This window comes from Medicago sativa, chromosome 4 (genome assembly GCF_051527215.1).
Source record: "Medicago sativa cultivar Bolivia chromosome 4, Bolivia_mono, whole genome shotgun sequence".
Taxonomy (NCBI): domain Eukaryota; kingdom Viridiplantae; phylum Streptophyta; class Magnoliopsida; order Fabales; family Fabaceae; genus Medicago; species Medicago sativa.
In genome coordinates, this window is record NC_140752.1 from 36,896,675 (window position 1) to 37,009,893 (window position 113,219).

At 35.1% G+C, this 113,219-nt stretch overlaps 5 protein-coding genes and 1 pseudogene across 6 annotated transcripts; 4 read left to right on the top strand and 2 right to left on the bottom strand.

The window, feature by feature from the left end:
* Positions 1-16,021: 16,021 nt before the first annotated feature.
* Positions 16,022-45,515, bottom strand: LOC146929128 (uncharacterized; annotated as a pseudogene).
* Positions 30,764-37,983, top strand: LOC146929129 (uncharacterized). The gene is made up of 2 exons (XM_085701197.1): positions 30,764-34,212; positions 34,507-37,983. The coding sequence occupies exons 1-2, from the start codon at positions 30,764-30,766 to the stop codon at positions 37,970-37,972; spliced, it is 6,915 nt and encodes a 2,304-aa protein (XP_085557323.1). The 3' UTR covers positions 37,973-37,983.
* Positions 45,516-48,290: 2,775 nt separating the features above from the next.
* EMB3126 (Ribosomal protein L1p/L10e family) lies at positions 48,291-54,473 on the top strand. The gene is made up of 7 exons (XM_085701199.1): positions 48,291-48,702; positions 50,959-51,138; positions 51,242-51,296; positions 52,838-52,965; positions 53,636-53,719; positions 53,864-53,989; positions 54,069-54,473. The coding sequence occupies exons 1-7, from the start codon at positions 48,328-48,330 to the stop codon at positions 54,201-54,203; spliced, it is 1,083 nt and encodes a 360-aa protein (XP_085557325.1). The 5' UTR covers positions 48,291-48,327; the 3' UTR covers positions 54,204-54,473.
* A 12,684-nt stretch (positions 54,474-67,157) lies between these two features.
* On the top strand, positions 67,158-68,150 carry LOC146929131 (uncharacterized). The gene has a single exon (XM_085707224.1). It carries the CDS (start codon positions 67,158-67,160, stop codon positions 68,148-68,150), a length of 993 nt encoding a protein of 330 aa, XP_085563350.1.
* A 2,109-nt stretch (positions 68,151-70,259) lies between these two features.
* LOC146929132 (uncharacterized) lies at positions 70,260-74,059 on the top strand. Its single transcript, XM_085707225.1, has 5 exons — positions 70,260-71,139; positions 71,239-71,309; positions 71,470-72,636; positions 73,087-73,432; positions 73,581-74,059. The coding sequence occupies exons 1-5, from the start codon at positions 70,260-70,262 to the stop codon at positions 74,057-74,059; spliced, it is 2,943 nt and encodes a 980-aa protein (XP_085563351.1).
* A 7,143-nt stretch (positions 74,060-81,202) lies between these two features.
* On the bottom strand, positions 81,203-84,818 carry LOC146929133 (G-type lectin S-receptor-like serine/threonine-protein kinase B120). Of its 2 annotated transcripts, none has more exons than XM_085708217.1 (7): positions 83,546-84,818; positions 83,236-83,352; positions 82,875-83,092; positions 82,570-82,780; positions 82,215-82,452; positions 81,975-82,122; positions 81,203-81,649 (listed from the first exon to the last, which is right to left on the bottom strand). In XM_085708217.1, the coding sequence occupies exons 1-7, from the start codon at positions 84,816-84,818 to the stop codon at positions 81,344-81,346; spliced, it is 2,511 nt and encodes an 836-aa protein (XP_085564343.1). In that variant the 3' UTR covers positions 81,203-81,343. The 2 variants fall into 2 exon arrangements, with proteins under 2 accessions (XP_085564343.1, XP_085564341.1); XM_085708215.1 differs by having other exon boundaries at positions 82,875-83,107; positions 83,221-83,352.
* Positions 84,819-113,219: the final 28,401 nt, after the last annotated feature.

A 113,219-nucleotide genomic window follows, 5' to 3' on the forward strand; every position in this document is an offset into this window, starting at 1 on the left:
TTTACCTATTAATAAAATAATTGAATTAAAATTTAAATAGAATCAAAATTAAGTGAGGGGTTTAATTATATTTCAAGACAAGTTAGTAGTATTAATTAAGGGTATGTTTAGAAAAAATAATAAAAGCATCTAGTAATTTAAAAAGGGGTTTACATTTAGGGACAAAAATAAAGTCAAATGAGTGCTTATATATAGGGACAGAGGCAGTATGTAAAAAATAGCGTAAGATGACCTCTCATCAAAAAAAATTATTTTGAAAATACAAGTTATTACTTTTGTCAATACAATAACTACACAAATTTTTAATACAAACTTACTACTTTTAATACTTTAATCAATGTTCTAAAGACACTCATTAGCATTCCCCATGTTCTTTCTTTTTTTACATTATTGACACTTTAATTCACCTTTCCCTTTGCTCTTTTCTCCATAAAATTTCAACTCCTTGGCCTTTACAACAAACCAAACTAGTAGCTAGCATCGGTACACCTTTCTAGTTGGTTAAATCTCCCATGGATCCCAATTTTTTTACTTCTTCTTCCTTGTCTCATTTTTCCTCTCAATGCTTGTGGCATTGAAAATGGGGAAGAATCTCATGAAAAAGGGTCCATCTCCAAACCTACCTCCAGGACCATGGAAGCTACCTATTATTGGACACATGCATCATCTACTTACATCTACCCCACATCGAAAATTGAGTGATTTGGCCAAAACACATGGATCCTTGATGCAACTACAACTTGGATTGGAGAGATCTCTGCAATTGTTGTTTCCTCTCCAAGTTGTAGTTGCATCACTGAACTTGTACTTACATCAATGATTTCTATCATTTCAAGGGCTGCGTTTGGCGACAAATGCAAAGCCCAAGAACAGTTTGCGTCATTGGGAAATTTAGAATCAATTGGAGGAGGTTTTGAAATAATTGAATTATTTCCTTCAGCCAAATGGCTTCAACTTGTTTTTAATCAAAGGCCTAAACTTAAGAGGTTGCATAGACAAGTTGATCAGATACTAGAAAACATCGTCGTAGAACATAAAGAAGCAAAGTCAAAAGAAAACGAAGGACAAACTGAAGCAGAAGATCTGGTAGACGTTCTTCTAAAGTTTCAGGGTGGTGAGAACAGTGACCAAGATATATGCTTGACTAACAACAATATTAAGGCTATACTCTTTGTAAGTATAATAATTAAACTCCTTGAAGTAGTATAACTTTGAAAAATGTTTGATAGTTACCCCACTAGCTCTTTTAAATAAAGCAATATTTTTAGCCATGTCAAGCATGATTTTCATATAAACAAATTTTTGCATTGGGTTGTGACATCAAGGTTTTTGATGTCTCAGCAACCAGAATAGAATCTTAATTCAAATTTGAATTTTTTTGCAATATCAAGATTTGGACCGACAGTTAAAAGAAAAGATGACTTGTACTTGATACCTATCGCTCCTCCACCTTCTGTGGCATGATAAACAAAACAAGCAAAGTAAATTTACTTTTGAAATAAAGCTTTGTCCATCTTTGTTGGGTTTAATAGAGATGAGGAATTTCTAAATTTACATGTGTCCAGTGTCAGTGAAATTGTGTTACGAACCAACATGCTGACAAATTAAGTCAATATAGTTTTTAATAAACTGCATTGTAGAAGAATGTTGTTTTTGGTTAAAATGAATCTTCTTTCTCCTAAGTATCTTTCTTTTTCTGTCTTAACTTAAATTTGGTTATCTACATCCAGAACCAATATGATTATTTTGTGGCTCGCTAATCATAAGTCCGCAAGTGTATGGTTTTATCGTCGTAATAAAAATATCGATCCACGTTGAATTGTAATTATCAAGAGTATTTTTCTTAAATGTTTAGCTAGATGTGTGTTTAGCTATATGTGTTTGAATGTGTAAGAGCTTACGGTTGGTTTTTTTTTTTTTGGAAAATATGTCTCGAAATCATTGAAACCCCGCAATATGAGAAATGATTGGAGTTATGGAAAGTTCTGTGAATGCGTTTTCTCTTTCATAATGAGGTCAAAACTAGGATAAATAGAATAGAATAAATTTGATGTACATTGGACTTATCTTCCTAATTATTAAGTGTTAAACAACCATAGGATTGATTATAATAAACTGTAATTGAAAGCGAAAATAATTTCAAGTTTTTGGAAAAAAATTCAGCCTATGAATCGATACATTCAATAGTATGGATTTGTTTATATTTTCATGTTGTGACAACAACTTGTATCAATTGATACATAGGTTGTCTGGATTGATTATATTGAATGGATTTTGAGAAAAACTTAAATCAACTTCAATGAATCGATATATTGTTGGAGATCCCAAGATCCAAGTAAACCAATTTTAGACTTAATAAATATTCATTATTTTGTTTACTGTTTTGTGAAATAGTTAACTTGATAACGTCCTTGATTAAAACTATAGATTTGTTATCATGATAGAGATTATGATAATGAGAAACAAGTTTTTATTATTTTTTAATCTAAATTGTTCTTGATCGCATGATTATTGTGAGTAGGACATCAATAATTCGGATAGATCAATATATATGTGATAGTCTTTATTGGATAAAGATTAATAAGTCTCATTTATTAAATTACATATATAAATGATGCATATAGTGATGTAATCATTGAACTGACTCGACTGAGAATTTCTAATGATTGATATTACGTTAAAATGTCAATAGAAAAATTCTCAAGAAAGAATATAATGATTTTCTTTGACCTGAGATTGTCATGGTAATTAACATGTTATTTATTGTACTTTGATTCTAAACAATACTTTAAGGTGCTAGTTGAAAGGATATTGGATACGATTAAATACTTGTATAATTAATGACTGGTCAAAATGGGATCCGTCAACTCTTGGTAATGATTTTGAACTCTATGATAAAATTAAAACCCTGGCGAGGGAAAATGAATGAAAGAAGAATGAGTTTCTTGAGTCATATATGTTAGCTTACTAGTGTGTGTTCCCGCGCCATGCGCGGGATAATTTTTTATTTTTAATATTTTTAATAATTTGTTTATTTTAAAGTATCATATGATATAGTTTGTTTATTTTTACGATGAAAGTTAAAATGATTGATATTCTTCATATATTTATATATAACGTGTATAGTATTTATCAAAAAATTATAAATTTATTCAATATATATAAGTGTAAAAATTATTTGCTTCAATTATCAATGGTGCTAGAAAATATTTTGAAAACTGACTTCGAATAATAAATTCAAATTGTGTTGTTTGACAGGGCTAGATTGAAAGTAATCCTGAAGTTTTGTTAATGTCGGGGGGTAATGGACGAAACTTACAATTTCATGGGAGTAATTGTAACACCCCAATTTTTAAATATTAATTTATTGATATTATTGTTATATAATATTAGTAATATTAATATTACTAGGAATTGTCTGTTTAATGTTTTCAATATATGTTGTAGGATTGTGGGTATTTAGTGAATAGATGAACTAGTGAATTGTTGAAAAATAGAAGATTATGAGATATTAAGGAATAAAGAATATTTTTAGCAAATATAAGAGAATATAGACGTATTAGTAAAACAGAGGTTTAATTAAGTAAGTTGAGTAGTGTTTTAATTAAAATAAATAGAAGGAGGTGTAAATAGTGTAAATAGTGGAGCCTAATAGTTATAATAGAATAATAACAAACTCTAGAGGTGGAGATAGTAATCTGAAAATATTAGTAACAAACCTAGAGGTAATCTGAAAAGATTAGTAACAAACTCAATTAAAGCTTATAAATAGAGAAGAGAATTAGAGAGAAAAGGGTTACCGAGAAAGAGAGAAACGAGACGGCAAAAGAAAGGCTAGGGTTGTGGAGAAAAGAGGCAAAGGAGCCAAAGAGAGAAGAGCTTAGGAAGAGATTCAACCGTAGGAATTCATCAGTTTACCAAAACTAGAGGTAAGGGGGAGTCTCTATTCACCATAAGGGCTGTATGAACATAAGGATAGTGAAGGGTTTTGTTTTCCATTGTTTTTCTATGATCTTTTATTGAATTTATGTTAAATTCGTGTTCTTCTCTGTTGTTGTGATTATATATTTGATTTCGTTTATCAAAATATATTTGTCGATATCTGTCCTCTCTTTGAATTTAGTTGCATGTCATTCTTTTAGGATTGTGAAGTTGCTTTTGTTCTATCTGAAATTGGTTGATGATTTTTACGTTAATTATATTCACATAGCCAGAAAAGAGAAAATCAATTAATTCTGTGACTACCGTATTTTATAATATAGCTTTATTAAATATTTCCTCTAAATTTCAAGTCACAGATTGCTATTAATTCCTTTCACTCCAATTTAATTGCTTACTTGTAATATATAACCTGCTGATGCACTACTTTTACCTCAATTTCAATTGTGAATTGTTATTATTACTACTTGGAGCGGTAGCATATACCATGCGGGGCTATTTTTAATTAATTTCCATTGATTGAGAATTGTTCACTGTGCTGTAACCATTCATTGTTGTTGTGCTTGCTCTGGTTTCATTTGTTGATTGCTATTATTATCATTGATGTCGTGTCATATATATACATATATGTAAACTACTGCTTCTGTCATTTATTTATTTAATAATTTGCTTGGCGTGGTTAATTCCTGGAGATTACATGATAACTGCCGTGTCTTTTGTCTTTGAATTGAACAAATTGATTTGTAGCAAATTGAAAGTACGTCCACATTTTTTTATAACAATAGAACACACACTTGTTATTAGATATATATGTGCTTCAAATTTTAAGTCGTTATTAAAATTATTCGATAATAATTAAAGTAGTAAAAGTTACTACTACTTTATTATTAGACTTTGGTATATAGTTATGACTTTGATTTTAGGTTGTTGTTATTATTATTATTATTATTTTATAATTATTTCTAAATTAAATACGACATGTGTGTCGTGTCAATTTACAAGTTATTAAATGATGTCTAATTGATATGTCATTTTAAGATGTGTTATATAAAGATGTGTTATTTGAATATGTGTGATTTAAATATGTGCTATATAAAGATGTGTTATTTGAAGATGTGTACTTTAAAGATGTGTTATATAAAGATGTGATATTTAACGATGGTGCTATTTAAAGATGTGTATTTATCGAGTCATATAAAGATGTGCATTGTCGAGTCATTACTTGGTGTTCATGCATTCATGGTCAGTCCGATTTAAAGATGTGATTTAAAGATGGGGGATAAATCAGTAACATAACTCTGATATCCAAAACCGGTACCGCATGCATATAGAGTCGAGTTAGGCGCATTGCATACATAATTGCAAGTCTATTTGACGATGTGTGATTAAAAGATGTGTTATTTAAAGTTGTGTAACTATCTAAAGATGTGATATTCAATGACGTGCTTCTATAATATTCCTAAATGATGTTGATGCTTACTTGCCATTATAAGGTGTTGATTGATGCTTATTGATTTTATTATATCTATGTATATGTTTAAAAGAGAACATTATCTGACTGTGATGTATACATGCTTAAATATAATATGTGCTCTTTTATCTGAATCTATACATGTGCTTATGCATCTCTTGTGTTGGATATATTCTCACCCTCTTAAATATGGACTGTACTCTCGCCGGGTACAGGTTCGCAGTAAGAAGAGAATTAGTAGCAGTGAGTAGCTGGAGACGTCGTTGGCGCCTCCTCATTTATTTATTTGCATTTTTGGAGTTTTATATAGTCGGTGCTCTGATTAGTAACACTAAGAGTCGGGACATCCTAATTTTATTTATTTTCTAGACTTTGTTTTAGAATTCATTTGAATTTAGTTTTGTTGGAGATTTCATGATGTGACACTTTTATTGATGTTTTTTTTTCTATTATTCCGCTGCGACATTTTTGAAGTTATAAATTAATTTATTTTGGATTTTTAGAAGATGTGTGACACCCTTGCGTGTTTATTTATTTGAATACATTTTTATTATAAAAATAAAATGTGGGATTAGGGTGTTACAGTAATTGCCTATTTGCTCATTATAAAATTACTTTGCTTTCTCGCTATGTTTACTATTTTCAAGTTGTTTATTTTAGTCTTTTAACATGAATGTAATCATATATGAAGGTTGAGAAAGAATAAATTCAGGAACAAGACATGTTAATATTATTTTTAAGAAAATAAAGTTAATAGCTTAAATTGGTGTAATTTTTGCACCTTTTTTGTTGTTTTTTTGTAGTCGTTTCATAGCATAGTAGTGAAGTAGCATATGACAACACATCACAACTTTTTGTTTCATTTCATTATTGTTTTTACTTTTGGTTACCAGTTTATTTTCCTTATTTTTTTTTAATAAATGTGGCAGATTTAGCAGCCTTTGCGGTTATCTTTTTCTCAAAGCAATTCATTTTCATTAGAGCAGTGCTAAAGATCCCGAAGAATATCTCGTGAAAATTCAAGAAGGCATGTGTGTAAAGCATGTATTGGTGAACAGTCCGGATTTGGTGGGATAAAGGAGGTAGTGGTGTCAATTTTTTTTTTGTATTAACTAGCTACAGTTATCGGGATAAATTCTTGATAATTTTGTCGGGAACTTTATCTTTATTCTTTTCATTATTATATCGACTTAAGTGCAATTTTGATCCCCTTATATTTAAATTTGTTAAGTTTTGATACCCCATTTTCTAAAATCGGATTTTTGATCCCCTATTTAGAAAGTAAACAAAAATTTCGAGTCCCTCTCCTTTTTGAATGATGTGGCATTGCTTTCACAAGTCATCATTTGCACCTCATTTACACGTCATTTTAATTAAAAATATAACCATAAAATTAATTAATTATACTTTTTTTTTTAGGAAAATTAATTACACTTTTAAAATAAAAATCTGAAAATAAAATATCAATATTATTCTAGAACCCTAACACCAAAAATCTTCAAATTGATTTTCAATGAGCCCATCTCTTCAATTAGTCTCATTGTCGCCTCCATCTAACACTGTTGCCTTTTTTCCTCAAGCATGGTCACCATCCTTCTTCTTTCTTCTTTGTTATTCCTTCTTTTTTCCTGCTTCAAATTCCATATCATCACTACTCACCTAACCATTACACCCTTCTTTAAATTCAACTACCAAGGGGTGGAATATGTAACAAGTTTGGTTGTTGAAAGGGTAAGAAAGAAAACGAAGAAGAAAAGGAAGAGTTCATAGATGATGGGTGTTGTGATGAGGATGAATGATGATGATGGATGTTGTGTTGGGTATAATGAAGTTTTGATGATGAATTTGGGATGAAGGATGAACCAGATTTTTTTTTTTTTTGAAGGAAGGATGAACCAGACTTAAACTTTAATTATTATCAATTAAATTAAAAAATAAAATTAATGGATTATATATTTTAAAATCAATTATATATTTTAAAATTAATGACGTTGAAATGATGTCTAATGATGATACTACGTCAGCAATGTCACATAGGATCCATATGATTAAAGAGCATGCCACATCATCTAAAGAGAAAGGAGACGGTAATTTTTTGTTAACTTTTTAAATCGTGGGATCAAAAATCCGGTTTTAGAAAAGGAGGTATCAAAAGTTAACAACTTCGAAAATAGGGGATCAAAATTGTATTAAGCATATTATATTTTTTTCGTTCTCGTGAGCTTATCTCAGTTGGTTGGGACAATGCATAAAATATGCAAGGTCTGGGGTTCAAACCCCGACCACTACAGGTCCGGGGTTCATACCCCGACCACTACAAAAAAAAATATTAATATTTTTCAGTTATCACATAGCAGTTCATTTTCATTTTTTTTTCCTTCCCGTTACCACATAGTAGTTCCTTTTCCCTTTTATAGATCTAGACGCCCTTGCGGGTAGGACGAGTTTCTTGGTGTAGACTTTTGTATATTGTTTTCTTTTGATTACAACGTTCTTTATGATTTATCATTTTTATTGTGTTCATTTTCACCTTTGATTAGTTCCACTGAATCTAATATATGACTTTGATTGCATATTCATTTTTGTTAATTTTCCTATTCATTTTTGTTGATGTAAACTAACAGTGGCGGATCTTAGTGGGGACCTGCAGGTGCCACTGCATCCCCCAAGTTTACTATAATTGTCATATTATGCATAAAATTTTGTATGTTCCATGGGTGCCGTAATGGTTTGACCAACTCAGAAACCCCCCTAAGGGCGTGGGTTTGATCCTCAATGCCTTCTTTTTTATTTTTTATATTTTCCATTGTATTAATATATTAATAGTATTTTATTCAAAAAAAGAGGTCCCTTGGGGACCGGACTCGAACCACTGCTCTCTATGGTTGTTCCAGGAGGAAAATAAAATAAACCGCTAGACCGATCAATCATTCTGCTAATTTCTTAAAACTGTTTAGTATATATTCTAAAAATATTTGGCACCCCCATTAAAAAAATTCAAGATCCGCCACTGTAAACTAAATGTTGCTAATTTGCTTATTTGAGATTGTGCATGTCGATCACTCTCAATCATCACTTAGTTTGATTGTTTCTGAGTTTAAATATAACTATACAAGTAATAATATAGTCAAATTGATATTTTATATATGAAACTCTACAAAACCCGTGCATCTTATAGGTTATTAGAGTCTAGTATAATATAAAGAAGAGAAATCGAACACATACAAACTTGCTATTATTCATTTACTTCTCTCTAATAAACAGCTCTCAATTTTCAAAGATAACTATTTGCTCAATTGGGGTGTTATATTAGATTATGAAGATAAGTGATAAGTTGAACCTCATATCCTTAGGTTTATGCGATTGAATAGAATTTGAGTAGGACACTCCCATCAATTGTTGATTTCTTATCTTTTGCCTTCGACCTTCTTCTCCTGTCGAATAAACATGGTGCACCTGCACGTACTCTTATGCTCTTTCTCATAAATCAACAAGATTTAGTGGTTGGTATTTTTTCTAAACAAGTGGGTGTCGAGATTTAAGAACAATTTTTTTTAACAAAATAAAATGAAATATATTAACTAAATTTACTTGTCGTTTTCACAAGGAGTGTCACGAAAGATTAAGAGATCCATAAATTAAAAACAATAAAAGAGCCAAAATACAATCTCTCTAAAAGAACACAAAACAAAACTAAATAGTAACATCCAAACACAAAAGAAGGCAAAGCCACCACTTATGATAGTTAGAAGCAAAAGTTAGATGATTTGCCTTCGGCCACCATAAAGATTGGAGTTTAATTTTCTCAAATAGATGTTGAAGATAATCCCCTTTTGTTTAAAAACAATCCCCTTTTGTTTAAAAACTCATGAATTCCTTTTGTGTCAAATGATCTAGATGCATGAAAGTCAAATCAAATTAAGAACAGAACAAATATTTTTTAAGAAGCTACAAATTGAAGTAAATGATCAAAGATATGAGCGGATGAACTGTAATTAGACCTATCCAATTATAAATATGAAAACAATTTTTTTCGTAGAAGTCACAAATAAATAAAGATGGTTGATGTTCTCCTCCATGTCACATCCGTCCGCACAAAAATTAGTATTTAGCTGAAGCACCATTTGCTTGATTAAACTATTCTTATTTAGTCCTCATGAGCTTAGTTCAGTTGGTATGGACAATGCATAAAAATATGCAAGGTCCAGAGTTCAAACCCCGGCCACCACAAAAAAAAACTATTCTTATTTAAACTATTCTTAGAAGTGACGTTGCTACACTTTCTTTCTCAGAGCATAGTTAGTTTTTTTTTTTCCTGTTTATTCCTTTTTTTTCCTGTTTATTCCTTTTTATTATCTTTGTAAGCAAAAAAAAACTATTCTTATTTAAATACTAAAATTATCCAATAGATATCTATGATTCACCACTTTTTTATTATCCAATAGACACTTATACATTGGTAGTCTATTTTGTAGTTATAGTTGTCCTTATTATTTTCCTCTCAAAAAAAAAGTTGTCCTTATTATTTTGTAGTACTAAAATAATCAACATCAATAATCCACCCAATATTAGATAAATAAAAATAAATAAGAACCACACAAACATAATTTGCATTGTCAATTTTAGAAGAAAGAAAATATATATGAACCACCCGCACAATTTTGTTTAGGACAGCCATCTGTGTCAACTAATTTACACTAATGTTTAACAAAAATAAAGATCAAATATTAAATAAAATTAGTTTGTTCCAACTATGAATCTCTTTTAAACTTAATTTATATTTCATAAAAAATCAATTTATTTATAAAATGTGAATGTTCATTTTAGTCTTTGAGAGAATTCGAAAGATCCAATTTAGTTTCTCAGAAAAATAAAAGTAACTTATTTTTTTTTTTGGTACAAAATAAAAGTAACTTTAGTCATTGAGAAAAATAAATCGGGACAAGTTAACATTTAACCTCTATACACTTTGTTTGGTTGATAAAAAAATGATAGAAGAAAGAAAATAAAGTCCAACAAGATATTGTTAAATAATTTGGTACGAAAGAAAGATAGAAGAAACCAAATTATAAATACAAATTATTTTTCGCATGACTAAATTAAGTCTTGTGAATTTTTGAGAAACTAAAATGGGCTTTCTGTTAATTTTTATCACAGATCATGAAATATAATTTACATATCATGAACAATAAACTTCAGTCATAGTTGCATGAAAATTAGGACACCATTAAAATTAAATAAGAGGGTTTAGGACTTACCTCTTGACGCCATTGATTGTCAACGCGTATGTATGCTCTTTGATGATCTTGAATTCCAATTATGTTGGATAGGATCTTCCTCTCCTTCTTTCTCAAACTTTGATGGGTAAGTATGTAATAACATGGATGATCTTTTGCATATGCCCCAAGACATATTTATAGAGAAAGTGGAGAGGGGACCTACCCTTTCATGTAGGGTTACAATGGTTCTACCAATTCTTTCATGAATAGTCACTAGGTATCAAACCATACCCTTTCATAAAGAGTTGAATGGTTCCACCCATCATGGATTCATTCAACTATAGGCTACATTATTCAAGTACACCTACCATGTGATGTCTAATATCTATTGATCACAATATAGGTATTTCAAGACCCATCAAGATACTATTCAACCAATGTTTAATTTTATAAATCAATGGAAGACCAAAAAATTTCTAACATTCTCCCACTTGGGCAACATTGATTTGATAAATAAAAGAAAACAAAACAAAACAAAAAAAAACCAAAATAAAATAAAATAAAACTTTAAAAAACACATTGGTTGAATAATAGTGGCCACTTTTGTATCTTGACTAAAATCACAAATAACCATGATCAATGCCGACAAGCAAAAAAACCTATCAGCTAGAGCTATAGGTGAAAATTAAACCATTAAGAGTTTATGTCACCCACAACCACATAACTAACATTTCTTGTTGTCATGATCACCAAATAAGTGTACTAATGCAATACACATCATAGTATATATATTGTGATCATTGTATACTATTGTGTACAAGTCCTCATTGTACCTTTCAAAGAAAGTACAATCAATCCCTTAAAAGAGATTCATGTTTCAAATGAAACATTCCATTCCGGAACACAATTTCTTTCTCATGAAAGAAATGACAATCTTCCCAAAGAGATTAAAATCACATTTCATATGAAACATCATTTCCACAAGAGAAATCAGAGACAAATCTCAAATAAAATTTCCATTAAAAAAAAAATGCATGTTAAGCATGATAGTAATAATAAAAAGAAAATGAGAATAAATTCATTAATTTAAAAATGAACACATACAATTAATGTCTTCTCCCACTAATTAAAAATATCAAAGGACTTTACAATTCCCATATTTTCAACATGTTTCGTAAATATAAACGGCCTAAGCCCTTTAGTTAATGGATCTGCAGTCATTTCTTCGGTGGATATGTGCTCAACCTCAATTTCATTATCCTCCAGCATTTCTCTAACAACTAAGAATTTAATCCTTATGTGTTTAGAAGCAGAAGTCGTTTTATTATTTTTGGTAAAGAAGACAACCGAGCTATTATCACAAAATATCTTCAATGGCCGAGAAATGGAATCAACTATACCAAGAGCTGAGATAAAATTCTTTAACCACATTGAATGGGTTGCAGCACCATACAATGCAACAAACTTTGCTTGCATTGTGGATAAGGCAGTTAGAGTTTGCTTAACGCTCTTCCAGGATATAGCACCACCAACCATCTTGAAGATATATCCAGAAGTTGACTTCTCATCATCAGGGCATCCAGCGAAATCAGCATCGGAATATCCAACGACATTTAAATCATCAACTTCCTTATAAACAAGCATATAGTTCTTTGTCTTCTGGAGGTATCTGTTATACCCTAATTTTGGACCTAAAAATACTAGCTCAATTCTTTTTTTCTTGCATTTCATGTCATTTGAATTTGTCTTTGATCAATTGCATATTCCTCTGCATCTTATTTCAATGTTATTTGCAAAATTCATGAAAAAGGGTATTTTAGTCATTTCCTGCATTCAAATTCATTTTAGTCCTTGAAAATTGTTTGTGTCTTTTTATTTGATTTGTATAAGTCCTTGTTTCACTCTCATGTTAAAATCCATTTCAAAATTTACATTTGAAGTCATTTTGAGTCAGTTTAGCCCCTAGGGGCATTTTAGTCATTTCCTATGTTAAAATTTCTTTCAATCTTTGAAAAGTTGTCCCTGAGTCCTTTCAATTGGTTTGAATGAATTTTTGTTTAATTCCATGTTAAAATCCATTTCAAAAATCACATTTGAAGTCTTTGAGTCAGTTTAGCCCCTAGGGGCATTTTAGTCATTTCCTGTGTTAAAGTTCTTTTTAATCCCTAAAAAATTGTCTCTGAGTCTTTTAATTTGCTTGTATAAACTCTTGCTTTATTTCCCTGTTAAAAAACCGTTTTAAAAAAAAATTGCATTTGAGTCATTTTAGTCCCTAAGGGCATTTTGGTCATTTCACATAAAATTTCGACAGAGAGAGGTTACTTTAAAGTACCTCATTTAGTTGTTGGTTCATTTTAGTCCGTTTTGTTATTTTTAATCGTTTCACTTTACGTTAATTTTCAAATTACTTTTTTAATGCAACTTTAGTTAATTTTGCATTTTAGTCCTCAAGTTGTTAAAATTGCATTTTAGTTCATTTTTTGTCCAAGAAGTTAGTTACGCCACATGTCCTACTCCTATTGGTCCAAAAATTCACACATCACCTATATAATGGGTCTCATGGTCAAAGAGTCAACACACTAATCATTTTTCACAAATACACAAAAATCTCAAAAAATCAATTTTTCTTTCCCTCTTTCTTCTCCAAAACCGCAACCACCTTCATCACCACCATAACCAACTTTTTCCACCACCTCGAACCTCCATAACAAACTCTTTCCACCACCTCTAACCACCCTAACTAACTTCTACCACCACAACTTCATCTTCAACCTCTCTCTAACCACCACAATCTTCTTCCTCCACCATCATCATCAACAACATCCACATTAAAACTCACCACAAAACCTCCATAACCACCACAATCTTCATCTCTAACAAACTTCAACCACCACAATTAACTTCAAACCTCCACAAATCCATTACCAAATTCATGGATTCATCAAAAACACTCATCATCACAAACCTTCAACTCCACAAAAATCACATCCATAAACAACAACCTTCAATCAATTCCATTAACGACGAACCGGAATCGGACGAAGGAAAGAAATCCAATCGAAGCAAAGGAAGAAGAGAAACAACACCAAAGTCGAATACATAAGAAGAATCCGGAGCCATTCAAAGCTTCGTCAAGCATCAAGGTATTGTTCTTGATCCAAGCTTTTTATTCCACTCTTTTTCCTCCAATTTGCGCGGCTGTATGCGTTAGATGTAGGTGGATTGATTCTGTTTTGAATGTTTCCGAGTTCATATTCAAAAAGAGAATAACGATCCGGTTTTAAAAGTGTAAAAAAAATTCGAATCGGAGCTCGCCGGAATCCGGAAGTGTCGCCGGAGTTATGAATTTTCCGGCGAACCTTTGAAGATTCCGGCGAGTTTGGTGAACTTTCCGGTGACATTCATGAGGTTGAAGATGAACATTTAAGAGAGAGAAGAGAGAGTTTATGTAGGCTTTGGCTTTAGAGAGAGAAAGTTTTGGTGTTGTGCTTGTTGTTTCACTTGAAAAGCTTTTTCTAGTTACTACTTGTTGTGTTGTTTTATCCTATGCGCGCATGACCACATTCATTCCATGTTCCTTTGCCTTCTTGATCGTTGGATCAAGGGTTGATCCAATTGGATCAATCTTACGGTCCCTAATGCTTGCTGTTTGGATGTGGATCTTGTGTGTTTGGGCCTGGACTTTTGTTACTACTTTCTCCTTATTTTCTTGCTATATGCACACTATTTCTTGCTGAATACACCTTTGCATGCCTAAAATCTCTTTGAAAAATTCTAAGAAAATTCCTATAATTTTTCTAGTATATTTTGATCAATTTTGATATATTGCATGTCAAGATTGATCAAGAAATACTAGAAAATTATTTTGCCTTGGTTTAATGCTTTTTCTTTTACTTTTTGTTGAAAAATCTTGATGAAAAGCTTGTAAAATTTGGTGAGTTCTTTTTGCATTTGTGTTGATTGATTTAGGATTGTTGCATATGAATTTTTGTATGCTGAAATTTGTTAGGAAAATATACTTGTAGGATTTGTTGTGATTTTGTGTTGTTTTGTCCAAATTTTATGATGTTTTTTGCACTTTCTAATTCCAATCTTTTGGCTCATAATGATTGTGTTTTGTTGAATGATCTTGGAGTGTTGTTTGATGCTTGATAAGTAGTGTTTGGGGCTGTTTTGAATATGTGATAATTGGTTACTTACATAGCAAGTTACTTGATGTTTAAATGTGTGAATTAATGCAAAAATAGGTTTAATATCATACCATAGTTTCTTGACTTGTAATTTTCTCATAACTCTTACATTGGGGCTGAACCTAAACCCTTTGAAAAATGCCAAAATGGAGAGTTATGAGTCTCTTGCATTTGCCTTGGAATTTTGGTGTTTTATTAAGTGCATTTTTGCTACTTTTTCTTGCATTTTTACCATGTTTTATGCTTTATTTCCTTGCCAATTTTTCTACTATCCTATGCCTATTATTACTAACCATTTGTTCATTGTTTCATAAGCATCTTCCATCACTTTCATCTTCATCTCAATTCTTCATTTCTTTCCCTTTACACTTTTATGTTGCTTTAAATTTCATTTATGTGGGATTAAGTTCCCACAAGGAAGTAGTGTGTATGTAGGGAAATGATGTAATATGGACTATGGACACTAAAAACTCACACATGCACACACCTCACTTTAGATGTATGGCTAGGATATGCATGTTTAGATGTATGGTTAGGTAATTGCATGTTTAGATGTATGCTTAGGTTTTACAGTTAGAGAAAATTCCAATTTTCCAAACAAAAACTTGAACCATCTCACTCAATTTTTTTTCAAATAAACTCTTGGAACACATTCCAAGTGAATTTTTCTCTTTATTTTCTTAATAAAAGCATCAATGAAACTAATTCCAACTTTGACTTGTTTTTGTAAATAACTAATTCCAACTTCACTTTTTCCTTAATCTCATGCCCTTGGAGGCCTCCTATCTCTTCTTTCAAATCCCACTTTCCAAAACTTAAAATCAACCAACAAAAACAAAGACAATTTTTGAAGAGAACTACGGTGGATTTGATCACTTAAAAGGGTACGTAGGCAAGGAAACAATATTCCTTCAATTCAAATAAAATAAAAATTCAAACATTCTTCTCCCTCCAATTCTTCACTTAGTAAACTCTTAGGTGTAAATATCACGTTTCAAATAGCATTTAAAAATAAAGGCATCACTTTATATTCATAGTGTCCATATCGTGTTCTAAAGGCCGTCTTCTGCATATCTTCATCCTTCACCTTAATCTGATGGTAACCTGACCTTAAATCAATCTTACTAAACACACGAGCACCCACTAATTGATCCATCAAGTCATCAATTATCGGAAGTGGATACCTATTCTTTATCGTCACCTTATTCAAACCTCATGCTACCCTCCTTCTTTTTAACCAACAACACCGGCGCTCCCCAAGGTGAGACACTCGGTCTTACAAACTTCTTATCAAGTAAGTCTTCCAACTGTTTCTTCAACTCTGCCAACTCAACTACTGACATACGGTAAGGAGCCATCGACACAGGCTTCATACCCGGAACAAGGTCAATTGAAAATTCGACCTCTCTTTCTGGTGGCACATCCGGAATCTCATCAGGAAAAACTTCTGGAAATTCGTTTACAACCGGCAACCTATCAATCACAGCCTGATTCTCCACAGACAAATACGCCATCAAAGAAAACATTAAGTTCCCTTCATGTTCCAATTGCTTCAGCTGCTTAGTAGATAACAATTCTGCTCCACTCTCTTCTTCGGCAGAGGAAAAGTACACCGACTTACTAAAACAATTAATATGAACATAGTTGTACTCCAACCAGTTCATACCATGGATCACATCCATACCCAACAATGGCAAACACACAAGATCAACCTCAAAATCTCTACCAAACATGGATATAGGGCAACTCCGACAAACAAGAGAAGTGGTTACTGAACCCGTAGCTGGAGTTTCAACAACCATTTCCCCATGCATACTTGACATAACTAAACCCAACTTATTTGCACAATCAACAACAATGAAACAATATGCAGCACCAGTATCAATAATAGCAATTAAAGGAGTACCATTAAAGAAACAAGTACCTCTGATAAGTCGATCCTCATTAACCGTTTGTGTACCGACCAATACAAACACCTTTCCACTTGACTGAGCCTTCTTAGGCTTCTTGCACTGAGAACTAAGATGTCCTTCTTTATCACAATTGAAGCAAACGATGTAACCACGCTTGCACTCAGCTATTGTATGCACTTTCTTCCCACAACGGAAACACTTCTTCTCATCACGACCACATGCGTTACTCTTGTGGTCTTTTTCACCACACTTGTAACAAACTACCTCAGCAGGAACATCTCTTCCTTTGGGTCTCCTTTCCTCATGCATTCTTTGTTTTCCCTTATCAGCAGGAGCACTGTTAGGCTTTGGACGACTCTGCTGTCCCTTACCTCTACGGTCACTCATCACTTTATAATGAGCTTTCGCATCCTCTTCATATATCCTGCAACTACTCACCAATTCAGAGAAATTCCTTTGTTGGAACAAAATGTGTTTAACAATGAACCTTAAAGAGTTTTGATGATAATAAGGTATTAAAAATTGTAAATTGGACTAGCTAATATTTGTTCAAGTGTACAGGACCATAATTAAAAAGTTACATCATTTATTGGTTCTGAATGAGCAAATAAAGAGCAAAAAGGTTTGACAAAATTGAAGCTTAGACGTTCCTGAAGGCAACTTGCTCCTGAAGAGAATAAGCGCTCCTGAAGTAAAGCAGCTCCTGAAGTTAATAAAGTGCTCCTGAAGAATAGTGCTTCTGAAGACAAGAGGTCCAGAAGCTGCATCATCAGAAGCTGCGTTATCAGAAGCTGCCTCATCAGAAGCTGCCTCATCAGAAGTCATTTCACCAGAAGCTGAAGATCAACTAGATTTGCAAAGATTCAAGGATTGAAGAATCAACACTGCAAAAGCTGTCTATTGGATTCGAAAACACTGCAGAAGATTAGTGAAACGTTGCAACGGTCATTTCAAAGGAGTTTGAAGGCATGTGCTTGCAATTTGGACTAAAGCGTTGACATTGTACTACTGTACGAACTGTACAACCAACTTCTCCACTACTCTGTTTTGTGTCCATGCTACAAGACAAGAAAACAACTCCAGAATACGGCTTCGCCTGTAAAGATGTTCCTTTGGATAAGGAATGGATTTCAAATTTGTTCTTCATAGGACAACAACCAAATCAGGCAAAAGATTATTGGTGATAGATCAAGCTTCAACAAACGACTCTTTGATGTGCTGGCAATTTCACAACGTCTCTTTCACACCTCTATATAAAGGAGTGAAGACCTAGAGAATTGGTAATGCTGAACGAAAGACTCACAACATTTTTACAAGTGTCAAACCTCTGCTGAAATTGTTCTGCATTCACTTAGAATTTTTGTGTCTCAAAGTTTCATCTTAGAAATTCTTAAGTTATTGAGTCTATATCTGATTTGTATTATGAGCACCTCTGATTGTATATCAAGTGTTCAACCTTAAACAATTTTCTGTGTAATTTTGTTTAGTTAGAAGTCTCTTGCAGTTGTGCTTGAGCAGGGAAGTCTCTTGAGTGTGTTCTTGAGCAAAGGAAGACTCTTGCAAAGTGTGCTTGAGCAAAGGAAGTCTCTTGCAGGTGTGCTTGAGCAATTGTAATCAGATATTACTCTTAGTGAAATCTCCTTGGAAGTGAAAGGGGGACTAGACTACTTCCGGATTGTGGAAGGAACCATTATAATTGCTTTGTGTCGTTCTTCTTCTCTCTATCTCTCTCTGTTTTATTTCGTTGCATTTAGATTCTGATTACCACTTCAGAAGCTGTATCACTTAGTTTCTGACCAGTGTGTTCAGTTTTTAGTAGAAACGAAGAATTTTCCAAAACACAATTCAACCCCCCTTCTTATGTTTTTCTCACCTTCAATTGGTATCTAGAGCCTTGGTTCTGTTGATAACACCTAACAGTGTAACAGTCCAAGATCAGAGAAAAACATATCTGACCAATCTGTTTCTGGAAATGGATCTGGCAACAACAACAAAAGTGTTGCATATGATTACAATGTTGACAAGAAATCCAGTGTTGGAAAGATTCCAAAGTTCAACGGAGATGCTGAAGAATTTTCTTGGTGGAAAACCAACTTCTATAGTTATATCATGAGCCTAGATGAAGAACTATGGGATATACTAGAAGATGGTGTTGGTGACTTAGTTCTTGATGAAGAAGGAGCTGCTGTGGATAGAAAGAAACATACTCCTGAGTTGAAGAAACTCTACAAGAAGCATCATATCATCAGAGGTGCCCTTGTCACTGCCATACCCAAAGCAGAGTACATGAAGATGAGTGACAAATCCACTGCTAAAGCTATGTTTGCTTCTCTCTGTTCAAACTACGAAGGCAGCAAGAAGGTCAAAGAAGCTAAAGCTCTCATGCTTGTACATCAGTACGAGTTATTCAAGATGAAGGATGATGAAACTATTGAGGAGATGTACTCAAGGTTGAAACCTTAGTCTCTGGGCTACAAATTCTAAAGAAGAGCTATGTTGCTTCTGACCATGTGAGCAAGATACTCAGAAGCTTGCCTGCAAGATGGAGACCAAAGGTGACTGCCATTGAGGAAGCTAAAGATTTAAACACTTTAAGTGTCGAAGATCTTGTTAGTTCTCTCAAAGTTCATGAGTTAAGTCTTAATGAACATGAGTCTACTAAGAAGAGTAAATCAATAGCTCTTCCATCCAAAGGCAAGTCATCAAGAGCTCTCAAAGTGGTTGAATCTGAAGAGGAAGAACAATCAAGTTCAGATTCTGAACAAGATGCTGCTGAAATGGCCATGCTCTCCAACAGACTTCAGTGTCTGGCCAAGATGAACAGAAAGTTTCTAGCCAGAAGGAGTAACTCCAGAAGCTCAAGGAAAGAAGATCAGAAGGGATGCTTCAACTGTAAGAAGCCTGGACACTTTATTGCTGAATGCCCTGATCTTCAGAAGGAGAAGTCAAAGGACAAGTCAAAGAAGTCAACGTTCAAACCAAGTAAATTCAAGAAGCAGATAAAGCAGAGTTTAATGGCAACCTGGGATGATTTGGGAAGTGAATCTGGATCTAATAAAGAGGAAGCTGATGAAGATGCAAAGGTAGCCGTTGGGTTAGTTGCCACAGCAACTTCAGAAGCTGGATCAGAATCAGATTCTGAAGATGAAAATGAGGTATATTCTAAGATTCCCAGAGATGAACTTGTTGAGTCACTTAAAGAACTTCTTACACATTTTGAAGTAAGAACCAATGAGTTGAAGGATTTAAAAGAAAAATATGCTGATTTGGTAAAACAGCAAAAATCAACTCTATTGGATCTGAAAGCTTCTGAACAAGGACTTAGGGACTTTGACTTCATGTGTAAAACTTATGAAGATCAGCTCAGGTTCTTATGTCAGAAGCTACAAGAAAAGTGTAATGAAAAACCTTTAAGCAGCCATGAAATTGCTCTTGAAGATTTTATCATATCTGGCATTGACAAAAGCAGAGTGGCTTCTATGATTTATAGCATTTACAAGAACAATCGCAGAGGAATTGGTTTTCCATAAGTGAAACTTGAGAAAACCAATCTTAAATCTTGTTGTGAATGCATCAAGGAAGGTCTGAAAACCTTCTTTGTACCTGAAGGTGCTGAGTTGGAAACTGTTCTTCAATCAGAACCTGAAGCTTCTGGCTCTAAGGCTAAGATTACTTCAAAGCCAAAGAACTCTAAGCCAAATGCTATGATCAAATCTGAATCCAAGACTTCAAAGATCAGGATCCTGAAAAGATGAGAACATGTTCCTCAGAGTCTGGTGAAACCAAAATCTGAGGTTCTGAAGTCTAAGTTTCAGAAGAAGACAGTTACTGTTTCTGAAGTAACAAAATCTAAGGCGATGGTTAATCAGAAGCAATCCAACTCACAGCACAAGGTACAAGAAGTGAAGAGTAAAGCCTCAAGTACTAACCTTCCAGGACCCATAGGACAATGGGTACCTAAATCTGAAAATGTCAATGATGCAGGTATGTCTAAGAGCAGCACCAAAGCAAAAATCATGGTACCTAGACAGCGGTTGCTCAAGACACATGACAGGAGAAAAGTCCAGCTTCCTCAGCCTAACAATGAAGGAAGGAGGAAATGTGAAATTTGGAGGCAACCAATCTGGCAAGATCATAGGTATAGGAACTATTGGTAATTCCTCTACCTCAATTAATAATGTATGGTTGGTAGATGGTCTTGAACATAACCTTTTGAGCATTAGTCAATTTTGTGATAATGGTTATGATGTGCTTTTTGAGAAAACCAACTGTACTGTAATCTACAAGGAAGACAAATCCATTATGTTAAAGGGAAAGAGAGTTAATAATGTCTACAAAATCAATTTTTCTGAACTGGCTGATCAGAAGGTGATTTGCATTCTATCAGTGAATGATAAGAAATGGATGTGGCACAGAAGGTTGGGACATGCTAACTGGAGATTAATGTCTAAACTTAGTAAGTTACAACTTGTCAAAGGGCTACCAGACATTGACTATCATTCAGATGCACTCTGTGGTGCATGTCAGAGAGGGAAAATTGTGAAATCATCTTTTAAAACCAAAGACATCGTTTCAACATCCAGACCCTTAGAACTACTCCATATTGAATTATTTGGACCAGTAAGTACTGCATCCTTATATGGAAGTAAATATGGATTAGTCATTGTTGATGATTATAGCAGATGGACTTGGGTGAAACTCATAAAGAGTAAAGATGTTGCTTGTGATGTATTCAGTAGTTTCTGCACTCAAATTCAATCTGAAAAAGAATCAAAGATTTTGAAAGTCAGAAGTGATCATGGTGGAGAGTTTGAAAATGAGCCATTTGAAGCTTTTTGTGAAAAACATGGAATTGTCCATGAATTCTCTTCTCCTAGAACTCCACAACAAAATGGGGTTGTAGAGAGAAAGAATAGAACTTTACAAGAAATGGCCAGAACCATGATCCATGAAAACAATTTACCAAAACATTTTTGGGCAGAAGCAGTAAATACAACATGTTATGTCCAGAACAGGATCTATATCAGACCTATTTTGGAGAAAACAGTATATGAACTCTTTAAAGGAAGAAAACCCAATATCTCTTACTTTCATCAATTTGGATGTACATGTTACATTCTAAATAACAAGCTCTACCTAAAGAAATTTGATGCCAAGGCCCAAAGAGGAATCTTCTTAGGGTACTCTGAAAGTTCAAAGGCATACAGAGTGTATAATTCAGAAACACTTTGTGTTGAAGAATCTATGCACGTTAAATTTGATGACAAAGAGCTTGAAGATAAAACTTCAAAGCAATGTGAAAGTTTTGCAGAGATACAGGTTCCTGAAGCTACTCCAGAACCTGATCAGATAGCTGAATCTGAAGAAAGTCCAGAAGCTGAACCCACATCAGAAGCGCAAGATGAAGCTGCTTCTGATGAAGCACAAGATGGCTCACATCAAGCAGATCCTCCCAGAAACACATTCAAGCACAAGTCTTCACATCCTGAGGAATTAATCATTGGAAACAAAGATAGCCCAAGAAGAATAAGATCATACTTTAGACAAGAAGAATCAATGATTGGACTGATCTCAATAATTGAACCTACAACAGTTGATGAAGCACTTTCAGATGATGGATGGATCTTAGCTATGCAAGAAGAGTTGAATCAATTTCAAAGAAATGAGTGTGGGATCAGGTACCCAAACCTAAGCACAAGAACATTATTGGAACAAAATGGGTATTCAGAAACAAGTTGAATGAGCAAGGAAAAGTAACAAGAAACAAAGAAAGACTTGTTGCACAAGGGTATAGTCAACAAGAAGGCATTGATTATACTGAAACATTTGCTTCAGTTGCAAGACTGGAAGCAATCAGGTTACTTCTGTCCTATGCAGTTAATCATGGCATAATATTATATCAGATGGATGTCAATAGTGCATTTCTTAATGGTGTCATTGAAGAAGAAGTGTATGTCAAGCAACCTCCTGGATTTGAGGATATTAAATATCCTGACCATGTTTTTAAACTGAAGAAATCACTATATGACTTGAAACAAGCTCCCAGAGCTTGGTATGATAAACTAAGTAATTTCTTAATCAAAAATGATTTTAAAAGAGGACAGGTTGATACAACACTCTTCAGAAGGAACCTTGGGAAAGATATTCTTGTTGTGCAAATATATGTTGATGATATAATATTTGGTTCTACTAATGCATCTCTTTGCAAGGAATTTTCTAAGTTAATGCAGGATGAATTTGAAATGAGCATGATGGGAGAGCTAAAGTTCTTCCTGGGCATTCAAATTAATCAATGCAAACATGGAGTCTATGTTCATCAATCAAAATATACAAAGGAGCTTCTGAAGAAGTTCAAGCTTGAAGATTATAAAGTGATGAACACTCCAATGCACCCTACGTGCACCTTAAGCAAAGAAGATGAAGGAGCTAAAGTAGATCAGAAGCTGTACAGAGGTATGATTGGTTCTTTGTTATACCTCACTGCATCTAGGCCAGATATTTTATTTAGTGTATGCTTGTGTGCAGATTCCAATCAGATCCTAGAGAATCTCATATGACTGCTGTCAAGAGAATCTTCAGGTATTTGAAAGGAACAACTAATCTTGGACTCCTTTATAGGAAATCCTTAGATTATAAGCTAATTGGATTCTGTGATGCTGATTATGCTGGTGATAGGATTGAAAGAAAGTCAACCAGTGGCAATTGTTAATTTCTGGGAGATAATCTTATATCCTGGGCTAGCAGAAGACAAATAACTATTGCTATGTCTACAACAGAAGCAGAATACATTTCAGCTGCAAGTTGTTGTACACAACAACTTTGGATGAAACATCAGTTGGAAGACTATCAGAGAATTGCTAACAGTATTCCCATTTATTGTGATAATACTGCTGCTATTTGTTTGTCTAAAAATCCAATTTTTTATTCAAGAGCTAAGCACATTGAAATCAAACATCATTTTATCAGAGACTATGTTCAAAAAGGAATTTTAGATATACAATTCATTGATACTGAAAATCAATGGGCTGATATATTTACTAAGCCTTTAACTGTTGAAAGGTTTGATTTTATAAAGAAAAATTTGAACATGCACTTTGTGTCTGATTAAATGTTTGCTTGCTCCTGAATAGGATTTTAGGTTCTGAAGTTAGTTCAGAAGCAGTAGTTCATCAGAAGCTCTTTATTGAGGTTCTGAGGAAAACTCGCTTCTGATGATGACGTCAGCATCTGAAGTCCAGAAGCTGGATTTTATGCTTCTGAATAGTAGAGTTAGTGGAAACGTTGGGAGTTACTTTTTACAGTAACTTCTGGCCCACTAACTTGGTAGTTACTCTGAGAAATTCTGACGTGGCCTATTTGTATTGGTGTTTAACTTAAAAGGGCAATGATGATTTAATAGCTTTGAAAAGTACTTTCACGTGCCCCCAATTTGTCATTAATGTTATGTTTGTTTGTCTCTTTTGAATTGCAATCGTTTTTACTCTTAACACTTTGTCAATTCACACACTACTCACTCACAACAAACACATTTGCTTTCAAACCCCTTGCGAAGTAAGCGCAAAAACCCTAGAACCCTAAAATCTTCTTCAATCTTCGTCAATGGCATCATCAAGCTCAAAAGTTTCAGAATCTACTTCAAGCATGCAAGGCGCATCAGAATCTGGGTCAGTTTACAAAGAAAAGACTATGACTATTCCAATCAACTCTCTGATTGTCCAAATAGAATCACCAGTGGACTTTGCTTCACTTAAGAAGTACGATGTGGACATGAAAGGTTTGGTAGATACTCAGAAGCTATCTGAGTACTTCGAGATGCTGAATGGGCCAACTTATGTGAACTTGGTCAAAGACTTCTGGTTAAGGGCTGAGGTCTTCAATAGAAAGCCTGCGAAGGTTGTAGGTAAACAAGCTGGGTCGAAGAAAGGGAAGATGACGGTGGAAAAGAATCCCACCTCCTTCAGTAGCTTAGAAATAAGATCTAAAGTGATGAGCATTCCTATAACCATCACTGAGGATGTTATAGCTAAAGCATGTAGAGTGGATGCTGAAGGCAGGTTCCAAGAGATTGTAAAGAAAGATGACATCCTGCTGCAAAGCTACTTCAACTTGCTTCTGGGTGGAAACTCAGAGGGCAAGCCTTCAGAAATGGAAATTCACAACAGGATGTTGGTGAAATTTTGCACTGATTGCTTCTTTCAAAGAGCAGGAGGGTCTGATCAACCCAACAACCAACAGAAGCTAGCAGTCTATTTCATGGCTATGCTTGAAAAGATAAACTTCCCAAGATATGTCTTGGATCATCTCTGCTGGGCTATTAATGAAGACACTGTCAAAGGAAGGAAACAAGTGCCCTATGGAAGATTGTTGTCTGAGATCTTTCATCAGGAAAGAGTGCTGGAATTTTTGAAGTGCCCAAGGCAGTTACTATATCAGAAGCCACTGTTGAAGAAGCCAAGCAATAGAAGGATGCTAAGAGAAAAAGGGGTAAGGCTGAAAAGGAGACGGTGCAAGAAGCTCTTGAGAGGCTAGAACGAGAAGAGATGGAGCCTAAGAAGAAAAAGAAGAAGACTTCTAAATCTAAGGCTCTTCCCATGTTTGAAGTCATTCCTGAAATGGAGAAAAGAGCTAAAGAGCAAAGGGATCAGTTCTTAGCTGATAGGAAGAAAAAGAAAGCTCAATAAAAAAAGAATAGGGATGCTAAACTCAAAGAAGCTAGTTTAGACAAGGATGAAGGCTTGGTTGCTGAGAAGTTGGCAGAAGTAAGGGAAATTGCTGACAAGACTGAAGAGTTAGTCAAGAAGAAAGCTGACACTTCTGATTCTACAAGTCCAAAGCCTACCTCAGAAGCAGTAGATAACTCAGCAATGTTATCTAAGGTACCTCAAGTTTCTCACACATCTTGTACCACATCTTCTATTCCCTCTGAAGACACCTCCTTCTTAGATCACCTAGAAATCCATTATCTAGGTGAACTACCCCAATCTAGCCTTAACACAAGCCCACAAACAGCCTCTGAAATGGCTCCAGAAGCAGTTGCTTCTGAGAAAATCATTTCAGAAAGCCCCCAACACCATGAACCTAAACCACAAAAACCTTCACCAGAAAAGACCTCTTCACCTCCTCAACAATCTATTCCACCCCCAACCGTTCCTGAACCTTATGTTCCTGAACAATCAATTCCAAAACAAACCGTTCCTGAACACATTGTTCCTGAACAACCAGTTACTAAACCTGAACCTGAACCTGAAACTATCGCTCTTGAACATCATGTTCCTGAGCCAACCTCTTCTTCTACCACTTCTTTACTAGTTCAAGTTATCAAGATCACCCACTATACTGGTGTATGTGATATGGATACAGATTCTGAGGATGATCAAGTTGATCATGCCTCTGACAAGGTAATTGACTCTACTCCTGACCAACCATCAACCAGCCAACCCTTAACTACAAATGAACAACCACCAAACCAAACCATTATACCCTTAGCCACTCCAAAACCCTCAAGACAACCTTCACCTCCCACCATTTTCCTGGACTCTCAAGTACTACAAGATGTGTGGGAAGACATTGCCTCTGAGGTATTAAGACTGATAGCAGGAAGACATGACTTGGGTCATCAAGTAGACTATCAGAAGCAATGGAGGAGGATCAAGGAAAGGGTAATCAATCTGATTTCAGCTCTACATGATTCCTGTATTGAGGCTCAAGAGCAAGAAGACTCATTTGAGAGCTTCTCTCACTAAAAAATTATGTAGAGAGAGGGAGAAAGAGGTTTGTGAGGGTTTTGAACCGAAAACTGGTTTTATAACATAGGTAAACCGGTTCGGTTCACTTGAATTGAACCGGTTTACTTCGGTTCCCTCCCTTCCCCTTTCAACCATCCGATCTGCTTTCTTTGATGATCCAATGGCTTCTGTTCTGCTTGTTATTGTAGGCATTAATTGTTATTGTGTGTGTTACTGTTTAAGGACCGTTAGATCTATCATCTTATAGATCTAACGGTTACTGAAGCTCTCTATTTAATTCCATAATGCCTATATTTTGGTAGTGCTGTGTGTACACCTCTTTTTAGCCTTATGATCAAAATATCCAAAGGCCAGGATCAAATCCCCTGCCAATGGATCAAAGTGAAGGCCCAGCTTTATTTTTCTCTACTTTTTTACTACTGAAACCCCCCCTGTCATGTTACTTACACCCTGTTTCATTCAAATTTTCGCCAAAAAACTCCTAAAAAATATACGTGTTTATTTTATCGTTTTATTTGCTGTTTTTTGCTGTTAATGCTAATATTTTCACTATATTTCATAATTTCATATGGTAAATTTCTTTCATGCATTTTTTAATATTGTCTCATCTATTTTAAAACCTTGATTCCCATATTTTATCTTCTTGTGTTCTTGGCTTTAAAACTTTATGTCATGCATTCTTTTAATGTCTTATGCATTTTCTCACATATGCATCTTGCTTTATTTTGTGCCTCATCATTGCATTGCGTTTAATATTTGATGCTTTTTAACTTTTTCTATATATCATTTAATCATGCTTGCTTTAAATTTTGGTATTTATTCATTGTTTCCTATTGCAAAGCCCCATAATTATTAGTGTGTATAATTAGGGGAATGATGTAATTTGTTGTGGGCTTTGCATTTAGGAATGGTATGTAATAGCTTAGTAATTGCACACACCGACACAAGCACCGACACTACACCATTTTACCCATGCTTGCTTTACTTTTCGCATCGTTACGCCTATTTACCGTTAGTTTAGTAAAACCTTTTTCATTCCAAAAATTAAATAAGCAAAAGTCAAATTATTTTCATAATAAACCTTGGATCCAAATCCAAGTGATTTTCCCTTTATTTTCTTAATCAAATTCCTAATTGAACTTTAATTAAACTTAGGCTCAATTTCTTAAATAAAATGAAACAACCTCACTTCTATTTTTATTTCTAGTGCCTTGAGGCCCCTCAATCTCCTTCTTGAAAACCTTTTTTTCAAAAATAATTAAAATCAACCTAACCCACAAAAATATTTTTATAAGAGTGAACTACGGTGGTTTTGATCCCTTTTAAGGGTACATAGGCAGAGGCTTTATTCCTCTCAAATCGATCAAATAAAAATAACCAAAATTCTTACTTCTTCTCCCTCCATTCTTTCACTTCAACTCTTAACAACAAATTTTCAAATAAAAAATAAAGTTAGAAAGAGGTTCTCACGGAGTACCGTGAACGACGCGGGTGCCTAACACCTTCCCGAATCGTAACCGACCCCCGGATCCAAAAAGGGTTTTTCAATCTCTTTTTCCCTTCCCAAGAATAAAATCGAGCAAGTCCGGTAGATTGAAGGTTCAAGTCCAATCAATGGCTTGACACCCGAAAATCTTGGTCTACAAAAATGGCGACTTCACTGGGGATCCTACGCGGGTTTAGCCCACCTTTCTTTCTTTTTTACTTTTGCTTTATCATTTGTATATACTTTGTAAAATACTTTTACGTGAGTGGTGAGACAAAGTCCTATACCCGGACTCGAGTGAAACATAAGATAGGAGTGGTAGACTCATAGTGGCATACCGAGAGTATTCTCGTGTCTTGTCACACGTGAGATAACCACACTTAGCGGAGGAGCTTAAAGTGATATATGTCGGCGGGTGTTGTCACGCTTAGACTCTATTGCTTTTAAGTTTCCGTTGAACGCTAAGGACCTTAGTAACCCTTAACCCATCTTGGCCTTTTTAGGATGTAGTGCGGTGGCTAAGCCGGGTGATGTCTCGGTATTAGTCTACTTGCAATGCTACACTCGAACTAGACTTTCCTACGAACGTTATTGGACCGGGTGTTGTCACGGTATCCGATAAAGTTCTGTGGCGGTTGTAATTCGGGAACCTTGGTAGAACCCTTGTTACATGTGCAATTGAAACCATAGTCCTCACCAAATGGCGTTGTTGTCCCTAAGCTCCAACATTGTATACTTTCCATGCATAATCATACATACATGCATCCATTTATAAATAGTTCTTTTCATCCAAAAATCGAAGGACTTACGTAGAAGTTTTTTTGTAAACATCATAGGAAATGGAGGATTTAAGGAGAACTCATAGGTATGAATTCAAGAAACCGGATTTGGAGAGCTTGAGGAAGTTAGCTAGGAGATTGAGGGATCCAGATCATTTTCGAGGACGATATGGTAATTTGATGGATATTCTCATGGAAAAGGTGGATGAGGGGCTCCTCAATACTTTGGTCCAGTTTTTTGATCCGGATCATCATGGTTTTACATTCCCAGATTTTCAGCTTTTCCCTACTTTAGAGGAGTATTCTCATTGGGTCGGTTTACCCGTACTCAACCAAGTGCCATTTCAAAATCTTGAACTCACCCCTAAACAAATCCAAGCTCTCGCAAAAACCCTTCACCATGAAATAACCGATCTAAGGAAAAAGTTTGTCCCTAAAGCCGGTCTGCAATGCCTATCCTACAACTTCCTCTACCAAAAAGCCACCGATTGTCTTGATGGATTAAAAATTGACATTGACGCTTTTGAGTCCACCCTTGCTTTACTCATCTATGGTATTGTGCTCTTCCCAAATGTTAACGGCTTTGTCGATATGAATGCCATTCAAGTCTTTCTAACCCAAAACCCGGTTCCTGTTTTACTTGCTGATACCTATGTTTCCATCCGCGAACGAACCGATAAAGGGAAAGGAACATTCCTCTGTTGTGCACCTCTACTCCACCTGTGGATCACCTCACACTTACCCCGCCCTAAGTTTAGACCAGAGCGTCTCCCTTGGTCTCAGAAGCTTATGACTCTTACCCCTAATGATGTAGTTTGGTTCAACCCAGTTTGTGACCCGGAGTTTATCATCAATAGTTGTGGAGTTTTCAACAATGTACCGCTTCTTGGTACACGTGGAGGAATTTGTTATAGTCTAGTGCTTGCTAGACGTCAGTTTGGATACCCTATGGAGATGAAACCTGTGTACCGCATCTTGGATAAGGATTTCTTCCTCTACAAAGAGGATGAAAAGAACCTAAGAGTACAATTTGAAAAGGCTTGGCATTCCATCATCAGGTTGGATAGGAACCAATTAGGAAGGAAGTCATTTATAACCCATAAAGACTACGTCCAATGGGTCATAAACCGAGCAAACGAATTGAAGATGCCCTACCCTCGACAAAGGTATGTGTCCGCAACTACTCCAGCCATACCTATGCCTTTGCCCCCTGAGTCCTTGGAAGGATACCAAAAACAGTTAGATATTGAAAGACGTGAAAAGGCCGCTGTGGAAGGAACACTTCGCAAGAAAGGACAGGATTATGAGATAGTGATGGATATTTTAGAGAAAGAAAATTGGGCGAACCACCAGCTGAAGGTTGAGAATGCTGAACTAAAAAAGATCATCAAAGAAAAGGATGCCATACTTGAGAGGGTTTCAGGGAGTAAGAAGAGGCGCATGGATATGTTTGCTGGTGCACATCCAGATTTCCCGGAGTAGGAGTTTGAGTTTCCCAGTTGCTTTTGTGTTATCTTTGAGGTTTTGCTTATGTACTTTGGAGCCTATCCCTCGGCTAAGTCTGTTTAGAAAGGGAATTATCTTGTAGTATTTTTATATATTTAGAGCCTATCCTTTGGCTCAGTCTGTTAGAAAGGGAGTTTATCTTGTAGTATTTTTATATATTTGGAGTCTATCCCTTGACTCGGTCTGTTTAGAAAGGGATTTATCTTGTAGTATTTTATATTTGTAAGTTTATCCCTTGGCTTGGTTGTTAGAAAGGGAATTATCTTGTAGTACTTTTATCATTAATGTAATGTTTAAGTTGTTATGTTTACAAAATTACTTCTATAAGTCCTTCGATAAAAATGAAAAATACATACTTGCGCATCTTGCATATCATGCATCATTTGCATTCATCAAGTGTCAAAATCAAGTCTCACACTTCACTCCTTTTCTGCCGCAGTAATTGAAAGTGGCCCGACGAATTCAATACAAGCCTACTCGCATTCATCACACAAGGGCTTACATTAAGAAGAAGATGGCGAATGCAGAACAGGAAAACGTTCAGCTCAGAGCAGATGTTAGTAATCTCAAGGCAGAATTAGAGAAGATGGCACTTATGATGGAAGTCCTAATGACTGAGAGAGAACATGCAGCGGTTTCCGAGCCAGCTCCTACTGTGGTCGCTTCTGCTACACTTAATGGTACTTCACAGCCGATACCTGCTGTTGTTACATCTGCTGGGCCTACACAGCCTCTCATGGTGGGTTTCTCATCTGATGATATGAACAACCAGAATTTCCGTCCTCCTGGTCCTCATGGTGTTACTTCCCAATACTACATGCCTCCCGGCTATCCTTGGGGCATGCCTCAGATGATCAATGATGGTGTCCGTCCTGGTACTATGGAAATGCCGTTCCCTTATGGCCAACAATCACCACCATTTGTTCAGGTTGGCCAGCCAATTCCTCAGGCTACTATGACTCAGGCAGGGCCTATTGTCCATGCGACCCAGCAAGAGGAAGAACAGGTTTATCACTCTGGTAGTGTAATGGGGGATGATCGAGTGGGTAACTTGGAAGAGAAGTTTGATGCAGTACAAAAAGAGTTGAGGAGTATCAAGGGTAAAGAGGTATTCGGTCAAAGTGTGCATGATCTCTGCTTGGTTCCAAATGTTGTAATACCGCCTAAGTTTAAGACGCCGGTGTTTGAGAAGTATACAGGAGAAACTTGCCCGCAAATGCATTTAACCACGTATGTGAGAAAAATGACAGCTCATAGAGATAATGAACCTTTGCTTATTTATTGTTTCGAGGACAGTTTGGCTGGCCCCGCGCATACATGGTATATGAATTTGAAGAGTATTACCACTTTTGGGGAACTGGCCGACGCTTTCCTTCAGCAATATAAGTACAACTCCTATCTGGCACCTAATTGGAAAGAGCTGCAATCTATGACACAAGGGGAAAAGGAGTCATTCAAGGAATATGCTCAGCGTTTCATCCAGAAGTCTGCTCAGATCCGCCCAGCTCTGAATGAAAGAGAGTTATCTGACTTATTCTATGAAACTTTGAGCCCTTTTTACTCAGAGAAGATGGTGGCATGTGCTTCGCAAAAGTTCACTGACATGGTGGATACAGGGGTGCGTATCGAAGAGTGGGCCCGGAAAGGACACGTGTCTAAGGATAATGGTTCATCGAATGGTTCCTCGGGTGGCTCATCAAGTGGATCGTCTAATGGTAAAAAGTTTGGAAATGGGTATCCAAGGAAGAACACTCAAGAGGTCGGCATGGTGGCCCATGGCGGATCTCAGCCTGTATACCCAAACTACCCATATGTCGCCAATGTCGCACCACAAACGCCAGCCCCACAAAACCCACCTCAACAACAACAACGTCCTCAAGCTCCTCCACCATACTATCCACCATTATACCAGCAACCTTACCAACCATATAATCCTCAACCATTCTACCCATACCCATATTATCCTCCACCACCCTCACCACAACAACAACAACAACGTCCTCAAGCTCAACAGCAGCCTCGCCCTCCTAGAAATCAATTCCTTCCCATACCTATGCCATACAAGGATTTGTTGCCTTCTCTCCTTGCCAGAAATTTGGTGCAAACTAGGCCTCAGCCCCGCATGCAAAACCCTTTACCAGCCTGGTACCGTGCCGATCGCACCTGTGAATTCCATCAAGGGGCACCGGGGCATGATATTGAACATTGTCGCGCCCTTAAAGAAGAGGTCCAGAAGTTAATCAATGACAAGGAACTAACCTTCGCGAACCCTGACCCTGTTGTTCCAAACAACCCTCTGCCGCCACATGGGCCTGCTGTCAATATGATTCAAGGAGACAACTATGTTCTCTATGCAAATGATATCAAGACTCCTCTGGTCCCGATCCATGTAAAAATGTGTGAGGCCACCCTCTTCAGCCATAATCATGAGGCTTGTGTTGTATGTTCAGTGGATTCTCGCGGGTGTAAGCAAGTCCAGGACGATGTGCAGGGGTTACTGGACAGGAAAGAACTGGTTGTCACTAGAAAGGAGAAAGATAAGAATGTTTGTGTTGTTACTCCAGTGTTCAAGACGCGGGAGCCACTTGTGATAATGGTCAATCGTGCCAAACCAGCCAGTACTCCCTTGGTGATCTGCCCGCCAGAACAGTTGCCTTATTCATCTCAAAAAGCTGTGCCGTATAACTACGAATACTCCATTCTGGAAGATGGAAAAAAGGTACCTCTTGATTCGTCAGTCCATGTAGACAACATTGCGGAAAATAGCAAGATCTTGAGAAGTGGACGGGTGTTCCCGGTTGTTAATCAGAAAGAAGTCAGTGCTCCAGCCGAAGAACCAGTGAAAGGGCGAAATCTTGATAAGGGTAAAGCTATCAAACAGCCCAATGAGATTGTCTATGAAGATAGTGATGAGATCTTGAAACTAATCAAGAGGAGCGAGTATAAGGTAGTGGAACAGTTGCTACAAACTCCTGCCAAAATCTCTATAATGTCTCTCCTATCCAGCTCTGATGCCCACAGAGATGCCTTGATGAAGGTGCTAGATCAAGCCTATGTGGAATATGATGTGACTCTGGGACAATTTGAAAGTATTGTGGGGAATGTGACTGCCTGCAACAATTTGAGCTTCAGTGACGAAGACCTCCCAGCGGAAGGAAAGAATCACAATCTGGCATTGCTTATCTCCGTCCTCTGCAAATCAGATTCTCTCTCTAACGTCTTGATAGATACTGGGTCCGCTTTAAATGTGATGCCTAAGTCCACTTTGGACCAGCTTTCATATCCAAAAGCTCTCTTGCAGCCCAGCACGGTGACGGTGAGAGCATTTGACGGAACTAGAAGGTCAGTATTTGGGGAAATAAAGTTGCCTATCTCAGTGGGCCCTCATGAATTTGAGGTTAAATTCCAAGTTATGGAAATTCAGGCCTCTTTCAGTTGCCTCCTTGGCCGGCCTTGGATCCATGATGCTGGGGCAGTGACATCCACTCTCCACCAGAAGCTGAAGTTTATAAGTCATGGAAAGTTAATAACCGTAAGTGGTGAGACGGCCTTGTTGGTCAGTAATCTGTCGGCTTTCTCTTACATTGGGGGTAGTAGCTCAGAGGGGTCGTCATTCCAGGGTCTCTCCGTTGAAGGGAGTGCAAAGAAAGCTGAGACTAGTATGGCTTCTTTGAAGGACGCTCAGAGGGTTATTCAAGAAGGCAAGACTGAAGCGTGGGGTCAGTTGGTGGAGCTGCACGAGAACAAACGCAAGGAGGGAATTGGTTTCCCGAATAGCAAGCCTGGGGCATTCAACCCTACTGGTTGTACTTTTTACAGTGCTGGTTTTATCTATGATCCACCGGAGACTAAAGCGATCATTGAGGATCAATCTGAAGAGGTGGCACCTATCTTCGTAACACCTGGGGGAGTCTGCTGCAACTGGATCGCTGTGGATGTTCCTTCTGTGATACCTCGCTTTAAGTAATATGTTTGTCTTTGTTTTTGTTTTTTTCTTTAAGAAAACTCCTTTCGTCCTGCCCCAGACGAAAGTGAAACTTTGTAGGGCCTTATGTTTTGTTTCAAGTACTTTTGGTTATTAATGAAATCGTCATTTCTATCACGGCCTTTATTTTACTTTACTTTATTTTATTTTAGTGCTTTTGCTGAAAAAAAATGGTAATACATAAAACCAAAATTGTTTCTCTTTTTCTTTTAAAAATCAAACTCAAAGGTCCTGCATTTACTCATTTAAAATCAATCATAAATCATATGCAGGCTGAACATAAATGAGCCCGTTGAACACAGTAACCCTATGCTTTCTCCCAACTTTGAGGTTCCCGTATATGAGGCTATGGTAGAAGGTGATGAAGAGATTCCTGATGAGATTAGATGGATGTTGGAGCGAGAAAGAAAAGCTATTCAACCTCATCAGGAAGAGATAGAAATTGTCAATCTGGGTACAGAGGAAGACAAGAAAGAAATCAAGATAGGGGCATTGTTGGATGCCACGGTTAAGGAAAGAGTTATTGAGCTTCTCAGAGAGTATGCTGACATTTTCGCATGGTCATACAAGGATATGCCAGGGATAGATGCCGAAGTTGTGGAACATCGTCTGCCTTTGAAACCCGAGTGCCCTCCTGTTAAGCAGAAGTTGAGGAGATCCCATCCCGAGATGGCCCTCAAGATCAAGGAAGAAGTGCGAAAGCAGATTGACGCTGGTTTCCTAATCACATCTGAATACCCTCAATGGTTAGCCAATATAGTACCTGTTCCAAAGAAAGATGGTAAAGTCAGAATGTGTGTGGACTACCGAGATTTGAACAAAGCTAGCCCAAAAGATGATTTCCCTTTACCTCACATCGATGTATTGGTTGATAATACTGCTAAATGCAAAGTGTTCTCCTTCATGGATGGTTTCTCCGGGTATAATCAGATCAAGATGGCTCCGGAAGATAGAGAGAAGACATCTTTCATCACGCCATGGGGCGCTTTTTGCTATAAGGTGATGCCGTTCGGATTGATAAATGCTGGCGCTACTTACCAAAGGGGCATGACTAAGATTTTCCATGATATGATGCACAAAGAGGTCGAGGTTTATGTGGATGATATGATTGTCAAGTCAAGTACTGAAGAAGAGCATGTTGAGTATTTATTGAAGATGTTTCAGCGGTTGAGAAAGTATAAGCTCCGTCTAAATCCCAATAAGTGTACTTTCGGCGTCAGATCCGGGAAACTTCTTGGTTTTATCGTTAGTCAGAAGGGTATTGAAGTAGATCCCGACAAAGTCAAAGCTATCAGAGAAATGCCTACTCCTAAAACAGAGAAACAAGTCAGAGGATTCCTTGGTAGGCTGAATTACATATCCCGATTCATTTCTCACATGACTGCTACATGTAGGCCGATATTCAAGCTTCTTCGCAAGGATCAAGGGATCGTATGGACCGATGAGTGCCAAAAAGCCTTTGATAGCATCAAGGAGTATTTGCTAGAACCTCCAATCCTTGTCCCTCCAGTGGATGGAAGACCTTTGATCATGTACTTGACTGTGTTGGAAGACTCCATGGGCTGTGTACTGGGTCAGCAAGATGAGACTGGTCAGAAAGAACATGCGATTTACTACTTGAGCAAGAAGTTCACCGATTGTGAGACTCGATACTCCGCACTGGAGAAAACTTGTTGTGCCCTAGTCTGGGCTGCCAGGCGTCTCCGCCACTACATGATTAATCACACTACTTGGTTGATATCTAGAATGGATCCAATCAAGTACCTCTTTGAGAAGCCTGTGTTGAACGGCAGAATTTCTCGTTGGCAGATGTTGTTGTCAGAATATGATATTGTGTACCGCACTCAGAAAGCTATCAAAGGTAGTATCCTCGCTGACCATTTAGCTCATCAACCGATTGAAGATTACCAGCCTATCAAGTTTGACTTCCCGGATGAAGAGATCATGCATTTGAAAATGAAAGATTGTGATGAACCATTGTTTGGCGAAGGCCCTGATCCTGAGTCTGAATGGGGTTTGATATTTGATGGAGCCGTTAATGTCTATGGTAGTGGAATTGGGGCAGTCCTCATTGCTCCTAAGGGTCATCATATCCCTTTCACTGCAAGGTTACGGTTTGACTGTACAAATAATATCGCAGAGTATGAAGCTTGTATTATGGGTATTGAGGAAGCCGTTGACTTGAGGATAAAGAAAATTAAGATATATGGTGATTCAGCTCTGGTGATTAATCAGATCAAAGGAAAGTGGGAAACTCATCATGCTGGGTTGATACCTTACAGAGATTATGCCAGACGTTTGTTAACTTTCTTCAACAAAGTAGAGTTGAATCATGTACCCCGTGAAGAGAATCAAATGGCAGATGCTTTAGCTACTCTATCTTCAATGATCAAAGTGAATCATCACAATACTGTGCCTTTAATCAGCGTCAAATTCCTTGACAGACCCGCTTATGTGTTTGCTGCTGAAGCAGTCTTTGATGACAAGCCATGGTTCCACGATATCAAGGTTTTCCTTCAGACGCAAGAGTATCCGCCAGGGGCATCTCGCAAAGATAAGAGGACTCTAAGAAGATTGTCTGGTAACTTTTTCTTGAATGGAGATGTGTTGTACAAAAGGAACTTCGATGAGGTTTTGCTCAGATGTATAGATCGGCGTGAGGCAGATTTGTTAATGCATGAGATACATGAAGGCACGTTCGGGACTCACGCTAATGGCTATGCAATGGCTAAGAAGGCGTTGAGGGCAGGCTATTACTGGATAACGATGTATGCTGACTGTTATCACCATGCCAAGAAGTGTCACAAATGTCAGATTTATGCGGATAAGATCCATGTCCCGCCAACTTTGCTCAATGTTATCTCCTCCCTGTGGCCTTTCTCTATGTGGGGCATTGATATGATTGGTCGGATTGAACCAAAAGCTTCCAATGGACATCGTTTCATACTAGTGGCTATTGATTACTTCACCAAGTGGGTTGAAGCGGCATCTTATGCTAATGTGACCAAGCAAGTGGTGGTCCGATTCATCAAGAACAATATCATCTGCAGATATGGTGTCCCTAACAAGATTATCACAGATAATGGTACCAATCTGAATAACAAAATGGTGAAGGAATTGTGCGAGGATTTCAAGATTGAACATCATAACTCCTCTCCTTATATACCACAGATGAATGGCGCAGTTGAAGCTGCAAATAAGAACATCAAGAAGATTGTGCAAAAGATGGTGGTCACTTACAAGGACTGGCATGAAATGTTACCTTATGCTTTGTATGGTTATCGTACCTCAGTGCGTACTTCGACAGGGGCAACCCCTTTCTCTCTGGTATATGGTATGGAGGCTGTACTCCCGGTGGAGGTTGAAATCCCATCTTTAAGAGTTTTGAAGGAAGCTGAATTGTCTGAAGCTGAATGGTGTCAGGATAGGTATGATCAATTGAATTTGATTGAAGAAAAGCGTATGACAGCTTTGTGTCGTGGACAGCTATATCAGTCAAGAATGAAACAGGCATTTGACAAAAGGGTGCATCCCCGCAAATTTAAAGAAGGAGACCTTGTGGTCAAGAGTATCAAGTCCTTTCAACCAGACCCAAGGGGCAAATGGACACCTAATTATGAAGGTCCCTATGTTGTTAAGAAAGCTTTCTCAGGTGGTGCTTTGATTCTTACAAATATGGATGGAGAAGAGTTACCTCGTCCTGTGAATTCTGATGCAGTCAAGAAATACTTTGTCTAGAAAATATAAAACAGCTCGGTAGGTTGAAAACCCGAAAGGGCGGCCTAAACCAAAAGTGAGCAGCTCGGTAGGTTGAAAACCCGAAAGGGCGGCCTAAACCAAAAATGAGCGTCTCGATGGATTGAAAACCCGAAAGGGCGGTCCATGCAAAAATTAGAGACAAAAAAAAAAAAATGTTTACCCTGATAGATTGAAAACCCAAAAGGGCGATCTATGCAAAAGTTAAGGGTTTATGACAAGTAACTGCATCAGACTAAGCATCACTCACTTGGGGCACCTTAGTTGTCAGAAGTTCTCCTATATCAGAGCATCATAGTAGTGGATTTCAAAGTTGTTAGGGAATATAACGGTTATTGTGTTCAATGTACCTTCCATATATTAATTACCATTTTCCAAATTTTGTAATCCGTGGTGCCATGCCTTTGGCCGGTTACCATTTCTAATACATTAATTTGAGCCAGTGCTTTTATTTGGAATTCTTGTTTATTCTATGTGCAAAATTTCTTCCGTTTTTAATATTAGTACTTGAAACAAAAACTTTGAAAAATCTTTTTTTTTAAAAAAAAAAATTTTCTTTGAAAAAATAAAAAAAAAATGACAAACATATTATCTTTACAATTATGTATCATAGAAGCATGTGTCAACATTCGATCTAAAAGCAGGTGGATACAACAATTGGACATAGTCATTGCTGAAAAAAAAAGAGAAAAAGAAAAAGCTCGCTAAGTTGAAAACCTGAAAGGGTGACTTAGGCAAGAATGAGCGTCCTGGTGGATCGAAAACCCGAAAGGGCGGTCCAGGCAAAAATTAAGGACATAGAAAATGCAAAAAAAGAGAATATATTCCCGATGGATTGAAAACCCGAAAGGGCGATCCAGGCAAAAGTTAGGGATTTCGAAAGATTTGAAAGAAAAATATTCAAAAGAAAGCAATGACTATGTAGAGCATGAATTTGAGAAGGTGCCGCGGTTGAGAAATGTCGACTTCTGCCATTGATTTGTTTGAAGGGTGGTACCCCGGCTTTCGTTTTGGTTCATCCCCAGCAATGTTATCCCCAATGAAGATTACTAAGTGTTGGCTATGTGATGTCGGGCCACTTTCTTTGGATCTGCCCATGCTCGTCTCGATAATCTTTCTGTTAAATCGTCATATAAGTCTCATATGCATTCATTCATCCATGCATAGATAGCATGCATACAAATATCATTCATGCATAACTGCATTATTTTCCCATGCTTTACTCCAATACTTAAAAATGTCAATCCCAAGGTGTTAACCAATCAATTTATGCTCAAGTGGCAGGTCACATCAAATGATCATTTTACCAATGCTAATCAGTTTCCCAGTACCCTGCTTAAAGTACTCCGGTATTATTGATAGACAAGCTTTATCTTCCATTCTTTCGTCTTTATCACGGGCAGTTGGTAATAGACAAGCTTTAATCAGTATTTTCGTCTTTACCACGGCAGTTGGTAGTAGACAAGCTTTATCTTCCGCATTTTCATCATTTACCACGGGCTGTTGGTAATTGATAAGCTTTACTTTCCACCTCAAGCTTTATTTTTGTCTCAAGCTTTATGTTCAGTCTCAAGCTTTATCTCCCGCCTGAGCTTTATCTTCAATCCAAGCTTTATCTTCCGCATTGTCATCGTTTACCACGGGTTGTTGGTAATTGATAAGCTTTACTTTCCATCTCAAGCTTTACTTTCTGTCATAAGCTTTATTTTTCGTCTTAAGCTTTATTTACCGTCTCAAGCTTTACATCCTGTCTTAAGCTTTATTTGCTGTCTGAGCTTTATCTTCCAAGCTTTACCGTCTGTTCAAGCGTTATATTTCGACAAGCTTTATCATCTGTATTTTCGTCTTTACCGCGTCAGTTGGTAATAGACAAGCTTTATCTTCTGTATCTCCGTCTTTACTACGGGCTGTTGGTAATAGACAAGCTTTACTTCCCGTCTCAAGCTTTATTTTCCATCTTAAACTTTATTGCCCGTTCCAAGCTTTATCTTCGGTACTTTCGTCTTTATCACGGCAGTTGATAAAAGACAAGCTTTATCCTCCGCATTTTTGCCTTTACCATGGCAGTCAGTATTAGACAGGCTTTATCTCCCCAGTGTTATTTATCAGTTTGTTCCCCCAGTCAGTATATGTTTGTCGTAGTTGCATTCATAATAACATTGTACACATGCATACCATAACACACATAAGCATTGCACTCTTAGCATCTTGTCTGGTCCAAAAGTGGTGTACTTAAGTATTTAAGTCTCTTCGACCCATCGATTTAAAAGGTCTTCTTTCAAATCTTCGTGACGAAGAAACTTAAATAGGGGCATCTGTCATACCCCAATTTTGGACCAGTCATTTCTTTTCCCAGTCATTTTTAAAACGTCTCAAACTCTTTTCGCTTTAATTATTTAAAGTCATTTAGTCGTCTTTTAAAATTTTTGAGGCTTTATTTTACAGTTCAAAGTGAATTTCTTTTTGTCCAACTTTCGTGTAATTATTTCTTTTGCGCGTCAGTTTTTTTTAAAATATTTTACGCGCTCTTTTTAAGTGTTTAGCGTCCTATTTTTATTTCCTGTAAGAAGCTTTTAATTCAAATTTTCCTCTTTGTCCGTCTTTAAATTGCTTCAAAAGTTTTTGTTCGTACTTTAAAACACCGCGTTTTTTTTAGACGTTTCGGTCGAAATTTCGGCAGAGAGGTATTTTAAAATACCTCATTTAGGAAAATCTTTAGTTTTATTATTATTGTTTTATTAATATTATTATTTTTTTTATAATTATATTTTATATCTAGCTAAGTCACGTGAGTTTTAAACTCACCATCTTTTTTTTATTTTCTTTTTTTTATTCTTATTTCATTTTTAGTCCTTGAGTCCTTTAGTCTTGACTAAGTGTCAGTCTGTCATTGGTCAATGTGAAACTTGGGCACCAATCCTTTAGTGTTGTGCTGTCCATTTTCTTGCATCAGAGACATAGGGGCATTTTAGTCTTTTTTCTCAGAGTCAGTGTTAACCCTAATTTTCTACTATATATAGTCTACAGTGTCAGAATTTATTCCCCAATGATTGATCGGCCACAGCTTTAATTACACAAACACTTTTTATTCTCTCTCTCTTCCCATTTTCAAATCAAATACTCAAAAAAATCAAAAATCATATGAACATGAAGAACAATATGAAGAACACTTGAACATGAACCAAATTCCAGCAACTTAAAACACTCAAAATTCTTCACCAATCACGCAAGCACATCAATACAGCCATATATACATCATTTTCGGACCTCAATACCACAACACATATCCAAATCCAAGACTGGATTCGAAGCTAAGCATCAATCCTAGCCTCAAATCCGACGTGATTTTCGCAGGAGGACACAAAAAGCAGATCCGGTTTAGAAGAGTAGATTAGAAGATTATCCTCTGAAGTTTTCCGTTTCTAAGTCTCTTTTTCTCCGATTCTAAGCAAGGTAAGCACCTCCTTCTTCTGCTGCCGCGTCGTTTTGTTGTTTTTGTTCATCTTAGAATTTTCTTTTTTTGGGATCTACAAACTTAGATCTACTCCGATCAACACTCCGTTTTGAAAATCTAAGTTCGGATTTGAAAAGAGGAAGAAAAAGGATATTTAAAAATGTAAAAAAAATTGAAATCGGAGCAAAAAAAAATCGCCGGCGGCGGCGCCGCCACCTTAGGGTGGCCGGCCACCGCGCCGGCGGCGGAGTGTATGATCGGAGAAGAAGACTCATTTGAGAGCTTCTCTCACTAAAAAATTATGTAGAGAGAGGGAGAAAGAGGTTTGTGAGGGTTTTGAACCGAAAACTGGTTTTATAACATAGGTAAACCGGTTCGGTTCACTTGAATTGAACCGGTTTACTTCGGTTCCCTCCCTTCCCCTTTCAACCATCCGATCTGCTTTCTTTGATGATCCAATGGCTTCTGTTCTGCTTGTTATTGTAGGCATTAATTGTTATTGTGTGTGTTACTGTTTAAGGACCGTTAGATCTATCATCTTATAGATCTAACGGTTACTGAAGCTCTCTATTTAATTCCATAATGCCTATATTTTGGTAGTGCTGTGTGTACACCTCTTTTTAGCCTTATGATCAAAATATCCAAAGGCCAGGATCAAATCCCCTGCCAATGGATCAAAGTGAAGGCCCAGCTTTATTTTTCTCTACTTTTTTACTACTGAAACCCCCCCTGTCATGTTACTTACACCCTGTTTCATTCAAATTTTCGCCAAAAAACTCCTAAAAAATATACGTGTTTATTTTATCGTTTTATTTGCTGTTTTTTGCTGTTAATGCTAATATTTTCACTATATTTCATAATTTCATATGGTAAATTTCTTTCATGCATTTTTTAATATTGTCTCATCTATTTTAAAACCTTGATTCCCATATTTTATCTTCTTGTGTTCTTGGCTTTAAAACTTTATGTCATGCATTCTTTTAATGTCTTATGCATTTTCTCACATATGCATCTTGCTTTATTTTGTGCCTCATCATTGCATTGCGTTTAATATTTGATGCTTTTTAACTTTTTCTATATATCATTTAATCATGCTTGCTTTAAATTTTGGTATTTATTCATTGTTTCCTATTGCAAAGCCCCATAATTATTAGTGTGTATAATTAGGGGAATGATGTAATTTGTTGTGGGCTTTGCATTTAGGAATGGTATGTAATAGCTTAGTAATTGCACACACCGACACAAGCACCGACACTACACCATTTTACCCATGCTTGCTTTACTTTTCGCATCGTTACGCCTATTTACCGTTAGTTTAGTAAAACCTTTTTCATTGCAAAAATTAAATAAGCAAAAGTCAAATTATTTTCATAATAAACCTTGGATCCAAATCCAAGTGATTTTCCCTTTATTTTCTTAATCAAATTCCTAATTGAACTTTAATTAAACTTAGGCTCAATTTCTTAAATAAAATGAAACAACCTCACTTCTATTTTTATTTCTAGTGCCTTGAGGCCCCTCAATCTCCTTCTTGAAAACCTTTTTTTCAAAAATAATTAAAATCAACCTAACCCACAAAAATATTTTTATAAGAGTGAACTACGGTGGTTTTGATCCCTTTTAAGGGTACGTAGGCAGAGGCTTTATTCCTCTCAAATCGATCAAATAAAAATAACCAAAATTCTTACTTCTTCTCCCTCCATTCTTTCACTTCAACTCTTAACAACAAATTTTCAAATAAAAAATAAAGTTAGAAAGAGGTTCTCACGGAGTACCGTGAACGACGCGGGTGCCTAACACCTTCCCGAATCGTAACCGACCCCCGGATCCAAAAAGGGTTTTTCAATCTCTTTTTCCCTTCCCAAGAATAAAATCGAGCAAGTCCGGTAGATTGAAGGTTCAAGTCCAATCAATGGCTTGACACCCGAAAATCTTGGTCTACAGGGAGTTAGAGCTTACAAACCTCAGACTCTGAGCTTACAAACCTCAGAACCCCAAAAGTCAACTCATTAATTAGATTAACAACAATTGATCAATTTTAAATACTATTGTTTGTCATCATCAAAAAGGGGGAGATTGTTGGAACAAAATGTGTTTAACAATGAACCTTAAAGAGTTTTGACGATAACAAGGTATTAAAAATTGTAAATTGGACTAGCTAATATTTGTTCAAGTGTACAGGACCATAATTAAAAAGTTACATCATGTATTGGTTCTGAATGAGCAAATAAAGAGCAAAAAGGTTCGACAAAATTGAAGCTTAGACGCTCCTGAAGGCAACTTGCTCCTGAAGAGAATAAGCGCTCCTGAAGTAAAGCCGCTCCTGAAGTTAATAAAGTGCTCCTGAAGAATAGTGCTCCTGAAGAATAGTGCTCCTGAAGACAAGAGGTCCAGAAGCTGCCTCATCAGAAGCTGCCTCATCAGAAGCTGCGTTATCAGAAGCTGCCTCATCAGAAGTCATTTCACCAGAAGCTGAAGATCAACTGGATTTGCAAAGATTCAATGATTGAAGAATCAACACTGCAAAAGCTGTCTATTGGATTCGAAAACACTGCAGAAGATTAGTGGAACGTTGCAACGGTCATTTCAAAGGAGTTTGAAAGCATGTGCTTGCAATTTGGACTAAAGCGTTGACATTGTACTACTGTACGAACTGTACAATCACCTTCTCCACTACTCTGTTTTGTGTCCACACTACAAGACAAGAAAACAACTCCAGAATACGGCTTCGCCTGTAAAGATGTTCCTTTGGATAAGGAATGGATTTCAAATTTGTTCTTCATAGGACAACAACCAAATCAGGCAAAAGATTATTGGTGAAAGATCAAGCTTCAACAAACGACTCTTTAATGTGCTGGCAATTTCACAATGTCTCTTTCACACCTCTATATAAAGGAGTGAAGACCTAGAGAATTGGTAATGCTGAACGAAAGACTCACAACATTTTTACAAGTGCCAAACCTCTGGTGAAATTGTTCTGCATTCACTTAGAATTTCTGTGTCTCAAAGTTTCATCTTAGAAATTCTTAAGTTATTGAGTCTGTATCTGATTTGTATTGTGAGCACCTCTGATTTTATATCAAGTGTTCAACCTTAAACAATTTTCTGTGTAATTTTGTTTAGTTAGAAGTCTCTTGCAGTTGTGCTTGAGCAGGGAAGTCTCTTGAGTGTGTTCTTGAGCAAAGGAAGACTCTTGCAAAGTGTGCTTGAGCAAAGGAAGTCTCTTGCAGGTGTGCTTGAGCAATTGTAATCAGATATTACTCTTAGTGAAATCTCCTTGGAAGTGCAAGGGGGACTGGACTACTTCCGGATTGTGGAAGGAACCAGTATAATTGCTTTGTGTCGTTCTTCTTCTCTCTCTTTGTTTTATTCCGCTGCATTTAGATTCTGATTACCACTTCAGAAGCTGTATCACTTAGTTTCTGACCAGTGTGTTCCGTTTTTAGGAGAAACGAAGAATTTTCCAAAACACAATTCAACCCACCTTCTTGTGTTTTTCTCACTTTCATCCTTATCTTTTGATTACCAATGGCTCGCTTAATATCAGCACGCAGACCATTCTCAAACTTAATGCATTTGGAAAACTCAGCATTATCAGCGGTGTAATGTGGATAGAACTTAGCAAGCTCCACAAATTTTGCAGCATATTCAGTCACCGACATATCTCCCTGCTTCAATTCAAGGAACTCAATCTCCTTCTTACCTCTGACATCCTCCGGAAAATACCTACTCAGGAATTCTCTCCTGAACACAGCCCACGTTACCTCAGCACCATCTTGCTTTAGGATAGGAAGCTCACCTACCCACCAGTCATCTGCCTCCTCAGCCAACATATGGGTACCGAAGCGTACCTTCTGAGCCTCACTGCATTGCATGACTCGAAAAATTCTCTCAATCTCCTTTATCGGGGTCATACCTTCCTTTAAAGGTTGGTGGATGGTTCCTCAAGAATGTTTCCAACAATCTTACTCCGTCATTCGCACCAGCCCCAACATTATTTTGTTGTTGTCCCACCACTTGGGCCATTGCTTGCAAAGCAGCAGCTAGAGCGACATCATTCCTTCCAGCCATTTCAGAAATTCTACACAACAATAACAATCAGTACAACAAGGACAATACAAAATTGTCATACAACACTACTAGGCTCGACACGACTCTACTAATTGGCCGGAAGGACCGACTTGCTCTGATACCAATTGTAACACCCCGTTCTCCCAACAACGTAATATTAATATAATAAATCACAGTAATCCACAAAACGAAGTGTCACACTGCTTTTCATAAATTCATAAGATAGAAAGTATTCCATTTATACATGAAAATCTCTTTTATAATTGCAGCGGAAAAATTCTTTTTAAACATAATTCAACTTCAACAAGTACTTCAACAAGTTCTTGGCACAAAGGCCTCAACGAAATATTATTGTCATCAACAACGAAAACAACATAATCTTTTATAAAATTGATTCAAAACGAATGAAATAAAAACAAAAGCGTATCCCATCCCGTTACGTATCAGAGCCTACGACACTTGGGCCAGACAATCCTACTAATCATCAGTACCTGCAAGTTACCCATATGAAGTGCAACATTTTCAAGCAGAACGGGTGAGAATCACGATCAAATAATAATATATATAATTCATCAATGTAATGAAAACATCAACATCAACATGTCTGAAACAAACAACAACATTTCATTATCCACAATGACACCAGCAACTCAACCGACACCGACAACTTCGACAATGCAACGACTACAACAACTAATACAATATGCATATGGTACCATTTTACGCGCGTTGAATGACAAGCATTCCAGGGCATGAGCCCTCAACAATTTGGATGGTTAAAGCATCCCAGGGCATAAGCCCTCAACAGGTGAATGATAAACATTCCAGGGCATAAGCCCTCAACAGGTCATGAGTATGCAAATAGACTCACTTTGTGTATAACAACATACAACTTAACAACCACTACGACAACATCAATTATGCCTAATCATTTATGACACACTCCGCAACTTAGTCAACAACAACTCAACAACACCAAACAACGAAAATCAACAACATAGCATATATATAAATCAATTACATTCATCTCATAGTCCAAAACATCCTCCAAAACCAATCAAGTTTGATCGATAGAACATAAGCCAAATACTCATAAAAAACCTCAACTAAATCCCTAATACTTAAGTTTGAAGTTGGGAAATCAACCATAAGTTTTTGGACTAACTTGGGATTAGTTATGCTAAGTTTTCTTAAAGTTTTCTGAAGACCCACATGGACTATTTTTATCATAACTCAAAATCTACAAATCTTTTCCACGCCAAACCAAGGCCATTATAAAACTAACTTAATTATCTCCAACTTTCATGTTTACACCGAAAGCTAATTCAAAACAGAAACGGGTGAAAAAGTGAGTGTTTTCCAGTTTTTGCTGACAGAAAATCGGTTGCCGAATTTGACCATTCGGGGCCCGATTTCGGCAGTTCGGGGCCTGATTTTGGTCGTCACAGCTTACGGGAAAGACCAGTTTTCACTCCAAAAACCCAATTTTTGATCACCCAAACCCCCAAATGATTTGCAACAATGTTTATAGGTTCTATGGGTAACATCAGTTAAAACAACATAGAAAACATGCATTCTCAACATAATTCATTTCATTATAGCAACCTAACATAACTTTCTAACCCTAAATCAAGAACATCACCATTTTCAATTAAATTTCAGAAATCATACAATATTATTAGAGAAAGATCATCTCACCCTTACCTTAATTGAAGATTCTACAGCAAAAATGGGTTCTCCCTCTTCTGCTAGCCTCTTCTAAGTTTTCTCCTCTTTCTCTCCAAAAGCCAAAGTTTCAACGTGAAAGAAAAAAATGTTTTGTCTGACTTCTATTACTGACTTTTCTATTCTCCTTCCAAAAGTGTAACTCCCTCTTCTAATTTCCCTTAACTCCTCTTAATTCACTTAATTCTAATTAAAACCCACTTAACTCCAAATAATTCTTATTCTTCCTATTTTAATAAATAATAACAATTATCATATAAATGAATACACCACACCACAAATCACATAAATCAAATAAAATAAAATAAAATACTTAAAATCAACCAACAAATAAATAAATAACAACTAGAGTGTTACAAAATATATTACCACAAACGATGTCCACCAGCACAAGAAGTGTTTAGGAAGACATTAAAAATTCAGGATATAGTTCCAAGAAAAAAAAAAGAAAGAAAAAAAGAAAGAAATACAACTCACTTTTTTTTGATACAAGAAATACAACTCACTTCAAAATGAGATAAATGTAAATATTTTTATAAGTATTATTTAATATCGATAGTCTTCCCTATCTTTTTTTTTTTTTTTGGTACAATAGTCTTCCCTATCTTAAACTAGAACAATGAGCATCATTTACTCGCCCTAAATTTCTAATAGCATAATTTTTCTTGAAGGATAATAACATTTTTCTTTATGTTTTTACCGCTACATCTAAACTTTGGAATTAAAACTCAATTTATAAGTGGAAATTGAAATAATAATACAATTTTTTTTGTCTTAGATGAAGTGGTAAACCACTGAAATTTAAACTCACACATAATTGTGAGGTCATAGGTTCCAATCCAGGTCACAATGTTCGACAATGCAATTTCGGCATTTGCCAGTTGAGGTAGGACTTCTAGACGAATAATAATACAATAAAAAATTGAAAAATTCTTTCAAATTTTTTTTTGAAAAATGAGTATATGACAAAAAAAAAAAAAAATCCACGCGGCATTTCTAAGATGATTGGGCACATCACATTCTTATCTCATCATAACACAATTCATTTTCATATCACCATCGGCAAACGAATAGATAACCACCTCTAATGTCCTGCTTTCACCACCACACTCTCTTCCCAAACATGGCTTCATGTACAACAACAACTTCATCATCTTCTCTTATGCTAACACACCCCTCTTCTTCTATTCTCACCCCCCAAGACCTTTCTCCTTCTTCTCTCCGTTCTTTTCCCAGAACCTTCTTCCTCTCTCCCCTTGTTTTGAAGCCTACTAAGTCGGTTAACCTAACCTACCAGTCTAGGTCTTCGATTTTACTTGCTTCCGCTGTCACTGCTGATGTTGCTGAAACTGTTGATGAAGATGAGAAGGATGGTGTTGATGATGGTGTTGCTGAAACTGTGACTGTTGTTACTACTAAGCCTAAGAAAGGGAAAGCTGCATTACTTCTCAAGAGTGATAGGGTAATCTTCTTCAAATTCTATTGTTTTCTTGTTTTTCTTGATGAGTTTTTGTTGAATTTTAATAACTACAATTGGGGTTCTGGTTTCATGGATTATTAGTGTATTATTAGTATTTATTATTAAGGGAATTAATTGTGTTGGTGGGTATGACCATATGAAGCATAGTCGCGAACATATGACACGATATTGACACGTCGACATAGAATTTGAACAAAATAAAAATGATACTCCCTCCGTCCCGCAATAGATGACTCATTTGAAAATGTGCAATTTTGACCTAATTTACTTTGACCATATTTTTCTACTAATATACAAAGATAAATAATATCATATAAGATGTCGTCAGATTTGTCTCGATGACTATTTTAAAAATATCAAATTTTTCATAATTTTTTATAATATATTATTCAAGATATTTAAGCTCAAAATTATGCATTGGCATGCGTAATGAGGTCAACTGTGTCATGTATTATGGAACGGAGGGAGTATCATTGAATGTACTAACGTAAGTACACTGTCAAACAGTGGTATGTGTCGGATGTCAGTCACGTCGTCAATCAAAAGTGTGGGTGCTATAGAGATTGTACCACAATTACGAACGATAAATTGGTATTTGAATATCAATTTGTGAATTGGTTTTCGCCAATTTTCTAGATAATTTGTTAAAAAGGTAGAACTGAGTTATCTTATATGGTTTAAAAAGATCCGGATTCATTGACTTATCTATTAACTTTCTCTCATAAAACACACAAAATTACACTGAAGTCACCTTGAATTACCGGCCTTAAAGTCACTGAATTTGGATCCAGTTTAAAGTAAGACAAAAGACAGTGAGTGTTTATGACAGTAGAAGAGTCAAAGGAAGATGTGTTGAATCTCTTTTCCAATTGCGATCGGAAGTGGAATGATTGGAAATTTTCTTAGAACCAGTGAATTTAGGAAGATGAAGGGGTTCATCGTTCACGCGGGAGACTTGGAAAAATTGTTCTGAAGGATAGTTGAAGAAATTGTATGCTTGTTGTTATGATATTATTTGAAAGACTATAAAGATGTGCAATCACCAATCGATGTAAATATTTTACGGCAGGCAATTTATAACTATTGATTTGATAAAATAAGAAGAAAAAAAAGTAGTAGCAGCATTTTATAATGAACTCAAATTACCGATTATACCCCCAATGTAACCAATCCTTGGTAGGCAGCAACCGTATACCCGTACCACATACCGAAGAGAATTGAAAATCACGTGACTGTGGTTTTCACACAAATTATCTAGGGTGTGTTCAGCCAAGAGGTGAGGGAACTCCGGCCACAAATTGTTCTATTACTGGTGTGGGTACCAACTGATTCGGTATCTTTAGATGGAGGACATTAACCACTTATACCTAACCTTGTAGCTGTGTTGTGGGTATTAGACTATTAGTTGATGCTACATTTTGGCAATTGTCTATTTTGTTTTTGACGTAAACATGAAATAACTGTAGTTTTACCTGAGAATTTTCACGTACAGGATTGTGAAATAATAGAATGATATAAGATAGAGTGAGAAATTTAAGAAATAATAGAATGATATAAGATATAGTGAGAAATTGTTGGACATCCTCTTCAGTAGCTAACGACTACAAATGGATGAATGCATAACTGTATATCTTAATTTCGTGTTTTGTGCTCACTGCTCATTTGGTAAGCACAAGCTGCTCCATCTGTTGAAAAACTGAAATAGAATGATATTTTAAAATAAACTTTGCTTAACGATTAACATCTCATGTAGGGGAGAACTCCTAAAAAGTGGTGATGAAGGAAAAAAAAATTCACTGGTTCACGTATTTATGTTATAGGAGCTTCAGAGGATATAAATAATTTCATAAAATATACATGGTTGCATACTCATTTACTTTTATTTGAGTCATATTTATAGCCAGACTTTCTCTTTGGTGGAAATAAATTGTTCTAATTAACTTCATTTACCTTCCAATATCTTCTGAAATTTAGCATGAGTGAGGGTGAGAGATGTATAAACAGTAGTTACTGTGCTGTTTGTCCTACCATTATATGCAATAATTTCGCTTGGTTGGTCTTTATATTCCAGCATATTTGATTGCCTACTTGGATAGTGATGGTGTAAATGTTATAAGATAGCCATTTGTTTCTTTCTAAGATCAAGTTGATTGTTTGGATTATTGAATTTTTCATGTTTGGAAAATGTTTTTCCCATTTATTTTATGAATAATTGTTGTTATCACCATGTTTCACCAGGTGAGATCTAAGAGATTCTTGGAAATTCAAAAATTGAGGGAGTTTAAGAAAGAGTACGACTTGAAGACAGCAATTTCTTTGGTAAAAGAAACAGCTAAAACCCAGTTTGTAGAAACAGTAGAAGCCCATTTCCGCCTCAACATTGACCCTAAATATAATGATCAACAGTTAAGAGCTACAGTGAGTCTCCTGCTCTTCGCTTGATTCTAGTATATACATGCACATTGAAAACTATACAATACTTGTGCTAATTCCGAGTCTTTCATCCATCTTCTCTTAATAGGTAAGTCTGCCGAAGGGAACTGGAAAACCCATAAAAATAGCCGTTCTTACTCAAGGTGATTATGCTTTCGATTCTCATTTACACTTCTAGTTAATTAAAAGTGTTCTGAGCATGCTGAAAAAACATTTTCTTGTAAAGGGATGTGTATGAAAGGAAATCTATCAATTATGTAAACTCAATTATGGATGGACATGGACATAAGATGATAGGTCTTTTCTCCTGAAGTGGTAGACATTGCGTTGTCCTGGCATTGACATAGAGGACGTTTCTTTGCCACTGCATGCATATATAATCGTATCAGAATTTTAAGTGACTAGTACTCAGTAACGCTTACAAAACTTAAGCTCCATGAACCAAGTACATCTACTTTTGGTAGAGTGATGGGTCACGGAATTGAACTGCTTCGTGTGTGGATAACTATGGGTTCATTGAGTTGCCTATGGTTGTGTATTAACTATTAATCTCTCTGATATCCATTTGTGCATAACAACCGAGTTTCTTAATATTTGTGCTGATAAAAGGTTTATATCTGCAGAAAACTAGCCTACGAAAATTGAAATCGAAAATGTTCATGTCCATATATTTTTAACATGATTGTAATTACTAGGCTGGTTCCAAACTCTTTTTGAAGGGCAAGGATCCTCCAAACTCTTGATTTGTTATGATGTACCTACAATATCTACCTTTAATTTACTAACTAATGGTTGATATTACCCACATTACATTCTAAAGTTAGTTGCTCACTTTTGAGGAGCAATATCCCTTTTTTAATTATATGTATTGTCTACTTGTAATGCAATTTTTTAGCTAGTGAAGTTATTAAACTATTGTTGAATCTGTTTAGTATGTAATGATGAGATTCACGCACCTTGAATTTTGAGTAGGTTCTAACAGTTTGTTTAAAAAAAAATAGTTAGAATGAGGAGGCAAACTATTATGGAGGGTGAGGTTTATTTTGTTATCTTTTATCCCCAAGTCTATTGTGGAATTGGCATGTTATTTATGGATTTTCTATGAAACATAGCATTTTCAAGGGAATTTTCAGTCCTTAAATGCCAAGTAACTGGACAGCCTTGCTGTATTTTTTTATTTTATCATTTCCCTGTTCCTTTGATCCTTCTCTTTGGCGGATAATTTTATTTTCATTTTTTATTTCTAATTAAAAATATTCTTTGAATTGCTAATCTTACTTTTTATTGAAAGTCTAGTTTGAGCTTGGGAAGAGATGAGTTATGAAATTTCAAGTATTTTATGCTGATTAGATTGAATATTAAATTGGGTATTGATATTCCTCATCAAAACATGGACGATGGTTGATGGACTTAAAGTTAAACAATATAAAGTGGACGGGATAACACCTAGACATCATAGATAAGTTAATGGGTGGAATGAGTGTTCACCCCAATAACTTGTTAATTGGAATATTGGCTGGTTCTTAACAGTTTTCCGATAGGAATAAGATAAGCGAAAAGCAAATTAGTATCCTACCATTTTACTTTGTACAACTGGGCGAGCCAATTGAATCACTGCTTAATAATTCACAAACTATTTATTGTGCATCTCTTTGGTTATTCTAATTTATAGTTCATTTTGCAGGTGAAAAGTTCGATGAAGCAAAACTTGCAGGAGCAGATTTGGTAGGTGGAGAGGATCTGATAGAAGAGATAAAAGGAGGATACATGGAATTTGATAAATTAATTGCTTCTCCAGATATGATGCCTAAGGTGTTGCTCAATATCTTCTTCTAATTTGAGTTTTTATTTTCTCTTGTTGAATTTTTTATTCATTTAATAATTTGAGAAAATGATGTAGTATCATTAAAAGATTCGAAAGTTAGTAACTGGTTGAACCATTTGCAAATCATGTTCTCCTAATGTGTGTTGAGGATAAATTTTCCAAGTTGATAAATTTAATTTCAATTAGTCTAGAGTTCTATGTTCATTCAAATCAGGTTCTTTGGATGTGTCATTAATGCATGCTTAGTCTTCGCTTGCATGGCCTTTATAGCTGAAATCTGCAACTAGATTGCCACGATACTTGATGCTATGCTCAGATTCATGGTTGATTTTTCAAAGAGCTTATCAATTAATAAACATAAATGTCAATCAGTTGTTACTAGCATGCGGCAAAGTTTTCTGTTAGTATTGAAGAGTTCCGTTGATTATAGTCATAATTATTATCATTCTCTCTATTTAATATTGTCAATACAGTTTCCTTAGGTTATTATTTTTCCTTCTTTTGGGGGATTCTCTGTAATGCAAGTTGATCATTCTAAACTATTTAACATCAGAGCGTGACGATACAGGGACCAATGAGTTATGGGCCCATCATGTTGTTTTTAGCATTTATTATTTGGATGGAAACTCAGTTGGTTGCCATCGATGATTGTTTCAGGTTGCTAGCCTTGGGAAGATTCTGGGGCCAAGAGGACTCATGCCAAATCCAAAAGCTGGCACTGTAACAGCTAATATTCCTCAGGTGCACAATCAACTACTTTAATTGTTTCTTTTCTTTCTTAGTTCACTTTAACTGTGCGCGCACACACACATACACATAGAGAGGACCTTTTCTTTTTATCAAAATGTACATAAACTAACCATGATTGCATAATTCTTTTTACAGGCTATAGCAGAATTCAAACAGGGAAAAGTTGAATACAGGGCAGATAAAACAGGAATCGTTCACTTGCCTTTTGGAAAAGCCGATTTTTCAGAAGAGGATCTTCTTACAAACTTGCTCTCTGCAATAGTATGTTTTACCCCAAATTGAATTTTCTATCTGCAATTCACTCATTGATAAAGTATTAACCCATTGTTCTAATTTGCAGAAATCAGTAGAGGCAAACAAACCATCTGGTGCGAAAGGTGTGTACTGGAAAAGTGCGCACATATGCTCAGCAATGGGGCCTTCAGTCAGGTTAAATATCAAGGAGATGCTTGATTACAGACTTCAATCAGAATAGATCACTTGAATATGGTTATATTGATTTAGTCGGCTTTATGGGTCATATCTTGCCAAATATCTTGTCAAAAGATGTCACCAAGGTTACATATACAGGGATGAATTTGGTTGGTTATATCTGTGTTAAATATCATCACCAAAAGTGTGCACACAACATAGTCCTTTGGCCCAAGATGAGGATTTTCCTTGTATTATTATTACTTTGTAACTAACACCTTAGATTTCATAATATTATCTATCTATGGTAATAAATTTCCATTTTTGCTATTAATAGTGAGGTCTTGTGTAGTTGTACTCATTGCAATTGATGTGGCGCAATATACCCTTTTCAAGGGGAACTAGTATGTAGACCCGTGCCAAGAACGGGCTATAGTTTCAGCAAATTATATATAAGTAAAATTATAAATAATTTTTTTTTATATTTAATGGACTAATGACATATATGTTAAACTAGTTTTTGTTAAACTATTGAATATTAACATCCACACAAATATATTTGATTAGACTAAAACAATTCAGCTAATTTAATGCTTTTTATTTATTCAATAATGACCTCACTAACAAAACAATATTTACTATTGTCAAAAAACAAAACAATATTTACTAAAGTGATCATACTAAATTCCGATTCACTATGATGATTCTGGATTCACCACAAGGAATCATCATCTGAAGCTAGTGTGGGCTGTTAGAAATTTTATTTCTAAGTGAATATGCATCTTGTGACCAATGAATATTGGACATCATATAGTAAGTGTGCTTGAATAGGGTATCCAATAGTTGAATGAATCCATGATGAGTAGAATCATTCAACTCTTGGTGAAAGAGTATGGTTTGAAATCTTATGACTATTCATAAAATATTTAGTCGAACCGATGTAACCCTACATGAAAGGGTAGGTCCTCTATATGCTTTCTCTATAATTAAATATAGGGTCATGGACATCGGTTAAGGAAGTCACAAGTTTTAAGTTGAAGACAACACTTTTTACGTTTTCGAGAATTGATTATAAAAGTTCCAATGCAATACTATTATATTTGTTTCCTTAATTAGTACCCGATGCACTAGTTAACATTTCCCTTAAATATATGTCTTAAGGCATATGGACAATGACTTGAATGACTCGCCAAGAGTAACTTTTATGGCATGTCTATGATGAGAGGCTTGATGTCATTGTATGTCAATCCATTGAGGCTTGAGAAAGAAGGAGAGGAAGATCCTATCCTATAAGCACTCAAGAGACACTCGAGCATCAAATCAACATTAAAAAATGTGTTAAGAGATAAGTTTTCTTACCCCTTCTCATCTTATATATGGTGTCTTAAATTTACGCGACTAGATTCAAGGCTAATTGATCATGACATGATATATTATGATATACTACAGAGAAATTCTCATTCTGATTCTCATTAGCAACAAACCAATTACAATATAGGAGACATAGTAGTTAAAATACAAAAGGAATGACATGCAACAGGAGAAAAAATATAGACCTAAACAAAGAAATTCTGTAACACAGAAAAAACTCATATCATATTAGAACAACATCACACAACAATGTTGTTTCTTTGTACTCTTGTCACCACTTCAAACCTGAAAAGGCCATGGCCAATTCTTCAAATCTTCATCCTGTTGAACCTTAGCACTTCCCAAAAAAACAGTTCTACAAGTATTCCCACCTTCAACACAACCATAATACTTCCAGAAAAACGCAAGAGTCAAAACAACCCACTCCAAGCTAAAGATCAAAATAGCGAGTCCACCAGACAGCTTCAAAATCACAGCACCATCTTCCTCCCTTACATAAGACTTCAACTCACCAAGAAAATCACCAGACCTCATAAAAACAAGAACAGAAACCGACTCACCAAATTCAATTGGCAGCCCTAATGATCAATCCAAAACGATTCCAGCTTTGGGTTTCATGTCATTCCTGGGCGTGACAATGATGGCTAGCTTTTTTAATAGGAGATTAGACAATACAAAAATAAAATTAAATAAAATAAAAAATGGAATTGAGAAGCTAACAAGTGGAAGAGATTAGGGATAAGGCTTGGGAACGTCTCCACTTGATTGAGAATTAGACGGAAGCGAATCTTGAATGAAATTGAAATCCTTGATGTGTAGATGTCATCGTTCTCATCTTCTTCGTCTTCAAAGGAGATGTCACCGAGCGAGAATTCAAAATTGGGGATCATTGATTAGTTTCCGATGATCGGAGTTTCATGCTACTTTGAACAAAGGAGTTTTTCTACGTCGATGTTGAGTCTACAGTTGCCGTAGTTGGACAAAAAATCATAAGGTTAATTTCAGCATTTTATATGAAAAAGAGTGGGAACCTCAATGCCAACGCATTCGCGGGATACACACGATGGCAATTGAGCAGCAGTTTATGTTATTGCGCTCTATAAAAAAGAAGTTACATCAGACATTTGGCAATGCAATCGGTCTTGAAGGATAGTGCTTTCACGATCATATATTGAATGATACTAAAAAGCATATGCTGAGATATTCTACTATACCACAAAAAACTTGAAACATAAACATATTGCATCAGATTTAAATTTCGAATTCTCTCAGATTCTGAAATTATTTCAAACATCAAATATATTGTGTTAGAGTATTTTCTCAACTTGAGCTCAAACTTTGGAAAAAGTAATAATAAAAAGACAACCCACAAAAATCTACCGAACCTTGTAAAAGAGAATTTGAACAAAGAATAACTCGAAAAAAAAAATGTACACCTACAAATGTGCAAAATCATAGCATTTAATAATCACAAAAAATTAGTCACCTGGGAAAAATAATTCCAATGATTACATCTTCTAATTTGCAAAGAAAAGGAAGTGTTGGAGACCCTTGAGGAGCATCATGTTAGAATTTCTTCTAATATTTTGTGGGCTACAATCAATTGTTGGTTTTGGTTTTAATAAAAACGGACTGATATTGTGATCCATTTGATGATGCTTAAGCCCTAATAAAAGTGATCAATTAATAATGGGTTTTTGGACACTTAATCTGATTTGTGTAGAAACATAGTGTAGGCCCAAACACTAGGCCCATGATGGGTGGTACCTAGGGTTGCACGGTTATAAATAGAGAGGCTAGGTCCCCTTTGCCATCACTCTGACTATTCTGCTCATTAGTGGTTTGCCCCATTGAAAACCCTAAGTTTGGAGCATGTGAAAGGCGAAGGAAGACTTTGTCTCAAATCTCGGCGAATCCGGTAATCATCGTTTACAAGTAAGTGTGTTCTAATTTCATATAATAATTCGATCATGTTGATTTAATTCTTACATGTGGTATCAGAGCCTAATTTTATATGATTTAGGACCCTAATATTATTGGGATTGAGATAGTATTCAATGTTTTCGGCTCGCATTTAATTTCTAAAAATTTCCTCACGGTTTCAATTTCAAACTGTAATTATAACGTGTAATTGGTTTAATTTTGAGATCATGTGAGTTATGTCGATTGCTTCACCAATTAATTTTGAGAAAGAAAACAAAAATTAAATTGTTTGTTACGGCTTCGGCAATTTTGATCCTTTGGGTTCCCTCACTATTCATCCTGATCAAATTTTTTCTTTCGGTTCCACTTTATTATCAAAGTGAAGTGAACTAGAATTATTATTATTATTAATATTATTATTATTATCTTTTTCGGTGGGAATCGGATCTAAAATTGTTATTGAACATGGATTTCTGCAATTTTATTGGTTGAGAATTGATATCTCAAAGAATCAATTTGAACGCAAAATTATTTCACAACAAAATTAAGGACTTCCGAATATTTTTTTTATTTTTTATTTTGTTTCCGTTGCCTTAACTATTTTCAATTGTTGCAATAATTATAAAGGGTTAAGGGCACCTGATATTGCTACTTGATTTCGGCACTAATTCACAAAGGTAGTTAAACAATGTGTATATGCCTATGTATACATATGCCTATGTACTGATAGGGGCATTTATGCTTTTACACAAATTCAATTTTATGGAATTTTTGTGAACCACAGAGTGATAATCATTTTCAATTTCATACTTTGATTATTTATGTTTTAATTTGGACAGAATTTATGTTCATATTTTGGATTGAATCTATATATTACAAAAGTGATATTTTTCGTGGATATTAATTTATTTTATATAAATATGGACCGGAAAAGATATGTTTCTCATCATGCGATTGAATTCAAGTTCTTAAAGTGGATATGGATATCGATTAATTTTTGAGTGATTTGTTTCTAAAGATTTAGAATTAAATCTTTTCACTTTGTCTCATTTTTTTTTCTTCTTCTCTAACATCGTTGCCATATCTTGGAATTTGATATTCTTTTCACCTTGGTATTTTTTAGGCTGATATATTTTTATATATGGTCTGTACTTCATGATGAATTTGCATATTTGTTTAAAAAGTTCAACTTTGCTTTCATGAATTTGTTCTTGTTTTGAGCATTCAGTTTGAAGCTTTGAATTGAAAGATTTGGTTTTTCATGTTCAAAATGAATTATTGAAATTGTTTCAATTTTCAAAATTATGTGACTCATACTAAAATAAAATATTTCCTATTGTTGTATGTGCTTGGTCTTTGAATATGCAAACAATTTTCATTGAAATTACTTGAACAAGAGTTTTGATTGTTTTCTTTGTGGAATTTTGGAAAATTTTCTTGATCAATATGAAAGATGGTTTGAGTTTAATAATTGTTTGCTTAATTATTATTATTTTTATATGTGTCAAAGATGTATTAATACATGTGAAAATTGGTAAATTGATCCATTTTGTGTGGCTCCTTCTTCTGTTAAGTTTATGGATAGTTTCCTTTATACAAGACTATAGTTTCTATTCTATTATTTGAGTGGATTTGAGATTTGGTTTATGCATAGATTGAAGTTGCTTTAAAAATATGTTTATCATGATTGAATTACAATTGCATGTGTGGATCCAGAGACAATTTTGAGTAGTCATGTTCAAATTAAGACCATGTGTTTTTGTGCTACTCCTTTTGATATTGTTTTTGTCACTAAAAAAAAAAATTGATGTTATATTTGTTTCTGTTGCCATAAGGTTTGCGGTTTTTGAAACAAATTTCACATGTTGTGATTCATTGTGCATGTGCATCTAATGTGAATAAATATTGGCATGATTATTATATTAATATTCCATCATGCATAATTTTATTTTATCTCAAATCCGGAAGGAAACACCATGATTAATATTTTATGGATCAAATTTTGCATTTTCAAAAGGATTTGATTTGATTTTGGTGGATTGATTTGTTTTTAAAATTGAGTAATTTGATTGGAAATAATTTCCAAACATTGTTTTCACATTTTTATTATGGGAATAAATTTTATTTTGTGAAATATGTAATTTTTTTTTTTGTGAGATATATATTCCCATGGATGAGTCTAAAATATTATTTGTGAAATTCTCTTTTATAGAAGTGAATTATTCTATTAAAGTATTGTATTTGTGAAATTATTTACACTCAATTTTATCAATCATAGCACCAAATATCAATGTATATGATTTTATAATTATTTAATTATATGTTGCCTTGTTCTGATTTGAATGCTCAATTGTGGAAGATCGTAAAAGATAATTTTCGAGCAATTCTGAAGGTAATCAAAAAAATGTTATCCTTGTATTTTAATGATGTATTATGAGAGTCTTTCTTTTGCTATATTGGTTTGTTGTTGAATTATGAACCAATTGAGATGACAATATGCCAAATTGTGCGGAATTTTCTCTAAGTCATCGAAGCTTAATGACTCTACATACAAGGAGAATTCATTACACCTTTTGAGGTTAGTCAAGGTTTAGTTAATTTAAATTCTTTTTATTGAATTTGATTACACTTTGATTACACTTGTTCCCTTATTATATAAGGGATATGGATATCTTATTGGTGTAATATTAATTGACATGACCATTGTGTGATAGAGAATATAGCTGAATATTTGTTTAAATATTTTAAAGTCTTGGATTGAAAATCTAACTATCATTCTCTATCAAGTGGGAGAATCTTACATGTCAATTATATATAAATGAGAAACAAACATCCTTTGTTGATGAATACTCTTTTGTTTATTATGGAGACTTACATTGAGGATATTATAGTTTTTTCTTTAATATTTTTTTATGACTATTTTGTCTTTTATCCTCAATGGTGGTGAAATTTAAGCCTCACATATTTCCGCTGCGTTGCTAATTGATTTAAATATTTACTTGTTGATGAGATTATGAGTTTAGCAGTAATAGTTACTCTTCCAAAAGATAGCTCCTCAATGGTGGTGAAATTTAAGCCTCACATATTTCCGCTGCGTTGGTAATTGATTTAAATATTTACTTGTTGATGAGATTATGAGTTTAGCGGTAATAGTTACTCTTCCAAAAGATAGCACATGATTACATGTTGATTTTCTTTTATGTGCTTTTAACGTACTATTCTACCGCATTGTATCAAACAAAATTATGATGAATGCAAATTGAGACGATATTGACCAGTTTAGATGCATTTAAATAATGCATATTTTTTTCTGTGTCGTATTTTGACAAGAGTTGTTGATTCCTATGCAAAAAGAATTTCTTGCATTAATATAGGTCGTTACCACCAAAGTGGGACCACCTTTATTGATTGATTGATGAAACTTCTTTTTGTAGCTTGAGGAATGTTTTTAATCGTAACATGTAGTTTCCTGCCCAAAGGTGGTTATTGCATTTTACAATTAAAAATTTATTTGGGATAAGTTAATGGAGAATGTTTTGAACTAAGGAATTTGTTTGCCAAAATGTGACAAATTTCTGAATTCAATACATGCTCATTGATTAACTTACCTGAGGTTTTGACTAGGGTTATAACCTTAGTTTGTACATTCTGCACAAAGGTGATTGTCCAATTATATTGGCCTCATTATGATAGCTTGTTTATTATTGAGCTATATCTTGTCAATTGATATATTTTAATGCATTCATGTTTTGTCTCATATATTTCCTCAATGAATAATTATTGTGCTTTTATTATGCATGCTTATTGATTAACTTATACGAGATGGAGTTATTGGAGTATATGTCGAACCAAAGAATTTGTCTGCCCAAAGGTGACAATTTCCCAAGTTCAATGTATCCTCGTTGATTAACTCATTTGAGGTTTTGGCTAAGGTTTTGACCTTGGTTTGTGCATTCTGCCCAAAGGTGATTGTACAATTATATTGGCCTCGTTATAATAGCTTGTTTATTTTAAGCTATATCTTGTCTTATGACATATTTTAATTCATTCATTTTTTTCCCTTATCAATGAATGGTTGTTTTGCTTCCATCGAGATCTTAACCGAGTCAAACTGTAAGAAATGGAAGTAAGATTTGGAGTTGCCTCTAGGAGAACATGCATGAACTGAAATAACCTTTTGGTAAGTGGGAGATGACTCATAAGTTAAAGCACCTTACCATATTGGTCTCCATGTGTCTAATGAAAAGTTATTGGACGTGAAAATATTACAATGTTGTGATTTAGGAGAAACTGTGAAGTCAGTGGGAGATGTCAATATAATTTAAGATTCTAGTTTCGAACTTGTTTTGGAAAATATCTTTCACATACTTTCCTTTAGGATGAATCTTGTTTGTATTTCTCTGTTGGATGAACTTTGTTTTACTCTTGGAGGTAGAAAACTAAGTTTGAGATTAAACTCACATAACCTTGCTTCATCCTTTGTTCATCTATATAAATTGTCTCTAGTAGATGGTTCATGACTCCCTGGATCTTTTATTGATAGTTTATTAAGTTGTCTTTGACTTCACATAACCTTGCTTCGTCTTTCATTGTCAAAACTTTTGTTGCTATAAGGTCTAATGTTGAGGAAGACATCCTTTACTTCGTGACATAAGCACTTGGATCATATTTATTGGGGAAAGGGCTGAGAAATTAAACAAAGTAAATATTCTACCTTTCTTAAAGTTTGATGATCCAGGTACTTTTGTGATTTGCTTACTAAAACCAAAGGTTACAACTAGCATTTTTGAACCCTTTGAAATTGTCGAAAATGAAATTAGTGGCTCTCAACTCCTATAATTTATGGTAATGAATTATTTATTACATTCATTGGCTTCCTAACCTTGACATTAATTGTTCTTTTAACCAAATGATTTAGGTTCATTGTTTTCAAGAGTCATTTTGAATAACCTGAATACTGTGAATTCTTTTGATGCATTTGGTTAGTGGGAGTTTGAATTTTATATTATTAATTTTTTGATGATGAATTTTTCTTTCACTTATTTTCTTTGATATATTGATGTGAATTTCCATTCAATTTAATTATTGATGATGCGATGAATTCTTGTATATATCAAATATCAAATGTGAAAAATTATAGCTCAGTGTTGAAGGGATCACTATGCCGGTGATCGACACTATTTTGGAGCTGAGGCATTACATGTGAAAAATTTGAGCTCAATGTTGACAAGATCTTTATGCCGGCTGTTAACATTATTTTGGAGCTGATGTATTATGTGTGAAAACTAGAGCTCAGTGTCGTTGGGATCACTATGCCGGTGATTGACACTATTTTGGAGCTGAGGCAATGTGGTTTTCCGTGGACCACATAATTTCTCTGGCTTTAAGGCATTTGAGAGAAATCACATAATTTCTTTGGCTTTAAGGCATTTGAGAGAAATCACATAATTTCTCTGGCTCTAAGGCATTGAGAGAAATTAAGGACCGACAATGAAAATGATAGTATGGTCGATGATCACGTTGACATATCATTTCTTGCTACACTCTACACAGATGACTAGTTGACGGAATTGGTGATATTTGTAACCATGGAAGGTGTTGTATCAATTAAGGATATAACTACCGCTATGATTCGATATCATACAGTTCTTAGTTGGACGGAGTCTTTATTAAGTGTTGCATCATGGGATCATGTAGTGGCCACGTTAGGAAGTTTGTTATCAGTCCGAGAGTCGTTTTCAAAAATTATTTTTAAATTTTTATTTTTATTTTATTTTTAAAATACACAATTGATTTTGCCCAAGTGGGAGAATGTTAGAATTTCTTCTAATATTTTGTGGGCTACAATCAATTGTTGGTTTTGGTTTTAATAAAAACGGACTGATATTGTGATCCATTTGATGATGCTTAGGCCCTAATAAAAGTGATCAATTAATAATGGGTTTTTGGACACTTAATCTGATTTGTGTAGAAACATAGTGTAGGCCCAAACACTAGGCCCATGATGGGTGGTACCTAGGGTTGCACGGTTATAAATAGAGAGGCTAGGTCCCCTTTGCCATCACTCTGACTATTCTGCTCATTAGTGGTTTGCCCCATTGAAAACCCTAAGTTTGGAGCATGTGAAAGGCGAAGGAAGACTTTGTCTCAAATCTCGGCGAATCCGGTAATCATCGTTTACAAGTAAGTGTGTTCTAATTTCATATAATAATTCGATCATGTTGATTTAATTCTTACACATCATACATGTGCATGCTAAGAAAGTACAAAATAAATAAATAAAGGAAACCATGCAAAATATCGAACAAACATAAAGATTAAACAACTATTAAACCCAAAATTGATCTTACTAATGAGTGACCCAATTAGAGAAAATAAAGAGCATAATCTTTAACCCCAAAAGAGATCTAAAGAATAAATGTTTTGTTGAAATAGAAAATGTCTTAAGGCTAAAAAGGCATGAACACAAATAGCATTATCATTGTAAGAACTCATACCATTGATCTTGGGTCACCAATTATTTAACAATAAACCTGTAGAAAATACTAAAACCCATCATGACCAACCTACAAAAATAACACCTTCTTAAGAAAAGTGCAACTGAAGGCTGTTATAGAAAAATAGTTGCAAGCAACCAGAAAAAAAACAACACATTTGAAAGGAAAAACAAATAGGATTGCCTACCGAAAATTTAAGGTTTCATTGTAACTCAATCTTCAAATTCGTTTAATATATGAGAAGCTGATTCAGTTAGCCTCCCATATGAGAGAAACCAAGAGCAATTAAAAAGAACGTAGCAGGGATGAGATAGAGAAGTTTAGAGTGCATGTCTGTGAAAAAGGACAACCTCACAATGGGAATATTGAATTTGAAGTTAGAATGGATGGAGGGTATTTTTCTTTCTTAAGTGTGAGATAGAAGAGTTTGATCAAGAAAGAACAATGAAAAGTGAGAAGAATATGAAGGGAGAGAAGAAAACTAAATGGATGAGATTTGAGTAGATGCCTAGGAATTATTAAGTATACCATATACTCTCTCCGTCTCACAATATTAGTCGTTTAAGGTTTCTGCACGATTATTAAGAAAATGATTAATTGTGTTGATTTCAATGGAAAAATTAGTAGCATTTACTAAAACACCCTTATTAATTGTAGTTAATGGAGTAGTTAAGTTGGATGAAATTCAATAAACAAGAGTATAATAGTGGAAAAAAATAATAAATGCTGCATTTGTATTGTAAAGTGACAATTATTTTGATAAAAAGAAAAAATGCTAAAGAGACAATAATTGTGAGACGGAGGGAGTAATTATTAGAATTGGATGCCATATCATCCGGAAACAAAGTGTATAATGCAATTATTGAGTCACTAGGAATTGGAAGACTAATAGCAATTGAATGCTAAATTCATTGGAAGTGGAATAGGCTTGAAAAAAAAATGGGAAAGGTTAACAAGTGCCTCCGGGGCACTCTTTAAGGACTATAAGTAGTATATATTTATGAAAAAGTGTGTAATCAATGCATTAAACATTTGACTTTTTTAAAAACGTAATTACTAATTTTGGAAGAGTGCCCCGGGGGCACTCGTTAACAAGACCCAAAAAAAATTATAGTATTAGTATTAAGCAGAGTTTAATGCGCATTGAGTCATTAACATTTTTCTTGAGGATCCACAAATTTAGTTTAGGAGGGAAAAAATTAGGGTTTAGGGAAGGAATGTGAAAGGACTTGGTAGGATTTTAAAATAAGTGATAAGTGAAGTGAAGTGAAGTAATTAGCAATTGCTATGTTTACGTAATTCCATTCCATTAAATAATATGACTTAATAGGCTAAATTTTTTGTTTTGGAACAACCTAATCTTTGTTACTTTTGGGGATGGTTTCTAGATCCTCATGGTGTTGAACCTTGGGTTCCTAACCATGACAAGAAATGTAGAATCAAACCATGGAATTTCAGGAAAACAACTCGGAAGCAAAAATATGAACAAGAGAAAGCTTCTTAAAAGAGAATGACTAACTCTCTCCGTGTTAAATTATATGATGATTTGGACATTTCACACGTATTAAAAAATGTAATTAATTTTGTGTGAGAAAGATTTTACGAGTTGTTTTACAAATTTGTTCTTAATAAATAATACGAGAAAGATAAATGAAATAAGAGAAAGTAATAAATAGTTAAGAATATCATAGGAAAAGTAACATTAATGCTTGCGACATATAATTTGGGACAATTTTTTTCCTTCAGAACGACATACTATAATTTAGGATGGAAGGAGTAGTTTAATTGTAATTATATCGACTACATGAGCAAATACTCCATTAATTTAAATGATTGGCAATTGTCATTTGCTATTAGTTTGTAATTTTTTTAACTGGCTATAGTTTATAATTATATAATGAGAGTTTATACTTTATGATTTATTTAATACTACAATGTTATTTATGTCAAGTCCTGTAAGTACATCTCAGTTGGTAACTTTAAGGACAATCTTATGTAAGGATCGGGGTTTGAACCCTAGATTCTTCAATTCTCTGTATTTAAAAATGTGAACTCAGGCAATAGACTATTTGACAAAAAAGAATTATTTATATCACCAGCTTAGGTTTTTACCACTTTTTACTGGATTAATTAAATTCATCCTCTATCCTCCTCCATTAAATAAAATAAAAATCTTAACCGCTAAAGAAAATTATATATGCCTCAAAAGAAAAATTACATAGAAAAATTATATGAACAACTATCATAAGCAAATATTATTTGAACACAATGTAACTAATAAAGAAAAACCTAAGCAAATAATATTTTACTGCCACTAAATATTGCAATTTTCTCTCATCAATTATCAATAACTTTTTTTATCGAAAATGTTGTCTGTCACCCACCATTGATGGAGCAAGAATTTAAGCTGAGATCGATTGAAGTCCTAAAATGTAATTCATTTTACTTTAAACGATTAATGCTAAGGAATGAACTACATCCCTCGGTTGTGGGTCTTTGGCTGCTCCAATAAAGCATTACGTAGAGTTGTTTGAGTTTTTTTACTATTAGATTACGAAATTTATAAAAAAAAAAGTAAGAAAAAGGCAGATTGAGAAAGAGATAAGATAGCGAGAAAAAAAACTATGTTTGATTTGATGTGTCATTTGCAATGAACATAATAGGCATTCATAGGAAAAACTATTCCTATTGGCCAAAATGTATGGTGTCTAGCAAGGTCGGTCCTATGCAAATGCAATAAGACCCTTGGTATAGGGCAGTGGCGGAGCCAAAATTTTTATAGAGTCAAGGCAAAATTTTAACCGCAAATACATATGTGACATAATATATAAATACTCATAAATCGAAATAAAAGATGTTCGTCATTTTGTCAACAAAGTACAATTTGAAATAAGAGAGGTGAAACATAACTTGGCAATAGTGTGTCAAATAAAATTAGGAGGTAAATGCCCTTTTCGAGACCTCTTTGCGGTGAATGTTCGAATAATATCAACATAATCAAATGACTTGAATATCTCTCACTCGGTGTAACATATCATCAAGTCATTGAACCACACATCGTTGATCTTGTTGGAAACGGTGTTTGGAAAAAATGAGTTCTAGAGAGAGGAGAGAGAAGCTCTGGCGAAATACCTAACACTATTCATCCGTCAACATCAACCTTTCTTCACCCTTAGGTTTCCTCAACCACCACTTCCGATCATCGTTTTTTACTCACCGATCCCAACATGCAACCATATGCCATCCCTTGGTCCTTCTTGGATCACACAGACCCCCACCAAGATCAACCAAAACTCAACCCACCGACACAAACCCTAAAAGCCACAAAAACTTTTGCGCAGGCATTGGCTAATGTCTGTGATGTCCCTGAATCCCAGTTACCTTTGCCTTGTGTTAAGGGAGGGAATTTAGCTATTGAAATTCCAGAAGATGAATATGTAGCAGGGATACAAACATGTAAACACAATCTGCATGGAAGAATTGTTTGGCCTAAGGGTGCAACTCCATTAACAGTTCTAGGTTTGAAAAGCAAGCTCGCAATTTTATGGAAGGATCTTGCTAGATGGGGAGTTACCACTGGTAAGGGTTATTATGAGTTTTCCTTCTCCAGCGTTGAAGACTTAAGGAGGGTCAGATCTGTTGCATCATGGAACTTAAATCTAGGTTTGCTTAAGTTATTTGCATGGCAAAGTGATTTTAGTCCAAATACACAACAAAATACTTCTGCTCAGGTTTGGGTTAAGATCTATGGTTTGGCCCAGGAGTACTGGAGGCCAAAGATTATCACCACAATAGCCAGTAGTATAGGTTCTCCTATTATTATTGATGCTATGGCTACTAAACCTATTTTTGAGAGAACGTTTGGTCAGTTTGTTAGAGTTTTAGTAGATTTGGATTTAGCTCAGACCTTGCACTACAAGGTATTAGTTAAGAGAAAAGGGTTTGCCTTCTTTGTGGATTTGGAGTATGAAAATCTGCCTGAGTTTTGTACGCATTGCAACATGGTGGGTCATTACTTGGAAATTTGCAGAAAAGCAAATGCAGTGGAACCTGAAGGACCTAGTAAAAATGATAGAAATAAAAATAAGCAGAAGAAAACCAATGAGAAAAGATATGTTCAAATCAAAGATGGAAGGTTGGATCAGTGCAAGATAAATCAAGGCACTGAAGAGGAGATTCAAGCTAATAAAGTTGGTGAGATAAAGGAAATGCAAGCATGATGCAGCCAGCAGATGGTGAGAATGAACTTGAGATGACAAATGCTAATAATGAAGAAGAAGCAGATAATATAGTGATTGAGCATGAGAACAGATTTACAGTCTTGGAGGATCAAGAAATGGAGATTAACGAAGAGGTTAATGAAGGCAGAGATACTGGAGCTTTAAAGAGCAATGTGAATTTTGTTGATAGACATGATGTTTCAAGTGATGAGGAGAATGAGTTTGTGGATGCTACGCAGGTTGAAAATGAGGGCAGTTCATCCAATGATTCAGTCTCAGATAGAGGTGCCACAAATAATAACGATGATGTCCACAAACGCAGGTTGAAAGAGTGAAGAGGGATATGCAGTTCTTAAAGGATTCCTGGGAAAATATTGCTGAGAATGATGATGCAAATATGAGACTTCTTGAAGATTTGGTGACTGAAGACCAAAATGAGAACCAACAGGTACCTTTTCAAGTGGTGCATTCAAGAAAAAGAGTAAAGAACAAAAAATGGCTTATAAGATCGTTTGGTCCCTTATTTAATTTCGTGTTTTCATTTTGGTCCCACAATTAATAAAAATGGCGTTTTAGTCCCTCACCTTTTCTTCTGTTTGCCAAATAAATCCCGAATGTTAAGTTTAACCTCAAATGATGCTATGGTGGATCAACCTTAAGAGTGGTCCACCATAGATCCTATTAATTATTTTAATTTCAACCGTTTGATATTTTTTTAAAAAGATAACCATTAGATTATGCAAGTCTATTTTATCTTACTGTAAACCAACAACACCTAATTTAATTTCCTTTTCTTCATCTTCTTCCTCCCTCACTTCATAATTCAACATCACCTTCATCATCACACTCATAAAAGATGAACAACCCCATAAAAATTTCCAGAAACAAAAAACCAAACAAACATAAAAATTCCAATTTCTTATTCTTTCTTTCATTCATTCATCAGAAACTCAAATCCTCTTTAGATCCAAAATCATTTTTTTCATACCTCTTCACTTCATTCCCTGATTCCCTAGAAACATATAAAAAATTAGTGTCAATCAATTTAATCCTCTTTCTCTCAATTCAATGTGCAAATCGCAAATTCAAATGGCTCACAAACTCACCACCAACACTACTTAGATCCATTTGCTTTGTTTCCATTCTCCATTTGGAAGGAAATGAAAGAACAGAAGCTTAATAACATGAATCTGGAAGGAAGAAGAAGAAATCAGCAATGCACAACACATGAACAGACTCGAAAACGAATCTGGAAGGGACGGTGTTATGAAATTGTTCTCATTTTTGTGATCTTAGATAGCTCAGACGAAGGAGACGAAGTGTTCGTCGGATCTGAGACGACGTGGTGGTGGCGAGATGAGACGACTTGGTGGTGACGAAGTGTTGGAACGGAAGACGGGAGATCGTCATCACCGTTGTGAAAGAGAGAATACGTCGGTGGTGAACGGAGCACGGTGGTGGTGATTGTCTAACGACGATGATGGTGGTTGTGATAGAATACGGAGGGGATGACGGTGATGAAGTGAAAGAGAGTGGCTCTGATGGTGGTGAGTGAAAGAGAAAGGAGTTGCAGTGTGTGTTGTTCGGAGAGAGAAGAGAGGAAGTTTTTTCTTTTTTTTTTTTATGAATGTGTTTTCTGGAATTTCCCAATTTGAGTTTTAAAGAAGGGAAAGGGAAAGTCTGGAATTTTTTGTGATTCTGGAAAGGGAAGAAGATGCACGCTGGAGAAGAAGAGGAGAAAAGAAAGTGGGATTTTTAATTTGCCATTAGGGGTATTTTAGGTATTTCAAAAAAAGTGAAGATCTAACAGTCCCTTTTATGATAAATAGATCAAATGGTTAAAATTAACAAAATTAATAAGGTCTACGGTGGACCACTTTTAAGGTTGGTCCACCATAGACATTTGAAGTTAAATTTAACAGTTGGGATTTATTTGGCAAACAGAGGAAAAGGTGAGGGACTAAAACGCCCTTTTTATTAATTGTGGGACCAAAATGAAAACATGAAATTAAATAAGGGACCAAACGATCTAATAAACCACAAAAAATCTACTTCAACTAAAAATGCATATTCAACCAGGTCAAAGGTTGGTAAATCCATTCCTTCTCAATGAAAGTCCTTTACTGGAATATAAGGGGCTTGGCCAATGCTCCATCTAGATTGGCCCTGAAAAAATTAATTTTGAAAGAGAAACCTGATTTCATTTTCATAGCTGAGCCTTGGATTCATGTTGATAAGTTCCCTAAAAGGTGGCTTGTCAGATTGGGTCTTAAACTGTTTTCTATGAACAATAGAAATAATCTCACAGCTAACCTATGGTGCATCTGCGCCACTGGTCTTCATCCTATCATTCATGCTATAGGTGATCAATATGTTGCTTGTTCAGTGCATGATAATAACAAGTCTTTTGGTATTGTGGCTGTGTATGCATCTACTTGCTATGTTAAAAGAAGAATCCTTTGGTCTGAGTTAACTAATCCTCAAAATCAATTTAATTTTCCTTGGTGTTATATTGGAGACTTCAACTCTATTTTGGAAGCCGGTGAGCACAGAGGCAGATTGGCTCCTGCAAGATTGCCTATGTCTGAATTTCAAAACTGGTCAAGCCAAAATGATTTGTTACATCTGCCTACAAAGGGTGCTTGGTTTACTTGGAACAATGGTAGAGGAGGGAGAGCTCATATTGAAAGAAGGCTTGATAAGGCAGTCTGCAATCAACTTTGGTTGAATTTTTGCTCAGCTATATCTTGTTCAACTCTTACTAATCTGAGTTCTGATCACTTTCCTTTATTGCTTGAGTTTCAATACAATGATTGCAAGTTTAGCTCTCAGTTCAAATTCATGAAGATGTGGTCCTTGAAGGATGATTGTAGGGATCTGATTCTTAATAGTTGGAACACAAATGTTGTTGGAGGACCTATGTTTGTGCTCAGTACAAAGCTTAAAATTTTGAAGAACAATCTGAAGGTTTGGAATAGAGACTCTTTTGGTAATGAGCATAAAATGGTGAATGATGCAGAGAAAAAACTGAATGACATTCAATCTAAAATTTAATTAGAAGGTCACTCTGACTCTCTACTGTTACAAGAAAAGCAAGCTCAGAGAGATATGGGAGGGGCCCTTAAGATTCAGGAATGGTTCTGGCAGGAGAAAGCAAAGGTCAATTGGTTTTCATAGATTAACCAAAATTAAAAACACAACCAAGCTTATCTCTTCTCTTAGAATTCATGATCAAGTCTCAACCAATCAACAAGAAATTTCAGATCACATAGTTCAATATTTTAAACATTTATTTTGTGCTAACTTTGCTGTTTTGCAGGACCATTTACTTGTAGAGGAAGCAATCCCAAATCTTGTGACTGACAATATTAATGCAATGCTTACAATGATTCCTTCACATTTGGAAATCAAGAATGCTGTCTTTGATCTTAATAAGGAAGGGGCGCCTGGTCCAGATGGGTTTGGTGCCTTTTTCTATCAAACTTATTGGGATATAGTTTCTACTAATGTTTCTAATGCAGTGCTGGATTTTTTTACTAAAAGCTGGCTGCTTCCAAATTACAATGCAAACACATTGATTCTTATTCCAAAGACTTCAAATGCAGATACTATTGACCAGTACAGGCCAATTGCAATGGCTAATTTCAAGTTCAAGATCATCTCCAAGATCATTGCTGATAGATTATCAAAGGTTTTGCCTGGTATTGTTTCTGATGAACAAAGGGGTTTTATTAAGGGAAGAAACATTAAAGACTGCATATGTTTGGCCTCTGAAGCTGTTAACTTGCTACACAAGAAGGCTTATGGTGGTAATTTAGCTATGAAGATTGATATTTCAAAGGCATTTGACACAATAGATTGGAAGTTCTTGCTGTATGTTCTAAAGTGCTTTGGTTTTGATGAAACTTTCTGTAATTGGATAGATGTCATTCTTAAATTTGCAACCTTGTCTATTTCAATTAATGGGAAACAACATGGATACTTTCACTATGATAGAGGTGTCAGACAGGGTGACCCTCTGTCACCTCTGTTATTTTGTATTGCAGAAGATGTCTTAAGCAGAAGCATCTCTAAACTTGTTGAAGATGGGAAAGTTGAGCTGATCAAGGCTTCTAGGAATGTTTTTATACCATCTCATAGTCTGTATGTAGATGATATTATGGTTTATTGCAAAGGGAAGCAGTCTTGCTTGGTTGCTCTAAAGGAGTTGTTTCATAGATATGCAATGGCTTCTGGACAAATTATCAGTGCTAGCAAATCCATTCTATTCTCAGGCTCTATCCCCCATGCTAGACTTTCACAAATTGCTAATTATATTGGTTTCAATATAGGTCAGCTTCCTTTTACTTATCTTGGTGTCCCAATTTTCAAAGGAAGGCCAAAAGTTGTTTATTTTCAACCTGTTGCAGACAAGGTGAGGCTTAAGCTGGCTGCCTGGAAAGCATCATTGCTTTCAATTGCTGGAAGAGTGCAACTAGTCAAATCGGTTGTTCAAGGGATGCTTATTCACAGTCTCACAATGTATTCTTGGCCAATCTCATTGCTCAGGGACTTGGAAAAATGCATAAATTTTTTTTATTTGGAGCGGTGATATCTCCAAAAGGAAGCTTGTGACTGTGTCTTGGAAGAAAATTTGTAAGCCATATGATGAAGGAGGGTTAGGGATCAGATCTCTGATCAGACTCAATGAAGCTTCAAACTTGAAGTTATGTTGGAATCTAGCTAATTCTGACATGTCTTGGGCAAAGATTCTCAGAAGCAGAACTTTTAGGGAGGGAAAAATCATCAACCATCACATCTTTTCTTCTTTGTGGAGTGGTGTTAAGAATTAATATGCGGTCATCAAAGAGCAGACTAAAGTTTTAATAAGTGATGGTGAAAATACTATGTTCTGGACTGATAGTTGGAGTGGCCAACCTCTTTGTGATATTTTCAGATTCCAACCAACATTCAACCCTTCCTCCAATCAAGGGTGAGTGACTTCATTCATAATTATCAGTGGAGTATTCCTTGGCAACTTCAAATCATTTTTCCATACCTGAAGAACCTTGTGGAACAAGTTATTATCCCTGCAGACTCTAAGACTGATAAGCTTGTTTGGAGTTCTTCCACTTCTGGAGATCTTACTCTAAAAAATGCCTATGAGTTCAAATGTCAGCATTCTATGAAGTATCATTGGGCTAAAACTATCTGGTGCAAGGACATCCCTCCATCCAAGTCTCTTATTGCCTGGAGAATCATGCAAGACAAAATGCCTACAGATGAAAAGCTCAGAGAAAGAGGTTGTAACTTTCCCTCTATATTCAGTCTTTGTTTGAATGATGAAGAAACAACTTTCCATCTTTTTTTTTGATTGCCCCTTTGTTATTAAATTATGGAACTGGTTCTCTGAAACTATTAACTTGCGTCTCTACTTCAATGATGTTGAAGACATCTGGAAACTTTGTGATAGAAGCTGGAGTCCTCAATGTAAGTTGGTGATTAAAGCAGGGATCATTAATATTCTCTCATCTGTTTGGTTTGTGAGAAACCAAGCTAGATTCAATAACAAGATTATTCATTGGAAGTCAGCTATCAATCTTGTTTCTTCTAGTGTCTCTTTGATTGGCAACTGTACTACTTTAACCTCCTCATCATCAACGGCAGATTTTCAAGTTTTAAAGAAGTTTCAGATTTCTATACATCCTCCTCGAGCCCCCATCATTAAAGAAGTTTTGTGGCACCCCCCTTTGATCAACTGGATCAAGGCTAACACTGATGGTGCAGCCTCCTCCATCAATTTTGCCTGCGGTATAATTTTCAGAGATTGGAATGTTGACTGCTTGCTTTGCGTGTCTGAGAACCTTGGCCCTGGAAGTTCTTTAAATGGCACATCAGAAACAGTGGACAAATTTATGGTTGGAAACTGACTCCAAGTTGGTGGTCATGGCTTTTGATAATGAATCTATAGTGCCTTCGAGTCTAAGTAATAGATGGTACAACTGTAGAAAGCGTTTGTTAAATATGAATTTCATGATATCCCATATTTATAGAGAAGGAAATCAATGTGTTGATTCCCTTGCAAACATTGGCTTGTCTACTCAAGGTTTGTTTTTAGGGGAATCAGTTCCTTCTCTGCTTGCTAGTCATTTTGGTAAGGATAAGCTTGGAATGCCAAGCTTTAGATTTGTTTCCTTTTGAGGGTTTTGGCTTGAGTCCCCCCTCATTGTATCTATCTTTTTTTGTTTTCATTGAAATTTCGGGGTGTGCAGTCCTTATGCCTCCTCTATTTTGCTTAAAAAAAAATCTTGTTGGTAACAATTCTTTTTCACGGGCTTATATGTTTATTTTAGTAGCTTATTGACAGGGCTTGACACCTAGTGGACTTTCAACTTTTGTTGATGTTAGTAATAGCTTTGGTGCACCCGCTATCGTTGAAGATAACTTCATTAATGAATAACGCTGGTTAACAATGAGATGAGTGATTTGAGTGCATTTCTGTTTTTTTATATATTGTTCATTATGTGTTGATTACAAATATTGATGAAGTGAAGTGCAGGTTATGCAGGAGCATGATCATTGACAAGTGTAGCTTTTTCAAGTGTGATTTGTTGAAGATCCACAAATTAGAAGTTAAAATCTGATTTATTATGCCATGTTGTAGAAGCGATTGTAAGTTTTTTTTAGGTATGAAGTGATTGTAGAAGTGATTGTAAGTTGTAAGTTGATAGTATGTCATTTGTCTGATAAGCTATTATGAATAGTGATCCAAATTTTGTTACCATAAATTAAATAAGCAATGGATTATAAATAGATTTTGAGTTCGTCTAGAAGTCCTAGCTCAACCCGAAATTGCAAGGCCGGACGTCGTGACCCGGGTTCGAACCCGGGACCTCACAGTTGTGTGTGAGTTTAATTTTAGTGGTTTGCCACTTCATCTAAGACCAAAAAAAAAATAGATTTTGATTTCTGTGAGTATTGAGTATCTTTGTGAGTATTGAGTATTGGTTTGGGTGAATAGTATAATAGTTCATAGGTAGGGAGAATTATTCTAGTCAAGTCACTTCAAGAATTTATTCTAAAAATTGATTACAATAATCAATTTCAAATTTCAATGATCTTGATCATAATATTTTATTATATTGATTAAACTAATTTTAGTGGTAATTTTATGAATTATTCATTTTTAAAATTTATAATAGAATAGAAATATAAAAACTAAAATAAAACAATGATAAGTTTTAATGACAGCCGCAATCACAGGTAGAGGTCCTTAATGTTTTTAAAATGGTATCCTTAGAATTGTCTAGGGTTTTTTACGTAGGTAAAAGTGAGAAACATGCACTGCGCCATACGACAATGACAAACAGGGGCATTTAGCTACAGAAATTAACCTTATAGTGAGGGATTTCGGTTGTCACTACAGGTCAAGTTTCTTGTATTGATACAAAGAAAGTATGGGTTGAGTCCGGGCATGTGCCGAGGCTCGTTGGGGGTAAAACCGCCCCTGTCATAGGGCCTCAAACTTAGAGGGAGCTCAAAATTTGAAAAAGCAAAAAAAGACTCGTACCTACGGGCAAAATCCGTCACTAATTGATCTTTTTCCGTAGGTAAAAGTCCGAAAACAACAATTTTATTGTCAACTAGACTTTTGACCCGTGCGTCGTACGGGTTTTCTCGACTATAATAGAGACCAATAAATAATCTTTAACCCGTAAGATCATTGATATGGTAAAAAATATTTTCTTAAAAAAAAAAGGCAAGCGGATATGAATGAAATTGGTGTGCAATACATGTTTTTAGATGAAATTTGTTAGGTTAAATAATTGCCAACCTAATAAAACAAATGAGCGGGAAAAAATTAGGTTAAGTTGTTGCAGACGTAACAAAATTAATAAATAAGGGTTATGCATTATTAATAGGTAAATGCCTATTTGTGATATTAGATTTTTTTCAATTATTTTTAAATGATTAATAACAACAATTTTAATTACAATTTAGTTGTCTGTCACCATAAGTGATGTTACAATTTTAATTACAACTTATTGTCTGTCACCATAAGTGATGTTAGATTTTTTTCAATTATTCTTAAATGAAAAATTGTCAAGATTATAGCGGGGCTTCTAAATTGTTGGAGATGACCCTGATGTCTAGCCTTATTCGGCTAATTTAGTTGGTAAGTACATTGGATTTCCCTCACCGACGGGTTTTGTGTGTCTCACGCTTCGCTGTCAGCTTCCTCGTTCTTGGCATGATCTGTTTTGTTTCAACGGACTTTGCCCGATGCCTTGATTTGTACTGACTGAGTTCCCTTGTCATGATGTTTGCTTTCTCATAATATTTCCTATCCGAAGCAATTGCTTGAGGACAAGCAATGATTTAAGCATGTTGGAATTTGATAATCTAGATTTTATATGATTTTATATATGGATTTAAATCATAGGTTAATTTTTTGTTGTGATTCTAGTTCTATTTTAATATCTTTCTCTCTATTTTGATTTATATGATAAACAAGGGAATAGGTGAAGATTTTGACGCAAAGTTGCAAGGATGAAACTTCGATGTCAAACGGAGCAGTGATGGTCCTCAAGGCCGGACCTTGGGGTATGCCAGGAACTCAATAGAACCGGGCCTCCTCAAGGTATGAGCTTCAAAAAAAAAATTATAGCTCAGTAGTACTATTAAGTACTATCCCATTAAAAAAAATCCTTACTCTCTTTCTTTCTGATACTACGCGGTCCATCACCATCACTCCATACTTTCCTTTTCTTCTTCCCTGATTTGATTTCTTTTTCCTCTTCTGTTGTCTTGTTTTAGGCCTATTAGAATTGGGTTCTCTTGCTTTTGGTGTTAGGTGGGTGTTTTTTTGGGAGGGTGGTTTGAGGTTTCTCATGTATACGGTAGTGATTTTCACCTTTGAGTGTATCGCATATATACGACAGCTTGTATTTATCTTTTAAAATTTTTAAATAGAACATTCTTCTTTTAAAAAAAATACGTTTTTATTTTATTATGGGCCTCTTTTCACTTACAGAACCGAGCCTCCGGATTCGTAGGAACGGCCCTGATGGTCCTTAATAATCAAGAAAGTGGAATTTTAGTGGGAATTACAGTGAACCTCTAATGGAACATTACGCATGTAATGGAGTGAAAGATTTACATTTGATGACCATCCCAGATAACAGTCGTAATCTGCTCAATTTATGAGTTTCATGGGTTACACTATGGAATTTGACTAGGTTATAAGTGCTGCCACCATTTTTTATACACATAAACCCTAAATTACTCTTGTTTTGCTTTTGTTCATGTTCTAGCAATTTCTAATTTCAATAATATTCAATTTTGTATTCTATTTTGTCCATTCTTTTGTGTTTTAATTTTGTTTCTAAATCTACAATAATCATGAGAGAGTATATACACTTTGTCTTGGGATCGTGGGAGAATCCAATGATAGACTTACTATAAATCCCAATTATTTTTGTTTGTTTTGTGTTTTAACTTTTAAACAAATCTTATTGATTATCATGGCAAGTGTACCAAATCGAACAAGTAATAAAGTAGTAAGTAAATCATCTCAACAAAGATTGTTGTTTCTACTCGGTAATTTAACTAAACTTAATTTAAAATAGTAAATCGGGTGGTTTTCCAAAGGTTTTGTTTGCAAATGAAAATAAAAATATTGATTCAAAATGATGAAAACGATTAGGATTTCCGGAATCTCATCTATGTCATGATTTGGTAATGCTAGTTTCTAATGCAATAGCAATTTGAGGTTTATGTTCATGACGTTTAACAAAGTAGACAAAGACCAGTCATGATACAAGATCCCGTTTATCTAATATAGAACACTAATTTCTTAGGTGGAACTCATATTATCAAAATCATTAAAGAATGTTGACTATGACATACCAAGTAATTTTCTTATTTCTAGTACTGATTACAGTAGTAAATATTATATCTAGGTCAGTTTAATAAATCTAGGGTTAGTAGTGATCTATAACATAGAATTGATTCAAAGTTGATCATAAATTGAAAGCATTAAGAACAAGATATAAAAAAAAAAATAAACATAATTCAGATTGCATTAAAAGAGGACATCATAGATTACATTATTCAAACAATTTCATAGAGGTTTGTCATTGAACCCTGATATAAAGAGTTTAGTTACTCATGACAACTGAATACATGACCAAAGATAATAGAAATTAATCATACACGAAGTGAAGAAAATTGCTCTCAATCTAGTTTTCAAGTCTGAAAATGCCACCTCTGGTTGTTTTGGTTGCACCTCTACACCTCTAAGTCATCATGATGTAAATACTTCTTTTTGAGCGAAAAGTTATATATTTATTTATTTTTTTAACAGGAAAAGTCATATTTAATTATAGGCATATTTTCGCTTTCGCACATGTGGAGCGCATGGGTGTACAGTCGCACGTTCCCTTTAACCGACCTAACTTTCCTTTTTTTTTTTTCCTTCCCTAAATGTGTGTGGCACATGGAATCGTGCGTAGGGTGCACACGCCGAAAGCTTAATCTTGATTAGTTGATCAACATGCGCGGGGCGCGGGTAGCATTGTACTGAGGCAAATTTCTCTTATTTTCTTCACTTTTCATCGGCTTTTTACCTTTGATATGTGCTCGTGACTAGGGAAATAATTTCCCCAAGTTTTCTGTACTTCAAAATCTTCACTATGTTTGGCTTCATGATTTCATGACTTCTATGAGGTTTGTTCTAACTAGATCAACCCAATGGCCTGTTCCAAAAGAATAAGACTCCATATATAGTTGTCAGTTTGGGGAATTAAAAATAAAAAACAACTCAATTAGAACATTATAGATTTTCCCCAAAACCATGAATAGCTCACTCTAAATCATCTATAAGATCCTAAAATACACGCTAAAAAAATCGATGAAATGCTAAAATACATGATATTGATACAAAGTCATCATCTATGCAATTATAGTTGCATAATCTTGGATATCAAATGAAACACTGAAATGTGAAGTTTGATATCTGATTTATAAGATTGGATAAGAGAATCAAAACATGAAAAAGGTTTCAACTCTTTTGAGATAATTAAAGATATAGATGTTCTTAATAGGTTATGCCAATATTGTCACCATAAAAATAGGTTGTTCCTTGCTTCAAAATACAATTTTTTTTTTTAAAAGAAGGCATTAGTCATCACCTTGCTCCTCTGGGACTGTTTCACCGTTTGGGGTTGTTCAATGAACCGTCGGCGCCACCCCAGTTGTTTGTGTTCTCACTGTTCGTCCGCCCTCTTTTCCAAACCCATTTTTTCTAGATTCAGGTTGTTCTCTTAAGGATCTCGTTGTTGCTCGCCATGACATTTAGGTTTCATCAATATGAGTGGTTTTTGCTTTTTCAGTGAGGGTCTTCTGTTTGTCGTGCCGTAAAAGTATATCAACTTGTCGCCATTTTGTTGCTCACCTCTGTGGGTATGATTATTCATCGTCGGTCTTTGATATCTAGAAATTACGCTTCTCTAAAAACCAAAGTCGGCGCAATCGCGGTGGTCTGTTGCTTTTAGATCTGTCACTTTACAGTGGTCAGTGATGAACGGGATCGAGTCAGTTGTCACTGGTTTCTTTCAGTTGTTCATTGCCATAGTCTGGTTCGGCTCGAAAGGGTGTTCAAAACTTGTGTTGTTGTTGTTATTTTTTTTTTTTGTCACATGAGGTAGTTGGTTCTTGAATGTGTCCGTGTTGGCGGTAGATTCATTCACCATCTCCTAAATGATATGTTTGATTTCATTCAGGCTCGTCCCTGGTTCGATACGATGCTTGCGGATTTTTCACATCAATTTCTTTTGCTATTTGGTTTTAAACCCCACGTTTGCTAGATTGTGTTGTTGTGTATTTGTCTGCTGCACATTGGTTTTTAAATACCACTTTTGTGTACTGTTGTTGTAGTACCAATTTAGGATTGATTTGTGGTTGTTGGGCGAGGTTTACGCCCCCTAAGCTTTTTGTACTTTCTTTTTTATTTATAATATTTCCATTTCTGTTGCTTTAAAAAACATTATTTATCTTATCTTTAAGGGCATGTTTGGTGCACATGATAAGGAGGTGAGATATGATAAAACTATCATATCCTAATTCAATCAGTTGTTTGGTGCACCAATAAGAAATGATGAGTTAAACTCATTTCTAATCCTATCACATTCAACTTTTGTTATTTTTATTCTTAGTTTTTAGTCAGTTAGCAACCTGATAGGATAAGTTGAACCCATTACATGCGCGTCTCATTCTATTCCTTCAAAGAACCTCCTTCCACTCCCACTCTCTCCAACAACTTTGCCTACTATCATTTTCGATTTCAATTGATTTTAATTAGTGCATCTTGATTTAGATCTCAGTCGATCTCTATCATCTACTCAATCGTGATTTCAATTCAATAATAAGTTTCATTTGCAATTTTAAACACTGAATTGTTTTGATATTTTGTTGCATCTGCAAAGAGAGATTTGTTCATAGCAAAAACAAAAGTTTTTGTTCAATTGATTGAAAATTACGTCACTGTGCATAAACATAATTGGTGTATCGTTTCTAACAACAAAAAAGGATATGTTCAATTGATTTATAATTCCAACAATATCAGCACAGAAGACATTGAGAACAATCATGAAATTAACAACTCAAATTTTAAAATAGAGGAAATTGGTTCAGAAAAAGAAGAAATTGGTGTTACACACGACACGAAGAGATTAGCAAAAGGAAAAAAGGTAAATTGAGTGCATCAAATATATGATAGGAGAAAATAATCCTATCATTTTATTTATCATGTGTACACCAAACTTAAGATATGTTACTATCATATTCTATCCTTATCCAGGTTCTAATCTCTATCATATCCTGCGTAGCAAACATGCCACTAAGAGTTTGTGATAAATGACAATCTCAATGCGCTTTTATTATTGCATACGTCAATTAAAATCAATCCACCAACAATTATCATTTTATCTAACTATCATAGCAAAAAGAGATTGACATTCCATATAAAATCCCCGTGGAAACGATAATTTAATCACACGATATAATCGTGCACTTGCGACCTATCAATATACAAAGTATTTAATTTCAAGATTATACTTTCAAGTCAAGAAGCAAAAAGAGGAAAAAGCAACAAAAGTATGAGCATGTGTATGCAAACAAAAACAAAAATAGCAGAGAAAGGGCATTGATTAACTCTATCTCCCTTCTACCATTGTGATTGTGACATCATTTGAATCATCAACACCATTCTTGGGAGACTCTCTGTTCACCGTTCTTTTGATGGAAGTAATCAAAGGCTGCATAGGTAAGGGAAGAGTAATTGCTTTACTCTCAAGCATCAACACAACTTCGGACATCTTTGGTCTACGAGATGCTAAATCTTGCACACATAACATCCCTATTTGTATGCATCTATTAATAACATCATTGTTGGGAGTCAAATCACTAATGCAAGCATCGACAAGTTCCTTTGATCTCTTTGTATTCCATAGATGCCATGCCTAGAACAATTCCATCACAAAAAAATAAAAAATAAATTAGATTTTCGCATTTCAATTAGCTTAGCATTAGTCCATCTAAATCAATTTAATAATTTTAAAGGACTTGAGGACCAATGCGATAAAAGATTTTCAAATTTAGAGATTATTTTAAAATTTTGATATTTTCAGGACCAAAATATGTGATGTGACGCCTTCAATTTCAAGGATTCAATTGGTGATTCGCTAGTAAAAACTATTTTTGATAAATTGTTTACGACAAAAGAAAAAAAAAATTATGCAAGTTGAAATAAATTAAAAAAATTGATGCACCAAAAGAAATACTCACATATCCTATGAGACTTGAATCATCTGAATGACGAAAGCTAGTGTTTTTGTGACCACTCACAATCTCTAGTAGCAATACGCCAAAACTATATACATCTGCCTTGACTGATAATACGCCTTGCATGGCATATTCAGGAGACATATAACCACTGAAAAATAGAGTTAGTTGAGATTAGTCAACTTCAAGTAAGAATGAACAAGTGGCTGAATGAGCTTAAAAACAAAACCGAAGTATACTTACTATGTACCAACGACTCGGGTTGTATTGGATTCATTCTGGTTTCCACCAAATATCCGGGCCAAGCCAAAGTCAGATATTTTTGGATTCATGTTTTCATCTAACAAAATGTTGCTTGGTTTTAGATCTCGATGAATTATTCTGAGTCTTGAATCGCGATGCAGATAAAGTAGTCCTCTTGCAATGCCTTCAATGATTTCATAACGTCTTGCCCAGTTTAATTGTGCTTTCTTGATAGGATCTGTATGATGTTAGCAACAAAATTCAAATTAGTTAAAAGAAGTACTTGTAATCTCTTTTCATACTTATGATAAAAATGTAGAAAGAAAATAGGCAGGATTAATGTGAAGAAACACACCGAATAAAAAGTAATCCAAGCTTTTGTTCGGCATGAATTCGTATACAAGCAACTTTTCATCTCCTTCAATAGAACATCCCATTAGTCTAACCAGATTTCTATGTTGAAGTTTTGCAATCAACCTCATTTCATTCTTGAACTCGTCTAAACCTTGTCCGAACGGTCTAGAAAGCCTCTTGACTGCTATTTCTTCTCCGGTTGGAAGCTTTCCCTGATAAACGGAATAACAAATTTTCATTAGATCATTTTATTAGGACTTCTTTACATGAAAGATAACCTTAAATATATTAGCATTTTCTTATCACCTTGTACACAGGACCGAATCCGCCTTGACCAAGCTTATTTGCTTGAGAAAAATTGTTGGTAGCTGCTGACATGCTACTAAAACTGAAAAATGGAAGCTCGGCTCCGCTTAGTTGATTACTTTTCAAACTAAGTGCAAGTGATCCTGAAAATTCTGATGACGTCTCTCTGCTATCGCGTGCATAAACAGGTATTATTTGAATATTTTTGTATTTTGAAGCTGAAAACAAAAAAGAAAAGGAAAACAAATATACACATGTTAATATATAAAAAAAAAAAAAAAAAAGAATTTTACAGTTACATTTTATCAATAATATCTAATAGGAAAAAAATAGGTTTGATAAATATGAATGAGTATTTCACCTTTGTGATTTTTCATACATCTCCATACCAGCAATACAAAGATTCCTAGGCAGATTAACCCTGATACAGCAGTTGATATTATCACAATCATAGTCTTGTTCATTTTCCCTCCATGGCCTGTATTTGGATACATAGATATTATACATATCATTATAACACAACAATCATAAAATAAAAAAAATGTACTATCAATTGAAAGAGTTAGTAAAGAACCATACATGAAAAAATAGTACTAGTGATAAATGAAAATTATAATTGAAGATCCATATACATGGAAACAAAGACAAAGGGACCCTTTGAATTATCTTACCTAAATCCGAACGAGCAAGACGAATATATAACGAATTTCCTTCATCGCGTCCTAAGTGTTGAACATCAACCAAATCTCCATGCCAAACCATACAACCAATTCCAGTTACTTCTGCATAAGCAGTACAAGAAGCATTCTCCAAACAATTACCTTCACAATCCTTAGTATCAACCACACGAGCAAAGTCGGGTAACTTCATACTCGTACGCTCCAAGAAACCATCCTCATCAAATCCATCACTTCTCTGATCACCCTTCAATGCTGTCTTCCTAGTACATCCACTTGACAAATTCTCCTTATCCTTTAGTTCAAACCCTTGTAAGCAACTACAAATAGCCGAACCCGAATCTGACGTATCACAAGATGCAAAATCGCCACAATAGTTATAAAATTCACATTGATTATGAGGCCCCTTTTGATTCACACTCCAATATTTCTCAGTTTCATTCCATATAAACTCTCTTTCATAACCATCCCAACCAATCTGAAACCTAACTGAACTATTACCATTCAACTTCCACTCATTATCATTATAAACAAAATACCTATCTCCATTACTATCATAATTTAGTATAAAACCATGAAGAAAACTACTTTTCGTGTCAACGCCAGTAAAAACCCTACCATCCCAATAACCACTTCTCCATTTCTTTCTCTCTCCTTCCCAAACAAATACCTGTGGTGGTAACCCTACAGGATCAATTCCCATTTTATGGTTCCCTATTGAAGGATCTGTACTTGATTTCCATGAAGTGAAGAAAAAACTCTTCCCTTTCACAGGAACTTTCATACCAGGTACATAAGTATCACATGGATTCTCAAAGCTTTCCCATAACACCGCATTTTCATTCGCAAGAATAAGATTACCATCATCTCTAAGAACAGCTTCATAGTTATTCGTATTATTTTGACCAATAGAAACATTCGTCGACCATATTTGGTTTTTGTTTTCATCAAGGATAACCAAATTACCGTTTTCGGCTATAGTGAAAGAACCACCGTTGCCATTGATCGGTGTGTTTCTGTTTGCAACCCAAATAACCTGCGGTCCAGGAATATTGTAATACCAAATACCAACGTAACGAGAGGACGAGTTATCGAAACCAAAGAAACCCATGACAAAGTTGAAACCATCTGAGAATAAAAGGTCACCTTCTTGATCTCTTACAACATCACCTTGTTTGATACCACCTTGTGATAACTCTGGACAGAAACACAAGAAATAGAACAACAACGTAAAAGAAACAAAGCATTTGTATGTTGAGAGCATCATCGTTTGAATGAGAGGTCGAGTTGATCACAGCACTCTTTCTAGGTCTAAGTTGTTTCTTCTATGAATAGGGCAAATATTACTTTATCACAGCATTTGATTGTGCATTTTTTAAGGTATTGTATTTATTTTACTTTATGTTATTGAGGGATTTACGGTATTTGATTGTGTTGTTAGTGTTTTAATTTTCAAATACTATTTCCGAAAATGATTCTAACAAATTGTATGATGGGTATAATTAATAATTAATTTTCAAATTAAATACGATTAATTCTCTCCAAAAAAAAATTAAATACCTTTAAAGCTACCTTAAAAAAATTAAATACCTTTAAAGCTACCTTTTTTGAGTTGTTATTTGGGCTGAATGTAAACTTCCATAAAATCCAACCAAGTTGCTTGGGCTCCGGTGACAAAGAACTCCTTCCAAGGACGTACCTGGGGAATACCGGGTTCGATTCCCAGGAGGAACAATGCTTGACCAATGCGCATGCCTCTACGCATAAAATCCGGTTGGTTGATGTTTCTCGGTTAAATGAGGAAGCATCCAAGTGTGTTTTTTTTTTTTTTTTTTTAAAGAGAAGCATCAAAGTGTTTTAACTAGTGTGTTAACCCTTTAAAAAAATATATTACCTTTTATTTTTTTTTTTATTTTTTCGAAGAAAATTAATTACCCTGTATTTTTTAAAAAAAAAATTTGTTCATGTTTTCTTATGCCGCAATGAGAAATATGTGTCATTCATTTATGTCTAGTGTTTTTATTGGTCAGTAAAAAATATTTTTCCATTATTGTTTTATACTTGTCGGTAAAAAATGTTTGTCTATTTTTATGTATCAATCATAAATATGTGTTCCTTTTTCTTATTTCTAGATTTACCAATGACCAATATTTTTGTCATATTTTTTTAAGGAATTTCTTTCATATTTGTTATGTATCATGACTAACATTTAATAGTGTTTTTTATGTAGCAATGATAAATATTTATTCTCTATTTTTTTTATGTTTATAGTGACAAATATATGTTATGTGTTTGATTGTGTGTTTTTTTTTTTTTGAGGGATGTGTGTGATTGTGTTGTAGTGTTTTGATTTTCAATACTATAATTCAGAAAATAATTCTAACAAATACTTTTGTATGATGCGTAATATTAATAATTAATCTTCAAATTAAATACCATTAAAGCTACATTTTTTTAGTTGTTTTTTGGACTGAATGTAAACTTCGATAATTTCCGGTTGGTTGATGTTTCTTGGCAAAGTTTGCATAATGTAAAGAAGAAAGAAAGTCGGGTTTATCTCAGTTGGTAGTTGGTATAAACAATGCATAATATACGTAAGGTCTGAGGTTTAAACCTGGCCAATACTAAAAAAAAAAAGGAAAGAAAGAAAAAAGAGAGATGTGTAGAGAATACATCTTGCTTATATTGTGTTTATTTTCCTATTTTTTCACAGATATCATTTAACTGTGCATTTTTTAAGGTATTTTATTTATTTTATTTTATTTTTTTGAGAGATTTTGTGTTTTTTTTTAATTGACGGTATTTGATTTTGTTGTAGTGCTTTAACTTTCAACACTATTTCCGAAAATAATTCATTTTTTTGACAAGTTCCGAAAATAATTCTAACAAATATACTTTTGTAATTTGTATGATGCGTATAACTAATAATTATTTTCAAGGTAATTACCATTAATTCTCTAAAAAAAATTAAATACCATTAAAACCACCTTTAATGGCTGATTGATATTTCTCGGTTAAATGAAGAAGCATCGATGTGTTTTGAATTGTAAAGTGAACTAGCGTGTTAACTCGTGCAATACACGGCAGGATAAACTTTTATTTTTTAATCTCTAAAAATATATAATTTTTTTGTTATTCTATTTATCGAAGAAAATTATTGGCTTAATATGTCACTTAGTCTCTTAATTAATTTTAAGTTTTCATTTTAATCTCATAATTAATAAAACTTACTTCTATGTTTTAGTCCATCACTTTTTCCTCCGTTTGGCAAAAAAATCTATGGCTTTTAAGTTTAATCCAAAATGGCTATGGTGGACCAACATATAGATAGTCCATCATAGACCTCATTAATTTGTTTAGTTTAAACCGTTTGATCTTTATTCTAAAAATATAACCATTAGATCATTCATGTATACTATATCTTATAGTACCCCGCCACCACAAAAAAAAAAAAAATTAACTTTCTTCATCTTCTTCCCTAATTCTCTTCATCATCTTCATCACCATCTTCATATCTTCGTCAACACAAACCCAAGAAAAAATAAAAAGAGTAATTTTTTTTAAACAAAATTCATAATCATCAATCAACAGCAACAAACCCAACCAAATTCAAGAATTCGATGCATCAAGAAAAAGTGTGAATTCTCCGACAATTATGTCATCCTCGGTTTATGGAAACTACATAAAATATAGTAGACATGCATGATCTATAATGGTAGTATTTTCATAATATCAAACGGTTTAAACTAAACAAATCAATGAGGTCTATGGTGGACTATCTATAATATTGGTCCACCATTTACATTTGGGGTTAAACTTAACAGTTAGGGGTTATTTTGGCAAACGGAGGAAAAAGTAAGGGACTAAAACATTAGTTTTATTAATTATGAGGCCAAAATGAAAACTTGAAATTAATTAAGGGACCAAGTGACATATTAAAGCCAAAATTATTTATCCCATGTTTTTTCTTTTTTTAAATTGTTTGTGTTTTCTTATGATGTAATGACAAATATGTGTCCTTTATTTTTTTTATGTTTATTAATGGTAGATATTGTCTCGTGATTTTATTTATCATTGAAAAATATATTTCAAATATGTTTTTAATCCCTATAAAATTGGGACTTTTTATGTTTAGTCCTTACTTAATTTTAATAGTTCTTTTAGTCCCTAAAAAAATTCTGCATTTAATATTAGTCCCTACTCAATTCAAATCTATTTAATATTTATGCTTAAACTCTTTAGTTTTTGAACAATTTTTTGCAGACGTATTAAGAACATTACTAAAAGTTCCTCTGCAAAAGATTGTTGCAAAATTTTATTTCTACGTCCAGATTTTGTTAATATTATCTTTAATTTTTGTCGTTTTAAAAAATTCATATTTAATTCGTTTCATGTTAAAAAATTCTAAATTTTAGTAAATGAACCTTTCATGTGTTCTAAACTTGTCTAAAACAAAATCGTTCAAAAATTTAAGAGGTTAAGGATAATTAGACAAACTTTGTTGTAGTAGGGACTAAAATTAGAAATAATTTTTTTTTTGTAGGGAGTAAAATACCTATTAAAATTAAGTAAGGACTAAACTTAAAAGTTCCCAATTTTATAGGGCCCAAAAACATATTTAACCCTTTTATTTATATTTGTCAACAAAAAATGTTTGTCATTTTTATGTATCAATCACAGATATGTGTTTGTATTTTTTTCTAGATTTACCAATGACAAATATTTCTACCATTTTTTTTATGTATCAATGACAATCACTTTAATAGTGTTTTTTTTATCATGGACAAATATTTGCCCCATAATTGTTTTATGAAACAATGATAAATATTTATCCTATGTTTATTTTTATATTTATAATGACAAATATATGTTATATTTATATATATATATATATATATATATATATATATATATATATATATATCAGTGATAAAAACCTCAAAATTTATGATAAATACTTGTCCCGTACTTTTTAATGTATCAGTTACAAATATTTGTCCCGTGTTTTTTAATATTTGTTAAGTGTTTACTTAATATTTATCAATTAATTTATAGAGATAGGGTAGCTAACATTAGCTTAACAATTTTTTCTTTTGTTTGATTCCCTTCCCTTCCTCATAGCATTAAACAAGAACTAGACCATCGACTTGTGTGATGCACGAGTCCTACCGAGTAAATTGGCATCAATTTTTCTGTCCATAATACTTTTTTTTTTGAAGGAACTCTATAATATTTGTCAAAAAAATATTACACCAAAATAAAAGATAGTTCCCAGATAAGTTGTATCATAAACATATATCAACACTAGTCATATCAAGATAACATTCATATTTTTGAAAAATAGTAAAGACAACAACATTAGTTATGATAAATTACGAAATACATCTTTATAGACCACATTTGACGTTACATTAGTTTCAATACCATCTTTGAGAGTAAGATCTATCACTTTGTTCTTTTTTCTATTCTTCCCAATATCTCTTAGGTTTCCCTTCTCAACCACATGACTGATTACATTTGCAATCAGGAAAAATGAACCAAATATAAAATAATATTAAATGATAACAACATAGAAATTACATTAGATTACAACTAAATAAAGTAATGCACATGGAGTCTAATAGACTCAAGGTGCCAAAAGGAGTCTAATAGACTCAAGGTGCGTATGTCTCCTTGTAATTAATCCTTTCTTCTTGATTATATCTTTTTTCCACAAGCCTAGATTTATTTCTAGTGATGATTCGATTTTCATTGAATTTATTCCTAAATACCCATTTAGTGCCAATAATTAATTTTTATTTAGGGCAAGGGACCAAGTCCCAAACCACATTTCTATTGAGATGATTAAGTTCTTCTTATATAGCAAGAATCCAACTCTCATAAATTATTGTCTCTTTAATGGTTTTAGGTTTAATTTGTGAGATGAATGCAAAAAACCAGAATTTTTTTTACTTGAGTCCTTATACTTACTCCCGTCTTAATATCTCCAATAACATTTTCTAAGGGGTGGTCTCTTGTAGTGATCCAATCATGAGAAGAAATTGTGAGGCTTTTTGTTTTTCAACCTCTTGTACGTCTTCCTCACGATCTTTGTCCTTGTTATCCTATTTTTCGAATGAGCTTCTTGTCGATCACCATCCTCGACTATATCCTTGGCATCTATCTCTAAAACATTAAAACTGGAAGAACCTGTCCCAACCACTTTGGGGAAGAGTCTCATCAAAGGAAACATGAACGGATTCCTCAACAATGAGAGTCCGCTTATTATAAATTCTATAAGCTTTACTAGAAGATGAGTATCTTAAGAAGACGCCCTCATCCACTTTTGAATCTTAATATAAGATGAGTATCTTAACGGGAGTCTGTCTTAATATCTCCTAATATATCCTTTCCATTAAATAGTTCATAGGGTGTCCTATCTAGGATATGTCTAATCATAACCTTATTTAAGACATGACATGCATTGTTAATCCCATCCACCCAAATATACTTACGAGTACATTTCACTAATCATTGTCCTAGCCAACTCCTTCGAACCCCAATTTTTTTTTTTTTATCAACAACTCAGTTTTGTTGAGGACTCATAGGACGAGAAGTTATGAGAAATGTCAAACTCATCACAAAAATCTTCAATGTGATCATTTACAAACTCACCACCATGAACGCTTATAAGGGACACAATTTCTAATGAGTTTTGATTTTCAATATATTTAGCAAGTTTTGCAAAAGCATCAAAGGTATCATCCGTACTAGGTAAGAATAATGTCCAAGTAAATCTAGAGTAATCATTAACAATGACAAATCTGTAATAATTGCTCTTATACTTCTTGGTCTCAAAGGACCAAAAAATCTAGGTGGAGAAGCTCTAGAGGTCTTGTGGTAGATACCATATTTTTTGGTTTAAAAGATGCTATAGTTTGCTTGCCCTTTTGACAGGAATCACACAATTTATCTTTTTCAAATTTAACTTTAGGTAAACCAACTCTTAGATCCTTGGACATAACTCTATTTAGTAAAAGTCAACGTGAACTTGACTAAGGCGTCTATGTCATAGGCGTTTTCAACTCACAAACTCTTAAACATAATTTTCTTGTTTGTATTATGCTCAATAATTCAACTTTGGGTATAAAAAGTAATAGTAAACCCATTACCTTTAAATTGACTAATGCTTAATCGATTGTGCTTAAGCCCTTCAATTTGTTGTGGAAGGATTTCCCACAACTCCTTTACCCAAGATTTTACTTTGATTATTATTACCATAAAAGACATACCCACGTTCCTTTCTTTTGAAGTCGATGAACATGGATGTATCTTCCGTCATGTGCCTTGAACAACCACTATCTATATAACATTTTATTCTTGTGGTTGTAAGGCACTCCTACAAAATGTAAGGTAAATTTTAGGTCCCCAACATAAGTTGGGTCCTTGGGATTAGTAGAACAAGTAGATTTTTTAGGAACCCACCTTATTAGACCTTTTGAAACAGTAACTTTTATAACGTGACAATGAGGTGTTGTCTTCCCTACTTATCTACAATAGTGACACATAACTTTGTGTCCATCAGCGTTGCTACTTTTCTTTTTTCTTTGAATTTTTTTGGAAAGATCTTTTGAAATGTGAATCATCATTCCTAAAACATTGAGCAAATACCATGGGAACACTTGAGGCTTATTCTATCTTATTTTTAGAGAAATAATATCTTCATGTAACTTAGGACAAGCTCCACATTTACCAACATCCTTTGGTCTAGGGATCTTAGTTATGTCAAATATAGGTGTTTTGATATGAGGATTTACAATATGTTCATCTACTAAATATGTATGCTTATTTTTCAAATTTTCAAAATCCTTTGACTTTTAAGATTTTAGATACCAATTTGAGAATTAATCTCTTTTAGGAACCTATTTTCTTAAAGGCATTCATAGCATCACCATGCATTTCTATAATAACATTCTGATTGTTTAACATCCTTAGTACCCTCATGTAGTCCAAGGTGTCCCACATTACCTTAGTAGTCTTACAATGTGAAATCGAGTGGTACTTATTTACGCCTAGGGCGTAAATGAGTACATTCCTTGTTTTAAAATCATATTGAGCCTTTTTCTTATCATAGCCTATCCAATCAGTCTTAGGCTTGTTTTTCATAACACCGCCAACATCTATTTGTGATTCAAACTGCCCGTTGATCACGAAATCCCAAACGTCCATATTGACCGACTTAATGTGAACGCTCATACACTATTTCCAATAGTCATAGTTTTCACTTTTCACCATCAAAAGTAGGAGCCCTATTGTAATCCCTTTTAGATTCTTTGTTCGTCATATCGACTCTTCTAGTGATTAACCGTTGGTGAAAAGTCCAGGCTCTTGATGCCACTTGTTAGTCTATATGATGATTAAATAAGGAAGCTAGATGGGTGTGTGTGTGTGTGTGTGGGGGGGGGGGGGGGGGGGGGTGGTTAATATCTTCTTTTCGGATAAAACGTTTGCGGAAGCGTATTTTTGAAAAACTTTAGGAAATGGTTATGACTATTGAATTCGTGCTCATGATTCAAATGATAAGACCAAATCAATGTATGATTAAACAATGCGACTATGAATAAGAAATTCAACAATGAATTGTATTTGCTCAATGAATAATCAATATACAATTCAAATCACAAAACTAAACTATCTTATATCAAACCAATTGATAAAAAACAAAATATCTAAGAATTTGATGACTTGATATATAAATGAAACATTCAGAAGTTAATTTCGAAGAGTAATTGTGAATGATTTGGATGTTTATAAGACTCAATCAAGAGAATTAAGATTAGGTTAATACAAAATTAACAGTCGCAATCAAACAATAATTAATTCATTCAATAGATTCATATTTCACAATTAAATTGTTGAACATAAAAGGAAAAGGGAGAGAAGAAAACCATATTTATAGAGGTTCCCCCTTCTCATCCTCGCTAGGTGTACGTTCTCTCTTCGTAGAAGCGAACACCTTTTCTACGATCTTCCACTATGTAGGTGAAATTGTTTACAAAAGTATGATTACAAAGATTCCTTCGGTTTCCTAATCTTCTATGCTAAACAATCACACTACCAATCCAATCTTCAAGCTCTCCTGAAATTGGACAATCCACAAGGTCTTCGAATCTCAAGCTTGCATGCATTCCTTCGATCTTCTACTCAAAGAAATCTTATTTGTTATACCTCCCCTTTGAACCTTGAGTTGATGAGAAACAACCCCCATAATTACCTTTGGAGGTGAAAAATACCTCCTTTTCCTTTAGATCCTTGATGCACCACCAAGATCCATGAGAGAAACCAAACTTACAATTATCCAACAACACCCTAACAATCGAGACCTCAAATCCTACAAGAGTTCTTAGGAAAAGTGTTTATTTGAAGAAGTTGTAGAAAGAGAGAGTTTGGAGACTTTAGAGTATTTTTGAAAATTGATTTTATAAATGAGAAAAAAGAGTGTGTGATGGTATATTAGGTGTGAGTGAAAAGAACTAATTTTTTCTCAAAATAACAAACATGAATCAAATCACTCTGAGCATGAATCAATTCAAATACTGTAAAAATCAAAATCTGAAGCTATGAAAATTGACACAATGTCAAGAAAATGGATTCAAACATTTTTAGGATGACGATTGAATTGATTCAAAACTGCACAAGCAGGAATTTGAATTGAATCATGGTTTTCAGATGAATATTGATACAATTCAAATAGCGTTGATATAATTCAACAACCTAAAATCAAAAGCCCGAGGAACAAGATGAGTCAATTCAAAATCTCCAAGGAAAACTTTGAATAGAATCACACCGTATAAAAATAGGAACACACGAGGCAAATGATGATTCAATTAAAAAATGTTCAACTAACTGTTTGAATGGAATCATAAACCTTAAAACATAATTTTGAAAAAACTTGACTACCAAGATGCTCCTAAGCTTAATACTAATGTTGGGGCACATCAAACACGTTGCAGATTATATGAGATATGAGATTGACTAGGGTGTTTTCACAAATAAGCAATTTTAACAAGAGCAAAACAAAAATCATCTTATCAAAACATCATCAAAACCTAAACTAAATAGTTGAAGGAGCAACCACAACATGATGTTCTTGATGGTAAATCTCAAATGCGAAGAGTCTCATACTTGAGGGAGAGATGTTATTGTCTCAAGTGTGACTAAAAATTGGATGCAAGAGTAGATGTTGTGTTGTTTTTGGATTTTCAAACTGTTGTATTTGGATTTCCAAATTCTATTATCTACCGAAGTTGTTACTAAGTTGAGTCACGACCAGGTCGCTCTCTTTAAGACGTTTCGTGGCACTACCCAAAATTGCGCAAAGCAGACTATCAACCACGCCGCCTCCAGGATAAAACAAGCCCAGATACAACTGTGCGGTTAACTACTGCACTATAGAAAAGCGTTCGAGAATTACACCTTCAATATGGTACCAAGACCACTCTTTTAATACAAAAACCAATATGGTACTATAACCACTCTATTATGGTGTTGAGACCACTCAAATATGGTGTTACCACCATTCTAATTCTTAACTTCTCCAAATATCAATATGGTATTTCAACCACTCAAATATGGTGTTACGACCATTCTAACATCTAACTTCTCCATGAATTGAAGAAGAATATATATGTTTAAGATCATTCTTATTATACCGAAAAGGGACTATGATCTTAAAATATTATTTATTCTAAAAAGATATAAATAATTGAAGGGACTATGCTCTTAAGACCATTCTTGATTTCGAAGGAACAATATACCGAAAAGGGACTATATGGTCTTAAGAACACTCTTAATTTCGAAGGGACAGAAAGGAGTAGAAAAAGGAGAAGGACTCGTCAACACAAGTCGAAGGAGGGAGAAGAGAGGAAAGACACAGGAAGCATCAACTGTGAATTTCGATGTGTAGAATGCACTGTGTGAGCTCTCTATTTATAGAGAAGATTCACAACTAATAAGTGAGAAACTTTGGGAACAAGTAATACATTACTTTGTCATTAAATAATTCACATATTAGATCTAATACAAAAATATCTCAATTGAGCACCAAAATATATTATATTTAGTACAAAAATATATTATATTATGTACCAAAATATATTTCAGATCAAGTACTAAAATATATTAGATTGCCCACCCAAATATTTCAGATTGTGTTCCAAAATATTCTAGATTGCGTTCCAAAATATTTTAGCAAAACTTGGGAACTAAGAAAACACTTTCTAATAATGATTAAATTAATTATTTAATTTATCATTTCCAAATAATAAAATATATATCAATATATATTTTTTCTCTAGTGCTTACTTCGTTCACATAATTATGTACCCCCAATAATTAGAGGTACACCCCCACTATATAAACACTACTAATGTGTGTGTTCCATCCGATGTGGGACTTCCACTTTTTTCAATTCACACAACACTAGTTCTACCCAACATGGGACATTTGTGTTTAGTATTTTTAACTCAATTTCCACACATGTTCCAACAATCCCCCACTTGAATTTAAAAAAATGGTTTCAGAAATAACATCAAAAACGTCTCCATAAGATTTGCTAGTAAACAAAGGTGTCACCTACAACTTGAACCTCTGCATAGTGAGTAAAATTCTGATTAACAAGAGTTGCTTACAGCATTGAACTCTATCTCAGACATAGAACCCACACACAAACCTTTTCATAAGGTGTATTCTAAAAGCCCGTGCATTTATGGCCCTGCACGTCTATCCCAGTTTTAACGAACGCTCAAGGTATTCTGCCCCGAATTCCATAGGAACCGGCCTTAGTTCCACATTCGTATAGGTGAGTCTATCAAGAGTACTCATGTAGCTATTTACTCCACTCCACATAGAGTATAGATCTCATTAAGAGTTTCTATTATCTCATCCTTCTGTCACTGCAGGAATCATGCTTTCTTACTTTTCTCATAGCATGTTCTATCACTCATGACTTGTTATTACCCATTGAACCTATTTCTTGGGATCTCCAGTCAGTTAGGTCGGGTTACCATCACTTGTGACCTTTGGGCATTAGTCCCATCCTATTGGATGTGTTTAGGACTTTCTTAGTTATTCCTTTCGTCAAAGGATCAACTAATTCTTCATCAGTACGTACATGATATACTTCAACTATTCCTTTTGAGAGTAGCCAGCTCTCTAATTCTTTGCGTGTTTGTGCCTTGATAATCGTCTCTTGCCATTGTAGTAACGATTCTCATTTTTTTGTAATAGCTGCAGTACTATCACAATGAATTAACACTTCTGGAAACAGTTTTACCCACTAAGGGTTCTCAACTAGCAAGCATCTTATCAACTTTCTTCTTCACTAGTTTTCTCTAGTGTTCTCATCTCAGATTCATTCCACAGTGGACTGAGTCAATATCATTTGTTTCAACAAATAACTCCTCCAGTGTTGCTCAATGTGAAGCCACTGGTCGCTTAAGACACATCTGAAGGATGTTCTATTTTGTATCTTGTACCATTTATGTAGAATATGATACTTCTCATTTGTATCTTGTACTATTCAAGTACAATAGGATACTTCTCATAATGTAATCCTAGAGTCATAATCTTCTTAAGGTACCTCATGACTCTTTCAATAGCATGCCAATGCTTCTACTAGTAAACTTGAACCAAAGTCTCACGACGTGGCCAACGTTGAGTCTAATACATTCAATGGCATACCTAAAGGCTGTCAATGATGCTCGCATATTCTATTTGTCTAACACCATATCAAGTGTTCTTGAAAAATTATAAACATGCAAGTTTACAGTCAAATAATTACATTTCCTTAAGATATTCTCAACTCTGTAAGATTCATCAGAAAAGTTCTCTTTTCTGATCTTGTAATCTTGAAACCAAGAATTACTTCAACTTTGTCCAGGTCTTTCTTATCAATCTTGTTGATAAACAATGATTTCACATAATTCATAACATGAATTTTTAAACCAAATATGAGCAAGTCGTCTTCCGTGCAAATATTATTTACATATTTGTTGTAAATATATTTGTCACTTCCATTCACTTTATACTCATTCGATAACATTACAATGTCAAATTTTTCATGTCATTCCTTAAGAGTTTATTTTAGACCTCACAAAATATTATCTAACTTACATACCTTGTTTTCTTGTCCATGAATCACAAAACCTTCAGGTTGTTTAATATAGATTTCTTCTTCTAGTTCACCATAAAAAAGGCAACTTTCACATCCATTTGGAGTACTATCGAATTATGAACAGCGGCTAAAGGGACTAATACTCTTATGGATATTATTCTAGTGACTGGTGAATGAATGTCGAAGAAGTCTATATTTTTTCTCTGTCTAAAACCTTTGATTACAAGGAGGGCCTTGTATTCATAAACCGTACCATTAGGTTTTAGTTCTTTTTCCCAAAATCCAACTCCAACCGATTAGTTTGCAACCATGAGGCAAGTCAACTAAGTGTCATGTTTCATTAGACTCTAGAGAATCCATTTCATCGTTTATTGCTACTTGCCATAATTCAGCATCCAATGAGGATATAGCTTCTTTAAGGCTTAATGGATCTTCTTCCAATGTATAAACCATAAGGTTGATACTCTTTAGCAATTCTTGCTTTCTTACCTCTTCGAGGTTCTATAACATCACGTACGATGTTCTAATAACTATTTCTGATTACTGAAATATGATCAGATATAGTGCCCCCACTAGTTCTTAATATACAATGGGAATTTAGTTTACCCCCACAAGTGCCCCACTATTCTTTAATTTACAGGGGTATTTACTTCATAGAAATTAGCATCGGTTGACTTTATGATCACTTTAGCATTCAGGTCATAAACCCTATAAGCTTCCCTAATTATAGCATACCCAATGATTACACATTCATAGGCTCTACTAGTATGTTTAACTCTCTTGGGTTCGAAATCTGAGACAATCCCAAGTTCAAAAAATAAGACAAGTTGGATTGTCTTTTCTTCAAAAATTTCTTAATTAGAATTTTTGTTCATAGACTTGGGTACTCTAACCAACATAAATTTCAATTTTCGTTAAAGAAATTGAACACATCAAGCATATCAATTTAATTTTTCAAAATTTGCAGTCATCAACAAATATGATAAAATATTATTTTATCATTTGTAGGTTATGTGCCATCAAGTTCACACATATCATAATTTATTAAGTTTAGAGATTCAAATTCTCTAAACAGTGATTTATATGAACTTTTGGTTCATTTATCTTGACTGCAAAAAAATAAAATTGTCTAATCATATAACTTTGGAATTAAGTCCAAGTAACTCAAGTTTAAAATTAAACGCTTGTTCACATGATAAGTTTTGATATGTCAAATATTAAAATCACATAACTTATAAAATATAAGGAGAATTTAATTTTGAACAAACCATCAAAGGCGCAATCTTTTCTCACAAGAATGCATGGTACACATGGTACACAAGTCTCTCTTTTAAGTCTGACTCAACTCAGTCTTATTTAGTAAAAATCTGAAATTCAGATTCTTTCCTACTTCATATCTTCAATGCCAACAACTTTAATGGTGTTATAATATTATAACAACACTTTCTTATTTTCAGCAGTAGCATATGTTTAGAACATAGCATAATCATAGAAAATATGGTGCGATGCGCCATTCACTTAATTCACTAACTAGAATGATTTAACTAGTCATATCAGTGAATTTCTCTTTAGTCATGTTAGGCTATAAAGCAGCACTTGACATGCTCATTTGATTGTGGGACATATGACATGGTTTCTCACAATTGTATTAAAAATAAATTGCGAACCAATATCAATTCTTGATGGTGGCTGCTGATTTTCACTTAGGACCTTTTTGGGGTTCCTACTCTCTTGGCGATTAAAGTTATTTATTCACAACACGGTTCTGATTTTTGAAAATAAATTTCAAATAGATTCAAAGTAGCATATGTGAATTTTGTTAGTGTTGTTGTTATAACAACAAGCACTTCATTGTTTCAGTTGAAAAGATGTATTTCTATGGCTTGATTTATCCTTGTTTTATTTAGGGACAATGAAACCTCAATAAGTAATTTCTTCGGTAGACATTGCAGTCTAAACGTCTTAAAATTGTTGTTTTTGGATTTCCAAACTGTTGTATTTGGATTTCCAAATTCTATTATCTAACGAAGTTTTTACTAGGTTGAGTCACGACCAGGTCGCTCTCTTTAAGACGTTTCGTGGCACTACCCAAAATTGTGCAAGGCAGACTATCAACCACGCCGCCTCCAGGATAAAACAAGCCCAGATACAACTGTGCGGATAACTACTGCACTGTAGAAAACCATTCGAGAATTACACCTTCAATATGGTACCAATACCACTCTTTTAATACTAAAACCAATATGGTACTATAACCACTCTATTATGGTGTTGAGACCACTCAAATATGGTGTTACCACCATTCTAATTCTTAACTTCTCCAAATATCAATATGGTATTTCAACCACTCAAATATGGTGCTACGACCATTCTAACATCTAACTTCTCCATGAATTGAAGAAGAATATATATGTTTAAGATCATTCTTATTATACCGAAAAGGGATTATGATCTTAAAATATTATTTATTCTAAAAAGATATAAATAATTGAAGGGACTGTGCTCTTAATACCATTCTTGATTCCGAAGGGACAATATACCGAAAAGGGACTATATGGTCTTAAAAACACTCTTAATTCCGAAGGGACAGAAAGGAGTAGAAAAAGGAGAAGGACTCGTCAACACAAGTCAAAGGAGGGAGAAGAGAGGAAAGACACAGGAAGCATCAACTGTGAATTTCGGTGTGTAGAATGCACTGTGTGAGCTCTCTATTTATAGAGAAAATTCACAACTAATAAGTGAGAAACTTTGGGAACATGTAACATTACTTTGTCATTAAGTAATTCACATATTAGATCTAGTACAAAAATATCTCAATTGAGCACAAAAATATATTATATTTAGTACAAAAATATATTATATTATGTACCAAAATATATTTCAGATCAAGTACTAAAATCTCAACCGTTAGATATTTTTTTGCCACATGTCTTGCATCCAAACTCTAAATGGAGTAAATGGAGCTTAGTCTAAATGGAGCATACCCGAACTCTTCTCTCTAACCATCGGTCTCTCTCCCTCTCTCCCCTTTTCACCAATTCATCACACCTTCTTCCTCAATGATTTATGATCAAGATTTGGTTCCTTTATGATCCTACAAGAGATTGGCAACTTGGATTAAGCTTGTTTCCAATTCTTCTCCTTTCAAGAAGAGAATCAAGAGTTAGGGTTTGGATTGGAAGAAAGATAGAAGATGGAGCTTTGTTTGTGCATGTTGCTGAATCATAGGTGAGTTCTTAGATAGTTTATCCTACCTTTGGGTTGTGCAAATTCTTGTGAGAAAACATGATTTGTGTTAGTATGTGATTTAGGGTTATAGAATCCCTTTGTATCATTTATGATCAAATGTTGTTAATTGTTGCCATGTATATGATATAAGCTGTTTTTATGATGTTCTGGAAGGTTAGGATGCATTAGATCACTTGAAATTGAGGTTTTTATGTCAAAATATGATTTCTGCACTTCTGGACTGGTGAATGTACGCTTAAGCGTGCACAACACGCTTAAGCATGCAAAACGTCGTAACTTCTGGTCCTGCATGCATGGGAGCATGCTTAAGCCTACAGAGCACGCTTGGGAGCACGCTTAAGCCTACAGAGCACGCTTAAGCGTGCAGCCTCAGACACACCTTTTTGAAAATGTTCCGGTGATCCAGAAATGTCGTTCGAGGCCCGTTTCTTGCAATCATTTATTGAATTATGAACCCCTCAATTCCAAGTGACTAAAGTACAATTCTAAACAAGGGAAATGCATGGCAAATCATTAACAATGGTTGTTGATAAATGATACGCAAGAGTGAACGTTATGCGATATGTTCGAATAGTGATAAACTAAGAAAGGGAATGAATGTAGAGCCTCGACATAGCTTGTCGAGAACTAGAATGTTAAGTAAGAATCCTATGTAGGATAAGACGTGAAGTATATTCTTTTTGCACATGATCAAGAAGGTTTAAGTACACATGTTAAGCTGTGAATTGAAAAGTTAATATCTTCACTATGAACAAGTATGTAACTAGTCGGATCGATTAAGGATCCGAGGTAAATAAGAAGTATAAATAGGTTCAACCTTTCACGAATATTTAAGACCAAGACTTTAATAAATGATGCAGGTGCCATGTCTCTTGTAATCCACACTAGGTTGGATTCAAGGGGTTCTCTTCATGGGAACGAGATAAGCTCTGCAAGGGGGCCGCATGGCACTGAGTAGGTGTCGTGTCTTTCCGTTATCCACCCAAGGGGGGATACGAGAGGTTTTCCAAGGGGAACAGGATACGCTCCGCAAGGTAGGCCCGCACGTTCTTGAGGGATTCCTTTGTGTCTTAGCTAGGTTTTCATCGGTCAAGTAAGGGATTAACTTCCGGGGTTACTCCACCCGGGATTAATCCGTAAAATGAAATCAGATAATTATATTTGTTCAACGCTAACCTAATGAATGAATATGACTTTGTACGATATGATATGAATGTATGATTATGATATGACGTTAGATACGTATAAATTTATGAAAGAGCAAGTAAAGAAGATCATGCCGAAGACGATCTTAGGTTTCCCTAATCGTCCAGTTTATGATTGTGTCATGATTATGTTATGTTTAGGCCTCGACGCGTTTAGCGAATCTTGGCATAGTGGTCTTAGGTTCCCTTAAACCGCCATGACACATATGATGTTAGCAAGACCAATGACAAGTAATATGAACCTATGACGGGTTTAGCATGCACGACCATCTTGGAAAGTATGACCACACACTTATAATCAACCGTCAGGTTGTATTGTAGACACGTGGTGACCGTAGGTTTCCCCGTGGTTACCTATAGCCTAGGATTCGGTAGAACTCAATGAGACATTATGTCTCATCCCAATCCTTATTTGTTTCAAATAAGCAGGTTGGATTGCAAGCTAGTAGCCGGATGGATATTTCAGCAGAAACTCGTTCGTACCCGCTGCCGGATGATATGGATTTCAAGGATGTATTTACTATGTTTTAGACAAGATGTGTTGTATTGTTATTGTACGAACGCGTATTGTTGTATATTATATTCATTCGATAGAATTTATGTTGTAAATTTTAATGTATCCAATACTAAAGATAACGCTCATGCTAAACTTTCTAGATACGTCTAGTATGGGTGTTACGTTTGGTATCAGAGCAGGTCGATTCAGATCGTGCCTTGGGTCATTAAATTACAACTAAGGTAGTGGGGCCATTGGGTTCCGGGTAAATGTTTTAATTGTTGTTGTTAGTTGAGCCTGATCAACTCAATTTAACATTCGACAATTAGGACGGATACCTGAGAGCTAAATAGGACCCGGGAGGTACGAAGTATGTGATGAAGAAGAACTGAGAAGTGTGAACTCGAAGCAAGAATAGTAAGAATTTAATCGTGCTAGAATGTGGCCGATGAGCTAAGCTGTTAAAGTTTGAGTCTTCTGGGAATGTAAGGCAATGTTAAGACGGAGTGTTCCAGCAACGTTGGGTGAGTTGTTAATAATACTTCGTATACCCGAAAGTGAGGAATAAGGAAATATTTAAGTTTGACCTAGAGCTTCGGTAAGAGGCGGTAATGGAACGAGATTGTGGTATAGGAAGGAATTGTATTATGGAACGTAAGTACAAGGTTACAAGATAAGAAGAAGTCGACATATGTTGACGGGATCGGTGAGCTTTCAGGGGTAATAATATGTGTATGAAGTCAAAGATGTGAATACTCAGAGTGGGCAAGGTTTTAATGTCCGAAAGGTTGCGTGAGGCGACAAAGTTATGAGATAAGCTATGTGTAGCGGAAGAAGTTAAGGTTTTATGTTAAGTGTTACTACGGTTAAGACATTAGCTCCAAAGTATAGTGTATTGTATCGATTGATGTTAATGCTTGCCATGCAAATGTTATGGAATGCTTTTATGATGAAAGGGGTGGTTAATGTGCGTTGTTACTTGCGAAATAATATTTTTATGTGAAAGACATTTTTTTCAGAAACATTGAATTGAAGAAACTCGCTAATAGCCAACCCGGGGACTGCAATAGCTATTGGGGGTTGTCTTCACGATATTTTATGCAATAAACACCCTTTATAACATCAAGTAACGAATGCATATTACATCCTAAAGTTTTAGTGTAAAGGCATGGACAACCATTAACGGAATCGATTCGGTTCAAGGTAACCTTATAAGTTAATGTGTTAAGAGTTAAGAATGAATCAGAAGTTCGAGGTTCCGGTTTATGGGATATACGTTGTGGATGTGAATGCATGAGACAGAAAGTAGGATGGTGAAAAGTTATGTGTAAATCACAAGATTCTCGGATTTTGTGGAGTTATGAGTATCCCTCGAATCTATGTTTTGCTTAATTAACTTGCTAAGGTTCGTTACAATGATGAACCTCAATGTTTATAAAGTTTAAGAATATATATGCATATGTGTAATTGGAGTTGGCGTTCTTGAAACTAAAATGGAATTCACTATATGTGTATGATGAAGAATCATCAACGCCAATGACCAGTGTACTAATTTACGGAGTTTTATTTAAGAAGGAAATTAAGAGCAAGGTATGATTAAGCAAAGCATAGCATGCGAGAATATGAAGGTGCAATGTTGGATATTCATGTAAGGCATGTACGAGAACATGAAGAATCTACCATGGGAATTCATAAGGATGATCCATGGGAAATGGTAATTATGTGATAACGAGGATGTGCACTATGAGTCAAGATTGATCGGGAACAAGTTTATGTATGGCATCGTTATGTCAGGAGATAAGTTCAACCATTAAGTATGTAAGGTCTATCCGCAAGGAAAGTAATATGAGCATATGATAAACCTACCGTGAGATTCAATCTCGCAAAGTAGTGAAAAGTGCAAGGTTGTAGCGTTGGTTACAACATGGAAGATTTTCATAAGATAGTAACCAAGGGTATAAGGAGTGCGAAGTTCACTCGTCTCGACGGATTAATGGTTATGGTTAAAGTTGATTAAGGAAATCAGAGTGGCGCAACGGAAGTTAATCGGTTAAGTTGTTGACAGTAACCATAGAGCATGGAGCTTGATAGTAAGAATCCTCGTGAGAAGTGTTATGAGACGAGCCAGGAATTCTCGAAACATTAAGTAAGTAATGAGACTTATACAGTCAGTGATGGTTATGGTAGAAATATAATGGATGTGTTTTCACCTAAGTAAGATAGGAAAGGCTAGAGTCACCACAAATGTAGTAACCAGGTTGCCTAGTTGGTGATGTCGAATATGTGCAGGAATTGTTAGTCGGTTAGAAAGAGTATGTGCTATGATAAGAGAAATACATGTAAGAGTCGAAAAGTTCTTTCTTGTGACTCAAGGTAATGATCGAGTCATCAAGTGAGATAACCGGTATTCGAAGAAAAGGTGCCATACGGAAGAAAGTAACAACACTAGAGGATTGTCCGAGTAAGATATTCGGAAGATTCAAGTTTAGTGTTCCTGGAGAAAGGGAACGAGATATCGTCATAAGGGTCGAGAATCCGATATGAATTATGTTATGCAGTAATGTGTATTTGAGATACACATGTAAGTTACGAAGAATAGGAAAGAATCTACTTTTGAAGTTTAAGAATTTTATCACGAAAGGAAATACAACTCTTGAGTTATGCATGATGATATTCATACTCTCTTATGCCATACTTGTTAAGAGATGATGATACTTGCTTGAATAATGTTAAACCATGATTTTATAACTTTTAAACTTAAGATGGGTAGTAAGGGACTTGGAAACGAGGTTTAATTTAAAAACATGATATCTTTATGTTCTGAAACCAATGATACATGTCGTAAGCGAGTAAGCTCACTTAAGACGTGCGGACTTCAGGATCAACTCGTCATTGGCAAGCTTGGGGACGAATTGTAAACCTTTTTCAAAATTTAGTGACTTGTCCTGTGGTTATGCAGTACCATTATGGGTTTGGTTTCACAATGTTCTTTTAAAAGTCATGCAATTATTCGTTCCAAGGACCCGTATACCAATATTTAAAAGATTTCTTAAAGTAAAATGATAAAACAAGTATCGTTATTATCTAACAGTATGTGGTACTTGAAAGTATGTAAGGCACTATGAAATTAAGGTTTGACGAAGTGAACAATAATGTTCTTCGAAGGGTTATACGATACGTGCAAGATTATGTTATGAGTATTCAAGTGCAAGTAGTTTAAGTTGGAAGATTCAAGAGCATACCAACTAAAGACTGGTTAAGGGATGTTAGGTGTATCGACGTATTTGATTTCACTTTTCCATGCTAAGTTATATGAGTTTCCCATGAATTTGGGTGCAATGAGATCGTAATGAGATCGAAAGATTTCCTAAGACTCTGAAAAGAAATAATAGATTCGTAGAATCGTCAAGATAAGTAATGTAAGTAAGAGGCGTGTGTTCCAAAGTACAGTAAGGAAAATTATGTATGTATTACGTGTATTCATGATAAGATGTTTTAGATGCAATCGAGCACTATAGGGCAAACCTGGATTCCAGTAGGACTCCAGTTAAAAGGCAAATCCTAAGTGTTCTAGTTAATGATAAGTCACTTATACGAATAGTTAATGCTAAGCGGATAAGATATGAATCTGAGACAACCAGTCTACATATAACTATGGTAAGTTTCAATCACAATGTTTCAATAGAATGCAAACTCTGATGAGGATATCAAGACTAAGAAGACCATATTCAGCCATATGTGGATTAAGTTAGGGTATGTCACTTGTTCTTGGTGAAAGAAGTATACTTCGAACTCGTATGGTTATGTGTAACTAGACACCAGAGGACTAAAACCAAGAATGTTAAGTATTAGTCAATGCAATCAGTAAGAAACCTCTAAATTTAGAGGACAAAATTTCCTTTAAGGGGGGTAGAGTGTAATATCCCACTCGTCAGCAAATGGAATATTACCAGTCGATCGTGCCAGAGGATTAATGTTATGGAAAGTAAGTATGACGGAAAATGTTTATTACGTGATGTCAGCTTAATACGGGTTAAGTATCAGTGTCGGATTAAACGTGTTTAAGATGAAGGGCATTTAAGTACTTTCGCACAAGGGAGTATATAAGTGATTTTGGGGCTAAAACTTCATAATTTCTTGCTCTTTCTCTCTCTAGGTTTGAGAAAAGAGATTTGCTCTCCCTTCTCTCTAACCATCGGTCTCTCTCCCTCTCTCCCCTCTTCACCAATTCATCAAACCTTCTTCCTCAATGATTTATGATAAAGATTTGGTTCCTCTATGATCCTACAAGAGATTGGCAACTTGGGTTTAGCTTGTTTCTAATTCTTCTCCTTTCAAGGAGAGAATCAAAAGTTAGGGTTTGGATTGGAAGAAAGATAGAAGATGGAGCTTTGTTTGTGCATGTTGCTGAATCATAGGTGAGTTCTTAGATAGTTTATCCTACCTTTGGGTTGTGCAAATTCTTGTGAGAAAACATGATTTGTGTTAGTATGTGATTTAGGGTTATAGAACCCCTTTGTATCATCTGTGATCAAATGTTAATTGTTGCCATGTATATGATATAAGCTGTTTTTACGATGTTCTGGAAGGTTAGGATGCATTAGATCACTTGAAATTGAGGTTTTTATGTCAAAATATGATTTCTGCACTTTTGGACTGGTGAATGTACGCTTAAGCGTGCACAGCACGCTCAAGCGTGCAAAACCTCGTAACTTCTGGTCCTGCACGCTTGGGAGCACACTTAATCCTACAGAGTACGCTTGGGAGCACACTTAAGCCTATAGAGCACGCTTAAGCGTGCAGCCTCAGACAACACTTTTTGAAAATGTTCCGGTGATCCGAAATGTCGTTCGATGCCCGTTTCTTGCAATCTTTTATTGAATTATGAACCCCCCAATTCCAAGTGACTAAAGTACAATTCTAAACAAGGGAAATGCATGGAAAATCATTAACAATGGTTGTTGATAAATGATACGCAAGAGTGAATGTTATGCGGTATGTTCGGGAAGTGATGAACTAAGAAAGGGAATGAATGTAGAGCCTCGACACAGCTTGTCGAGAACTAGAATGTTAAGTAAGAATCATATGTAGGATAAGATGCGAAGTATATTCTGTTCGCACATGATCAAGAAGGTTTAAGTACACACATGTTAAGCTGTGAATTGATAAGTTAATCTCTTCACTATGAACAAGTATGTAGTTTACCACTAGTCGCATCAATTAAGGATCCGAGGTAAATAAGAAGTATGAATAGGTTCAAACTTTCACGAATTTATAAGACCAAGACTTTAATAAATGATGCAGGTTCCATGTCTCTTGTAATCCACACTAGGTTGGATTCAAGGGGTTCTCTTCATGGGAACATGATAAGCTCCGCAAGGGGGCCGCATGCCACTGAGTAGGTGTCATGTCTTTCCGTTATCCACCCAAGGGGGGATACGAGAGGTTCTCCAAGGGGAACGGGATACGCTCCGCAAGGTAAGCCAGCACATCACTGAGGGAGTCCAATGTGCCTTAGCTAGGTTTTCATCAGTCAAGTAAGGGATTAACTTCCGGGGTTACTCCACCCGGGATTAATCCGTAACATGAACTCAGATAATTATGTTTGTTCAACGCTAACCTAATGAATGAATATGACTTTGTACGATATGATATGAATGTATGATTATGATATGACGTTAGATACATATAAGTTTATGAAAGAGCAAGTAAAGAAGATCATGCCGAAGATGATCTTAATTTTCCCTAATCATCCGGTTTAGGATTGTGTCATGATTATGTTATGTTTAGGCCTCGACGCGTTTAGAGAATCTTGGCATAACGGTCTTAGGTTCCATTAAACCGCCATGACACATATGATGTTAGCAAGACCTATGACAAGTAAGATGAACCTATGACGGGTTTAGCATGCACGACCGTCTAAGAAAGTATGACCACACACGTATAATCAACCGTCAGGTTGTATTGTAGACACGTGGTGACTGTAGGTTTCCCCGTGCTTACCTATAGCCTAGGATTAGGTAGAACTCACTGAGACATTATAGCTCATCCCAATCCTTATTTGTTTCAGATAAGCAGGTTGGATTGCAAGCTACTAACCGGATGGATATTTCGGCAGAAGCTCAGTGGATCAAAGCTAGGGTTTTGGTTGCTTGAGCATGGAACTTGGAGCTGCTATGAGAATCATTGTTTATGTGAGTTCCTTAGATAGTTTCCCACCCTTCGGGATTATGTGTTTATCTTGTAAGGATAATATGTATTTTAGGGTTTTAAAGTATAAGATTAGTTGCCATTTTCTTGCCATGCTTATTATACTTATGAATGCTTGTTTTGAGGTTGTTTTACAGGTTTTCTATGACCACTAGAGTCATAATATGCATAGAGACACTTGGTTTTGAGGCTTTTGGGTCAAAAACACCATTTTTACAAGTGCTGGACGTTCCTAACTCGCAACGGCAAGCTGGCAGCTCGCGAGGCGAGCTAGAACTCAGAACAGGGGGTCCTGCTCACCCCCAACTCGCCACAGTGAGTGTTTACTCGCCTCCCCAATAAAGTTGCTCGCCATGGCGAGCAGACTGTGTGGTCACACATGGTTTGCTAGCTTTAGGCAGCTTTGGCATCTTTTCGAACGGATTTCTTTGAGCAATCTTTTTATAGAAGTGAACCCCTCAAACCAAGGTCCTATTTGATAATCTTGAGCAAAGTTTTCTTAAGTAAGAAGCAAGTATTTGACAAGTTAACAAAGCATGGCAAACGAGAGAATTATATGTTATGAATCGGGTAGCAAGTTAATCATTAAGAATGGGAAAGAATATAGAGCCTCAACATAGCTTGTCGAGAACTAGAATAGTTAGTAAAGAAATAGAATTCTATGCATTAGAGATATAGCTTGATAAGATGCGAGGTGATATAGAGTATTATCTTCGCATAGAAGCAAAGTGACCATACGAGTATGGCAAGACGTGAATTGATTAGATATCTCTTCACAAAGTAAGTTAAGCAAGCATATAAAAGGTTTACCCTTTATACATGAATAAGACTAAGATTTTAATAAGAGTGTCATGTCTCTTGTAATCCTTCCAAGGTTGGATTCAAAGGGTTCCCCAAAGGGAATGGTTAAGCCGCAAGGGAGCCGCATGTCACTAAGTTAAGGTGCCGTTTCTTTTGTATTCCTTCCAAGGTTGGATATAAAAGGTTCTGCAAGGGGAACGGGGTAAGTTGCAAGGGACCCGCACGTCACTAAGGGAGTCCGGTGCGCCCTAGCTAGGCATTCCACCAGTAGTAAGGGATTAACTTCCGGGGTTACTCCACCCGGGACTAATCCATAAAATGAACTCAGATAATATTGTTTGTTACACGCCAACATAATTAATGAATCTGACTATGCATATTGTTCATACATTTATATGTTATGTCATAGAGCCTTGACGTAGATCGTCAAGAATAGTAAGATAGCAATAATCACATTTTGTGATAAGATATGATATGTTGTTAGATACAAGGTATTCAAGCAAGTAGAAGCAAGTAAAGAAAGATATGCCGGTGACGATCTTAGGATTCCCCTAATCGTCCGGTTTAGAATCGTTTCATGATAGTAGTATATGAAAGCCTTGATGCGTAGAGCGTATCTTGGCATTGCGGTTTTAGATTCCCCTTGACCGCCATGACACATGTTAGAAGTGAAGCCTATAACAAGTTAAGAATATTATGACGGCCCTAGTATGCACGACCGTCTAAGTAAGCAAGTCTCCACACACGTATAATCAACCGACAGGTTGTATTGTAGACACGTGATGACCGTAGGTTTCCCCTGAGGTTACCTATAGCCTAGGATTAGGTGGAACTCACTGAGACATTATGTCTCATCCCAATCCTTATTTGTTTCAGTTATCAGGATGGATTAGCAAACTAGTAGCCGGATGGATGTTTCAGCAAGTGTTCATTCGTACCAGCTGCAACATGATATGGATGTTCAAGGATGCATTTATCATATTTTAGAAAAGTCGAGTTGTAATCTTATTGTACGAACGCATTTGTTGTATAAGACTTTCATTCAAAGCTGTAATGTTGTAAATTCTTAATGTATCCAGTACTAAACTAACTAACACACATGCTAGACTTTCTAGATACGTTTAGTATGGGTGTTACATTTGGTATCAGATCAGGTCAATTCAGATCGTGCCTTGGGTCATTAAGTTGCAACAAAGGTAGTGGGACCATTGGGTTCCGGGTAAATGTTCTAGTTGTTGTTGTTAGTTGAGCCTGATCAACTCAATTTAGCATTCACGAATAGAACGGATGATTGAGAGCTGAATAGGACCCTGGAGGAATGAAGTATGTAATGAAGATGCACTGGAAAGTGTGAACTCGGAAGTAAGAACTCGGATTGAGTATTGATAAGAAGTTGATCGTGCCAGTAGGTGGTCGGTGAATTAAGCAAGTAGAAGTATGAATCCTCCTGGAAAGTAAGGCAATAGTAAGAAGGGACGTTCCGACATCGATGGGCAAGTTGTTAATGATACTTTGGATACTCGTAAATGAAGAATATGAAGTATCTTAGTAGGACCTGAAGCTTCAGTAAAAGTCGTTGTTGGAACGAGTTTGATGAATAGAAAGGAATGGTATTCTGGAACGCTAGTGCAAGGCTACAAGATAGAAAGAAGTCGACGTATGTTGACGAAACTAGAAGACTCTCAGGAGTATCGTTATGTTATTGAAATTATGGACTTGTATGTTCATAAGTAGACAAGGTTCTAGTATTCGGGAAGTTACGTTAAGTGGCAACGTAAAGAAGTAAGCTACTCATAGTGGAAGAAGTTAAGGATTTAAGTGAAAGTTTTATGTTATCAGAACCAAGAATTGTATCGAGTTAGGTTGATGCTTGCCATGCATATATTATAGAATATTTTATGATGTTGGGAATAAATGATGTGCGTTGGGTTACTTGAGAAATGAGATTTTTATGCAAAGAATGTTTTCTAGAAAATTGAGCTGAAGAAACTCGCCAATAGCGAACCTGGGGCGAAATTTTCTATTTTTCCGAAAACTGTCAGTTTGTCTCTAGGGTCTGCAGTAACTATTGGGGAGTTGTCTTCACAATCTTTTATGCGACGAAAACCTTTAAATGCGTATGACATCCTAAAGTTTTCAAAGGAAAAAGGCATGAGCAACTATCAACTAAAATCTATTCGATTTAAGGTAACAAGGGAGTTAATGTGACAAGAGTTAACAATGAGCTTAGATCAAGAGCCGGTAGCAAGGATGGACATCACGGATGTGAAGACATGAAGAAAAGAATTAGAGTTATGTGAAATCACAAGGTTCTGGGATTTTTGCGGAGTTATGAGTACCCCTCGGATCTATGAATTGCTTAATTGACCTACCAAGGCTCGTTAGAATGTTAAATCATGAAGTTTACATGCTTTTAGAAAGACATACGCATATGGGTGATTGAAGTTGACATTTTTTTGAAATCAAAATGAAATTTTGTAGGTACCGGTCCGTTACGACTCGCATAGAGTGAGCTAAATTCACTAGAACCAAGATTTGATGGCACATATGTGTTACCAACGCGTTCTGTGATTTTAGAGTAACGACTGGGGCCTAGGTTCAGAATATTTTTAAATATATATAGTGTTGAATCATCAACGTCAATAACCCGTGTGCTAATTTATGAAGTTTTCCTTAAAAGAAAAACTAACGAGCAAGCATAGGAATGATTAAGAAAAGCCTAATCTGCGAAGATGCAATGTTAGATGTTCAAGGAAGGTATGCCCGAGTACAAGATGAGTTTACCATGAGAAGTTGTAAAAATGATTCATGGAAATAGTAAGTATGTAGTAGCAGAGACGTTCTCTATGAGTTAAGATTGCTCGAGAAAAAGTATAGTTATAACATTGATATGTCGAGAGGTAAGTTTACCTTAAGATTTAACCTTATAAGCAAAGGGTAGCGCAGGGTTGCAGGGTTTATTGCAACATAGAAGATCTTGAGAATAGTTCAGAAAGATAGTAATTAAGAGATGGACAAAAGTGCGAAGTTCACTCGTCTCAACAGATTAGAATATTGGTTAAATCCAACCGGTGGGAATCAGAGTAGCGCAACGGGAGTTAATCAGTAAAGTTGTTAACAGTAACTACGGAATTTGGTAGTAAGAACCTTCGCGAAGAATGTTCAGGATAGTAAATGCAGCTTTAGTGAGAAGTATTATGAGATAAGCAAGGAGTTCTCGATATGATAAGTAAGTATTAATGCTCATATAGTCAGTGGTGATTAAGGTAAAAGTATAAGGGATGTATCTTCACTTAAATAAGACAAAAAAGAGTAGAGTTACCACAGATGAAGTAATCAGGTTGCCTAATTGGTGATATCGAATGTGTAGAAGAGTTGTTGGTTAATTAGGAAGAGTATGTGCAATTTTAATGGAGTACGGTTCACGAGTTATTCGCGATGAAGTACATACCCTCCTATACCAAACTTGTTAAGTGATAACGATACTTACTAGAATAAAGTCAAGCCATGATTTTACAACTATTAAGTGTTAAGGTTGGTATTAAGGAACTTGGGAACGATGTTGTTTTTAAAAACATGAAATTTTATATTGTTGAAACTAATCAGGCGCGTCATAAGCGAGCAAGCTCACTTAAGACGTACAGACTTCAGGACCAACTTGTTATAGGCAAGTTTGGGGCTAGTTGTAAAACCTTTTTTTTGAAATTTAGAGACTTGTCCTGTGGTTCTGCAGTACCATTATTGACTCGGTTTCAAAATGAGATTTTCTTTTTAGTCAAGTAATTGTTCGTTCCAAGAACCTATGTACCAATGGTTAGAAATTTCTTGAAGCAAAAGGCTAGAACGAGTATTGTTATTAATTAACAAGAAGCGGTACGAAAAAGTATGCAAACTATAGAAGATAAGGTTTTATGAAGAAACGACATTGTTCATGTGATACTAGAAGCATACAGGATGCACGGATTTTTGCTAAGAGTATTCAAGTGCAAAGGGACTTAGTAGAAAGTTTTAAGAGCATGTGAATCGCAAAACTGGTTATTAGATTGTCAGGTGAATCGGTGTTATTGATTTCGCTTCTCCATGCCAAGTTAGAAGAGTTAACCATGGATTCAGGTGCAACGAGATTATGAAGAGATAGAAAGATTTCTTAAGACTATGATAAGAGATAAGAGATGTATGGAATCATTAAGATAAGTAATATAAGTAAGAGGCATAAGTCGCAAAGTGCGGTAAGAAAGATTATGTACGCATGATAAGATGTATGCATAGTAAGATGTTTTAGATGCAAGTGAGCATTGCAGGGCAAACCTGGATTCTATTAGGACCCAAGTTTAAAGGCAAATCCTGAGTGTTTTAGATAATGGAAGGTTACCTAGATGTATGGTTGATACTAAGAGGATAAGTTACAGATCCGAGACAACCAATCCTCATCTGGTAGAGGTAAGTTCAAGCACTATGTTCTAAGATAGTTTTGTAATTTTAAGAGCGATGTTAAGATTGAAGAGACTATATTCGTTTATGCGGATTAAGAAAGAAGAATGAGTTACATGTTTG

Bases quoted from the DNA above. Each gene is read 5' to 3' on its own strand.
- LOC146929129 (XM_085701197.1), top strand. From the start codon at position 30,764: ATGGCGAATGCAGAACAGGAAAACGTTCAGCTCAGAGCAGATGTTAGT. The intron at 34,213-34,506 runs GTAATATGTTTG...AATCATATGCAG, and splicing joins TCTGTGATACCTCGCTTTAA to GCTGAACATAAATGAGCCCG.
- EMB3126 (XM_085701199.1), top strand. From the start codon at position 48,328: ATGTCCTGCTTTCACCACCACACTCTCTTCCCAAACATGGCTTCATGT. The intron at 48,703-50,958 runs GTAATCTTCTTC...ATGTTTCACCAG, and splicing joins TACTTCTCAAGAGTGATAGG to GTGAGATCTAAGAGATTCTT. The intron at 53,720-53,863 runs GTGCACAATCAA...TTCTTTTTACAG, and splicing joins TAACAGCTAATATTCCTCAG to GCTATAGCAGAATTCAAACA.
- LOC146929131 (XM_085707224.1), top strand. From the start codon at position 67,158: ATGCAACCATATGCCATCCCTTGGTCCTTCTTGGATCACACAGACCCC.
- LOC146929132 (XM_085707225.1), top strand. From the start codon at position 70,260: ATGAAAGTCCTTTACTGGAATATAAGGGGCTTGGCCAATGCTCCATCT. The intron at 71,140-71,238 runs GTAATGAGCATA...TACTGTTACAAG, and splicing joins TTGGAATAGAGACTCTTTTG to AAAAGCAAGCTCAGAGAGAT. The intron at 72,637-73,086 runs GTTGTTCAAGGG...TGATATTTTCAG, and splicing joins GAGTGCAACTAGTCAAATCG to ATTCCAACCAACATTCAACC.
- LOC146929133 (XM_085708215.1), bottom strand. From the start codon at position 84,818: ATGATGCTCTCAACATACAAATGCTTTGTTTCTTTTACGTTGTTGTTC. The intron at 83,108-83,220 runs ATATTTATCAAA...TGTTTTCCTTTT, and splicing joins CAAAGGTGAAATACTCATTC to CTTTTTTGTTTTCAGCTTCA. The intron at 82,781-82,874 runs GTGATAAGAAAA...TCCGTTTATCAG, and splicing joins GATTCGGTCCTGTGTACAAG to GGAAAGCTTCCAACCGGAGA.